Source organism: Dromiciops gliroides, chromosome 1, assembly GCF_019393635.1.
Source record: "Dromiciops gliroides isolate mDroGli1 chromosome 1, mDroGli1.pri, whole genome shotgun sequence".
NCBI lineage: Eukaryota > Metazoa > Chordata > Mammalia > Microbiotheria > Microbiotheriidae > Dromiciops > Dromiciops gliroides.
The window spans coordinates 518,517,746-518,661,924 of NC_057861.1; the positions used below are offsets into that span (position 1 = coordinate 518,517,746).

Here is a 144,179-nt window from a genome sequence, read left to right on the forward strand (position 1 = left end):
ATCCACAGAAGAATGTGCTGAGATCATTTTCCAACCAAGGATGGCTTAGAAGGTCAGAAGGAGGGAGCTGCTGTGCTGAAACAGGAGTGGAACTCAACCCCTTAGTTGCACTGACACAGATCCAGTCCCAGGAAGACTTTGCCAGAGAAAGAGACCTCCAGAGCCTCTGAATCAGCTGCAGCTCCAGTGTCATCTGGAACTAAGCTCATGATCTGCTGAGAGGGCTGAGCCCTTGGCAGGACGGAGATTGCAGGGGTCTCAGCTGGTGCTGAGGTAGAACTTAGGTTTTCACCCCTGCTGGGAACCAGGAGGTAGGCTTTAGTAGAGGTGGCCCAGGTGGAGGAGGGGCACAGGCTTGTCAGAGCTGACAACCACAGCACAGAAAGCTGTTTGATTAGCAAGTTGGTCTGGAGTTATGTACAGACCAGGGAACAGGCCAGGCTAGTTAAGAACTTGCTCCTCCTTAAATCATACTACCTGGGACTTCCTGAAGCTTGGGACAGTGCAGCCTGGAAACTGTGCCCCACTTTAAGGAGCTAAAAGTCAAGCAAAAGAAAGGCAAGTTGAGCAGGCAGAGAAAGGTGAGGATCATAGAAAGTTTCTTTAGTGACAAGGAAGATCAAGGTGCACCCTTAGAGGAAGATGTCAATGTCAGGGCCCCTAAATCCAAAGCTTCTAAGAAAAATATTCATTGGTCTCAGGCCATAGAGGCACTCAAAAAGGATTTTGAAGATAAAGTTAGAGAGATAGAGGAAAAAATGGAAAGAGATGTGAGGGTGATGCAGGAAAGACATGAGAAAAAGTCAACAGCTTGAAAAGCCAAATGGAAATGCTCTCTGGTGAAAATAATTGCCTAAGAATTAGGATTGAACAAATGGAAGTCTGTGACTTTATGAGAAACCAAGACACAATAAAGCAAATCCAAATGAATAAAAAAATAGAAGGCAATGTGAAATATCTTCTTGGAAAAACTGCTGACCTGGAAAATAGAGCCAGGAGAGATAATTTGAAAATTATTGGTCTACCTGAAAACCATGATCAAGGAAAGAGCTTACACATCATCTTCCAAGAAATTGTCAGGGAAAATTGCCCTGATATTCTAGAAGCAGAAACTAAAATAGAAACTGAAAGAATCCACTGATCACCTCCTGAAAGAAATCCCAAAAGGAAACCTCCCAGGAATATTATAGCCAAATTCCAGAGCTCCCAGGTGAAGGAGAAAAACCTGGAAAGACTCATATGAACTGATGTATAGTGAAGTGAGCAGAACTGTGAGTACATTGTGCATAGTGACAACAATATTGTTTGATGAACAATTGTGAATGACAGCTACTCTCAGCAATACAATGATCGAAGACAATCCCAAGGGACTAATATTGAAGCATACTATCCACTCCCATTGAAAGAACTGATAAAAGAGCACTTATGGATTGTACATATATAACCTATATCAGATTAGTTGCTGTCTTGTGGATGGGGGGGGGAAGGGAGGGAGGGAGAAAAATTTGGAACTCTAAATCTTATGAAAATTAATGTTGAAAACTACCCTTACATGTAACTGGAAAAATAAAATAAATGTTTGTTGCATTGAAAAAAAAGGAAGAGGAAGATAAAAAAATTGTTTTTATATGTCTCCTACAGAAAAATAGAGTAAGAGACAGTTATGGAACAGATCAGAGAAAAGTTAGGAAAACAGCACCAGTTTATTTGCCCCAAGAACAAGTAGGCATATACTGCAGAGATTCTTTCCAAAGATGTTTAAAGACTCCTTTTTTTTTTAGTGGAGCTATATAAACTTTTTTTGCTCACTGGTTGCAGACCTTAGTTTAGGTCTCTATTAAGTAAATCAATCAAATCCAGATTGATTAATTTTCAGTTGTCCTGGCTAGTTCGTACAGGGTGTTATCAGTTCCATTAGCAAGATACAAAGTAGTTTAACAGTTCATCTTAAAAGCAAACACTATAACAAGAGTATATGAAACACAAATCAGTTTGATATTTCAACTAAAAAACAAACAATATGGCAAGAATATATGATTCAAAAGGGGTTATCAAGAATAAGGATACCCAGATGTTTTTATAAGAATTGCTCCAGAGGCAGAGCCAAGATGGCAGAGGAAAGGCAGTGACTTGCCTGAACTGTCCCCAAGACCCCTCCAAATACCTTCAAATAATGCCAGAAGACAATTCCTGGAGGAGCAGAACCCATAACAGGACAGGGTGAAATAATTTTCCAGCCAAAGACAACTTAGAAGGTTGGCAAGAAAGGTCTACTGTACAGGGGGGAGAGTGGAGCACATCCCAGCACAGGCTGTGCCAGTGAACCAGGCCTCAGGAGCCTGTGAATCAGCTGCTGCAGCAGCTCTTTCCGGAACTCAGCCTGCAGATGGTGAGTGGGTTGAGCAGTTGGCCAGGGGGAGATTGCAAGGGTCTCTTTCCTGGTGCTGAGGCAGGGTTCTGTGGTTTTTGCCTGTGCTGGAATGTGGGTCTCAGTTTTGGGTGGTGGTCCTAGGCAGAGGCTTGGGACAGTGTGTCCTTCTCCCTGGAAGTAGTGCCCCATTTTAACAAAGAATTAAAAATCAAGAAATAGGCCAGGAAAATGAGCAAACAGAAAAAAAATGCTGACCCTAGAAAGTTTCTATGGTGACAAGGAAGATCAAAATACACCCTCAAAAGAAGGTTACAAAGTCAAAGCTCCTACTTCCAAAGCTTCCAAGAAAAATATGAATTAGTCTCAGGCCACAGAAGGGTTCAAAAAGGACTTTGAAAAAAAGAAAGATAGGTAGAAGAAAAAATGGAAAGAGAAATGAGAGCAATGCAAGAAAATCATGAAAAAATAGTCAGCAGCTTCAAAAGCCAAATTGGCCAAGTGGAAAAGGAGGTACAAAAGCTCTCTGAAGAAAATAATTCATTAAAAATTAGGACTGAGCAAATGGAAGCTAATGACTTTATGAGAAATCAAGAAACAATAAAGCAAAACCAAAAGAATGAAAAAATAGAAAGCAATGTGAAATATCTCCTTGGAAAAACCACTAACCTGGAAAATAGATCCAGGAGATATCATTTGAATATTATTGGACTACCTGAAAGTCATGATAAAAAAAAGAGCCTAGACATTATCTTCCAAGAACTTGTCAGGGAAAATTGCCCTGATATTCTAGAACCAAAAGGTAAAATAGAAATTCAAAGAATCCACTCATCACCTCCTGAAAAAGATACTAAAATGAAAACTCCCAGGAATATGATAGTCAAATTCCAGGTCAAGGAGAAAATATTGCAAGCAGCCAGAAAGAAACAATTCAAGTATTGTGGAATCCCAGTCAGGATAACACAAGATTTAGCAGCTTTTTTCATTTAAGGATCAGAGAGCTTGGAATATGATATTCCAGAGGGGAAAGGAACTGAGAATTCAACCAAGAATCACCTAAGCATCAAAACTGTGTGTAATCCTTCAGGGGAAAAAAGGGAATTCAATGGAAAGACCTGAGCTGAATAGAAAATTTGACTTCCAAATATAAGACCCTAGAGAAAGCATAAAAAGGTAAACAGGAAAAAGAAATAATAAGGGAAATTAAAAGGTAAAACTTTTTACATTTGTGAGAAAATAATGGTTTTTTGGGGATCCAGGGGACCCTCACTCAAGGGCTTAAATCAGGAGCCTTGCCTGATCTCTTTTAAGGCCAGTCCAGGGTCAGTAAAGTTGGAGCTCAGAATCTGAATAGAGTTTAAAACCACACCTACCTGAAAGCCTTTTACAATTAGACTATCTGTCCTCTGGACTCTGACCTCAGCACACACTGCTCATTTTAATATGGACCACCCTCAAGTCCAGTAAACCAATAGATTTAAATGATGTTGGACAATTGGCTTTGAGCAATGTGTAAAGGCTGCCTCTTGTCTGGTCTGCAGGTGGCTTATGCTCTCTGATTTGTTCTCTCTTTGCCTGAGACACTGGAGGAGGCAGCCATGCTGCCCCCTCTTTCTTGACTGGGATACTAAAGAGAACAGCCAGGTGTCCCCCCTGGGTCTCCTCTCTATCTTGGTTAAGTAGGGCTTCTGAACTCTAATTTGGAACAATGTGCTTTTTTTTTTTTACTAACATTTAATACGATTTAATAAAAGCCTAATGCCAAGACTGATGCAGTAGCCTTTAATTTATAAGTAGCAATATATTAGAAACCCCAGCTAAGTTCTCCAATGTCTTAGAGCAGAGACAGGCACCCCCAATATTTCAAAGGACACACATTCCTACATGGGAAGTTGATACTTGTAAGTCATAAGAACTTTCTCATTATTAGGGCATATTTAGATGAATGGCACAGGTGGCCTTTGGGATTGTCTTGGATCATTGTATTGTTGAGAATAGTTAAACTTCTTGATTTCAAGTCTACCACCCTGCTGCACTGCTACCAGGATTGTGAAATATCCCCAAAGTCTTAGTGTCATCTGAGCTTTTATTAACATTTAAAGTTTGCACTACTACCATTGAGTCACAACAAATTTGCTCTTCTAAAATGCTTAGTCACAATGAGTAAAGTAGTAAAGCGATAAACTGACCTATTTCTGAACCTCACACAAAAGAACTAGCTGAGCTGAGGCAATGAGTGCCCCACAGAGGAGAGGGAGCTACACTAGCATTCAGGAAACCCTGCGTTTCAATCCTGCTTTGGACATTTGCTTTTTCTAAGACCCTGGGAAAATCACCAAACCTGAGTTTCTTCATCTTAAATATAGAGATAGCAGTAGCATTTACCTCAGAGTGATGATGAGACTCAAACAAGGTAACATGTAGACTATGCCATGAAGTGATCCTTTAACTGAAAACAGCAACAACAACAGCAACACAGATCTCTTCCCCTCCTGTCTCCCAGAAACGAGAGCAGGCAGAGTTTTCTACCTTGTTCCTATTTGCTGACATGTCAGAGAAATGAGTTTCACAGTAGCATAAAAAGAAAAGGGAGGAGGGGTGGGGCCTGGGAGGGAGAATCATCTCAGCCTCAATAGTGAAAGCAGCTGCTTACTTTTGTTGCACGTTTCAGTTTTGTAAAGTTGTGGATGCATCTGCAAATAATAAACTGTCTCCCAGACCTGCCATAGGTTTGGTAAAATGGTTACTGAAGGATATAAATTTAAAGTCAGACCTTTCTCATCCTATGGGTTATTAAAAGAAGTAGTGTCATTAGACATGTAGAAAAGAAAATAAATGCTTATGGATTGAAAAAAAATACTTTAAAAGAATGTAAGAAATGTCCAATAGTCAAATGATGATGGAAGACTGACGTTCAAGGGAGAGATTGAGACAGGCCTTATAATTCTGAGAAGTCACTTGAACAGAAATCATATTAAAACCCTTAGGAAATGTTGAGCTTCCCAAGAAAGTATAGAGGGAAAAGAGAAGGCCCAGATCAGAACTTTGAGGAACACACACATAGAGTTCAATTTAGATATGGATGATGAGTTAGCAAAAGTGAATAAAAAGGAGTGGTCATATGGGTAGTAGGCAAACCAGGAGGTGGTAGTGTCACTAAAAAAAAACAAGAGAAAAAGGTTATCCATGTGAAAAAAAATGTTTTCATATGTCTCCTATAGAAAAACAGAGTGGGAGAAAGTCACAAAACAGATCAGAGAACCTTTAAGAAAACACAGAACCAGTTTGTCTGTCCCAAGAGCAACCAAGCATGTTCCTACAGGGACTCCTTCCAAAGAAGGAGTTCAAAGATTCCTTTTTAGTGGAGGTATATAAACTTTCTTTGCTCACTGGTTGCAAACCTTAGTTTAGGTCTCTATTAAGTAAATCAATCAGATCCTGGCTAGTTAGTACAGGGTGTTATCAATTCTATTAGCAAGATACAAAGTAGTTTGACAGTTCATTTTAAAAGCAAACACTGGGGCAGCTAGGTGGCACAGTGGATAGAGCACTGGCCCTGGATTCAGGAGGACCTGAGTTCAAATCCAGCCTCAGACACTTACTAGCTGTGTGACCCTGGGTGAGTCACTTAACCCCACTTGCCTCACCAAAAAAACACCACACTATAACAAGAGTATACGAAATACGAATTAGTTTGATATTTCAACTAAAAAACAAACAATATGACAAGAATATGTGATTCAAAAGGGGTTATCAAGAATAAGGATACCCAGATGTTTTTATAAGAATTGCTCCAACAGACAACGGTGTTCATTAGAGAGCCATAAAATATAACCAATTCTGGGGAAAGAAGTCAACTGATATGTCACAATGTAAGTAAGAATGGGGTTTGCTTGCCACTCACTTGTATATTATCTGGGTTCATTTGGAGTTCAATTGGAGAACATTTTGATCTTATTAAAACAAGATTTCATAAAATTTTTTTGGATAATAAGGTAGCTCCATCCAATCCAAGTGGTTTATATATTCATCATAACATCCAGGAAAAGAGAAAAGCACAGGCAGCAGTATCAGGTGCTGCAGATAGGTCAAAAAGGATTATGATTTAGAAAAGACAACCAAATTTGACAGTTTTAGAGAGAGCAGTTTCATTTGAGTGATAAGATAGGAAATTAGAACGCAAGGGATTGAAGAGTGAAGAGTTGAGGATATGGAGATAGGTCGTAGACAACTTTTTCAAAGACTTTGGCCAAGAATAGATAGGACAGATAGTACAATAACTTGAGATTATGGTTAAAAGAGTCCAAGTATAGGGGAGATGGGCATGTTTCAAGAGGAGAGGGAAGAAAGTAGGTAGTAGGGAGAGGTTGAGGATTTGAGAGTGAGGGGTGATGATTGAGGACACAATCTGTTGAAGAAGATGGGAAGGGAGAGGATCAAGCATACATGTAGAATGTTTGGCCTTGGCAAGGAGAAGGGTTATTTCTTTGTCAGAGACTGGTGGAAAGGAGGAGAGAATGGGAGATGATAATAAAGAGTTTTAAGCATGGGAGAAAAAGAAGCTTACATAGTACAAAAAATGTTTTCTTCCCAGCAGTCTGGCAAAGTAATACAGGTATTACCTTATTCATATTCCAGATAAGGAAACTAAAACACAGGAGAGGAAGGAGACTTCCTGGTACCCAATTTGCTAATGTTAAGAGTCAGGGGGCAGCTAGGTGGCACAGTGGATAAAGCACCGGCCCTGGATTCAGGAGGACCTGAATTCAAATCTGACCTCAGATACTTCACACTTACTAGCTGTGTGACCCTGGGCAAGTCACTTAACCCTCATTGCCCCTAAAAAAAGAGTCCGGATTTGAACCTACTCCCCCCCCCCTTATTTTAAGTTCAATAAGTTGATTTTTGAAAATGTACACAAAAATGTTGAACCATTTCATGCATCTTCAGCAGCTGGAGCATCTCCACCCTTGGTGTTCCTAGTATATATCACTTGTGCTCTGGGTTTGGAAACCAGCTTAATCAGACCTTTACTAAGTAGTTCTTGGAGGGCTGCCTGGGCTAGAGAACCTTGAATCTTCAGTCTTTGTGAAACCACTGCAGGGGTGATAAATTTATAGTTAGGGACCTCCTTGCAGAGTTTGTCATACTTTGCTTTGTCAAACAGAACCAGATTGTTGAGCTTGTCTCACACTTTTCCCTTGGACCACTTCTTCTCAGCTTTGCCCCAGACTTGTTCACAGGGTTCTTGTCCTTCTTGGCCGACTTGCCGGCGGCATCTTTCTTCTTCTTATCGTCCTTGGGTGGCATGGTAAGGCTCCAGGAACTCCGGTTGCTGCTGCCTTCAAGGTAAGATGTTGGACAGAAAGCTGAACCTATTCATCTTGATTTCAAGTCCTTCACCCTTCCACTTATCTATGCCATGCTGCTACCAGGATCCAGTTGTGAGATATCACAAAAGTCTTAGTTTCATTTGAGTTATTAAAGCTTAAACTTTGGACTACTGTCATTCAGAGTCACAGCAAATTTGCTCCTCTAAAATGCTTAGTCACAATGAGTAAAGTAGTAAAGTGATAAGCTAACCTCACACAGAAGAATAAGCTGAGCAGAGGTCATGAGTGCCCCATAAAGGACAGGGAGCTACTCTAGCAATCAGGAAGCCCTGGGTTTCAATCCTGCTTTGGACACTTGCGTTTTCTATGACCCTGGGCAAATCACCAAACCTGAGTTTTCTCATCTTAAATATAGAGATAGCAGTAACATTTACCTCAGAGAGATGATGAGACTCAGATGAGGGAATATGTAGTGATCCTATAACTGAAAATAGCAACAACAACAGCAACACAGATCTCTTCCCCTCCTGTCTCCCAGAAATGAGAGCAGGCAGAAATTTCTACCTTGTTCCTATTTGCTGACATGTCAGAGAAATGAGTTTCACAGTAGCATAAAAAAAGGGGGAGGAGGAGCAGGGGCTGGGAGGGAGAATCATCTCAGCCTCAATAGTGAAAGCAGCTGCTTACTTTGATCACACGTTTCAGTTTTGCAAAGTTGTGAATATAGCTGTCTCCCAGACCAGCTACAGGTTTGGTAAAATGGTTTCTTAAGGATATGAATTTAAAGTCAGGCCCTTCACACCCTCTGGGTTATCAAAAGAAATAGTGTCATTATCTTTTGACGCTGAGTTGGTTTATCCAATCACATTTTAGTATGCAAATTATTCTCAGTCAGTTCAGAGAAATAGGAATAAATACAGCCAAAGGTTCAGTCAGGACACAATTGCAGAGCCTGGCAGCTACTTCACCTTTCTTGTGTCTCTAAGGGCAAGCCCAGAAATGTCGTCTAAGAAGCAGACCTCAGCAAATCCAGCAGAGGAGACCATACCTGCCCCACTTACCAACTACAAAATTCAATATACTAAGGTTAGTAGATTCCAACTGCACATGTTACCTTACCTTAGGTAGGTGAAAAATACACTTATTTAAAGAGTGGGAAGGTTAATTTAAAATAGCCTTATTTAAAGTATCTTATATAAATAAAGAGTGGCTATGCATAATAGGGATTGGGGTAAAGAGTCTTACTAAATATATGAGATATTAAAAGAGAAAAATAACCTTATATGACTTTGTTTGGACTCTCATGCTCAAACTGTTTTGTTAGCAAGTCTTCTTGTAGGAGCTAGTAGGAGCAAGACACTTAAAGGGCAGAGATAACCACCGTGTAGTCTTGTACACATGGATGTGCGTGGCAGGGAATATTTAAGTTTAATCATTTCAGCAAGGAAATTTGCGGGAAAAAGCTGAAGGAAATGTAGCGCAAAGCCATATGCATCATGAATACATTTATTTATCTCACTAGACAAACATTGCTATTGGATCAGCTGCCCAATAGCTAACTAATCAACATTATTATTAGCATAGAGCCAAAGCAGGCCTCCAGCGTTTCCACTTAGGAAGTGGTTGCTAAAGTGAAAAATAAGAAATGGCTCCAGCTTTATTGTTTTAAATGTTCCTGTGACATGTACTCATTCCAAACTGTTTCAGAAAAGCTTGCAAATCAAATTGCAAAAGCTATGAAGAAAGTTTTTTTTTTTAAATTTCCCACCCTAATGCTCCAAACTTGTAGTGGTTTTTTATTATAAAATCAAAAACTTTTATTTTATCTGAAGTGGAAAGCCAAAGATGAGAATATTTATTATATTTATAGATGCTGAATTGTTTTGTGAACAAACCATTTTTAATAGCAGAGAAACTGGCACAGGGAAGGGGAGGGTTCTTTGACTTGGAGCCTTGGAGAATTTAGGCATTTTAAAATTTAGCATGTTTCTGTTTTCGTAAAGAGAGTACACGAGCCAGCCTTGGTTGGTTGAGTGTTTCATTTAGTTTGTGCATACTATTTCTTTCAGAAATGCTTTATTTGGGGGTATACATTTTCTTTCAATATTATTTCAAGTCACATTTATATATGAAGTTTATGGGGCCAATGAATTTAGAAAATATAAAAACATTTACATTCTCATCAACATCTTCTTCCCCAACTCTAAGGTTTTCCTACATTAGGGGCAAACCCCACTCCTCCACCCCTAACCTCCAGGAGTGGACAACTTAAAGTAATATTTTTAAAAGTATAATATTCCTCATAATGTTTGTCATTTAGCCATTTCAGTCACTTCCAACTCTTCATGACACATTTAACGTTTTCTTGTCAGGGATACTGGAGTGGTTTGCCATTTCCTTCTCCAGCTCATTTTACAGAAAAGGAAACATAGGCATGCAGCATTAAGGGTTGTAATGATTGGAATGATCTGTAAGGGGCTAAAATTCTAGCTATACTATCTAAAATCTAATGAGTGGTCACCAATAAATTATAACCTTTAGCAAGAGTTTAGACTTTTAAACATTTATTAAGGAGAATAAGAATTTGGTAAAGAGAGAAAGACCTAGATTAATCTATCTCGGGGAGCTACAGTTCTGCTCCACTCTCCACGAGAGTCCTGGCAAAAGCAAGCCAGAGTGTCAGCTCTTGCCCCTCTTCCTCCCACAAGCAAACGTCACTTCCTGATGCCAAAGAAAAGCCGCATGACCTTGCCCTCAGAGGCCTTCTCCTCATGGTGGAGCTTTCCTATGGTAAGTCTCCAGCAGGAGGCATCATTCCAATCATTACAGGGACTTGCCCAGTGTCACATAGCTAGTGTCTGATACCAGGTATGAATTCAGGAAGATGAGTCTTCCCTGCTTTAGGCTGAGCTCTCTATCCACTAGCTGTCCATTCCACATAGTAGTTAGCATAATACAGGTTGATTACTACAGGACTATCTGTCCTAAGTAGATGTATGAAATCAGGTAAATGACATAAACTCCTTGGTTCTCAATTCCTTTCTTGTTGACATAATCCAAGTTGGAATCAATTTTATTTATCCCTTCTAACTCTCACATTCTGGTAATGTCTGATCTACTTTTTTGCTACCATATTCTGCTTTAGTAAAAACACATCTCCTTAATCCAAACTAATAAGCCTAAGACCCAGCCCCCTTGACTGGTAGGGGTAGGTAAATGGGGAAACTTTGTTCATGATCACTAAGAAACCTTTTGATGATCAACAACATTTGTACAACAGCTTTATTTGCTAGTTTTGGCATGTAAGAATTAATAAAAACCTTTTCACCTTGCTTGTATAGCTCAAGGAAACTTAAATGTTCCATATTTTCATCTTGTGAAATAATAATAGTATAAGAGACTTCCAGATCATGGGACAGACTAACAAGATGGTAAAGTGGTTAGTTACCCCATAATGAATACTAAACCCTCAAAAAGAATAAAAACTCTCTTAACTCATATTACAAAGTAAAGTCAAGTAAAACAATGCCTGATGAAACACGGAATCCTTTGGATTCTCAAGCTGGGGGTGAATAATAAAAAGCAATTCCAGAATGCAAAATTCCTTTTTACATCCCTAGGTATATAACAACAGGGCAGGGCAGGTTGGATTTGACCCAGGATTTGCCTCCTCCAAGTCTTTAATGTGCAGGTTGTTTATTCATTTTGAATTTATGATGAAATACAGCTCAAGATATTGGTCTAACCCCAATTGCTGCCAGACTGCTTTCCATTTTCCAAATAGTTTTTATCAAGTAGGGAACTTTTTCCTAAATAATTATATCCCCAAAGACTTACATGAGCAAAATAGAAAAAGGAGGATTAATGAACTGATTAGAAACCTGAAAAATAAGCAAACCCCAAGTTAGCACTAATGATTAAATCTTGGATGTTAAAGAATTATATTTAATCAAAACCAAAATCAAAGTTCATAGAACTGATATGTAAAATTAATCACTGGAAAATAAAGGACATAGTAGAGAGGCTTGTTGGTGAACAGTGCTATTTGGCTGTTTTTCTTTACCAGAAATTTGGAGTTTGGTCTGGGAAGGGAGGTAATTAGGAGTGAAAAGCTTTGGAAATTTTCTTAACTCCTGGGCCACTGTCATTTTCTTATTTTCCAATAAAGAATATTTTGTGACACCTTTCACACATTTCAGTTTCTGTTTTAATCCAAATGAGTTAAGGGGGAAGAGGATTTGTGTGTGTGTGTGTGTGTGTGTGCAGATGTCCTGTCTGATCTCTGAACAAAGCCAACAACTGATCACATATCTAACTAGCTATAAAAATTGATTTTACTGTCTCTATCTCTAGGAGAATGGTTTCTCCATAGGCAGAATAAATAGTCTTTTAGGTGATGACATTGGGAATGACCTAGCACCCTTGAAATATCTGCCAACTATGCTACCTGAAATTCTACCATCAGAGAGTCCTTCTCTTGAATTATCTGGCACCTTCTTTCAAATTGGAAAGATCTCTGCAAGGGCAGCACATTAAACTGTCTTCAGTCATGGAAACCTTATTGCTTATCATGTGGTATGAGTTTATGATGTCACTTCTCTTCAGTAAGAGCTGGCTAAGTTAAGGCACTGGGAAATGGCATCATAGGATCCCAGAGTGGGATACATCCAATGTACACCTGAACAGAAATCCTTTCTATGACAAAGCCTAGGGATGTTCATTCTGCCTTCACTAAGGAGTAAAAGAGGATGCCTGATAACCCAGCCAGGTCAGGATCATTTAATCTCTACAGAAAAGGTCACTACTCAGGGAAAGGGATGAGACCAAAGCACAAACCAGAAGAATAGAGTAGCCACTCTATGTGATTTCAAAGGATCCTTTCCCTCTATTAGTAGGAATAGTTGAGAGTTGATTCTATATTAAAAATATATTTGGTGGTATGTGGCAAAATTATCTGGCATTATTAAATACCACTAGCCCCATATTAAACATTACATAGATACATTACATTTTTTAAAAGTTCATTTTTATTTTCAGATCCAAATTCTCTTCTTCCCTTGCCCATTGAAGAGGCAAGCAAAACAAAATCTCTTTAAAAAAAATATATATATATGGTCATGAAAAATAAATTTTCACATTAGCCTCTGGTTCCCTAAACCCTCTCTATCTGGGGCTGGATAACATGTTTCATCATGAGCCCTTTGGGACTAAAGGAGGTCATTGTTCAATTCAATGTTAATTATCTGAATCATAGTATTGTTATTGTGTATATTGTTTCCCTGATTTTACTTCCTTCACTTTGCATCGGTTCATACAAGTCTCCTTATGTTGATGCATTGAATGATTAGGTTGAATATGTCTTGCCATTTTGTAACAATTCATAGCATACAGTGAGTTGCCAGTTTGGAGGTTCTCTCTGATGTTAAGTGTTTCTGTGCTCAGGAAGACTCTATGATCAAAATACAAACTTACAACACAGATAAATTAGTAGCATGTAAAACCAATTAATAACCATAACCATTCTTAGCTATGAAGAATTTTCAATCATCTTTTAAACAGCAAGGTACCTAATGAATTTAATTGAATATGTATAGATTATTACCTGGTGGGGAGAGAGATAGGAATTAAAAATGCCAAGTGAAGTATTAGAAACCATTTTCAGTACAAGACTAGTTAGAATTAATACAAAGCATATCTGAAATAATAAACTGCAAGTTAGTGCAGAATCCTTAACATTTGCAAATTCAGTCTTTCTGAAACTTCTCAGGAACACATCCATTGTGCAAATTGAGGTGTGCCCATATCCATGGTGACTATTCAATCAATAGCTATTTGCATTGCCAAATGGTCCAAAAAGGCAGCGTATTAAGTTGATGCTTTAATTGTATAAGGGACAGAAGGGCACAGTCAAGGCACATTCAGAAAGTACTAGACTTAAAGAGATGTATGAGTAATCATGGTTACATAAGTTATAAAACTACTTACATCATCATATATTACAATTAAAGTACATGCCTGAAAAAAAAATGAAACTCAAATACTTGCCCACACTTGAAGTCCCATTCATTTGATTTGCTCCTCTTAGTTGAGTCAAGGTTTCAAGTAAGTAAGTATTCTTTGTAGTGCAGGTATAGAAAATTGTTTGTGCTGGTTTTGGTGCTATTCTAGTCACTTCATTTTCATTTTGATTGTGTGGTTATTTGTGGGAACATACTAAATCCCCAGAAATTCCAGAGAATAAAAGAAAGAAATGAAGACTCTAAAGCATTTACCAAATTTGGGGTTAGTTTTGGTTGTTAATTTGTTTTGTAAGGCATAGGATGGTTGGCTCCCAATGAGAGCAAGTATTTAGCTTACCTGTCCTTTTCTTTCCTGAGTTTTTTTTAAAGCATAAAGGATTGCCATTGTTACTATTTAGTTTTTCCAAAACTGTATTCTTAAAATCTGTTCTTCAAATTTGACTATGATACAAAAAAGAAACCAAAGTACCATTTTCTGTTCTCCCAATTTTTATACCATCACATTTTCCTCTGCATTGTTTTCATTCTTTTTTCGGTGATCTTTTTTTCTTTCTCTTTTTGTATTCCCTGTTTTATTCTATTTTTTTCATCCTGTTTTCTCTTGAGTCTCACTGTTGTTTCCTTCTCTGAATTTTTGATGTAGACTTGCCCTTCATGAGGGGTAATAAATGATAGCAGCAAACTCAATAATCATAACATCATAGGCCGTCTGAATATTGATTTAAAGCAGGAAGGGAATTGAAGTTATCTGATCCCATCCTTTCATTTTCCAAATGAAGAGATGACTTCTAGAGAAGAGGAAGGGATTTATCCAAGGTCACACAGGCAAAAAGTGTCAAGCACGATGTGAACACAATTATTTTGACTCTAAATATGTTTTCCACTTTACTTAACTTGCTGATTCAGATGTCTCCTCTAACTATAAGACTTTAGGTAAGACATTTAACTCCTCTGAATTTTAATTTGCTCAATGTGGTACAGTAGGAAATGAGTGGGATTTGGAGTCAAGGGACTTGGACCCAAATATTGGCTCTGTTACTTTATACCTGTAAGCAAGTACATTTACCTCTCTGGGTCTCAGTTACTTCATCACCATAGTGAAGGACTGTAATATGTAAAGTAAGAATGCTACTAATGTACAGAACTTGCTTTCTTGAATAGTTAATGAGGATCAAATGACCCAATGTTGATAAGTAAACAATAATAACACTTTTAATAATGCTTAATAATTTACAGCAGGTTTTCTTCATAATAGCCATGACCAAGGCATTGCACCAGATGGACCCTAAGGGTCTCTTCCACTTCTGTCTATAACCCTATTATACATTTTTATTGTTGTTTGTCCTTCATTCTCCAAGAGGACCAGTGATTTCATGAGGATGGCGTCTTGACTTGACTATGAATTGGACATGAGTTGGGGCAGATCATTAAACTTAAGTTAAAAGCTCTATACACATCTGTTGATGCTAAGAAGCAGTATCAGATGAGGGACAAATTATCTATGCTCCATATTCAAAGTCTGAAAGCCATACTTCCCCATATCTGAAATCTGTGAGTGTTTCCAGGAGGCTTTAAACCTTCCCTGTAACAAATGCAACCAAACCAAACACAAAATAAATAGCCTCATTCAATTGAAGTGAGATTGAATTGAATTGAATTGAAAGTGGAAAAAAAGCTGAATTTATAAAAAGTCTATTAAAGGTTTCTCTTCTCCCCAACCATCTGTTAAGCGATAGTAATAATAACAGCTAGCATTTATAGAACATTATTAGATTTGTAGACCATATGACCTGCATTGCTTCTTTTTGAGACACATTGGAGGCACTTTGAGGTAGAATGTCTCAGCCAGCTTAAGTTGATGAGCTACTAGAGAGCTTTTAAGCAGAGAAAAAAGAATAACCTAAAGTGAATCAAAACCCCCTAGACATTGTGGAATAAACTTGAAAGCCAAGAATCTAGAAACAGAAATACGTGTTATCAAATTACCACATGGGCCCCCTTTTTAATGCTTTGACAGGGTACACAGGGTTTTCTATTATCTAACCCAGGGCTTCTTAAACTTTTTCTGCTCACAACTGCTTTTTGCCCAAGAAATTTTTATGCAACCCTCTCTCTCTCTCTCTCTCTCTCTCTCTCTCTCTCTCTCTCTCTGTATATATATATATATACACATATATATATGTATGTATATATATACACACACACATATATGCATATGTATATGTGTGTATATATATATATATATATATATATGCAGGTATATAAAATAGGCATGCATAACCTTTTACTACTGACAATGTTTTTCACGACCCTCACATGCAGAATCTCATGTGGGGTAGCAACCCACAGTTTAAGAAGCTAGGATCTAAACTATCCTTCAAATTGCCTATGATTGAAGGGCTCTCTTCTGCTCACATATAAACACATGTGTTTATATATGGGTATGTGTAGATGGAGACATCTTTCTTGTATTCCTGATCCCAGTATTCTAAAACCAAATCATTCATTCTATAATAAGAAACATAAGGATAGCAGAAGAACATCCAATTATCCATGTGGCCTTAGCCCTCCAAAATCTACTTTTGCAACAATTTGTGAAAACTGAGTGAAGTCATTATTTTGGGGGACTTCATTTCACCATTGTAGGGCTTCCCTACATTCTTTAATGACATTTTCAAAGAATATGCTGTGATTCACATTTTATGTGCCAAAAATTAAGGGGGAAGTGGGAATTGCAGAATTGTAGCATCTTTGATTTAGAAGGGTAAGAAAGTGATACTACTGAGACATGTAAATAAGATGTTTTGAGTGTTTTGGGCTTAATCACTAAGGGAAAACTTCAAAGGCTAATGCACTAGGCATATAACCTTAATTTTCTTTTGTATTTCCTAATAGATATTTATAAACAATGAATGGCATGATTCAGTGAGTGGCAAGAAATTCCCTGTCTTTAACCCTGCTAATGAAGAAAAAATTTGTGATGTGGAAGGAGGAGATAAGGTAAGTTTTCTTTTTTCTTTTTTAATTAATAAAGTATTTTATTTTTTTACGTTACATGTAAAGATAGTTCTCAACTTTTGTTTATACAAGCTTTACAATTTCAGATTTTTCTCCCTCCCTCCCCTCCCTCCCCCCTCCCTTAGACAGCAGGTAATCTGATATAAGTTTTATATATATATATATACATATATATATATACACATAATAACATTAATCCTATTTCTGCATTAGTCATGTTATAAGAGAAAAAATCAGAGCAATGATGAAAAACCTCAAAATAGAAAAAAACAACAGCACCAAAAACAAAAGAAATAGTATGGTTCATTCAGCATCTATACTCTGCAGTTCTTTTTTTTTTTTCCTTTGGATTTGGAGATCCTCTTCCATCACGAGTTCCCTGGAACTCTTCTGTGCCATTGCATTGGTGAGAAGAATATAGCCCATCACAGTAGATCAACACTGAATGTTGATGATACTGTGTACAATGTTCTTCTGGTTCTGCTCATCTCACTCATCATCAGCTCACACAAGACCCTCCAGGTTTCTCTGAACTCCTCCTGCTCATCATTTCTTACAGCACAATAGTATTCCATTGTATTCATATACCACAACTTGTCCAGCCATTCCCCAATTGATGGGCACCCCCTCAACTTCCAATTCCTTGCCACCACATAAAGAGCAGCTATAAATATTTTTGTACATGTGGGTCCCTTTCCCCTTTCCATGATTTCTTTGGGAAAAAGACCCAAAAGTGGTATTGCTGGGTCAAAGGGTATGCACAGCTTTATTGCCCTTTGGGCATAATTCCAAATTGCTCTCCAGAATGGTTGGATCAGTTCACAGCTCCACCAACAATGGATCAGTGTTCCAATTTTCCCATAGCTTCTCCAACATTTATTATTTTCCTTTTTTGTCATTTTAGCCAATCTGATAGGTGTCAGGTGGTACCTCAGAGTTGTTTTTATTTGCATCTCTCTAATCATTAGAGATTTAGAGCATTTTTTCATATGGGAATAGATAGCTTTGGTTTCTTCATCAGAAAACTGCCTGTTCATATCCTTTGACCATTTCTCAATTGGGGAATGACTTGGGTTCTTATAAATTTGATTTAGTTCCCTATATATTTTAGAGATGAGGCCTTTATCAGAAGTACTGGCCTCAAAAATTGTTTCCCAGCTTTCTGCCTCCCTTCTAATTTTGGATGCATTGCTTCTGTTTGTACAAATTTTTTTTAATTTAATGTAATCAAAATCATCCATTTTGCATTTTATAATATACTCTATCTCTTGTTTGGTCAAAAACTGTTTTCCTTTCCAAAGATCTGATAGGTAGACTATTTATTCCTTTCTCTCCTAATTTACCTATGGTATCACCTCTTATGTCTAAATCATGTATCCATTTTGACCTTATTTTAGTATAAGGTGTAAGATTTTGGTCTATGCCTAATTTCTGCCATACTATCTTCCAGTTTTCCCAGCAGTTTTTGTCAAATATTGAGTTCCTATCCCAGAAGCTGGAGTCTTTGGGTTTATCAAACACTACATTACTAGTGTCATTTACTACTGCATTTCCTGATCCTAGCCTATTCCATTGATCTACCACTCTATTTTTTAGCCAGTACCAGATAGTTTTGATGACTGCCGCTTTATAGTAAAGCTCCAGGTTTGGTACCACTAACCCACCTTCCTGTGATTTTTTTTTCATTATTTCCCTGGATATACTTGATTTTTTGTTTTTCCAGATGAATTTTGTTATTATTTTTTTCTAGCTCTATAAAATAATTTTTAGGTAGTCTGATTGGTATGGCACTGAATAAGTTAATTAATTTAGGCAGTATTGTCATTTTTACTATATTAGCTCTGCCTATCCATGAGCAATTGATATCTTTCCAATTATTTAGATCTGATTTGATTTGTGTGAAGAGTGTTTGGTAGTTGTGTTCATAGAGTTCCTGGGTTTGTCTTGGCAAGTAGACTCCCAAGTATTTTATATTATCTACTGTTACTGTAAATGGAATTTCTCTTTCTATCTCTTGCTGCTGGACTTTGTTGGTCATGTATAGAAATGCTGATGATTTATGTGGATTTATTTCATATCCTGCTATTTTTTCTTAGGGAGTTCATTAATGACTTGTTCAATTTCTTTTTCTAATATGGGCTTATTTAAGATTTTATTTCCTCTTCAGTTAACCTGGGCAGTTTGTATTTTTGTAAATATTCATCCATTTCATTTAGATTGTCAAATTTATTGGCATACAGTTGGGCAAAATAATTCCTAATTATTGATTTAATTTCCACTTCATTGGTGGTAACATCCCCTTTTTCATTTTTGATACTGCTAATTTGGTTTTCTTCTTTCTTTTTTTAAAATCAAATTAACCAATATTTTATTTATTTTATTGGTTTTTTCATAAAACCAGCTCTTAGTTTTATTGATTAATTCTATAGTTTTTTTGCTTTCAATCTTATTAATTTCTCCTTTGATTTTCAGGATCTCTAATTTAGTATCTAATTGGGGATTTCTAATTTGTTCTTTTTCTAGCTTTTTAAGTTGCATCTCCAATTCATTAATCTCCTCTTTCTCTTTTTTATTCATGTAAGCATTTAGAGCTATAAATTTTCCCCTAAGCACTGCTTTGGCTGCATCCCATAGCTTTTGGTATGTTGTCTCATTATTGTCATTCTCTTGGATATAGTTATTGATTTTTTCTATGATTTGTTGTTTGGCCCATTCATTCTTTAGAATGAAATTATTTAGTTTCCAATTCATTTTCATTCTACTTTTCCCTGGCTCTTTCTTACATGTAATTTTTATTGCATCATGATCTGAAAAGGATGCATTTACTATTTCTGCCTTTCTACATTTAACTATTATGTTTTTGTGCCCTGATACATGGTCAATTTTTGAAAATGTGCCATGTACTGCTGAGAAAAAGGTATATTCCTTTCTATCCCCATTCAGTTTTCTCCAGACATCTATCATGTCTAACTTTTCTAGTAATCTATTCACCTCTTTCACTTCTTTCTTATTTATTTTTTGGCTAGATTTATCTAAATCTGAGAGGGGGAGATTCAGATCCCCCACTAGTATAGTATTACTGTCTAATTCCTCTTGTAACTCATTTAACTTCTCTAAGAACTTGGATGCTATACCACTTGGCACATACATATTCAATATTGATATTACTTCATTATCTATAGTACCTTTAAGCAAGATGTAATTTCCTTCCTTATCTCTTTTAATGAGATCTATTTTTGCCTGCACTTTGTCTGAGATAAGGATTGCTACCCCTGCTTTTTTTTACTTTAGCTGAAGCATATTATATTCTGCTCCAGCCTTTTACCTTTACTCCGTGTGTATCTCTCTGCTTCAAATGTGTTTCTTGTAAACAGCATATTGTAGGATTCTGGTTTTTAATCCACTCTGCAATTCACTTCCGTTTTATAGCAGAGTTCATCCCATTCACATTCACAGTTATTATTACTGACTGTCTATTCCCCTCCATTCTATTTACCCCCTTTGTACTTTTTCCCCCTTCTTTCACCCTATTCCTCCTCACTGGTGTTTTACTTCTTACCCCTGCCTCCCCCGATCTGCCCTCCCTTTTTATCACCCCCCTCTCTTTTCTTTACCCTTTTCTCCCTTGCTTTTGTCCTCCCTTCTATCAGTCCCCCCTTTCCCTTCCCCTTTTGCTTCCCTAAAGAATGAGTTAAGTTTCTTTATCCCAATGAATGTATATGTTATTCCCTCTTTGAATCAAATCTAATGAGAATAGGGTTGAAACAATGTTCACCCCTCCTTTCATTCCCTCTGTTGTAATAGGTTTTTTTCACCTCTTCATATGATATAATTCATCCCCTTCCACCTCCCTTTTCCTCTCCTCCCCATAGACTCCCTTTTTAACCCCTTAATTCTTTTGTATCATCACATCAAAGACAATTTATATTTATACCCTCTGTGTAAAGTCCTTCTCTCTGCCCAAATACATTTACAATTCTTAAGAGTTATGAGTATTATCTTCCCATGTAGGGATATAAACAGTTTAACCTAATAGTGTAACCTTTTTTCCCCCCCTCTGTTTACCTTTTTAAACTTCTCTTGAGTCTTGTATGTTGAGATCTAATTTTCTATTCAGTTCTGGTCTTTTCACCAGGAAAGATTGAAAGTCCTCAATGTCATTAAATGTCCATCTTTTCCCCTGAAAGAAAATAAACATTTTTGCTGGGTAATAGATTCTTGGCTACAATCCAAGCTCCTTTGCCTTCCAGAATATCATATTCCAAGCCTTGCGGTCCTTTAATGTTGAAGCTGCCAGGTCCTGAGCAATCCTGACTGTGGTTCCATGATATTTAAATTGCTTCTTTTTGGCTGCTTGGAGTATTTTCTCCTTCACCTGATAATTCTGGAATTTGGCTACAATATTCCTTGGAGTTTTCCTTTTGGGGTCTCTTTCAGGAGGTGATTGGTGGATTCTTTCAATGATGATTTTATCCTCTGATTCTATGATATCAGGGCAGTTCTCCTTAATAATTTCCTGGAATATGGTGTCTAGATTCTTTTTTCTGGTCATGGTTTTCAGGCAGTCCAATGATTCTCAAATTGTCTCTCCTCGATCTGTTTTCCAGATCAGTTGTCTTTCCAATGAGGTATTTCACATTTTCTTCTATTTTTTCATTCTTTTGATTCTGCTTGACTGATTCCTGGTGTCTCATGGATTCCTTTCTTCCAAGTGTCCAATTTTAATTTTTAAGGCATTGTTTTCTTCAGTGAGATTATGCACCTTTTTTTTCCATTTGGCCAAGTGCATTTTTAAGGCAGTGTTTTCTTCAATGAGATTATGCACCTTTTTTTTCCATCTGTCCAGATGAATTTTTTAAGGCATTGTTTTCTTCAATGATATTAAGCACCTTTTTTTCCATTTGGCCAACTGAATTTTTTAAGGCATTGTTTTCTTCAGTGAAATTATGCACTTTTTTTTCCCATTTGGCCAGATGAATTTTTTAAGGAATTGTTTTCTGCAGTCAATCTTTGTGCTTCCTTTTCCAAGCTGCTGATTCTTTTTTCATAGTTTTCTTGTTTTGCTTTCATTTCTCTCCCCATTTTTTCTTCTACCTCTCTCAATTGATTTTTAATATCCTTTTTGAGCTCTTCCAGGAAGGCTTTTTGTTCTTGAGACCAATTCACCTTCCCTCGTGAGGCTTCAGATGTAGGCAATTTGAGGCTATTGCCCTCATCTGAGTTTGCGTTGGCTTCTTCCCTGTTGATACAGAAGCTCTCAATGGAGAGGGCTCTTTTTTGCTTCTTACTCATTATTGCAGCTTATTTATTTATTTTTTAAGTTAAGTTGAGGTCTTCTCTGAGGGCACCAGGGTCCCTGTTTTGGGGTTCTTGTGCAGGGGTATAGGTGGTGTGTGAAGGGCTTTTTACTCTGAGGCCTTTATAGGGTGTGCAGTTCGCCCCCCTGCACTTCCTGTCTGCATGCGCCTGATCCCAGCATGCGATCCCGCCTGACCCGTTCGTGGCCCTCCTGGCCGGTGCAGGTTGGTTTTTCCACCGTCCTTCTTGGCCACCAGATTTTTGAGCCAGGTTCCAGGGGCCTCAGATGTTCAGCTGTGGCCCACAGCTCCTGCTGACTTGCCCTGACCCCCTCAGCGCTGGGCTGCTGCCCTGTGCTGGTCCTCTCTTTTGCCCGAGTCAGACCGACCTTTTCCTGAAGTCTTCTAAATTATCTCTGGTTGGAAGACTGTGTCTCCCTGTCTCTTTGCAGGTTCTGTAGTTTCAGAATCTGTCCAGAGGCTTGATTTAATGTTCTTTTTGAGGGAACAGAAGGAGAGCTCAGGCAGCTTGCCGCTTCCTCTCCGCCATCTTGGCTCCGCATCTATAAATATTCTAGACTGTTTCTTGTAGATAATTTCTCAATAAATATTTGTTGATGATGCTTTGTTTAAATGATATCATTTCTAGTAATGTCTCACACTTTTTCTCTACCTTAATTTTTTAAATGCATTATAAATCATTATGAAAAATAAACAAAGCATAAGAAAAATTTATATGGGAGGTGTTACTCCCCCAAATAAAGTTTATCTCCATGTTTGGGGATTATATAATATAATTGCAAGAAAACTAAACTAGGAGTCAAAAAGCTTCCATTTCTATGAATTAATAGGCACAATACCATAGGCAAGTCACCTTATTTTTCAGGGTCTAAGTCATGCACGAAATGACTGGTTTAGAATAGATATTTCTAAGATCTCTTCTAGCTCTAGCATTATATGGTTAAGGATGTAGTGACAAGTCCTTCATCTACAAGGTGGCAGACAGAGTTTATTCAAGTATAGGGAAGCTTTATTCATGGCCTTAGACTCCCTGGGATACAGGTGGGAACAGATCCCAGATTATACATCTTTGTATCCATCTCACACACTGACTAATTTATGTATGTTCAATGCTCATCTTATATGTGTAATATATCTTTGTATTATGTAATATACAATCTTACATGTGAAACATGTTTTCCCTTAATCTTAGGTTTTGTTGTTTGCTTTTAAGATCATCTTCTAATTAATCTGAAGAGTTCAAAGTCTAATGAAGATTTTTTTTAAATGTAGAGAAAAAAAAAGAAAAGCTAGGAGGCCAGTGTGACTGGATTGCAGAGTACATGGTAGCATGTAAAGTGTTAGAAGACTGGAGGGGGCTGGGGTCACATTATGAAGGACTTTGAAAGCCAAAGGGAGGATTTTCTATTTCTTCTTGGAGGAAGTCAGGAGTCACTGAAGTTATTGAATAACTAGCAATTGGTGAAAGTGGACTGAAAAATGACTCAGCAACAAACAGAAGGGACTGGGGCAGGGTGATGTGATCAGACCTTTTACATCAATGCCACATTACATTCAGAGTTTTTTTTCATATTTTCTGAGCACATTCACACCTGCTAGCTTATTTATCTATTAAATAGCTATGGGAGGTTGATGTGTATTGCCCTAGTTTTAAAATGGAGAGACACATATACTCTAGAGGTTAAATGACTTGTCCTAACTAATTTAAGTCAATCTAGTTTCCCTTCTATATCAGCACACTACTTTACCCTAGGGTTAGTGTTTTTGTAGCTTCACAGATATCTTATTTCTCCATTCTAAATGGAAACAAACACAACCTTGAATACCTCCTGCAAGAAAGGATTATAAATCAAGATTGATGGTTGTGAGTTGATTATGTTGGGATGATCTAAAAAAAGTGGTTGAGTGGAAAAGGATGCCCTGAGAGAAATGGGAAGAGAGAGAAAGAATGAGGAATATTACCTCACCTAAAAGAGACATGCAAGGAAGAGCTTTTACACTGGAGTGGAAAATAGAGAAGTGGTGGGTAATCATTGAACTTCACTCTCATTGGAATTGATTGAAAGAAAGAAAAATATTTACATACACTCAGTTGAGTACAAAAATTTATCTTATCCAACAGAGAAGTAGAAGGGAAAAGAGATAATAAAAAGATGGGGGGGGGGCAACTAGATGGCGCAGTGGATAGAGCACTGGCCCTGGATTCAGGAGTACCTGAGTTCAAATCCGGCCTCAGACACTTAACACGTACTAGCTGTGTGACCCTGGGCAAGTCACTTAACCCCAATTGCCTCACTAAAAAAAAAAAAAGATGGGGGTAATAAAAGGGAGGGTGGATCAAAGGTCAGTAGTCAGAAGCAAAACAGACTTTTAAAGGACAGAATAAAAAGAGAGACAGGTACAGAGACAGACAGACAGACAGAGTACGAGAGAAAGAGGGAGAGCGAGAGAGGGCGGGAGAGAGAGAGAGAGAGAGAATAAGCAAAAGAAAATAGATTGGAAAGGAACACAAAGTTAGTAATGATAACAGTGAATATGAATGGGATGATCTCACCATAAAACAAAAGCAAACTGTAGAATGGATTAGAAACCATAATCCAACAATATGTTGTTTCCAAGAAACACTAAGACATCCACAGAGTTAAAATAGAGGGCTGGAGGAGAATCTACTATGCTTTAGCTGAAGTAAAAAAGGTTTGGGGTAGGACTCATGATCTCACACAAAGCAAAAGCAAAAATAGATATATTTCAAAGAGATAATCAGGGAAACTCCATTTTACTAAAAAGTAACATAGACAATGAAATAACATCAAAACTAAACATATGTGCACCAAATAGCATTAAATACAAATTCTTAAAGGAAAAACTAAACGAGTTACAGGAAGAAATAGTAAAATTATACTAGTGGAGGGATCTCAACTTTTTCCCTCTCAGAATTAGATAAACCTAACCATAAAATAATTTAAAAATAAAAATAAGGTACGGAGATGACTAGAAATAGAAAACTTAGATATAAAGTTAGATCTCTGAGGAGAAAACTGACAAAGAATAGAAATGAGTATATCTTTTTCTTATCTGTACATAGCATTTTCACAAATTCTTTTTTTTGTTTGTTTTGTTTTTGTGGGGCAATGAGGGTTAACTGACTTGCCCAGGGTCACACAGCTAGTAAGTGTCAAGTGTCTGAGGCCGAATTTGAACTCAGGTTCTCCTGAATCCAGGACAGTTGCTTTATCCATTGTGCCACCCAGCTGCCCCTAAAGTATGTCTTTTTTCTTTCTTTTTGTGAGGCAATTGGGATTAAGTGACTTGCCCAGGGTCACGCAGCTACTACGTGTCAAGTGTCTGAGGCTGGATTTGAACTCAGGTCCTCCTGACTCCAGGGTTGGTGCTCTATCCACTGTTCCACCTAGCTGCCCCTGTATATAGCATTTTTATAAAAGCTGGCCTTCTATTAGAGCATAACAACATCAAAACAAATACAAAAAGCAGCAATATTAAATATACTCTTTTCAGAATATAATTAAATAAAAAACACATTCAATAAAGCACCTTGGAAGCATGGATTAAAACTTTACTGCAAAATAAATGATCTAATCATAAAGAATGAGTGGGTCAAAGAACAAATCAGAAACAATTGATAATATCATTAAAAAATTTATGAGATGCAAAGTGTTCCATGTCCTAATTTTAAGAAACTTTGGTGTTCCATGCTATATAAAAAGCTATTCTACGAAAAAAATTTCAGTACCAACAAATTTTTCCTCTATATTATTAAATTTGAAATTATATATGTATCAAAAGAGTAACAGATTTTGAGTAAGGGATTAAAACAGCATATGTCATGAAATGAGCACTGCATTTGAAACCAGAAGATTTGTATTCAAACTGCAGCTCTCCCACTGTATGATATTGGCAAGTCCTTTCAATTCCCATGGTTTCTGTGTTCCTCCTTGATAAAATAAGTAAGTCAGGCTAGATAATCTTTAAGGTCATTCTTAAATTTGCAACATATTAACCTTAGAAGAGTGGCAACATTTTCATATTAATATAAGATCAGGTTTGTTAACAGGTCCCTTGTAGCTCAAAATCTATAACCCTATGATTTGAAATTCTGTAAATCAACATTTGGAAAATATGAAAACCAGTGAAAATAGACACAATGTTTGCTCTTTTTTCTAGGAAATTCCCTCTCATGTTCTCTTGTCAGAGTGATGTTTCATACTTAACCATCATGTGAATTCTACCTCTCTATGTTGTTCCATGGCCAAATTATATTGGGAAATGCCTTAAGTATTCTTCTTCTGAACTTAGCTTTCTTTGACTTTTTAGGCAGATGTGGACAAGGCAGTGAAAGCAGCAAGGCAAGCTTTTCAGCTTGGGTCCCCATGGCGGACAATGGACGCTTCACAGAGAGGACGGCTCCTGAACAAACTGGCTGATTTAATGGAAAGGGACCGTCTGCTCTTGGCAGTAAGTATGCACCAGATGAAGCAAGGGATTGGTAGAGGCCTCAATTGTTCCCTTTATTGTGAGCTGGTTTTGTTTGCAATGATGATTTCATGTCCTTAAAAGAAATCTTTCTAGATTATAAGGCATGCCTTTTGAGATTGTATTTCTCTTACCTGCTGTAAGTGTTGAAGGAAATCCTATTGACAGGTCCTGTTATAGGTACTAGTATTAAGAAGAATCCAATGTTTATATGGCATGTTTAAAGGGTTATAAAATACTTAATCACAGAATGGAAAGGGGTTTAGAGACTATCTAGTTCAACCCTTCTACAACTTACCCAAAAATGTCACCTAGCTTTTGCTCGAAGGCTTCCAAACATTACTTCCAATGTGGCCCATTCAATTCTTAAATAGCTTCAATCTTCTAAGGAAAACTTTCCTCTCATCAGGTGTAAAATTGCCTCATTGTAACTTCTGTCATTTATGGCTACTTTAACTAATGCCAAGCAAAAGACCAAGTCAAAACCCTCTTCCATCAACTTGCCTTCAAACACAATAATAAAATGAGACAGTCAACCAAAACACTTCATATCAGAAATGCTATCTCCCTTGTCTAAAAAAGTGTTGTCAGGATTAAATGTTATGTAAGATTGAAAGGAAGAGAATAAGCATTTATAAAGCCCCAATCATGCACCAGGTACTATGCTAAGTGCTTTAAAAAAGAAATTATCTCATTTGATTCTTACAAACAGACCTATAAGGTAGATGCTATTATTAGTCCCATTTTACAGATGAGGAAACAGAGGCAGATATATGTTAAGTGACTTTCCCAGGGTCACACAGATAATGTCTAAGGCCATATCTGAACTCACTTTTGCTCAATTTCAAGCCCAGCACTAGATTGCTCTATTCTCTGCACCACCAGTTACCTGACAACTGATCAATTGAAATGATCCATATGAAAGTAACTTGTAAAGTGTTAAGCACCCCATAAATGTTATCAGTATTAGCAACAACTTCCTGAATGAGTTACCATGAAGAACTGGGCCCAACATTTTACATTAAATAGTCAAGACACCAACATTTTGAAATTTCTGAATCTTCAAAAAGCAAATATTCATTCTCTGACTATCAAGTATGTAGTATTTCCAAAGCACTGTGCTTAGAAGGTGGAAGAGATACAACATTATTGTAATCAAGACATCATCTCTTCCTCCATTGAGGTTACAATCTACTTGGAGTTGCAGGGGAAAGGAAGGAATGTGTCATATCTATATCAATGTTCCTTATTGATAGATCTGGTCATGTCATTCTTCTGTTTAACATGTCTCAGTGCTTCCTATTACTCACCAATTGTCCTTAGCAGGGGCCCCCACAATGTGGTCCCACCCCAAACCCCACCACAGCCTTATCCAATCCTGTTTTGTTCTGTGTATTCTCCTTCCAACTTGTGAAAGTAAAAGATCATCTGATGAGTACCTTAGCAGTGTCATATCTTGCAGAGCATTAGATAAACCCCTAAAAATATGTTTTCTAGAGTAATCACAACAATCCTCCTCAGTGGAAGGAGCTCCTGAACTGTTAACTCCCACTATCCTACAGAAGACAACTCATTTTGGAGATAGGCCCTAGGGTATTGGCATAGGCACATAGAGCTTAAGGGACATGAGTGAGATCACCCTACTAGTAAGTACTAGAGGAAAGAGTTAAGCTCAGTTCTTTTTGATTCTATGCCTACCACTCTACTACTCCTCACTCCCTCTTTATTACTGTAGATTGTTGCCTAAAATAATATTATTGTAATACTTAAAAAAGTATCTAGACAAATGTATGAAACTCAATTTAGAACCTGATCTTTTTTTCAGACATTAGAATCAGTGAATGCTGGAAAAATCTTTGCCAATGCCTACAAGATGGATTTAAGTATATCTCTGAATTGTTTACGCTACTTTGCAAGCTGGGCTGATAAGATTCAGGGTCGTACAATTCCAACAGGTAAGTAAATTTGAGAAGCACTTAAAAAAATACATATTAACACTTGGTGCTAGAGTAATGTTTGCCATACTCTCCCACTCTTTGCTCCTTTTCCCTAGTTTCTCCTCCTTTGCTTCAGTCTCTGATAAAGATACTGTAAAGATTCAAAATGTGAGAGAAAGTTTCTTGATAATTTAATCATTTTATTAATAAGACCAGCAGATTATTAATAAAAGGATGTCTATGACTGCCTCTCTCAGACCAAAGACCCTGGTGGTAGGGTCTCTGTTCATATACCCTTCTCACTGTAGGAGGTCTATCACACAGCAATCAAATCTAATTGGTTAACATTCAAATATAATTGGTTGACATGATTGGAGGTGGGTTATATTACAATAAAATCCAAGGATGACATCAGAGGAAGAATATAACACCCCCCCCCACACACACACACACTCACACTGATCAGGGCAAAATAGTTTCTTTCCCTCTAGGTATGGTTTCATCTCATCAGTCCTTCTACAATATAGACAGGAGGATCTGCCTCTACCCAAAATTCTTTGCAAGCTTGGCGTTAAGTTGGGTTTGACCCAGATGAGGAAATTTGAAGGAATCTCTCAAGGAGAGCTTGCCTTAAGAAAGAAGCAGAGATCTCTGCATCCCCACCAAGATATTGACTATTAATAATTATTTCTCACAATACTTGGCAGTTAAAGTCCTGGACACAACCTGTCTTTCCAAGCACATGGGACATCTTCTTTCTACTCTATATGTTGTAGATGAACTGCCCTTCTCTGTTATTCACACATGAAACCCCATAGTCCTCTCCATGCCTTTGTATTGACTGTCTCATATTCCTATTATGCATTCCCTTCTGTCTCTGCCTCACAGAGTCCCTGTATTTTTTTTTAGATTCAGTTCAAAATTCTGTATGGAGCCTCTCCTGCTCTCCCCAATTTTTTGTGCCTTCTCTTCCAAATTGCTTTGTATTTAACTCTTTTGTATATGTTTACTATTCTATAATATATGATATTATATTTCTATGTGATACATTTTCATTTATATCTTCATATCTTTACATTTTTACTGCACATCTTTTTAGATGTACTTGTTGTCTCCCCAACCAGAATATAAGCTCATCACAAGTAGGGATCGTTTTGTTCCTCATATATATATTCAAGATGCCTGGTACAAAATGATGTTTAATACCTATTTGTGGAGTGTTTGGTCAATTAGTAATGACAAATTTCAACTGCTAGGATTTGTTAAGATTTATTACATGCAAGGGGCAGCTAGGTGGCACAGTGGGATTAAGCACCAGCCTTGGATTCAGGAGGACCTGAGTTCAAATCTGTCCTCAGACACTTGACACTTTACTAGTTGTGTGACCCTGGGCAAATCACTTAACCCTCATTGCCCCCCCCCCAAAAAAAAAGATTTATTACATGCTTTTGAAAAATTCAACAAAATTATGTCATTAACAGGCTTGGGAATATTTAAAAAAAATGAAATAAAATATGAAATATACTACAGATACAGTAATTGTTGAAAAGATTAAAATTTAACATACACACATATACCCATGCATGAATCATTCTTTTCACAACAGATATTTACTTTTATACCTAAGTTTTGGGGGCTTTTAAAATTTTTAATCTGCATTGACGCGTTATGCTTAGGTATCAAGTAGTTAGATGACATTCTTTCCTTGCTCTGATAACAGAGACACAACCATAGCCTTACTTTGTTCTATTGATTTAACCTCTCACTGAAAGTTGTTAACTCAGAGAAAGATAAAAATCAGTCCAAGGCCTTGAGTCTCAGTTTGGGGAAAAAGTAAAAGAATGCCTCTTTTGTTTGTTTGTTTTTTAATGGGCCTTGCAGGAAATGTCATGAAAGGATAAATAGAAATCTGGAAAACATGAACTGTCAGCAGAATCCAGCAGAGAAGAAACTGAAATGTCATACCATTTATTTTTTTTTCTTTTGTGGGGCAATGAGGGTTAAGTGACTTGCCCAGGGTCACAGAGCTAGTAAGTATCAAATGTCTGAGGCCCTATTTGAACTCAGGTCCTCCTGAATCCAGGGCCAGTGCTTTATCCACTGGACCACCTAGCTGCCCCATGAATAATTTTTTAGTAGATTTCTTTGGCACATATGCAGGCCAGTAATTGAGGCAATTAATAAAGATTTGTAGATCAAGGTACAGAAAACCTCATTTATTTTTTGGTTCATTTTTCTTTTTAACCTTCGATCTATTTTTCTCCCTGGGGCAGTAAGGGTTAAGTGGCTTGCCCAGGGTCACACAGCTGGTTAGGGTCAACTGTCTTAGGCCCTATTTGAACTTAGGTCCTACTGAATCCAGGGCTGATGCTTTATCCACTGCACTACCTAGTTGCCCCCCATATTGTTCTAAAAGTGAAGCAAAGACAGAGTTTCAGCATAAAGTTGTGAGATCAGCGGATTGTTAGTCTAAAACCTGCTTCTACAGAGCCAGTGGAAGAAAGTTGTCCTCAAGACATGCTCTACTTCTGGCATACAGGACTAACTTCAGTTTCCAGCTTAATGAGCCTGATAGTTGAAGATTTGATAGATAATTTTCTTTAAGTTTCCCCAAGGATTTAAATCACCCTAGCAATACTGAAAGTACCTAAAAACCAATAAAGGCGCCCAGCCAAGGTGAACCTCGGATATGAGATGGGGATTAGGAAGGTCAGAAGCAATGAAACATAGAATGGTATGACAAGAGAATAAGGAAATAGTGCTATACAGACATGGGGCTTATTTAGGGGATCTAGTTTCTATTTTGATAAAGTGGAAGAAGGAATAAAATGTACAAATGGATTTAAAGGAATGAGTGTTGAAAAGCAACAAACACCATATATAAGGCCGTTACTTTGCTAGGTCCTTGGGAAATACAAACAGAAAAATATTTTTATCATTCACTTCTATTGGGGGGGGGGGGTTTGGGGCAATAAGGGGTAAGTGACTTGCCCAGGGTCACACAGCTAGTAAGTGTCAAGTGTCTGAGGCCGGATTTGAACTGAGGTCCTCCTGAATCCAGGGCCAGTGCTTTATCCACTGCTCCACCTAGATGCACCCCAGGAAAATATTTTTTAAAAAACATCAAGGATAAAGCACTGGCCCTGGATTCAGGAGGACCTCAGTTCAAATCTGACCTGAGGCACTTGACACTTACCAGATGTGTGACCCTGGGCAAATCACTTAACCCCCATTGCCCCACTTTAAAAATATATCAGGAAAGGCAAAATTGAATATTAAGCAAAAACACCACACCATATAATAAAGGTCACTTAAAAAAATAAACCCAAATTTATAGTAGTAGAACTTAGATGTCCTCTTGATAAAATAAGATAATGATACCATACACTATTATACCATACAGGATTATAAAATCCCCTTTTTCTACATAGAAAATATTTGCCTTTGTTTCTCCTGGCTATTTCGGAATATTATTTATGTGATATATAATATTTGTATGTTTTAATGTTTGATTGTTTGGGTTTATTTCAGATGGACAGTTTTTCTCATATACGAGACATGAACCTATTGGTGTTTGTGGCCAAATCCTTCCTGTAAGTTGATTCCACATATAAGACTTTAAAAACTCTTTGAAAACATACATTTAAAAAAATTCCTTTAAGCAAGAGCCCATCTTTGCTAAGATTTCCTTTAATTTTACTATATGTGCTGCAGAAGCAAGCACAAGATTTCCTTTAAATCCAAAGGAATGTCATCTGGATGTTGAAAGATTTGTACTTTCTGGTATGATGGATAGATAAATGAATGGTAGTTAGAAAGGGGAAGAGAGAGAGAGAGAGAGAGAGAGAGAGAGATGAATAAGTAAATAATTAGATTAATGCATGGATTGATAAATAAGTAAATGTAGATGAACATAATACCACATATACTCCACCAAGTTCTATATCTCTGACAAACTAGTTGACCTGTTGGATATATGTGAATATTTGAATTTCTGATATTTGAAACCCGATATAATAAATTGAAAACAATAACAAATGGCCAAGAGAACAAGAAGTATTTCAGTCTTTAATCACTTACTGTTACACTGACAATGTGGTTCCTACTTCATGAAATACTGCTCTTTTGGCAGAAAAATCATTCATAAGGACACAAATTAAAGAAACAAACTTTTTCCTGCATCCCTGCCCCACACACTGTGTTTGTTTGTTTGTTTTTTTCTAAAAGTTCTTTTTAAAATAAATGTGAGTTGTCATTGAACCTGTATTCATTTAAAATCTGTAAGATCACAAGTCAAGGAAACATAGTGACTGAACTTCAGTTCATTATTTTAATACTTCATAAATCCATGATTTCAATAGTATGAGTTTTCCTTTCTTTGATCTCAGTAATATTATCTTTATATATTCTTCCTAAACCTTTTTTTGTAACTTGTAGCCACTCCTCTGATTTGTCTCTCCAAACATAACTATATTGGTCTTTAGATGATATATAACTTATCACCTCTAAACTGAATAGAACCTAGAAATTTCATTCCATTGCTCACTTTGCTACCATTAGGCATTGGGGAATAAGTTTAATGGAAAATATAATTGAGTATTAATGAAGAAATTAGTGTTCATATATTGCTTTATAGTGGAATTTCCCTTTGGTTATGCTTGCAATGAAAATTGGACCTGCCCTTTGCTGTGGAAATACTGTGGTTGTCAAACCAGCAGAGGAGACCCCACTCACAGCTCTTCATGTAGCATCATTAATTAAAGAGGTAAGTTTGCTAAGTTACAATGTACTCTCTAACAATCTACTATGTGAAAAACTAGAGTACTGTCCTCATTAAGAATCATTCTGCTAATGTTGTAACCTAAGAGGATTATGGGGAATTAAATATTAAATCATGATGAGGCATTAGAAAAGCAGCCAAGGAAAGCAATAGAGAAAGAGAGAGAGAGAGAGAGAGAGAGAGAGAGAGAGAGAGAGAGAGAGAGAGACAGAGAGAGAGAGACAGAGAGAGAGAGAGAGACAGAGAGAGAGAGACAGAGAGCGAGCAATAGATAGAAGGAATAATTACATACCATTCATAACTCCCTTTTCTTTCTAGCATGGTTACTACCATCCCTACTCTATCTCTTCCTTATAAAGGGAAGTGAAGAAATACAATTTATCAGGAATGTCTTCAGAATACACTAAAGACTTCTGTCAGAAGGAAGGAAGGAAGGAAATCATGTTTGGAGAAAGTGATTTTTAAAAAACTTCTGTTCCTTTTCCTCTACCTCATGAAGCATTAATCCCCAGAAACCTATATCATAACTAGTTCAATCTGAATGTTCTTTTTGAAAGATATTTCATTCTGCAAGGATAAAACAAATAATGAAAATGAACCAACGGATGGAGATTTCCTACATGATATAGTTATTTTCTATAATTAGATCCTGAAGTTCCTGATAATTATGATAATAAGTGAGGTGTTTTTCTATTCATAGTGGTCTTATATGCTTTTTTTTTCTCTGGGATTTATTTGTGGTTCTCACTCCTTTAGGCAGGATTTCCTCCAGGAGTAGTGAATATTGTGCCTGGTTATGGACCCACAGCTGGAGCAGCCATTTCTTCTCACATGGATGTAGATAAAGTGTCCTTCACAGGGTCCACAGAGGTAAGACTAGTTAGATATTAAGGCTTTCCCAATGATTATTTTATGTAGCCATTTTGGAGTCAAGTTCCATTTAAATTACATTCTTATCTAATGCCTTCAAACATGGTTTAGAGGGAAGGAATTTAGGAAGAGAACAGTCTTCAATTTAATTCATCAGGCTACTAAGTACCAAGTACCTTCTATTTGTAGGACACTTACTAGGTCTGAGAGAATATAAGGCTCCCTGAAGGCAAGGGTTCTCTCTCCTTTACTTTTGTATAGTATCTAGCAGAAACATTAGCAGAGAGTAGATATTTAACAAATTCTGCTGCATTGAAAGATGCACTGCTATTTCCCCTCCTAACACCCATCAGATTGTTCTTCCCTAATGTGTTTGTCATAGATGGACAGGCATCACAATAAACTTGAATTCTATGAGCACACACCAACTGATGGGGTGAGGAAGGCCAAGATGGGTCACATTGATGAGTCACAAATGGATGTACAAAAACTGACTGATTCCAAACAAGTAAAGGTCACGATCATGAACTCGGTGTTTACACACAGGGGACTAAAGTAATGGTGACTATTTTGATGGAAACACACATGGAGCCTAGGAATTTTAAATGGCTGCTCTCTATTTGGGGTATGATTTCATAGTATCAATGCTGAATGGTATGATAGGGTGAATAAGGTCTCGCATGCCTAGGGTTCTTTAGAGATAACAAAGTACTTTTCCTAACAATAGCCCTGGGAAGAATAGCACAGGCCTCGAAGTCAGAAACTTTGGATTCAAGTCCAAGTTTGATCATTTGGTTAACTGCACATATTCAGCAAATCACAAGCTCTCTGTGTCTCAGTGTCTTCCTCTGTGTGATAAGAGGGTTGGACTAGATAAACTTTAAAGTCCCTTCCAGTTCTAATAATCTGGGAGTTGGGTAGGAAAGGCAGAGGGAGAAGAGAGAAAGCCATATATAAGTACATATGTTAAGAAAAAGAGATCACAAGTATACGCCATACACATCCACATCTTCTACAATTATGTGTCCATCTCTCTCTTTTTTTTTTTTAGCAACAAACATTTATTTTATTTTTTCCAGTTACATGTAAGGGTAGTTTTCAACATTCATTTTCATAAGATTTAGAGTTCCAAACTTCTCTCCCTCCCTCCCTCTCTTTCCTCCCCCTCCACAAGATCGCAAACAGGTTATATATATACAAAACTTATGTGCCCATCTTAACAATTACAATAACCATTCAGAGGTCCCATTATGCTCCTTTAAAACATAATTCTACAAATATTGTTTTGTAAGAGCCTTTTATTTTAAAGGTTTTAATGAAAATATGCTATTTATTCATCAAACTATTAAGTACTGAAATAATAGATGACATTTGTATATCGCATATAAAGTTCATGTTGTGCTCTAGATAAATTATGTCATTTCATCCTCACAAAAATCCTAAGAGGTAGCTACCACAGGGATTTTTCTCTTTTACAAAGGGAGAAACTGAGGCTAAAAGGAATTGAGTATGCTGTAACCTCAGATAATAGTACTAGCAAAGGAGAACTAAATAAAATAGCCATATTTGGCAAATATTGGCTAATAACACATATAATATTTGGGGGCGACTGGGTGGCACAGTGGATAAAGCACTGGCCCTGGAGTCAGGAGTACCTGAGTTCAAATCCGGCCTCAGACACTTAATACTTACTAGCTGTGTGACCCTGGGCAAGTCACTTAACCCCAATTGCCTCACTAAAAAAACAAAAAACAAAAAACAAACCACATATAATATTTGGCCCAGTTACATATTTGAAGAATTAGAACTACTTTTTAAAAGATCTAGTTGAGAGGCCAAAGTTGGGATTCTTGTCTATCACAAACACTAAGCAAAGTCATACTCTATCTCATTCACAATTCCAACTATTACACAGTATAGTTAAATTAATGTCATTGGGGTTCAGAAATGTACCACTGATTCTGGTTTTAATTATATATACTGAAATGTTATGGAATAGAAGAGAAGCTGGTGCTTAGCAACCATAGTTTACAAAAATGAGTTCATTGAGAACCATTAAGAATAGAAAGGAAAAGAGGAAAAGATATAATTTAGTGGAATGGAGATTTTTTGTCTTCTTGGATAAGAAATGTTTGTCTAGGGCAGGAGAGTTGGGATGGGAGTTTACAGGTGGGCTTTAAGTCTTTTTCTAGATTCACTGCACATAGTTGAATTAAAACACTTAACTAGTTTTAATGTATCTAAAAAACACAGAAGGGGATTCAAGTATTATGTGGTCATTTATGGCAGCAGTAAGCAAGTTACATGCTTTCATATATCCATTATTCTATGGGTATTGGTAGTTCCTTAAATAGTGGAATTAATAACCCCTCTATGTCTTCTCATTCTATATAATTCTTTTCTACTTTAACCCCTAGAAAATGTAAAAAACAAGTACTGGGGGACTTTCATTTATTATTTTAGTATCTTCTGGGTACTCACACACCAAATGGACTTTCTAGGTATCGTCTCTTATTCTTGTTACCTAACCACCTCCTTTTCTGATCATACATCACCTCAATTTCATCTTTCATACCTCCAATAGATCATTTTTGGTGATGTTGTATAGTGCACTTATATATGCTTAATGCCTTTCTAGTGTCCTTTGTATTATTTGTAATTACAATTCTTTTGAGAATATTGATGATCAACAGATTATTTCAATAGCAAGATATTTGGGATTGCCAAAAGTACTGTGCATTTTCCCAATTCCAATCCACACTGATTTCTTCCTACTATTCATTTCTATGCCTATCTCATTGTCCATCTATAGTGATTGATAAAATTATACATGTGGTCAGACTTATCTGACAGGATACTCATCCAACTATATGATATAACCTGGGCAATATATGTTTTTCATCTACATTGGTTTTCCAGTATTGATGGATAATAATCTTAGAAAATAAAAACTAGAACTTCAAAAACATTCATTCATTCATTCTTTTCCAGCTAGTTGAATTAAAATGTTTAATTAAAATTATTAAATTAATTCTTTAATGAGCTAAATTATTAAAATTATTACAATATTATGGCATCACCTAGTATTTTAAGAACTCTCTGTGTTCTTATGACAAAGTTTAGCTTGGGAAACACCTTGCTAAATATTAGCTATTGTAATAGGAGCTGATTTGGGGGATTGTTATAAAGCAAGATAAAATATAAAAATATCTGAATGCAAGTAAAAGCCATCTCCAAAAGCTTCCTTCCAGTTTTCCTTGCCTATAGTGTGTTACTGAAAAGGAGATTGAGATAGTGATCCCAGAAAATTAAGGAAATCATAGAATCATACAACTTTTAAACTGAAAAGGATGTTGGAAATGATTTATTCCAGTTTCCCATCTGAGTAAATACAAAGACAAACAAACAATATAAATGAGGGAACATCATGAGAAATCCAGGACTTAGAAATCCAAGAGCTATGGATGAGAGCCAACCAGCTTTCCTTATTGGGAACCAATTTCCTCTTTATGTTCTCTTTCAGGTTGGCAAGCTAATCAAAGAGGCTGCTGGGAAAAGCAACCTGAAAAGGGTTACACTGGAACTGGGAGGAAAGAGTCCTTGCATTGTATTTGCTGATGCTGATTGTTAGTATAACTAATGTTTTTTTTCTCTTACTTTTACCAGGCTAGAGAGCAATGTTTAATTAATATTCTTCAATGAGCTAAATTATTTCTAACTAACTTACTGGAATGAGGCTTTTAAAAAATTAACAATTTTATTCCTAAGCCCTTTCTCTTTGTAAAGCACTTTGCTAGGATCTAGCAATACAAAAGACAAAAGCCCAAAGCAGTTGCTCCCTTTCAGGAGCTTGCATTTTACTTGAGCTTATATTAGAAAAGAAAACTAGCTTTCACTGCAGTGGTCCCATTTACCATAGCCAGAGAGCTATTACTTAAGTCTTTTCAAAGCAATGTTTTGGTACAATTGAGTACAAGAGATTTGTACTATCATTTAAAGTTTCCCCCCACTATGATTTTTTTTAAAAAAACATTTTTATTTAAAGTTTTGAGCTCTAAATTCTGTCCCTCCTTCCCTTCCTGCTCTCCCCACTGTCTGAGGTGGTAAGTAATCAGATCCATTATCCCATTCTAATGCTGTCTCTATCCACAACAAATATTGAGTGACAATGAAGTCCAAAGAGAGCCATAGAATATATGCTGTGTATTGTAAGGGATAAAAGACTCTTCCTCTCCTCTTAGCAAAATAACACTTAATTAATTCATTGATTAATTTTATTAAAGCTTCTTTTGGAAATGTGTTCTTTTTGACTCTGTATAACCTTTGTGTAACCTGCCGGTTGGTGATGTTTCCTGTACAGTGGACAGTGCTGTGGAATTCGCGCACCATGGTGTTTTCTTCCATCAGGGCCAATGCTGCATTGCTGCATCCAGGCTTTTTGTGGAAGAGTCTATTTACAATGAGTTTGTTCAGAGGAGTGTAGAGCGTGCCAAGAAATACACACTGGGGAATCCTCTGAATCCCAGGAATACAGCAAGGCCCACAGGTTGGTAATTAAAAGAATGGACACTGTGATAGAGATCAACAGAAAGAAGGAAGTTTGTCTCTATTTCCTTTCTCTGGATCCAAAATGAAATGAGGAGGATGCTGGTCTTGCTTCTTTCCTGGGTTGGACTGGAACAGATTGGGAAGATGTGTACAGTCAGGAATTCCTAACTTGGGGCAGGGAAGAGAACTTCCTCAGATTGGAGTCAGGAGGACCTGAGTTGAAATCTCCCCTCAGACACTATGTGACCATGGACAAGGCTCTTAGCCTGTTTTCTCATCTGTAAAATGGTAATAATAATAATAGTACCTACAGCCTAGTGGATCAAATGAGAAAACATACAAATAGTACTAGGAAAACCTTAAATTTCTATATAAATGCTATTATTATTAGTTTTTTTTTGGGGGGGGGCAGGGCAATGAGGGTTAAGTAACTTGCCCAGGGTCACACAGCTAGTAAGTGTGAAGTGTCTGAGGCTGGATTTGAACTCAGATCCTCCTGAATCCAGGTCCAGTGCTTTATCCACTGTGTCATCTAGCTGCCCCCTAAATGCTATTATTATTAATCATTACTTATTTAAAATCCCTTGGCCCCATTTTCTTCCTCTGTATGCATAGAGTAACTTGACATAAAAGTATTATATGTCCTCTTGCCTATTACAGAAAAGAGGAGTCTTATTGTGTAGTGTCCCTCAAACAAAAATGGTTTTTACACTTTTCACAGGGGATATGAGACCTAGAAGTAAATGAAACACAGTAAGGCTTTGAACCTCAATATAAAATTCAAACTTTCCCTTTATTAAACTGCTTCCCTGAATTTAGGCCTAAGTCATTCTCTCCTTTCTCTATCACCCTTTCCTGTTTTCTTCTTCTTCAAAGACTCTATTTGCCTCTGGTTTCTTTCATTCCACAAACTACCCCACAACCCTTCCTGTTCTCTTCCCTCAACTTTTGCCAATTCCCATGATGTGTTCCATAGTAATAATTTGTTCAATAATGCCAATATATGAGGGGCAGCTAGGTGGTGCAGTGGATAAAGCACTGGCCCTGGATTCAGGAGGACCTGAGTTCAAATCCAGCCTCTGACACGACATTTACTAGCTGTGTGATCCTGGGCAAGTCACTTAACCCTCATTGCTCTGAAAAAAATGCACCAAATAACGCCAATATACTCTCAATGTCTGCATACCCTTGGAAAATCTCTTAACTTTTCAGTTCTCTGGGTGCATAAATGTTTCACCCTAAGATACAGACCTCCATTGGCAGAGGGAATTTTTTCACTAAGGATTCCCTAAACCAAAGAAATCTCAGGTCTGGTTCTTATATCAAACCAAATCCACAACTGCCTAGAACTGTGGAACCTAATTTTCCGGGGTGTGTAATGAAGCAGTCAAGCAAACAAGTGTTTTTTGGGAAATGCTAAGGGTGTAGCATTATGCTAAGTAATATGAAATATAAAAGACATATAGAGGAAGGGAAAGGAATCAGTATTTATATGTCACCTATCATATTCCAGACATATGTAGTGTTTTTTTTTTCTTGGTGGAGCAATGAGGGTTAAGTAACTTCCCAGGTTCACACAGCTAGTAAGTATCAAGTGTCTAAGGCCAGATTTGAACTCAGGTCCTCCTAAATCCAGGGCCAGTGCTTTATCCACTGTACTGTCTTGCTGCCCCTCTGTTGTTTTTTTTTAAAGAAATGTTTCATTTGATGACATATAGGATGAGATGGGTAGCCATATGGCATAGTGGATAGGGTACCAGACATAGGGTTAGGAAGACTCATCTTTCAGAGTTCAAATCATACTTCAGATACTTACTAGCCATGTGTGGCAAGTCACTTAACCCCATTTGCCTCAGTTTCTTCATCTGTAAAATGAACTGGAAAAGGAAAGAGGAAATAATTCCAGTATCTCTACATAGAACTAAAAACTACTGAACAAAGCAACAACAAAGGATAAGAGATTGAGAACTCATCCAGTTCAACTCTCTCATTTACTTATTAGGGAACAGAAGTATAGAGAAATGAAGTTGCTTACTTCGGGTCACAGAAGACTTAAGTAACAGAAATGAAATTTGAACCCAGATTCTTTGTCTCCAAATTCAATGTTCTTTTCTACTTCCTGTCCTATAGGAATTCAAGGAACTCTCCATCTAGTTCAGAAAAGGGAGCAATCAATGTGGGCAGCTATAGTACTATTCAAATAGTGTAAAGCTATTGGAACTGATTTGGATAGACACAAAATAGAATCCATTCCAGGCTAGAGGAATACTGTACCTTAATGAATTAATGCAGAGGTATCCCATAGCAAGATGCACTTAAAAGTCAGCAAATAAACCAGGCTGATTGGAGCAAGATATATATATATATATATATATATATATATATATATATATATATATATATATATATATATATATATATATATATATATATATATATATATATATATATATATATATATATATATATATATATATATATATATATGTATACATATATACATGGGGAGAGTTAAGAAATTAAGTCAGATAGGTAGGGTGAGATCTGATTAGAAATGGGCTTGAAAGCCAGGCCCAAGAGTTTAAACTGGATGGATGAATTGTTTTTGTTTGTTTTGTTTTGTTTTGTTTTGTTTTGCGGGGCAATGAGGGTTAAGTCACTTGCCCAGGGTCACACAGCTAGTAAGTGTCAAGTGTCTGAGGCCAGATTTGAACTCAGGTCCTCCTGACTCCAGGGCTGGTACTCTATCCGCTGTGCCACTTAGTTGCCCCTGAATTAGGTTTTAAAAATGATGAAAGTGGTATTTTATGATGATTAGTTTTACAAGCTTCTTATATATGCAAGATGGATCAAAGGGGAGAGAGCCTCAAGTCAGAGGGTTAATAAAGAGGCCATTGCATAACATTAGTAGCAAGAGGAAAAGACATTTTAAAAGACCGTAATAATATGGTATGAGATGGAATATGTAAGGGAAAAAGAATGAAGAGTCAAAGGTATTCCAAAAGCTTCTAGCCTGGCAACCTAAAGGAATGATGATACTAATACCAGAAATTGGGAAGGGGTTCCACTCTAGGGAATGGACGAAGAGAAAGATGATGACATCAGTGTAGAAAGGGCATTGGATTTGATTCCCATCTCTGTCCCTTGGTACCTGCATGACATTGGGTTTGCCATTTATAAACGCTGAGCTTCAAATTCTTCATCCACAAAGTCAGCATATAGGACTAGAATCATACTTGTTTGTCACAAAATCATAGATTCAGAAGAGGAAAAGATCTTAAAAGTCATGCATATGGCCCCAGATGAGGAATCTGATGCTGATAGAGCTTCTTGCCCAGAGTCACACAGTTAGAAGATGCCTAACACCAAGTCCTAGATGAAATCTCAGGTTCTATCGAGTTCTAAATATGTGACCATATTATCCTCATTTATTGTATGTAGACAAGTTGGAAATGTGAAACTTTAAGGATAGCAGAACTGAAGATGTTAATTTGTGCAGGGTGGGCCAAAAGTCACAATGTTTTAAAAACTTTTTGAAAATTTTTTACTTTATTTTTTGCCATTTATGAGATTTGATTTTTCACACATAATATAAATTCATTTCCTATATATGCTGTATGTGCTGCTATGGTATTATAAATTAAAAACAAAAATAAAGGAGTTATTAAATATGGGAGCCCCTTTGTGACTTTTGGTCCACCCTATATATCATTATGGTGTGGTTGTCAGAAGAGAGTGGGGAAATGGTTTCCAGACCAATAGGTATGAGAATTCTTATTCCAGCCAGCTGCATGAGTACAGACTAGACTGGAAGCAGAGGAGGAAAATATAAAAGGAGATGGGAGCTGATACATAACTGTCCTGCTTTGGAAAGGTCACTTTGTATTCTTTGGCTCACTTGTACCCTAATAGAGTGACATGAATGAGCTACAGACTGAAAACTGTCCATACAGTAAGTAAGATTAATGGAAAAAAATATGCAAGTGTTTCTTTTTAAGATGCAATGAAGAAGATAGAGCAAAGCCTGTTTTTATTTTTAATTTGTAACCCCAGTATATGCATACATAGTAGAGAGGGCAGCAGGACTAAATCTGTGGTTTCATTGGTCTAAAGCAGAGGTGTCCAACTCCCAGGCAGCAGGCCACAAGCAACCTGCAAAACTCCCAAGTATGGCCAGTGCCAGATGAAAATGTATTTGGGAAATGTTTAATAAAATACATAAAAATACAGTACAATGTGGATAATGTTAATTTGTGGTTTCCTAAGTCAATATGTAGCTTGCAGGGATCAGTTTCTATTTAAGTTTGATGGTACTGGAGAATTCCCTAATGAGGAAACTCCCTCTTACTAGTGCAGGTCAGTACCCTCTCTGTAACTTAGTCTTAGATAGTTACCTAGAGCGTTGCTATTCTAAGTGACTTACTCAGGGTCACCTAGCCCAGAGGCAGGTCTAGAACCCATTTTTTTTTACTTTAAAGAAAGCTATTATGCCATACTGCTTCTTAGCACCACATAATAAGTGCTTGTTGGTGGATAGATTGATTGATTGGATGAGGTGGCCCTCTTGAAAACAAATACTATCTCATTTATATTATACTTTGGAACTTGAAAGCACTTTTCTTTGAACAGCCCTATGAGATGGGAAGTACAACTGTTATCACATTTTAAGGATGAGGAAACTGAGACTCATAAAGGTTGAGTGAATACCTTATAGTCACTTAGCCGAGGAAGCAGGAGAGTTAGAATTTGATCCGTTTTCTGACTCAGAATCTAGTCCTGTTTCTCCTACACCTTACTTTCATTTACTTTGTCAACCTTCTTCCCTCCCCTCCCCACCACCTCCCAAATTTTTTTGTATGAGGAATTTGGAACTTTTAAACCACTCTCTTCCTTTGATAACTTTTATTTTTTCCCCTTGGCATTATAAAAATATTGAAATAACAAAGGAACGGAATATTTACTAAATTCTTCTTACTTAGGATAACCTCAGTGGCACAAAGTAATGCCAAGACAGAGTTACCATTAGAGAATTCTAATAGGGAGTAGTTGTATTTGGATTGTGTCAGCCATTACCAAGTAACTGGCCTGAAAATAGTAGCCTCCCAGTCTAAGCTCCCATTTAAACTTCTCTTGATGAGTTCTACCATAAGCTTTACTGATTGCAGGGGAGAGTATGAATTCATTGGAAACAAATACCCTTCTAAACTGTATGCCCAGTTCTAGATGACTCTAATTTTCTTTTACCAAATAAAAATAAACCAAAATCAATTGGAGTTTCCCCCAAATTTCTTAAGGCACGTCAGAATGAAGTATAAATAATAATTGAACAAAATTATATTATTTCATCCCTCTAAGGCTCTTAATAGAAGATAATTTAGAATCTGTTACATTTACAAGGGCGCATTCTGAAATAACTTAAGACCAGTTATGTAAAGATGATTAAAGAAGGGGCTTCTTTTTTCCCCCTTTTATTTTAGCCACATGTCAAAGACTCATTTTAATTAGCTAGTCATAAGATTTCTCAACACACACATTTTTAGTAATAACAATAATCTTAAATTATACTTCCATAAAACTTTATAAAAATAGAATTAAAAATCCCTAATTTTCAGGCCAGGACAGCTATTTAGATACATTTGCAACATTTGACCAATTTCTCTTTTTCTTAATAATATGTTCAAAGAATCATTGTCACTCTAAGTTTATTTTTTCTTTTCTTTCTGTTATTCTTTCCTCCCCTTTCCCTTATATTTTTGTGTAGATTGATAAAAATCAGCACACTAGAATACTTGAACTCATTGAGAGTGGGAAGAAAGAAGGAGCCAAATTGGAATGTGGAGGAGGACCATGGGGAGAGAAAGGTTACTTCATCCAGCCCACAGTTTTCTCCAATGTTACTGATGAGATGCGCATCGCCAAAGAAGAGGTAAACAACTTGGTTACATCCTGTTCCTTCAGTTACTTTCTTTTTTGTATACATGCTTGTACACAAAGTGTCCTTTTCAAGACACAACTCAATGAATTATTCCCCAGTATTTTACCTTAATTGACTTGTCTTATTCATTGATAGAACTTTGGCTCTTGTCATCTGGGCTAGGGAACACTGAGTATTCCCAAACCACCTGACAATAATTACTCTTTATCCCATAGCAGTTCCAAACTCTAGTATACCCAAATAATAGGGAGAAGAAATATTTCTATATCCTAAAAAGCCTTAGAAATCATAAAAATTCTATATTCCTTAGTATTTCCCCCTCCTTTTTAATGATAGAGAACCTTCAGAAGACCCACCTTTATGCAGGTCATTATTGGCATTTCATAAATTGAAGTCATTGAGCCCATTTAAAAACCTTATGGGGCAGCTAAGTGGCACTGGCCTTGGATTCAGGAGGACCTGAGTTCAAATCTGGACTCGGACACTTAACAATTACTAGCTGTGTGACCCTAGGCAAGTCACTTAACCCCAATTGCCTCACCAAAAAAAAAAAAATCCTAAACCTTAAAGAGACCAAGAGACATTGTCTGATCTAGATCACTGCCTTTCAGGTTTGCAGATAAATAAGCCATCGAGAATAAATTTTATGGTTTATTGTTGCAATATCTGGAGAGATGGAGACTTCACAACATCTACTGGTATTTTTGTACCCCTGACCGTCAAGAGGTTTTCCCTTTTATCCAACTCGAGTTTCTGCTTCCCTTTCAATTTAACTCCCTTATTCCATCTAAAAATAACAATGATGATAATAGCCGCTAACATTTATATACTATTCTAAACATTTCAGAATGCCCATTATTTACCAGAAACAGAGAAAATACCCTAGTTACATTTTCTTTGAAAGATACTCCTTAATTTTCTCTTATTTATGTCAAAAAGATTCCTTTTACTTCTCCTTTTTCCAATATACCTATTTGTTTCATCTTCTTAATTGTTAGGTCATACTCATTTTTTTGAAGTTATCTCTTTTAAAAAAATTTTTTTTTGCAGGGCAATGGGGGTTAAGTGACTTGCCCAGGGTCACACAGCTAGTAAGTATCAAGTGTCTGAGGCCGGATTTGAACTCAGGTACTCCTGAATCCAGGGCCAGTGCTTTTATCCACTGAGCCACCTAGTCGCCCCCTTTTGAAAATTTAATAAACATTTTTATTTATAGTTTGGGGTTTTGATTTTTATCCCTTATTCCCTTATTCCCCTTCCCCCCTTCCTGAGGAGACAAGCAATGTATGATTATATATAATACTACCACTACTAGTAATTTTGTACAAGAAAATTTGATTAAAAGAAAAAAAAATTTAAGAAAACGAAAAATAGCATGTTTCAGTCTGTTCCATCCATATCAGTTCTTTCTTTAGAGGTGGATAGTATGTTTCATTAATAGTCCTTTGGGATTGTCTTGGATTATTGTATTGTTGAGAATAGTCATGTCATTCACAGTTCTTCTTCAAACAGCATTGCTGTCTCTGTGCACAATGTTCTTTTGGTTCTCCTCACTTCACTATATATAATTTCACACATGTCTTTCCAGGCCTTTCTGAAGTCATCCTGTTTGTCACTTCTTGTAGCACAATACTATTCTATCACCATCATATACCACAGCTTGTTCAGTCATTCCCCAGTTGATGGGCATCCCTTTGATTTCCAATTCTTAGCCACCACAAAAGGAGCTGCTATAAATATTTTTGTACAAATAGGTCTTTTTCTCTTTTGGGTGATGTCTTGGGGATATAAACCTAGCAGTGGTATTGCTGGATCAAAGGGTATGCACAGTTCTATAGGTCTTTGGGCATAGTTAAAAATTTCTCTCCAGAATGGTTGAATCTTTTCACAATTCCACCAACAGTGGATTAGCATCACAGCTTTCCCACATCCCCTCCATCATCCAATATTTTCTGTTTTTGTTATATTTGCCACTGTGATAGGTATGAGGGAATACTTCAGAGTTGTTTTAATTTGCATTTCTCTGATCAATAGTGATCGAGTACTTTTTCATTTGATTACAGATGACTTTGATTTCTTTGTCTGAAAGGTGCCTGTTCATATCCTTTGACCATTTATCAATTAGGGAATGACTTGTATTTTTATAAGTTTGACTCAGTTCTCTATATATTTGAGAAATGAGGTGTTTAGCAGAGATATTTGTTTCAAAAACTCTTCCCAGTTTTCTGGTTTTTTTTTTGTACAAAACCTTTTTAATTTTTTATAATCAAAATTATCTATTTTACATTTTGTTTTACCCTCTATATCTTCTTTGGTCCTAAATTCGTTCTCTGCCCATAAATCTGATAGATTAAAGATTCCATGCTCTCTTAATTTGCTTATGGTAGCATCCTTTTTGTGTAAATCTTTTAGTATACAGTGTGAGATGTTTGTCTATGCCTAGTTTCTGCCATACTGTTTTCCAGTTTTCCCAGCAGTTTTTGTCAAATAATGAACTTTTGTTCCAAAAGCTTGGATCTTTGGGTTTATCATATACTAGATTACTATAGTCATTTACTGCAGTGGAATTTCTATTAAAAATGGGAAAGTTATGATGGAAATGTTAATAATGTAAATCAAAACTAAATCTGAGTGCCCATTTTTGGACAGTCAGTTGTAAACATGTCTTAGCATACCCATATGTACTGTCCTCATTTGTTGTTGTTGCTGGGTCATTACAGTCATGACCAACACTTCATGGCCCCATTTGGGGTTTATGTGTTAAAGATATGGGTATGGTTTCCCATGAACTTCTTCAGATCATTTCATAGACAAGAAAATTGAGGCAAACAGGATTAAGTGACTTTCCCAGGGACACAGAGATATCCTCTTAAAGTCTTTTTAACTTTTCAGAGGGTTCTCAAATCTCTGCTCTTATTTTATCCTTCCTCACACAGACATCATTTTATAGAGAAGTGTTAGGCTCCTAGTTGGAAAGACCTAGTTTTAAATTTTGCTTCTGATACTTAACTAGCCATGAAGACATGCTACTTTAACCTCTGTGTGATTCAGCCATTCCTAAGGACTTACCTACTAAGTCATAGCATGGTGATGCTCTCATTTTGTTGCATGGAATTCCCAACACTAGTAAAATCAAAGATCCTTTCTATATTTGTATTACCTCACTAATTGTTATGCTTTTCAGGTAAGATAACTGAGGTTTAGTGATGGTAAATTGACTTGCTTAAGGAATCACAGCTGGTTGATCATAAAACATGTTCAGTCTGATAGAATACTTTTAATTTAATTGGTTTACACTCTGATGAATACCTTCTTCCAGAAGGTCAGGTGTTGGCTTCTCTGCTTTGTTCTTACTATAGGGTGTCTCAAAAGTTTTAGTGAAGTTTTAAGCTTTTATAGCAGCTTAAAACCTCCACAAAACTTTTGGGATGCAGTTTTCATCAAAAGGTAAAAGTAGGAATAGGAAGATTAAAAAAAAAACACCTCACTTTAAATTTGATTTCTCAGAAAAATGTTATTTATCTTAGGTATAAAATCATAGATGTAAAACTTTGTAGGGGCCTTAGAGATTATCTATTCTAACCCTTTCATTTTATAGAGAAGTAAATTGAGACTGAAAAAAGCAAAGTGATTTGCCCATTATCAAACAGGTAGTAAGGAGCAGAGCCAACATGAGACCCCATCTCCTCTGATTTTGATTCTAGCATTCTCTCCACTGCACCACAGTGCCTCCTGACTGGTTTTCTATTAGGACATTCATTCAACAAGCATTTATTAGATGCCTACTATATGAAAGGCATTATGCTAGTCACTGAGAATACAAAACAAATCTAAAACCAGTCTATGATCTTGAGGAGGTTACAGAGTATTAGATAAAAATTATGTGCCATACAGGGCAGCCAGGTGGTGCAGAGGATAAAACACTGACCCTGGATTCAGGAGGATCTGAGTTCAAATATGATCTCAGATGCTTGACATTTACCAGCTATGTGACCCTGGGCAAGTCACTTAACCCTCACTGCCCCACCCCCACCCCCCAAAATTACTTGCCATAGATATAATTCTTATATATGAGTACAGTGACTGATCTGCCCATAAGTTATTTCATATGTCATTTTAGGAAAATTTCCAATTATAACAAACTTGTCATGGTTCAAATCATGTCCAAAAAACAAAATAAAAAACAATTCATGCAAAAAAAGGAGTCAACTTGATTTTGTTCATATGTGTGGGTTTTCTCCCTCTCACCTTTTCCTCCACTTTATTCTCTCTCTCCTTCCTTCTATGGACAGATTTTTGGACCAGTTCAACAAATCATGAAGTTTAAAACTATTGATGAAGTGATCAGGAGGGCCAACAACACCCACTATGGCTTAGTAGCAGGTATTTTCACCAAAGACCTGGATAAAGCACTGACAATTTCCTCTGCCCTTCAAGCTGGTACAGTCTGGTGAGTAAAGCCTTATTGATGTGGCCTTTTCAGAGATGCTCTCACATCTCAAATCATATTAAGAAAAAAATTTGGAAATTTGAAAAACCATATGTTTTTGTCCCTTTCAAACCAGCTAGGCCACTGAGAGGTAGACTTGCTCTGTTTTCTGAGCTAGCAATAACTTTACAGAAGAGTGATGTGGTAGTTTAATTGAAGTGGGTGTATCCACCATGGTTTGTTTCTTGAAGAAGTTTGTTGTTTAAAATCAACTAATTCAGAGGTAGTGTGGTGTTAGTAAATAGTAATGTTAGTGCTAATGTGAAGAACAAATGTTAATGATATATAATATAAATATACTATAAATAATAGTATGTGTACATAAATTATAGAAAATACTTTATACAAAATATATAACATTATTGATACAAATATAATAAATAATATTATGTGAAAATTACAAAATAAAACTATAATAGTAAGTCATAGTTTTTACATAGAGAATTATAGATTACAAAGCACTTTACAAATATTTTCTCATTTTATCCTGTGTAAAGAATTAATTGTTATTTGAGGTTTTTATGCCTCGGCACGCACTGGCCTGGGGCTCTGCAAACTGCACGGTGCTCCACCCACTGGTTGTAGCCGTTGCCAGGGCTCTGGCACCTCATGTCATTACCACTCACCAACGCCTACATGGGCCTAGCAAAATTATAATGATTGGAAGCTTAGTGAGGGCAGTCATGTGACTGTCAGAGCGGCCATCCCATTGGCTGGGACTGTGTGGGGTGTTTCTAGGTTTGGGGGAGGAGAATTGGGCATTCTAGGTGGAAGCTGGAAAGCGACAGGTGTTCTGCTGCGTATTTTCAGCCGATTCCTGGGCGGTGGTATTTTTGGTCCCCACACCTGACAACAACCCTGGGAAGAAGATGATAGAATTATCCATATTTTAAAGATGAGGAAATGGAGGCATCTATGTCCCACATCCAGTAAGTGTCTGAGGACAGTCTTGGAGTCAGGAAGACTGATGTTCAAGCCCTTCCTCTGACAAATACTAGCTGTGTGGCAAGTCATTTAACCCCTTGTGTTATAGGAACTGTTCTAAGATTATGTTACAGCATAAGTTGCCTTGCTCAATGAAGATGATTTTCAACTGAGAATGGAAGCTATACCAGTGAAATTTCAGGTCCAGGCAAACAGGGGGGAAATTAATTAATCAATAAATATTTATTAGTACCTTCTACATACTTAGCACTGTACTAATTGCGGTGGAAGGCACAGAGTTGTATGTAAGATTACATATTTATATTTGGGGCTAGACCTGTGATGTCATTGATATAGGGATATCCCAGTGAATGAACCCCGCCCCCCCCCTGCCCATCCCTGCCCCCACCAATTAGCTCCTGCTCTGAAGAGTTACCAGTGGCACTGAGAGGCTAGTGACTTTCCAAGGGTCACATGGCCAGTATGGTTGAGAGGCAAGAACTGAATCCTATCTTCTTTGCTATATTTAGGGCCATGTTATTCAGAGTTGAAAGGAAACTGGGGTTCATTTAGTCCAACCCCCTGAATCTGTTTTTGTTTTTGTTTTTAAAGTAAGGCAATTGGGGTTAAGTGACTTGCCCAAGGTCACACAGCTAGTAAGTGTTAAGTGTCTGAGGCTAGATTTGAACTCAGGTACTCCTGACTCCAGGGCCAGTGCTCTATCCATTGCACCATCTAGTTGCCCCGCAACCCCCTGAATCTGATAGATCAGAAATGAATCTCAAGTTGATTGACATGTTGAAGTCACACAGTAAAGAACAAAACCAGCATATGAACTGAAGTCACCTGACTAAATTCAGTTGTTTTCCTACATCAACATTTCAGTATGATATGGCAGCCTTGTATAACTAACCAATTTGTCCTATTTCTTGTAGGATTTACCTATTCTCAGATTAGCTGCTGAATCAGCCTTTGGGAACAAATTGGACTTTTGAAGTACCTGCCTTCTAGTCATGTTTGTCCTTACCTTAGGCTGGGACAAGGGCTCGTTCATCTAGCTATTTCTTCTTCATCTATAACTGTTCCCTCAATACTTTTTCCTATCCATATTCTCCATCATTCCTAGAGCACTAAACAAATGCTGATTGAATTTAACTGAAATGATTATGTAAAATTTTCTTCTCTTTGCAGGGTGAATTGCTATGGTGTGGCTCCTGTTCAAGTCCCTTTTGGTGGATTCAAGATGTCTGGAAATGGGAGAGAAATGTAAGTAAGGCCTTTTGACATTTTATGTGGCATATCCATGATATGTGTTTTTTTAAGATTTGTCTGCATGATACCAGTTGATGTTTTCTGTGTGTTCAGGAATAAATCCAGTCTCTTTTTATTTTTTATCATGTGCCCTTCTTCCTCTTTCTTAGGAACCTATAAACCCAAATAGCTCATTAAATCTTAGGTTCCACAGATTAATATGAAAAAGACTATGCAAATAGGTAAAACTATTCCTAACATTGATATAGATATAACTTTCTTCTGGACAAAAGATAAAAATCAAATTAGAACCATATTCATATTCACTTAAAGAATTATACAACTTTTTAAAAAATTAAATTTATCATTATAAGAAGAACGTACTAATTTTGCCATTTAAAAATGGCATAGGGGCTATGTTAGCTTTTCATATTTAAGCAAAGGCCTGACCATTTATTCTCAGCCAACAGGATAATTATGGCTGTTGGCTAGTAATAATTACTTGAATTTTTCATTCCTCTGTAGTATTTTTATAGTATTTTCTTATTTAGAAGTATTGCTTTCTTCTTGTTTTTCTGTATCCACTTTATGGTGTTTATTTGAAAGAGTATTAGAAATTGTCATTGGTAAATTTGGCTTTTGAATGGTCATCTTTAATCTCACCATAATTCAATCATATTTTGGTAATCACTGTAAAATGATTCTTGAGTATTGTGAAGATTTAGCTTCCTCTTGTTCAGTGACCACCTAGAAAATATATGTACACTACTCATTTATGTTTCGGAATTCCATTCACCTAGAGACATAACTAGGAAAGGGTGGCTAGGACTTGGCATCAGGTGCCAATCTCAAAAGAAAGGAATATTTAATCTCCCCATGTTATAAATGTTCCCATGTTGGGGCAGCTAGGTGGTGCAGTGGATAAAGCACTGGCCTTGGATTCAGGAGGACCTGAGTTCAAATCCGGCCTCAGACACTTGACACTTAACTAGCTGTGTGACCCGGGCAAGTCACTTAACCCTCATTGCCCTGAAAAAACAAAACAAAACAAAACAAAAACCAAAAACCCAAATACGGGGCAGCTAGGTGGCGCAGTGGATAGAGCACTGTCCGTGGAGTCAGGAGTACCTGAGTTCAAATCCGGCCTCAGACACTTAACACTTACTAGCTGTGTGACCCTGGGCAAGTCACTTAACCCCAATTGCCTCACAAAAATAAATAAATAAAATTTCCCATGCTCCCTGCCTTCCTGCCTGCTTGCCTGCACTACGTTACGAGTTTTGAAATAGGATATGGGCTCTAAGAGATGGAACAGCAGTTTGGAAGGAAGACAGACCAACTCTTTACCTATTAAAACTGTGCATAGTTTAACTGTCATCTCCACATACTGTGCCCTATCCCCTCAAATTGTCCTCTGTGCTGTGTTGCTATCGCACTTCACTCCTTATCCTCCATTCACTGCCAGTTACTCACATAGCTAGATACTCCCCTCCAATTGGCTTTGGAAACATTCCAAGGATGTCAGCCCTGTGTCTGATGAAGTAATAAATATGTCACTTAATTATAACATGAACATCAATGTTAAAACTTCCAATTTCTTTTTTTTTAGTGAGGCAATTGGGGTTAAGTGACTTGCCCAGGTCACACATCTAGTAAGTGTTAAGTGTCTGAGGTCGGATTTGAACTCAGGCACTCCTGACTCCAGGGCCGGTGCTCTATCCACTGCTCCACCGAGCTGCCCCTAAAAATTCCAATTTCTTAAACAATGTAGATGGGCATCCAAATAAGATATAACTTTCTATATGATTTTATAGGAGAAGAATCATTAATACATAAAGTGCCTCTAATAGTTATTGATTCTATTCATGATGTTTCAAGGAGAAAAAATGTTTCCCAGGAATTAATCCACAGGTTTTGTGGGGAGAGCCCATAGATGTGATTTTGTGAACATGGGAAATTCTCAGTGTAGAAATACCTTTTCCTGCTACAGATCAGCAACTCATCATTAATTTATATTCTTTGAGATTTGAGACATTTACACATTAAGTGGCTCATCTATGGTCCCATAGCTAGCATGAGTCAGAAGCAGGACTTTAACCCTGGCCTTCCTGACTCTGTCTATCCCTCTAAACTGGTCTTTACCCTGTCATATCTTCCTTAATGAAAAAAGCCAAATTCATACTATGCCATTAATTATATAGTCTATGGATAGCAGTATCTCAAATGCAATTGTGGATTTTTTTTTCCTCTAGGGGAGAATATGTTCTCCATGAATACACTGAAGTCAAGACTGTCACAATCAAGATTTCTGAGAAGAACTCCTAAGAATGCCACAGGAGATGGTGCTCCATATCTTCAGTGGATGACCCCAACACATGAAAGTTATTACAACTGCCATTTTCCCTGATTATTGACATTAGCAGCATAAAAATGTTATATCTAGGACATGTCATGTGCCTTCTTGCTCTCATGTAAACATGGTAAATCCTATTCTTCCTGAAATTTGAGAAGTGCAATTAACTCAAGATCTCTCAGGTATTAGAAAAGTCAAGAGTTTTACTTAGTAAATGATTCTTGCAGAGTTTTAAGTCATTAAAAAATTGAGAGGACCATTTACGGTTTTACTTTTTCTTTCTGTTAATGGCTAATTGAAACTTACTACACATGTTAAGTTACAAAATAGATGCACTTTGTTTACTGATGCTGTCTTCTTTACCTTTGGAAACGATTCTTCACCTTGGAAACAGTGACTGTGTCCAATGAAGTAATAACCACTCTGCTAAACTGTAATTTCAATATCAGATCCATTAAAACAATCTTACATTACTCTGTGTACATGTTGACATTTTAAGAACACATCTTCATTGTGGAAGTTTCCATTTCATTAAATGTAAGACAAATTTGGTGTCATATTGCTTGTGTTTTATTTTTAAATCTAAGGCATAGGTCCCTGAACTTTCCCCCTTAAAGGAAGAGTCTTTTTAAAATTTTCTCTTGTCTTATGATTGCTATGTTGTAGAATGTGGAAGGGAATTAGTGGGCAGGGTGAACATAGAGGAATAACAAGAGAGATGCTGACAGTGCAAGTTATCAAATTTAGATTCTGTATAGGAACCCAGAATTCCAGAGATACAGAGTTGAAAAGGATTTCAGAAGTCATCTACTTGATACTCCTCATTTTACAGATGGGGAAAGAGGGCAGATAGGTTACATAGTCATCAAGGTCACAAATGTGACAAATAGTAGAGCTGGAACTTGAAGCCAGGTCCTCTGGCTCCAGACCCAGCACTCATTCCCTCTACATATTGTGAGGAAGTAGTTGGCAGCTGCCTTAGATACCAACCCTGATTAAGTCTTCAAAGTTGATTTGTTGATCATGATGGAATTATCAGGAAGCCCTCTTCTAAGCAGTAGTAATAAGCATTTCCTTTACTTGCCATCAACACCCTTGTCCATCCTCAGTTCCTACCTACATCTTCCTACTATTATAACTTCCCATATGAAATTTTGATCTTTGAGGAACTCAAGGTCTTATCCTCTGAGAAGCCTGAGAGTGGCAGAATTCAAAGCATCACAGATTTAGAGCTGGAAAGAATATCAGAGATCATTTATTCTAGTTCCCTCATACCATAGGATAATGTAGGATGAGGGAATGTGATTTTCCTAGAATCACAGAGGTAGTAACTATCAAGTGGATAGTACAAACCAGATCCTTTGACTTCAAAAACATAGCCCTTTCCACTATACTATGCTGCATCCTTTCCAATTCATAAAATTAATAGTAGTCACTTTTAGTTTTCCTTGAATATCATTGCTTAATAAATCAAGGATTTTTTGTTCTTGATCTTCACATTTTCTTAAATTGTTATTTAATCAGACAATTACAGAGGGAGAAAAATCCAGATATTTCTTTTGACTAGATGAACCACTTTTGCTTATCAGTTAATTGTTGTTCCATTATTCATACCAAAGCTGATTGAAATCTTTTGAGTTCTATGGCAAGTGAAAGTTACTCCCCAAGAGTTAAAGGGTGCATTGATTGTCCATTTCTATAAATGAAGAGAAAATAAGTTGTCCTGTGACAATCAGAGTGGGTCGGTCTCTCTCTCTCTCTCTCTCTCTCTCTCTCTCTCTCTCTCTCTCTCTCTCTCTGTCATTGCTAGAAAGATTCTGGCCAGAGTCCTCCTTAATAGCCTGATCCCTCACCTTGATGATAGTCATCAACTCAAGAGCCAGTGTGGCTTCAGAAAGGGCCGAGGTAAAGTTGATATGGTATTTTCTGCCTAACAACTCCAGGAGAAATGTCAGGAGCAGAACAGTGGTTTGTACATGTTCATAAATCCCATGAAAGTCTTTGATACTATCAGGGTTGGTGGAAGATCATGGCAAAAACTGCTTGCTAGGAATTCATCCATATTGGACTCTAGTTACATGATGTTATACTTACATAGGTTCTGGATAATGATCAATGCTTTTGCACTTTCCTAGTCAACATGAATTGAAGTAAGCCTGTGTACTTGCTCCCATGTTTTTTAGTACACTGATTTCAGCAATGTTGTCAGCTGAACAAGGACAACAAGGACAAAAATGGCATCAAGTTTATTTACCACATGGGTGGCAAATTATTTAATTTGAAATGGCCACAAGCCAAGACTAAAATGGAAGAACAGTTGATATGCAATTTTTTATTTGCACATGATTGTGCACTTAATGCAGCTTCTGGGGCTGAAATGCAATAGAACACGGATTGATTCTCTGTTACTTGTGCTAATTTTTGCCTGACAATTCACATCAAGGAAACAGATTTTCCACCAGACAGTACCACATCATCCATACGTAGAACTACTGATTATAGCAAATGGACAAACTTTGAATACTGTGGATAAGTTAACTTACCTTGACAGTATACTTTCCAGGGATACACACATTGATGTTGAAATAGATACATGCATTTCTAGTGGTAGCTCAGTGTTTGGGAGGCTCTGAAGGAAGGTATGGGAATGAAGAGTTATTAGGCTGCCCACCAAACTGAAGATCTACAGGGCCATTCTGCTGACCTCATTGTTGTATACCTGTGATACCTGGACAGTATATGAGCACCATGCACTATTTCAATTGTCTTAGAAAGATTCTGAAGATCACCTTGCAAGATAAGGTACTAAACACTGAGTTCCTTTCTCAAAATGAACTGCCAATCATTCAAACCTTACTGCAGAGAGTGCAGTTTTGGTGGCATGGCCACACTGTTCAAATGCCAAACATATATTTGCCTTAAAGAATATTTTATGGAAAGTTCACACAAAGAAAGAACTCACATATAAACCAAAAGAAGTGATAGAAGGACACTCTCAAGATCTCTCTGAAGAACTTTAGAGTTGATTGGACACATGAGAGACCCTGACACAGGACTTCCCCCTGTGACATGCCTATATCAAAGAAGCGTCTGGGCTCCAGGAGCAAATCAAAATTGCAGTAGCTCAAAAGAAATGTGAAATGCATTTCAAATATTCTCATGGAGTATTTATGCTTTATCTGTGGTAGAGCCTTCTGAACTCATATTGGTCTGATTAGCCATAGTTGGACACACAGTATATTGACCCTGACATAGTGATATAATTTTTCTCCTCTTTGATTAAGAAAAACAACCAACCAAGAAAATAATACCATAAAAATAAACAACAACAGAATTGGCCTAATGAACTCCTTAGAAAGAAATAATGAACTCCTTAAAAAGTAGAATAGGTGGGGCAGCTAGGTGGCACAGTGGATAAAGCACTGGCTCTGGATTCAGGAGGACCTGAGTTCAAATCCAGCCTCCAACACTTGACAATTACTAGCTGTATGACCTTTGGCAAGTCATTTAACCCTCATTGCCCCCCCCCCAAAGAAAAAAAAGAAAAGAGCTTCTTAAAAATCAAAACTGGCCAAATGGAAAAAAGATACAAAAGCTCACTAAAAAAAATTATTCCTTAAGGACTAGAATTAGGCAAGTAAAAAAGCTAGTGACTCCATGAGACATCAAGAAACAATAAAACAGAAGAATGAAAAAAAAGATGAAAATGTGAAATATTTAATCAGAAAAACCATAGACCTGGAAAACTAAGGAGAAATATTTTTAAAATTATTGGACTACCTGAAAGACATGATCAGAAAGAGAGCCCATATATAATATTTCAGCAGATTTTTGATGAAACTGTCATGATATCATAGATCCAGAGGGTAAAATGAAAATGGAAAGAATCCACTGATCACCTCCTTAAAAACATCCTAAAATGAAAACTCCCAGGAATATTATAGCCAAATTCCAGAGCTCCCAGGTCAAGAAGAAAATATTAGAAGCATCCAGAAATAAACAATTCAACTATCATGGAGCCACAATCAGGATAACACAAGATTTAGCAGCTTCTATATTAAAAGATCAGAGGGCTTGGAATATGATATTCTGAAGGGCAAAGGAACTGGGATTACAACCAATAATTGCTTACCCAGGAAAACTGAGTATAATCTTTGAGGGGGAAAAATGGACATTCAGTTAAAGAAAGAACTTTTATGTATTCTCGATGAAAAGACCAGAGCTAAATAGAAAATTCAACTTTCAAATACAAGACTCAAGAGAAACATAAAAAGGCAAACAGGAAATAGAAATCATAAGGGACTTCATAAGATTAAACTGTTTATATTCCTACCTGGGAAGAAGAAACTTGTAAATCATAAGAACTTTCTCCTTATTAGGGCAGTTGGAAGTAATATAAACAGATGGCATAAATGTGAGTTGAATATGAAAGGAAGATATCTAGAAAATAAAACTAAGGGGTGAGAGGAATGCATTGGGAGAAAGAGAAAGGGAGAGGTAAAATGGGGTAAATTATCTCACATAAAAGATGCAAGAAAAAGTTTTTACAGGAAGAGGAAGATGGGAGAAGAGAGAGGGAGTGAGTAAACCTTACTTTTATCAGAATTGGCTCAAAGAGGGAATAATAAACACAGCCAGTTAGGCATAGAAATCTTTCTTACCCTGCAGGAAAGGAGGAGGGGAAGGGGATAATGAAAGGTGGTGGTGGTGGGGTCAGTTGGTGACAGAAGGGAGGACAGATTGGGGGAGGGAGTAGTCAAAGCAAACACTTTTGAGGAGGGACAGGGTGAAAGGAGAGAGAGAATAGAATAAATGGGAGTTGAGGGGAAAGGATAAAGAGGAATACAGTTAGCAATAGTAGCTGTGAAAAAAATTTGATGCAAGTTTCTATGAATATAACTCATTCTCTAACTGATCAAAAGATATGAACAGTTTTCAGATAATGTAATCAAAGTTATTTATAGCCATAAGAAAAATTGCTCTAGTTCACTATTGATTGGAGAGATGCAAATCAAAACAATTCTGACACACTACTTATATTCCTATCAATATGGGTTTTTTTGGTGGGGCAATGAGGGTTAAGTGACTTGCCCAGGGTCACACAGCTAGTAAGCGTCAAGTGTCTGAGGCCATATTTGAACTCAGGTCCTCCTGAATCCAGGACCAGTGCTTTATCCACTGTGCCACCTAGCTGCCTTCTATTCCTATCAATATGACAGAAGAGGAAAATAACAAGTATTGGAAGGGATGTGGGGAAAATGAGACATTAATGCTCTGTTGGTGGAGTTATAAATTGATTCAGCCATTCTTTAGAGAAATTTGGAGCTATACCCAAAGGGCTATAAAACCATACATACCCTTTGACCTAGCAATACCCCTACCAGGTCTTCTTCCAAAAAGAGATCAAAACAAACAAAAAATAACCAAAAAGGAAAAGGACCTATGTGTACAAAAATATTTATAGCAGTTCTTTTCTGGTGGCAAAGAACTGGAAATTGAGGGGATCCCTATAAATTGGGGAATGGTAGAACAAATTATAGTATGTGATTATGATGGAATAGTATTGTGTTATAAGAAATGATAATCAGGATGCTCTCAGAAGAACCTGGAAAGACTTATATGGACTCATGCAAAGTGAAATGTGCTGTGTACAAAGTAACAGCAATATTATAAGATGATCAACTGTGAATAACTCAGTTATTTTCAACAATACAATGATCCAAGAGAACTCTAAAGGGTTTATTATGAAATATACTATCTATCCACAGAGAAAGAAGTGATGGATGGTGTCTGAATACAGATTTGAAGCATATTTTCTTTTACCTTATTTTTCCTGAGGTTTTTTTGGTCTATGTTTTCTTTTGCCACATGACTAATATGCAAATGTTTTGCATTACTACACAAGTGTAACTTATATCTAATTGCTTGCCTTATCAACATAAGTAGAGGGAAGGAAGGAGGGAGGAAGGGAGAGAAGTTGGTTTTCAAAAGTTTATAAAAAAATGTTAAAAATTGTTTTTATGTGTAATTGGGAAGAAATAAAACACTAAATTAAAAAAAAAAGAATCTCTCTCCAATCCAAAGTAATAAGTATAGGGGGCGGCTAGGTGGCGCAGTGGATAAAGCACCGGCCCTGGATTCAGGAGTACCTGAGTTCAAATCCGGCCTCAGACACTTGACACTTACCAGCTGTGTGACCCTGGACAAGTCACTTAACCCCCATTGCCCTGCAAAAAAACCAACCAAACAAACAAAAAAACCCCCAAAGTAATAAGTATAAAACCCAACCTCCTTAATTTGTAAGGGTGAGGGTGTGGAGATGTGGAAACTTTATTTGCAGTTTTAAAGAAAAATTTGGGTGATTGAAAACATTTTTACAACAGTTTTGTTTCCTAGTTTTGGCCTGTAAAATTTTTTTCATCTTGATTTTTTATTTCAATAAAACTTTAATGTTAGGTGTTTCCATCTTGACAAACAATAATACAAGATCATGTGACTGACTAACAATTTGGTGGACTAGTTATTTACCACAATCCAGATAAACTTGCAAATCTCTAATGGGGGGGGGTGGTGGAGAGGAAATCTCTACCAGATCTAGATTAATTTCTATTAAAACCCACAGGACAAAAGAGAAATTCAACTAGGTAAAAGCACTGGATAATGCTAATCCTTAAAGCACTCACTCAAACCCCTTCTCCCACTAGACTCCACATTGTTGTCAAGGATGCAGAGAAAAATTGTGGGCATCTGCTTCTGACTCACAGTTGTATTCTATTTTGCTACAGAGACAGGTGGCATACACCATGCTGTGCCCACATGCCACACCATTCAAGGTAGTAATTGATTATACCAAAGCATATGAGCATGATTGAAAGCCAAAGAACTGTTTTACACCTGATTTTGTGAGAGAGTGGTGACCAGAGACCCATATCTATAGAAATTCTGTCTGGAACACCCTTTATACCTACCCTTGATTGTGCACAAAAGACACAAGCATTAATTGAGTCTAGCCAGAGAAGAAAAGGATGAGAGATTCGGTAAGAAATGGGGTAGTAGACCAGCAGGAGGTGCAATACTTGTTCTGAAAGAAAGGTAAATAAAACCTACTTGAGTCTAAACACAGACAAATGGATGGACAGACAGACAGAGGGAGTAAGGGAGGGGCTATTTTTTCATTTATTTAGAATTTTATTCTCCCCCCAATTACATGTAAAAACAATTATAATGTTCATTTTAAAAATTTTATGGTCCAAATTCTCTTCTTCCATCCCTCCCCCCCTTAAGAATGCAAACATTTCAATATAAGTTATATACATGTGTAGTTGTGCAAAACATTTCCACATTAATCAGGTTGTAAAGGAAAACAGACAAAAAAAAATTAAAAAAAAGGAACTAATATATATATATATACACACATACATATATACACACATATACATACACATATACATATATACATATACATATACACATATACATACATACATACATATACATACACATATACATGTGTGTGTGTGTGTGTATATATATATATATATATATGTATGCTTCAATCTGTATTCAGATACCATCAGTTCTTTCTCTGGAGATGGATCACATTTTTCACAAGTCCTTCAGAGTTGTCTTGGATCTATGCATGGCTGAGAATAGCCAAGTCATTTACAACTGATCATCTTACAACATTGCTGTTACTTTGTATACAGTACATCTCACTTTGCATCAGCTCATGTAAGTCTTTCCAGGTTTTTTGGAGAGCATCCTGCTCATCATTTCATAGTTACTATTGCTAACTGTATTTTCCTCCATCCTATTCCCTCCCCATACCATTTACTATATTCTCTATCTCCTTTCACCCTGTCCCTTCTCCAAAGTGTTTTGCTTCTGACTGCCCCCTCCCCCAATCTGTTCTCCCTTCTATCACACAGCCCCATCCCCTTCCCCTCCTACTTTCCTGCAGGGTAAAATAGATTACTATACTCAATTGAGTGTGTATGTTGTTCCCTCTTTGAGACAATTCTGATGAGAGTAAGGTTCACTCACTCCCCAGCACCTCCCCCATCTTCCCCTCCACTGGAGAAGCTTTTTCTTGCTTCTTTTACATGAGATACTTTACTGTATTCCACCTCTTCCTTTCCCTTTCTCTCAGTGCATTTCTCTCTCACACTTTATTTTTATTTTTTAAAAGATATCATCCCTTCATATTCGACTCACATTTGTGCTCTCTGTCTAAATATATTCCATCCAGCTCCCCTAATAATGAGAAAATTCTTGTGAGTTACAAGAATCATCTTCTCATATAGGAATGTAAATAGTTTTATCTTTTAATATCCCTTATTATTTCTTTTTCCTGTTTACTTTTTTATGTTTCTCTAGTCTTGTATTTGAGAGTCAATATTCTATTTAGCTCAGGTCTTTTCATCAAGAATGCCTGAAAGTCCTCTCTTTCATTGAATTCCCAGTTTTTCCCTGAAGGATTATAATCAGTTTTGCTGTGTAGGTGATTCTTGATTGTAATCTCAGTTTCTTTGCCCTCTGGAATATCATATTCAAGCCCTCTGATCCTTGAATGAAAAAACTGCTAAATCTTGTGTTATCCTGACTGTGGCTCCGCAATACTTGAATTGTTTCTTTCTGGCTGCTTACAATATTTTCTCCTCTACCTGGGAGCTCTGGAATGTGGCTACAATATTCCTGGGAATTTTCATTTTAGTATCTCTTTCAGGAGGTGATCATTGGATTCTTTGGATTTCTATTTTACCTTCTGGTTCTAGAATATCAGGGCAACTTTCCCTGACCATTTCTTAGAAGATGATGTCTACATTCTTGTTTTGATCTTGGATTTCAGGTAGACCAATGATTTTCACATTATCTCTCCTGGATCTATTCTCCAGGTCAGTTTTTTTTCCAATGAGATATTTCTCATTGCCTTATATTTTTTCATTCTTTTGGTTTTGCTGTATTGTTTCTTGATTTCTTATAAAGTCATTAGCTTCCATTTGCTAAATCCTAATTTTTAAGGCATTACTTTCCTCAGAGATCTTTTATACTTCCTTTTCCATTTGGCCATTTTAGCTTTTCTAGGCATTATTTTCCTCATTGGCTTTTTGTACCTCTTTTACCATTTGGCCTAGTTTGTTTTTTAAGGTGCTATTTTATTTAGTATTTTTTTGTGTGTGTCTCCTTTACCAAGCTGTTGACTTTTTTCATGATTTTCTTGCATCACTCTCATTCCTCTTTCCATTTTTCCTCTACCTCTCTTAGTTTATTTTCAAAATCTTTTTCGAGCACGTCTATGCCCTGGGAACAGTTCATATTTTTATAGAAAGCTTTGGGTGTAGGGGCTTTGACTTTGTTTTCTTCTGAGTGTGAATTTTGATTTTCCTTGTCACCATAGAAACTTTCTAGGGTCAGCATTTTTTTCTGTTTGCTTATTTTCCCAGTCTATTTCTTGGCTTTTAACTCTTTGTTAAAGTGGAGCACTGCTTCCAGTGTGGAGGGTGTACTGTCTCAAGCTTCAGGGGGTTTGAGCAGCTGTTTTCAGAGATACTTCTAGGGATTTGTAAGTTTTTAGTTCTTCCAAGGTAGTATGATTTAAGGAGAGGTAAGTTTACTACTCTCCAGACCTGTGCTCTGGTCTGCAAGCAACCACAGGCCTGCTTTTCTGCCCTGGATCTATGTACAGAGTCCCACTGCACTGTATCCACAGGCTCCAATGTGTTTGTGATCCTCCCTGACCTGGGGACACCATCCAAGACTGCAACCTGGATGGGAATATAGGCAAAACAACAGAGTTCTGCCTCGGTGCTAGCAAAGAGATCCCTGTAATCTCCTTCTGGCAGATTGTTTGACCCCCCCCCCCCGCCCCTTACCATCTGTGGGTTAAGAGTTCCAGAAGCAGTTGCTGCTGCTGCTGATTCAGAGGCTCCCAAGTTCTGCTCCTGGTTTGCTGGGTCTGGGTCTGTGCTAGGGTTGAGTCTGTGCTGGACTGCACTCTACCCTCACCCAGGTACAACAGACTTCTCCTACTGACCTTCTAAGTTGTCTTTGGCTGAAAAATTATTTCATCCTGTCTTTCTGTGGATTCTTCTGCTCCAGGAATTGTCTTATGGCATTATTTGAAGATATTTGGAGGGATCTTGGGGAGAGCTCAGGCAAGTCATTGCCTTTCCTCCACCATCTTGGCTTCACCCCATAAAGGATTGACTGTTAAACAAACTTTTGAAATGAGATAAATTTGTCTGTAGTTTTCTCTTTCTACCTTTCTTCCTATGTAACCTCTTTTTAGGTACTCAGGGTTCTTCTGGTAAACCAAATCTCCTATCCACTGTGACCAACCATCTTAGTGGAGATATGACATGTACACACACACACAAGCACACAGACACTCCTATAATACAATAGAAATGTAGAAATGTAGTAAAAGATGAATATAATGTTAGAATTAATAGTGGGGAAATCCCACTATGGCAGGTAGGATGAGGGCAGAACACCAGTATTTAAGTTGGGTCTCAAAATGTGGCTTAGAATTTCACAGCAAGAACTGTGATAGCCTTGGGAGAGGTGAGGAAGTGACTTGAAAATGGAGAGAGTTCCCTCTAGCTGTAACATTCTATAATTCTATGATCAGAAAAAGAAAATGTGAATACATTGCATTTTAATTACTCTCCAATAAGTAAACACCATAATTTTTATCTTCTTTTTCATAATGTAAGTAGAAACTCATGTTTTCTTGTTATTCTGAATTAGTATTCACATTTCAATGATAAGAAACACTGCATCTTGAAGACAGATGATTTGGATCTCTCCTTTCTGCCCCCTTTTAAAAAAATCTTCAAGTATATTTTTCCCATTTGGCTATAAAATAACAATTGTTTAAATAGTGAGACTGCATTATTGGGGCATAAACCATTTGGAAACATCCTCCTCTGTGGTTCCATACACTGTCAAAAAATGCACGGAGCCATTTTGGAATATCCTGCTGTAGTTCCATCCATGGAGCCCTCTGTTTCATCAGATATTGAAAAAAGGCAATTTCAGCTGTCTCCACTGTCTAAGGCACCAAGAACCTAATAAGGTAACTATCTCATGAACTAACAGTAGAGAAGGCTAACCCCTAATCCTTAACGTGCTCACCAAACACCTGGTCTCCTACCAGCCACTGAATTCTAGCAAGGCTGCACAAATGTTTTTCGGTTTCTTGGTGTCTTCTGTTAAGGGTTAAAATTCTAGCTAAACTGTCTAAAATATCTAATGAGTGGTAGCCAATAAATTATAAGCTTTAGCAAGAGTTAGACTTTTAAGCATTTATTAAGGAGAATAAGAATTTGGTAAAGAGAGAGAGAAAGGCCTAGATTTCTATCTATTAAAGGGAGAGCACATTTCTAGCTCCCTTCTCCGCCAGCGTCCTCAGGAAAGAGCCCCAGAGTCAGCGCCAGTCTCTTCCTTCCTCCTCCCACTAGTCCGCGTCACTTCCTCCCAAAGAAAAGACTCCTGGTCTTGCCCTCAAAGACCTTCGCTTCATGGGCAGAACTCTTCTACAGTAAGTATCCAGCAGGTGCCGTCATTCCAATCGTTACACTTAGACATGGAAATTGCTTTCTCCCTTGTGCAGAAGTCCTACTTTGTAGCAGTTTGAGAGATTAGATTAGAGAAAATGCCTAGTCCTCCATCTTGTTCATATGACTGAACTGTCTTCTTTCTCATTTGCCTGTGGGAATTTACCCTAACTTAAAAACTGATTAGTAAAGGGCATGAGAGAATCTACTATGACTTTCCTAGCCCTGATTCTGTCCTCTGGTCTTTACCATCATACCTCAGCTCCATTCTCCCACTAGAAAACACACCCATTTTCTCCCATTGACAAATTCCTCCAAGAACCTCTATTTCGAGAAAGGGCTCCAAGCCATCCATCTTTCATTCTTCTCTTAGATTTGCTTTATCATATTTCCTTTCTACTTTTCAGATTCCTTTTATGTATTGTCTTTTCCCATTAGAATATAAGCTCCTAAAGGAACTGTCTTTGTTTTTGCTTGTGTTTGTATCCCTAGTGCTTAACACGGTACTTGGCACATAGTAGTCAGTCAATAGTTATAGTAGTTAACAATAATTTATTAAATGACTATTATATGCCAGAAACTGTGAAGTCTTGGAGAACGAAATTGCAAACCACCCCAGTATCTTTGCCAATGTGCAGCCCTTCTAGTCTTCTGGAATGATAAAAATATGTTATATGCTTGCAACAGTTTAGTGGGAGAAAAGACTTTAGATATATTATGTCACTGATACCAGGTAGCCTTTTTGACAATCTCAAGACACTTGGTGCTATGTCATGCCAAATTATGTCTCTCTCTCACGTAGAGAGGCAGTGGGTTGTGGGTTTTCTTTTTTAAAGATGCTCACTGAGAACAAGCTTATTTGCCTAGACACCATCATCATCAACTGAGTTGTGAATTTGGAATGAATGAGAATAACAGTCCTTCATTTTAGAAGCATCATCGGGGGCGGCTAGGTGGCGCAGTGGATAAAGCACTGGCCCTGGATTCAGGAGGACCTGAGCTCAAATCCGGCTCAGACACTTGACACTTACTAGCTGTGTGACCCTGGGCAAGTCACTTAACCCCCATTGCCCCGCCAAAAAAAAAAAAAACCAACCTAAACTAAATTAACGGCATCATCATTATGTGTGTGGAAGAAAATGCAGAGCTGACTGGCAGTTTAAAAGGACTGTCCCTTTTTAGATCCCTTCTGTTTGCGTAGTGTCAATTCAGTCTTTGGGATTTTAGGGAACTAATTATACCTCTTGTAATCCTGTGAATAGGATTGTACAGATAGTATGTAGGAGGCCTGAGTTGAGTCAATGGAACTTGGCATGGTTAGCCTAGAGAAGAGAAGGTTTAGATGATACCTGTTAGGTTTATTCAAGTGTTTGAAAGATTGTCATGTAGAAAAGGGTTGTCACATGTTTTGGGTGGTCCCAGAGGGCAAAAGTATAAGCAGTGGGTAGAAGCTGCAGATAGGAAAGTTTTAGCTCAATATAAAGAATAATTTCTTAATAATTCAAGCTGTCTTAGAGTAGAATTGAATACCTTGTAAGGTAGTGAGCTTCCCATTAATGGAGATTTTCAAGTGGAAGGTACATGGAAACAAATTGGGGATATCACAGACAGAAATCCCATTCATATATGTCTTACAATAAGGTGGTACAGTGGATAGAGCCTAAAGATGGACTCAGGAAGACTTGAGTTCAAATTTAGCTTCTGCCACTTATTAGCTGTGTAAATCTAGGCAAGCCACTTAAGCTATTCTGCCTCGGTTTCCTCATCTATGTAATGAGGATAATTATAATACCTACCTCCTAGGTTTTTGTGAGGATAAAATGAAATAATATCTTGAAATTTTTCTGTAATCCTTAAAGTGCTATATAAATGGTGATTATTATTACTATTATTAATATTATGGTGATGAAATGATCCTATATGGTTTTGTTTATTCTTTTTATAGAACTTTGGATATTCTGAGCAACGAGACAATTTCTTGGAGTCTTAGTTTCCTCATCTACAAATTGTAAATATCAAAATTTGAATTACTTACCTAATTCATTAGATAGTTGTTATACAAAGTTTTGAAGCCCCAAACTGTGCTATATTTTATTTTTGTGTCCTCACTTTCTAACATGATGCTCTGTGCAGAGTAGATCCTTGATAAATATTTACTTTGTAGACTCAAATGATAAAATTTATGTCAAATGGCATCATAACCATAAAGTATTACATAAATATAAGGTATTAATATTATTGTAATTAGGTTTTAAATTGCTATTTGGTTTTATTATTATTTTTGTCCCCTTCAATCTATCTTTCTCCTCCCTTACCTAGAGAGGCATTCCTTATAACAAAGAATAAAAAAAAATGAGAAAAAAAAGCAGTTCAGAAAAACTAATCAATATATCAATCAAGTCCACCAGTATTAGTTTGTATTTTATCTCAAAAGACAGCTTCCCCTTCTCCCTCCCTCCACACACTTCTGCAATGAAGGGAATTAGGTCCATTTTTATCCTGTATATCTTTATTGGGGCTCAGTATAATGACACATTGTTCAATTTTGATTATATTGTTGTAGTTGTTTCCTTTCATAATGATGTAGTCATTGTGAATATTGTATTCCTGTTTTTGCTTTACCTTACATCAGTTCATATAAGTCCTGGCTTTTCTATTCATCATATCCAACATATCTTGTTGTACATTAATATTTCATTATATTATATGTCACAATTTATTGAGCTATTTCCCAATCAGTAGCAACCTATTTTTTTTAGTTCTTTGTTATAACAAAAAATGTTATTAGAAATATTTTGGTGTTTATGGGATTTTTCTATCTTTGATTGCCTTGTGTGATGTATCTGAGTCAAAGGTCAGGGGCATTTTAGTCACTTTCTTAGCATAAACACAAATTGTTTTCCAGAATTGCTGGAACAATTTACAATGATGTCAACAGTGTTTTACTGTGCATCTTTTTCTACAATGTTTCTAAGGCTGACTTTGTTGTTGTTGAGTTGTTTTGAGTCCTGTCCAACTATTGTTGCCATTTGGGGTTTTCTTAGTGAAAACACTAGAGTGGTTTGCTATTTCCTTCTCCAAGAATGACTATTTTTGTCATTTTTACCAGTTTTCTAAGTGTAAGATGAAACCTCAGAGTAATCTTGATTTGCATTTCTTGTTATTAGTAATTTATGGGAATCTTTCACATGGTTATTTTAAGTTTATTATTAAAGTTAAGCTAAACAAAGGGAATAAAATTAGGAGAGGCAGTGTGTTTCAGTGGAAAGAATGCTGAATTTGGAGAAAGAGGATCTGAATTAAAATCCCACTTATACCACTTATTATCTGTGGGGATCTCTGGGGCAACTCATTTAACTCTTTGAGACTCTTTTCCACTATTTGCATTATGAGGTGGTTGGGTTATATGACTTCACCAAAGTACTGTACAATACTAAATCTCTTATTCTAACATAATTTGGTACAATATGGGTAATAGGAAGAAGAAATATAGATGGCTTTGGGCTATCATAAGAAAGATTCTTTCACAAATTTTCTCTGAAGTTGGAAATAAGGAAACTACTAAATTCCACTGATTAGAATTTATCATATTTATAACTGCAAAATTTGGCATCATATGACCAAAAGTATGCCTACAGACTTAATATAAGTAAATATAAAAGAGAGATTTTCCATATAATAGTTTTATGACTTATTCATACAATGAGACCTTTATTTTAAAATGTTTAAAGTATTCTGGCTTTTGTCAATTCTCTTGTTCTATATTTATATTTAATGGATATAGGGGCAAAATTCTGGTTAAATTCCATAACAACATTTTCTTGTTTACCTAAAAAATCTTCTATTTAATACATAATTCAAAACACTTCCCATGAGACTGGGACATGGTCTAATTTGTGTGAGGGGGATGGGGCAATCTCTAAATTTAAAAATATGTGCCATATAATGTGGCAAGAAGCCTGTAAGAGTGCCTGCCCAATTTTCCCGGTATCATATTGGATTTATTTGCACCTTCTCTCAAGGTGACTAAATTCAAGCTATTGACTCCACCACTACCTAACTATAACTTTAGACAGGTCACAACCTTTCTGGGTATTAGTTTCCTCATCTATAAAATAAAGGCATAAAATTCCAGGATTTCTAAGGTCTCTTTCAGTTTTGATATTCTCCCATTTCCAAACTTCTTTGCAGCTCTAAAATGCTACAAATCTTGCTATCCCACTTTAAAACCAAGATAACCAAATATAATCAATTCAGCTTCCCAAATTTAGAAAACTCTCCAGTGACCTAAAATGTTCAGGAATTCCTAGATTATATGAAAGAAGTCATTTAGCCACAGGAAAAATAAAGTACAATATGGGTTATTGCATATGCTTTTTACAGCTTACATATCTAGTACGATTCTAAACATTCCTTTTTGTGGTAAAAGGAAATTGGTTTAGCCTTTAATGAAAAAAGTTTTTAAAGTCTTATATGTGGAGGGAATTCACAGTGACATTTTTTTTGGTGAGGCAATTGGGGTTAAGTGACTTGCCCAGGGTCACAGTTAGTAAGTGTTGAGTGGGATGGGAAGTACACCCACTGACCCCTGTAATCGAGACTCGAGGAGAAAGAAGGCCAAAGCACTGATTTTATTTCTTTCAAAAGAAAGGTGTACCACACTCACTGGGACAACCAGGAGGTGTGACACACCGAGATTAGGAAACCAAGCAGTTTTTATACTCTTTACAGACATCTATTTTAAGCAAAATGCGATAATTAGGTTAATACTATAAGTTCAGCAATAAATCTCTCTCCTGGGATGTTCAGCGATAAAGCTCTCTCCTGGGTCAGAGTGCTCCAACCTCAGGGGTTCAGCCATAGGTTATTTTGCAAAATTTCCTGTTTCAGCAACAATTTATCATGTCTACATAATGTCTCGGTGCAGACCCTATGAAGCAATTTTTAAGTTGATATGCCTATATTTAGAAAGGGGGAAAGTAGCTTCCCATTATTGCCTCTCTCTAGAGAAAAAACAGAGAGAGAAATAGGGGGCTTTAAGGGGCTTTAAGACCTTGAGATCAGATCACTAGGCTGAAGTGGGGGGGCACTTTCCATCTCAGTGGAGGGTCATATCCCTATATCCCTCTCAGTGTCAAGTGTCTGAGGCCAGATTTGAACTCAGGTCCTCCTGAATCCAGGGCCAGTGCTCTATCCACTGTGCCACCTAGCTGCCCCCACAGTGACATTTTGATGTCTTAGACATGAGAAAAATTTTCCATCTAAAACAAATAAAAAGAAAAAAGCCCTATATCAGACAAATATTGTTCTGAAATAGCCAGGAGAAACCAACAAAACCAATTTTTTTCTATGTAGAAAAAGATGGTTTTATAATACTGCATGGTATGTGTGACTTGAACCACGAATTCAAGCTATATAAGAACAACTATATAGGTAGGTGTTGGATAAGATTCCAAAGGTGGTATAATTCAGTCTCTCAACCATTCTGAAACCTCTTTGCAAACATTTCCAGAAAATGAATGGGAAAATAACAGGGAATGGCACATATGTGGAAGGGGTGGGTAGGGACAGAGCATGACAAAATGCCCTTCTGGGAGTTGTAGTATGCCAATGATTTAAACAGCAAAAGAAATTTCTAAAATATTCATAATTGATTTTCTTTGCTGGTGATAAAACTTCCATCTGTAGTCCATTCTAAATGATTTAAATAATAAAAACAGAAACCCACACACATTCCTTCATCTTCTTTTTCTCTCCTCTCCCTCCCCAAAGACATTTGGTTTAAATATGCATTTGATTTTATTTCACATTTTTAATAATTGATTTTGACTTTCCTGTTGATTTTTTAAAAAATTCCTGTTTGCATTTCCCAAGAACCTAGTAATGACCTTTCACATAGTTTGTTGCTTTTCAACATGCATTCATTTCAATCCATTTATACATCTTATTCCTTCTTGTACTTTATCAGAATACAAACTAGACCCCCCAAATAAGCCTCACTACTATTTCCTTACTCTCATATCTGTGTGTGGTTCATTCATCTTGGCTGGGCTCCTTTACTAGTTGTTAGGAAGTCTCAGTGTTGCTAGGGTTACTTTAAATCCTTGGGGAAACTTAAAGATAATTTCCATCAAATCTTCAGCTATCAGACTCATTACACTGGAGAGTGAAGTTGTCTCTGTTAATTGGAAATAGAGTCTTCAAGAGAACTTTCCTCCATTTGCTCTTTAGAAGTATGTTTTTAACTAACAATCAACCGATCTCCCAACATTTTTTCTCAAACTCTCCCTCTCCTAGGGGCAGCTAGGTGGTGCAGTGGATAGAGAATCGGCCCTGGATTCAGGAGGACCTGAGTTCAAATTTGGCCTCAGACCCTTGACACTTACTAGCTGTGTGACCCTGGGCAAGTCACTTATCCCCCATTGCCCTGCAAAAAAAAACCCCAAAAGCTCTCCCTCTCCTTCACTTAATATGTAATTTCAGACCAATACATCATTCTTTTTTTTTTTTTAAGTGAGGCAATTGGGGTTAAGTGACTTGCCCAGGGTCACACAGCTAGTAAGTGTTAAGTGTCTGAGGCCGGATTTGAACTCAGGTACTCCTGACTCCAGGGCCGGTGCTCTATCCACTGCACCACCTAGCTGCCCCAACATCATTCTTTTGTAGATTCTAGCTAAATTGAATTATACTGACAATTCTTGTTTTCCAGATTTCTATTTATAATCCTATGATATTATCTACGTAGCCCATTAAAAAGGTACACTGCAAAGCAAAACAAAACAAGAAACCAAAAAGATTCATTCTTTAACATCTCCAATCTGAGACTCGATGCTATAGACTCATTTTTATCTCTCTCTGAGTCATTAATTTTCAGCAGAAATTTAAATCAACAGTATAAATCAAGATTAGAGGCAGATGGTTGTACCTCCATATTATTGAAGCAGGCAAAGACTAATTTGGAAGAACTGAGTAACTAACATGGAAATCTAACTACGATTGTTGTGGGAATGCAGTGGGACCCTAAGAAAGCTAAAACCCAACCACCAAGACCTAGGAAAAAGCAGCTCTCTCTCATACGTCAGGTATGATGTGTGGCAGGACATGACCACAGTATGCTGATAAGTAATACTAAGGTTGGTAGGTAGATGTGCAGGATATGGATAGATGCTGCATATCCTACAGAAATTCCATTATCAAAGATCTCCAGCCCCAGTTTTTGCATTTCCCCTTGCCTTATAATTCTCTTCCCTTACTTTGTTTTGTAAAGATACAAAAAAACCAGGTCTTCTCTTACTCCAGAGGGACAGTCAGCATGATGATCTGTTTTCCTAGCCATTATTTCTCTCTCCTAATAAATCTCTTTTTATTTTACAAGATTTGGGATGAGCCTCCAATTCTTTGGGTGAGCTAGCCCTCTGATCCAGGTCGCCAGTCCTCCTAAACACTATATATGGGTATATGAGTTTAGTATATCATTGGAGATTAAAACCAAAGTAAAACAAAAACACTGAGGCATATTGTTAAACATCAGTTTGAAAAGTCTGACGTACACATAGGTGTATCTGCGTGCATTAAAATATACATTTCTCAATGATTACTGTACTTTTAGTGCATTTCATATTATATTGCATTGAATATTTGTTAAAAGTATTGTTAAACCTACTAATGACATTTTTGCTGACTTTTCAGTCATGTAATAAATATTACTAGATTCTAGCAAGAGAAATTCATTGTTGACCTACTTTTTTGGGGTGGGGGGAGGCAATGAGAGTTAAGTGACTTGCCCAAGGTCACACAGCTAGTAATGTGTCAAGTGACTGAGGCCAGATTTGAACTCACTCCTGACTCCAGGGCTGGTGCTTTATCCACTGCACCACCTAGCTGCCCCCAAGAAATTCATTGTTAATTAACGAATCACTCCACAAATTTTTGTAAGTATGATTTTGTGTTCATCATTGTTTTAAGAGTTTGAAATACAGATACAATGAGTCTGAAGATGGAATATCTTTTTTTTTTTAAGGAAAAGCAAAGAGGCTAATGTCACTGAAATACAGTGTACATGGTAAAGTGTAAGGTGTTAGAAGACTGGAAAGGCTATGGTTAAAGATATGACGGGCTTAGAACAGTAAACAGGGGATTTTATGATTGATATTGGAGAAGATAGAAAGGCACTGGCATTATTGAGTAGGTGGGGCTGGGGGAGTGGGGAAGGGTCAGACCTTATTTATCAATGCCATCTTATATTTATAGAGTGTTTTTCATATTCTCTGAGCACATTCATATCTACTAGCTTATTTAACTATAAAATAACTATACAAGGATGACATGTATTACCCTAGCTTTAAAACAGGAAAATGCATAAGCTTTAGAAGTTAAGTTAAAAAAAAAGGTAAGTGACTTGCTTTAACTCATTTAACTCAGTCTAGTTTTCTTTTTTGCATCACCACAGCAGTTTACCTCTAATTAATCTTGATTTGTAATCTTTTCTTACATCAGCCACATTACAGGTGGTTTTTAGTGTTTGTTTACTTTTAGAATTGAAAAATAAGGCATATGTAAAGCTAAAAAATGCAGGCATTGAAGAGATACATGTCAAGCCACTAAGATATCCTTAAAAATATATTCTCTAATTATATAAAATTGAATTAAATACTGACATTTACAAGAAACAGGTTATGCAACTGAACTTACTCACTTCTTTTATACCTAGTACAAACATTTATTTTTAAATGAGTATTCACTTTAAATCTTGATGATTATGAGTTATGAAAGCAGAGTCATATGGTATTATTATAAGCTGCCTTTAGGATTAGTCAATATAACCTGAAGGAAGCACTGAACTGAAAAGATATTTTCACCTGCATGTGGGTTTATGCTTTATTAGTTCCATTTTGTCCTCTCCACCCTGCCCCTGGCTACTTTAAAAACAAAACAAAATTTGAGAGGCAAGTATATATACTTTTGTGAGCTATACTCTACCCACAAATTAAATTCCTAAAACTTTTGGTACATTTTCTAAAGAGTCACTTCCACAATATCAGGTTTCCACTGGCAGAGTAATTCACCAACTTGATATATTTCACTAAATAGTGCAGAATGAGGATGACTATGGGTATTGAACATTTGTCTACAAAATTGTTGGACAGAAGGAAAACTTTTGTATCCAAAGGCAACCATTTGCTTTTTTTTTTTTTTTGGTTTCTTTTTGCAGGGCAATGGGGGTTAAGTGACTTGCCCAGGGTCACACAGTAAGTGTCAAGTGTCTGAGGCCGGATTTGAACTCAGGTACTCCTGAATCCAGGGCCGGTACTTTATCCACTGCGCCACCTAGCCGCCCCATAACATTTGTTTTTATAAGATTTCCAATTTCCAATTTTTTCCCCTCCCTCCCCTCCCCTAAACAGCAGGTAATCTGATATAGGTTATATATATATATATATATATATATATATATATATATATATATATATATATATATATATAATAACATTAAACATATTTCTGCTTTAGGCATGTTATAAGAGAAGAATCAGAGCAAAAAGGAAAAAAACCTCAAAAAAGAAAAACAACAGCACCAAAAACAAAAGAAATAGTATGGTTCAATCAGCATCCATATTCCATAGTTCTTTTTTTTCCTGGATTTGGAGAGCCTTTTCCATCACGAGTCCTTTGGAACTTTCTTGTACCATTGTATTGCTGAGAAGAATCTAGTCTATCACAGTTGATCAACACATAATGTTGATGATACTGTGTACAATGTTCTTCTGGTTCTGCTCATCTCATCATCAGTTCATACAAGTCCTTCCAGGTTTCTCTGAACTCCCCCTGCTCATTGTTTCTTACAGCACAATAGAATTCCGTTACATTCATATACCACACAACTTGTTCAGCCATTCCCCAATTGATGGGCAGCCCCTCAATTTCCAATTCCTTGCCACCACAAAAAGAGCAGCTATAAATATTTTTTTACATGTGGGTCCTTTTCCCTTAACCATTTGCTTTTTCAGAATGAGTTGTTAGACTGTCCCTGAGGGGTGAAAACTACAAGAAGAGCTCTGAATGTTAAGTGAACAGTTGAATGCCTTGAGGAATTTAATCAGAAAGTGATTCAGACTGCTTGATTTTGTGTGCAAGTTAACTTTTAGATGCTGAAGTAAATTATAAGCATATTAATAAACAGAATAGTAGCCAGGACTTCTGTCCCCGGAGGCAAATTCAGTTGTGGTGGTGATGGTAGTGAGGGGTTTCCCCTGGGGTTTGGGAAGGCCTCAGGATCCCACCTTACTCTGTATGTAAGCATAGCACTGCTAATTCAGAAAAAAACCCTCATGAAAAACAATTTGTTAGCACACTGATAGAGCATGGGACTTGGAGTCACTTAGTTAGACCTGAGGACAAATCTTGACTAAAACACTTAAATCCCTGTGTGACCCTGGGCAAGTCACTTAACCTCTGTGTGCTTTACTTTCCTAATCTGTATTAATAATAGGGCCTGGGGCAGCTAGATTGCGCAGTGGTTAAAGCACCGGCCCTGGATTCAGGAGTACCTGAGTTCAAATCTGGCCTCAGTCACTTGACACTTAGTAGCTATGTGACGGTGGGCAAGTCACTTAACCCCCATTGACTAAAAATAAAGAAATAAATAAAAATAATAGGGCCTATCTCTCAGGGTTGTTGTGAGTATAGAATGAGGTAATATTTGTAATTTGCTTTGCAAATGTTAACCTGAAATAAAGAAGACCACCAAAGTAACAAATTTCATCATCTTTAATGGAGGAAAGGGAATTGCAATTTGGGGCCACCATGCATTACCAATGTACTGGAGTGCCCAAGGAGGGGTTGAAAATGGGGTTCTTATAGAATACCAGGGCAGAGAGAGTGGGATATGATTCTTGGAACAGTACACCTGTAGGTGTGAACATTCTCTGGAAAAGTAGTTCTTAAGTGTAGCAATACAGTATGTCTAAAGAAACAAGTTCCTCAGGCAGTTTGTTCTTCAGACAGTTCTTTTTTGGGGGGGTTGGACTGGATCAGCTCATAGCTAGCTGTATTCAACACTTCCTCCTTTTTGTGAAGAGGAATTCTTTCCCTGACCAATGCAGTCATTGGGGAGGTTCATGTGCTGGGGAACCTTGGTCCAATGGCAGAGAATAGCCCAAGGCTGCACCCATTAAGGCTGGATGTGATATATCTCACAGTATGAAAATGCACTCTGCCTAAAAATACCATAATAGTGACATAGTTAAGACGATATTTAAAAGAAAGATAGATACAAAGGTGTTAAAAAAAACCCCACCAAAGCTAAAAACAGACCACAGGTTACTAAAATTTGTAACCTGGCAATGAAACAAAATAGTATTAATGGAAGAAAAAAAAGATTAAAACAGTATAAATTTGCTTTAACCCCCCCCACCAGATAGTAGTAAAGCAAATTCTAATTGAACATCCTATTATGAAACAAAATGTTCTTCTTACACATTCTTCTCTGCCATTCTAAGAATCCAAGTAATACTCTTCTGTGCCTATTACTGTAAAAATTTTATTTAATAAAAGATATTATGTTTTTACTGAAGTGCTTGCTTAAGCACATGTTAATGAAATACAATACAAATAAATACACAGAGACATCATAGTGTTTGAATACCAACAGTATGAAAACTTGAAATGCCTATAAAGCTTATAGGAAAAAAAATAGGACAACTCAAGACAACTCACAACTCAGGATAACTCATTCCCTGCTCTAATTCAGAGAAACACAGATTGACTGATCCATTGATAGACATGTTGAAAGGAGGCCTTGGGGGCAGTCTCTTTTGGTAAGCAGGCCTTACAAAGAATTTACAGTGAATGAGGAAGGAGAAAAAAGAAAGGGTAATCCACTCTTGCCATCCATTCCATCAATCCATTATATCTTTAGAGCAGAGACAGCTCATATAGCTAGCTGATTTCTGAGAGCATCCTCTATGTCTGGTCCTATGGAAACTCTCCTCTTAGGCCTTCAGAAATAGGATGGCTTTCAGAATGGCTTCTTTTAACAGATCTGCTCCTCTGGTTCAGGTCACTTGTAGAAAATCCCTTTTGTGCTAAAATCTCTTGCAAAACAGATCTCAATACAACTTAATATAGTCACTTTAATTTTGCTTTGTCAAAACTAGGTCATGTGGAGCAGCTAGGTGGTGCACCAACCCTGGATTCAGGAGGACCTGAGTTCAAATCCGGCCTCAGACACTTAACACTTACTAGCTGTGTGACCCTGGGCAAGTCAATTGCCTCTCACACAAAAAACCAAAAACCAAAACAAAACAAAAAACTAGGTCATGTGGTGGAAACTAAATCAAACCTTATGCTTCTAATCCTATGAATAACAGAATTATATGAAGAACATCAAATTAAGAACATTCACACTAGAGAATTTGCACTTTTTCTCCTACTTCTTACTGTTCCTATCCTTTTCCAAACCAGATACTTGATTTAGATACTGAAAGAATCTTAAAGAATCCATGAGGATCTGACTTGTAAAATAAGCTCCTCCATTTTTAAAAACCAATGTAGTGAGGGGCAGCTAGGTGGCACAGTGGATAAAGCACTAGCCCTGGATTCAGGAGGACCTGAGTTCAAATCTGGCCTCAGACACTTGACACTTACTAGCTGTGTGACCCTGGGCAAGTCACTTAATCCCAATTGCCTCACCAGATATATATATATATATATATATATATATATATGTATATATAATAAAATTATCATATTTTGGGGGCGGCTAGGTGGTGCAGTGGATAAAGCACCGGCCTTGGATTCAGGAGTACCTGAGTTCAAATCCAGCCTCAGACACTTGACTTACTAGCTGTGTGACCCTGGGCAAGTCACTTAACCCCCATTGCCCAGCAAAAAAAACCAAAACCAAAAAACAATGTAGTGGGGCAGCTAGGTGGCGCAGTGGATAGAGCACTGGTGCTGGAATCAGGAGTTCCTGAGTTCAAATCAGGCCTCAGACACTTAACACTTACTAGCTGTGTGACCCTGGGCAAGTCACTTAACCCCAATTGCCTCACTAAAAAAAAAAAAAAAGAGAGATAAAAAAAAAACCAATGTAGTTATGCATACTAAGGCTAAAAGTACCTTTTAAATGGACATTGAATCCATAAATATTTAAGCTCTGCCGTCTATCTATTTCATCCTTCACCTCAGAATCAAGTTCAATAAATGGAAGAAACTTCAATTTATTACCTATAACTACCTTGTGATGTAAGTTAGTAAATTGTTATGTTACTATATTTAGGAAATTCAAATAACAACTAGCAGGGGCTAGGTTTCGCAGTGGATAAAGCACCGGCCCTGGATTCAGGAGTACCTGAGTTCAAATCTGGCCTCAGGCACTTGACACTTACTAGCTGTGTGACCCTGGGCAAGTCACTTAACCCCTATTGCCCCACAAAAAAAATGCAAATAACAACTAGCCTTCTTAAATTGCACAATTTATGCAGAGGGTGAACAATATAATTGCATGTATAAAATTCTGAACCCAGTACTTAGAACTTGTTCTTAGAACATGCTCAAGGCCTTTTCATCCCATTAGAAACATCTAAACTTGACATATATAATTATCTGCTCTTGTTATTTCCTCAAAAAATGTCCATTCTAGCTATTAACTTTAGTTATTTAATCTAGCTGCTCATTCTCCCCTTAGAGGGATGAGATGCTGCTAAGAACCTAATCCTATATAGAAGCACATATGTAACAATATTCTTTGTAGATAGGTGACTTCTAGACCTGAGTTCAATGACCACACAAATGATTTTACCTAAGAGATACTTATGCTTTGAATTCAGCCACTCTCAGGCTTCTCAGAGGATAAAACCTTGAGTTCCTCAAAGATCAGAATTTCATATGGGAAGTTATAATAGTAGGAAGATGTAGGTAGGAACTGAGGATGGACAAGGGTGTTGATAGCAAGTAAAGGAAATGCTTATTACTACTGCTTAGAAGAGGGCTTCCTGATAATTCCATCATGATCAACAAATCAACTTTGAAGACTTAATCAGGGTTGGTATCTAAGGCAGCTGCCAACTACTTTCACTCTTCCTCACAATATGTAGAGGGAATGAGTGCTGGGTCTGGCTTCAAGGACCTGGCTTCAAGTTCCAGCTCTATTTGTCACATTTGTGACCTTGATGACTATGTAACCTATCTGCCCTCTTTCCCCATCTGTAAAATGAGGAGTATCAAGTAGATGACTTCTGAAATCCTTTTCAACTCTGTATCTCTGGAATTCTGGGTTCCTATACAGAATCTAAATTTGATAACTTGCACTGTCAGCATCTCTCTTGTTATTCCTCTATGTTCACCCTGCCCACTAATTCCCTTCCACATTCTACAACATAGCAATCATAAGACAAGAGAAAATTTTAAAAAGACTCTTCCTTTAAGGGGGAAAGTTCAGGGACCTATGCCTTAGATTTAAAAATAAAACACAAGCAATATGACACCAAATTTGTCTTACATTTAATGAAATGGAAACTTCCACAATGAAGATGTGTTCTTAAAATGTCAACATGTACACAGAGTAATGTAAGATTGTTTTAATGGATCTGATATTGAAATTACAGTTTAGCAGAGTGGTTATTACTTCATTGGACACAGTCACTGTTTCCAAGGTGAAGAATCGTTTCCAAAGGTAAAGAAGACAGCATCAGTGAACAAAGTGCATCTATTTTGTAACTTAACATGTGTAGTAAGTTTCAATTAGCCATTAACAGAAAGAAAAAGTAAAACCGTAAATGGTCCTCTCAATTTTTTAATGACTTAAAACTCTGCAAGAATCATTTACTAAGTAAAACTCTTGACTTTTCTAATACCTGAGAGATCTTGAGTTAATTGCACTTCTCAAATTTCAGGAAGAATAGGATTTACCATGTTTACATGAGAGCAAGAAGGCACATGACATGTCCTAGTTATAACATTTTTAATGCTGCTAATGTCAATAATCAGGGAAAATGGCAGTTGTAATAACTTTCATATGTTGGGGTCATCCATTGAAGATATGGAGCACCATCTCCTGTAGCATTCTTAGGAGTTCTTCTCAGAAATCTTGATTGTGACAGTCTTGACTTCAGTGTATTCATGGAGACCATATTCTCCCCTGGAGGAAAAAAAAATCCACAATTGCATTTGAGATACTGCTATCCATAGACTATATAATTAATGGCATAGTATGAATTTGGCTTTTTTCATTAAGGAAGATATGACAGGGTAAAGACCAGTTTAGAGGGATAGTCAGAGTCAGGGAGGCCAGGGTTAAAGTCCTGCTTCTGACTCATGCTAGCAATGGGGCCATAGATGAGCCACTTAGTGTCTAAGGGTCTCAAATCTCAAAGAATATAAATTTTTTTTTTGTCAAAGAATATAAATTAATGATGAGTTGCTGATCTGTATCAGGAGAAGATATTTCTACACTAAGAATTTCCTATGTTCACAAAATCCCATCTATGGGCTTTCCCCACAAAACCTTTGGATTAATGTCTCAGAAACATCTTATCTTCTCAGAAACATTAAGAATAGAATCAATAACTATTAGAGGCACTTTATGTATTAATGATTCTTCTCCTATAAAATCCTATAAAACGTTATGGCTTGTTTGGATGTCCAGCTACATTGTTTAAGAAATGGGAGGTTTTATCATTTATGTTCATATTATAGTTAAATAATAAATAAATAAATAAATATATATATTCAAAACCTCATTAGACACAGGGCTGACATCCTTGGAATATTTCCAAAGCCAGTTGGAGTGGAATATCTAGCTATGTAAGTAACTGGCAGTGGTTGGTGGGTAAAAAGTAGAATGAGATAGCAACACAGTATAGAGGACAATTAGAGGGGATAGGGCACAGTGTATAGAGATGACAGTTAAACTATATGCAGTTTTAATGGGAAAAGAGATAGTCTGCCTTCCTGCCAATCTTCTGGGAGGTGTGACCTGCTTCCATCTCTTAGAGCCCATAACCTACCTCTAAACCCTTGAAGAAGTACAGCCTGGCAGCTAGCAAGGCAGGGAGCCTGGGAATTTTTTTTAACATGGAGAGATTAAATATTCCTTTCTTTCCAGATTGGTACCTGATGCCAAGTCCTAGCCATCCTTCCCTAGTTATGTCTCTAGGTGAGTGGGATTCCCGAAACACAAGTGAGTAGTATACATATATTTTCTTTCTTTTTTTTCTTCTTTTTTTTTTGGTGGGGCCATGGGGGTTAAGTGACTTGCCCAGGGTCACACAGCTAGTAAGTGTCAAGTGTCTGAGGCTGGATTTGAACTCAGGTACTCCTGATTCCAGGGCTGGTGCTTTATCCACTGTGCCACCTAACTGCCCATACACATATTTTCTAGGTGACCACTGAACAAGAGGAAGCTGAATTTTCACAGTACTCAAGAATCATTTTACAGTGATTATTAAAATATTATTGAATTATCGTGAGATGAAAGGTGACCATTCAAAAGACAAATTTACCAATGATAATTTCTAATACTCTTTCAAATGAACACCATAAAGTGAATACTGCAAAACAAGAGGAAAGCAATATTTCTAAATAAGCAAATCCTATAAAAAATATTACAAAGGAATTAAGGGCAGCTAGGTGGCACAGTGGATAAAGCACTGGCCTTGGATTCAGGAGGACCTGAGTTCAAATCCAGCCTCAGACACTTGACACTAGCTGTGTGACCCTGGGCAAGTCACTTAACCCTCAATACCCCACAAAACAAAACAAAACAAAAAAACAAAACAAAGGAATTAAAAATTCAAGTATTCAATCATAATATGTTTATCCTGTTGGGTGAGATAAAATGGACAGGCCTTTGCTTAAATATGAGAAGCTAACATAGCAACTATGTATTTTTTTTTTTGTTTTGGTGAGGCAATTGGGGTTAAGTGACTTGCCCAAGGTCACACAGTCAGTAAGTGTTAAGTGTATGAGGCTGAATTTGAAATCAGGTCCCCCTGACTCCAGGGCAGGTGCTCTATCCACTGCGCCACCTAGCTGTAACCCCTATGTATTTTTAAAATGGCAAAATTATTACCTTCTTATAATGATGAATTTATAAAGAAAAATAAGTTATATAATTCTTTAAGTGAATATGGTTCTAATTTGATTTTTATCTTTTGTCCAGAAGAAAGTTATATCTATATCAATGTTAGGAATAGTTTTACCTATTTGTATAGTCTTTTTCATATTTATCTGTGGAACCTAAGATTCAATGAGCTGTTTGGGTTTATTTGTTCCTAAGAAAGAGGAATGAGGCCACATGATAAAAAAGAGACTGAATTTATTCCTGAGCACACAGAAAACATCAACTGGTATCATGCAGACAAATCTTAAATAACACATATCATGGATATGCCACATAAAATGCCAAAAGGTCTTACATTTCTCGCCCATTTCCAGACATCTTGTATCCACCAAAAGGGACTTGAGCAGAAGCCCCACCATAGCAATTCACCCTGCAAAGACAAGAGAATTTTACATAATCATTTCAGTTATATTCAATCAGCATTTTTTTAGTGCACTAGGTATGATGAAGAGCATGGGTAGGAGAGAGTATTGAGGGAACAGTTAAAGATGAAGAAGGAAAAGCTGGATGAATGAGCCCTTGTTCTAGCCAAAGGTAAGGTCAAACATGACTAGAAGGCATGGACTTCAGCAGTGCAATTTGTTCCCAAAGGCTGATTCAGCAACTAATCTGAGAATAGGCAAATCCTACAAGAAATAGGACAAATTGGTTAATTACACAAGGTTGCCATATCACACTGAAGTGCTGATGTAGGAAAACAACTGAATTTAGTCAGGGGACTTCAGTTCATATGCTGGTTTTATTCTTTACTGTGTGACTTCAACATGTCAATCAACTTCTTTGAGACTCAAGTTTCTGATCTCTAAGATTCAGGGAGTTGAACAAAGGGAACCCCAGTTTTCTTTCAACTCTGAATAACATGGCCTTAAATATAACAAAGAAGATAGGATTCAGTCCTTGCCTCTCAACCACACTGGGCATGTGACCCTGGGCAAGTCACTAGCCTCTCAGTGCCACTGGTAAGTTTCCATACTTCAGAGCAGCAAGTAATTGGTGGTGGTGGTGGTGGTGGTGGGGTTTCCTCACTGGGATTTCCCTATACAAATGACATCATAGGTCTAGTCCCAAAAATAAATATGTAATCTTACATACAACTCTGTGCCTTCTACAGCAATTAGTAAATTCCTGAGTATGTAGAAGGTACTAATAAATATTTATTGATTAATTAATTTCCCCCCTGTTGTCCTAGACCTGTAATTTCATTTGTATAGTTTCCATTCTCAGTTGAAAATCATCTTCATTGAGCAAGGCAACTTATGCTGTAACATAATCTCAGAGCAGTTCCTGTAACACAGATGCTAATATGGCAGCCCTTCAAGCCCTAAATGACTTGGCACACAGCTAGTATTTGTCAGAAGAAGGGCTTGAACATCAGTCTTCCTGACTCCAAGGCTGTCCTCAGACACTTACTGGATGTGGGACATAGATGCCTCTATTTCCTCATCTTTAAAATGTGAATAATTCTATCACCTTCCTCTCAGGGTTGTTAGGATAAAATAAAAAAATATATTTGTACAGTGCATTTCTCTCTATAAAAACTACTACTTATTATTATAGTTTTATTTTGTATCATCATATAATATTGTTTATTATATTTGTATCAATAATGTTATATATGTTTTATAAAGTATTTTCTGTAATTTATTTATACATACTATTATTTATAGTACATTTATATTATATATCATTAACATTTGTTCTTCACATTAGCAGTAAAGTTATTATTTACTAACACCACACTGCCTCTGAATTAGTTAATTTTAAACAACAAATTTCATTAAAGTATCTTCAAGAGGGGCAGCTAGATGGTGCAGTGGATAGAGCACCAGCCCTGGAGTCAGGAGTACCTGAGTTCAAATCCGGCCTTAGACACTTAACACTTACTAGCTGTGTGACCCTGGGCAAGTCACTTAACCCCAATTGCCTCACTAAAAAAAACAAAACAAAACAAAACAATAAAGTATCTTCAAGAAACAAACTGTGAAGGATAGACCCACCTCAATGAAACTACCATATCACTCATCTATAAAATTATTACTAGCTCAGACAACAAACAGAGAAAGTCTACCTCTCAGTGGCCTAGCTGGTTTGAAAGGAAAAAACATATTGTTTTTCAAATGTCCAATTTTTTCTTTTAATGTGATTTGAGGTGTGATAGACTCTCCTAAAAGGCGTTATTAATAAAGTTTGACTCACCAGACTGTTCCAGCTTGAAGGGCAGAAGAAATTGTCAAGGCTTTATCCAGGTCTTTGGTGAAAATACCTGCTGCTAAGCCATAGTGGGTGTTGTTGGCCCTCCTGATCACTTCATCAATAGTTTTAAACTTCATGATTTGTTGGACTGGTCCAAAAATCTACTCCATAGAAAGAAGGAGAGAGAAAAAAAATGAAGGCAATGAGAGAGAAGAAAAGAAGGTGAGAGAGAGAAAACCCACACATATGAATGAAATCAAGTTGACCCTTTTTTTTTTTTGTGTGGATTGTTTTTTTTGTTTTTGTTTTTGGACATGAATTGAAGCATGACAAGTTTGATATAAGTGGAGATTAAAATGACATATGAAATCACTTAAGGGTAGATCAGTCACTGTACTCATATATAAGAATTATATCTATGGCATGTAGTTTTGGGGGGCGGGGAGTGGGGCAATGAGGGTTAAGTGACTTGCCCAGGGTCACATAGCTGGTAAATGTCAAGTATCTGAGATCATATTTGAACTCAGATCCTCCTGAATCCAGGGTCAGTGTTTTATCCTCTGCACCACCTGGCTGCCCTGTATGGCACATAATTTTTATCTAATACTCTGTAACCTCCTCAAGATCATAGACTGGTTTTAGATTTGTTTTGTATTCTCAGTGACTAGCATAATGCCTTTCATATAGTAGGCATCTAATAAATGCTTGTTGAATGAATGTCCTAATAGAAAACCAGTCAGGAGGCACTGTGGTGCAGTGGAGAGAATGCTAGAATCAAAATCAGAGGAGATGGGGTCTCATGTTGGCTCTGCTCCTTACTACCTGTTTGATAATGGGCAAATCACTTTGCTTTTTTCAGTCTCAGTTTACTTCTCTATAAAATGAAAGGGTTAGAATAGATAATCTCTAAGGCCCCTACAAAGTTTTACATCTATGATTTTATACCTAAGATAAATAACATTTTTCTGAGAAATCAAATTTAAAGTGAGGTGTTTTTTTTTTTAATCTTCCTATTCCTACTTTTGCCTTTTGGTGAAAACTGCACAAATATGGAGCATCCCAAAAAAATCTTGTTGAGGTTTTAAGCTGCCATCAAAGCTTAAAACTTCACTAAGACTTTTGGGACACCCTATAGCGAGAATGAAGCAGAGAAGCCAACGCCTGACCTTCTGGAAGAAGGTATTCATCAGAGTGTAAACCAATTAAACTAAAAGTATTCTATCAGACTGAACATGTTTTATGATCAACCAGCTGTGATTCCTCAGGGAAGTCAATCTGCCATCACTAAACCTCAGTTATCTTACCTGTCAAAAGCTTAGTAACAATGAGTAAGGTAATACAAATATAGAAAGGATCTTTGATTTTACTAGTGTTGGGAATTCCATGTAACAAAATGAGAGCATCACCATGCTATGACTTAGTAGATAAGTTCTGAGGAGTGGCTAATTACACCGAGGTTAAGTAGCATGTCCACATGGTTAGTTAAGTGTCAGAAGCAAAATTTAAAACTAGGTCTTTCCAACTGAGAGCCTAATACTTAATCTGCAAAATGATGTTTCTGTGTGCGGAAGGATAAAATGAGAGCAGAGATTCTAGCATTCTCTTGAAAAGTTAAATAGGCTTAAAGAGGATAGCTGTGTGACCCTGGGAAAGTCACTTAACCCTGTTTGCCTCAATTTCCTTATCTGTGAAATGAGCTGGAGATAAGGAAATGTCTAAAAATTTGCACTCAGATTTAGTTTTGATTTGCATTATTACCATTTTGTTCATCACTTTCTCAACTCTCATCAGTTAACAAAACAACACGCCAAACCATATATTTGTAAGGTTTGATGATTTTTAAAGTGTAAATGCATATGATGAACATTTAACAACTAGCTCTCAAGTGGAACAACATCCAGCATACTCCTGAAAGGCATTACTATTAACTACTCTCTTCCAAGCTTCTTAAACTTTTTCTACTTGTTACCTCTTTTAACCCGAGAAATTTTTATGTGACCCTCTTTATATAGGTATATAAAATAGGTATACATAACCTTTTACCATTGCCAATTTTTGGACCCCTCCCCATATTCAGTTATGTGACCCCATATGTGGTCGCTATCCACAGTTTAAGAAGCTAGGATCTATGCTAGGGCTGAAGAGCAATATTTCTAGTACATAAGTTTTAAAATGAGATCCTTGTGTTCAAATATGATGGCTTTTTTTTGTCTCTGCCATAGATGAAGACATTAAGAAACTGGAAAGGAATCAGAGTATTTCATTGGAATAACATTCATTGGCTTTGGAGTTAAAGAATATGGGTTTACATCCCCCATCAAATCATGACTATGTGTGATTTACTCTCTCAAGGCCTCATTTTTTTTCACCTGGAAAATAAAGGGGGTATTAAAGTCCTTGGAGGTCCCTTCCATATTGAGTTCTATGAGCTTATGATCTTAAGAGTATGATCTAACTATTAAGGAGATGAAACAAATAGGTATGTTGGAAAAAGAAGTAAAAATAATTTTTTCAATGTAAATAGAAGAAAACTCAGGAGTAACTCCAAGGTTATTATCTTGTGCAGAAAATGTAACTAGGGCATTTTCTCTGTTTCTAGTAAATAATAGCATTCTGTAATACTTGGAATGTTATTTAAATGTTAGCAATTATTATCATTGTTATTCTTAGATGGAATAAGGGAATTAGATGGAAAGAGAAACAGAAACTTGAATTGGATAGAAGGGATAACCTCTTGACAGTCAAGGGAACAAAAATTCTAGTAGATGTTGTGAAGTCTACATCTGTCCAGATATTGCAGCAATAAACCAACAATTTATTCTAGATGGCTTATTTATCTGCAAGCCTGAAAGGCAGTGCTCCAGACCAGACAATGTCTCTTGGTCTCTTTAAGGTCTATTTTTTTTTAAGTGAGGCAATTGGGGTTAAGTGACTTGCCCAGGGTCACACAGCTAGTGTTAAGTGTCTGAGGCCGGATTTGAACTCAGGTACTCCTGACTCCAGGGCCGGTGCTTTGTCCACTGTGCCACCTAGCTGCCCCTAGGTCTATGGTTTTTAAATGGGCTCAATGACTTCAATTTATGAAATACCAATAATGACCTGCATAAAGGTGGGTCTTCTGAAGGTTCTCTATCATTAAAAAGGAGGGGGAAATACTAAGGAATATAGAATTTTTATGATTTCTAAGGCTTTTTAGGATATAGAAATAGTTCTTCTCCCTATTACTTGGGTATACTGGAGTTTGGAACTGCTATGGGATAAAGAGTAATTACTGTCAGATGGTTTGGGAGTACTCAGTGTTCCTTAGCCCAGATGACAAGAGCCAAAGTTCTATCAATGAATAAGACAAGTCAATTAAGGTAAAATAGAGGAGGACATTAGCATCTACTGGGGAATTATTCATTGAGTAGTGTCTTGAAAAGGATACTTTGTGTGCAAGCATGTATACAAAAAAGAAAGTAACTGAAGGAACAGGATGTAACCAAGTTGTTTACCTCTTCTTTGGCGATGCGCATCTCATCAGTAACATTGGAGAAAACTGTGGGCTGGATGAAGTAACCTTTCTCTCCCCATGGTCCTCCTCCACATTCCAATTTGGCTCCTTCTTTCTTCCCACTCTCAATGAGATCAAGTATTTTGGTGTATTGCTCTTTATCAATCTACATGAAAATATGAGGGGTAGAAGAGGGAGGGATAATAGAAAGGAAAGAAAAAATAAACTTAGGGTGACAATGATTCTTAGAACATCTGATTAAGATAAAGAGAAAATGGTCAAATGTTACAAATATATCAAATTAGCTTTCCTGGCCTGAAAGTTAGTTTTTAAAAACCTCCATTTTTATAAAGTATTATGTAAGTGTAAATTAAGATTAATGTTATTACTAAAAATGTGTGTGTTGAGAAATCTTATGGCTAGCTAATTAAAATGAGTCTTTGACATGTGGCTAAAATAAAGGGGGAAAAAAGAAGCCCCTTCTTTAATCATCTTTACATAGCTGCTCTTAAATTATTTCAGAATGTGCCCTTGTCAATGTAACACATTCTAAATTATCTTGTACTAAGAACTTAGAGGGATGAAATAATATAATTTCGTTCAATTATTATTTAAACTTTATTCTGATGTGCCTTAAGAAATTGGGAAAAACTCCAATTGATTTTGGTTTACTTTTATTTGGTAAAAGAAAATTAGAGTCATCTAGAACTGGGCATACAGTTTAGAAGGGTATTTGTTTCCAATGAGTTCATACTCTCCCCTGCAATCAATAAAGCTTATGGTAGAACTCATCAAGAGAAGTTTAAATGAGAGTTTAGACTGGAGGCTAGTGTTTTTGGGTCAGTTACTTGGTAATGGCTGACACAATACAAATACAACTACCCCCTATTAGAATTCTCTAATGGTAACTCTGTCTTGACATTACTTTGTGCCATTGAGGTTATCCTAAGTAAGAAGCATTTAGTAAATATTCTGTTCCTTTGTTATTTCAACATTTATTATAATGTCAAGGGAAAAAAAAAGTTATCAAAGGAAGAGAGTGGTTTAAAAGTTCCCAATGCCTCATACAAAAAAATTTGGGAGGTGGGGTGGGGGGAAAGGGAAGAAGGTTGACAAAGTAAATGAAAGTAAGGTGTAGAAGAAACAGGACTAGATTCTGTCAGAAGACAGCTCAAATTCTAACTCTCCTACTTCCTTGGCTAAATGACTATAAGATTTTCACTCAACCTTTATGAGTCTCAGTTTCTCATCCTTAAAATGTGATGACAACATTTTTACTTCCCATCTCATAGGGCTGTTCAAAGAAAAGTGCTTTTGAGTTCCAAAGTATAATATAAATGAGATAGTATTTGTTTTCAAGAGGGCCACCTTATCCAACCAATCAATCTATCCACCAAGAAGCACTTATTATGTATTGCTAAGAATCAGTGCATAATAGCTTTCTTTAAAGTAAAAAAAAAAAAATTGGATTCTAGACCTGCCTCTGGGCTGGGTGATCCTGAGTAAGTCACTTAAAATAGCAATTTCTACACTGATAGGAGGGACTTTCCTCATCAGGGGGTTTTCCAGGATCATAAAACTCAAATAGAACCTGATCCCTGCAAGCTACATATTGACTTAGAAAGCCACAAATTAACATTATCCATATTTTACTGTATTTTTACTTATTTTATTAAACATTTCCCAAATACATTTTCATCTGGCCCTGGCTACACTTAGGAGTTTTGCAGGTTCCTTGTGGCCTCCTGCCTGGGAGTTGGACACCTCTGTTTTATGCCAATGAAACCCCAAGTTTAGTCCCTCTGCCCTGTCTACTATGTATGTATATACTGGGGTTTCAAATTAAAAATAAAAACAGTTTTTGCTCTATTTTCTTCATTGCAACTTAAAAAGAATCACTTGGATATTTTTTTCCTTCTCTCTATTGATCTCTATCATAGTGTCCATTACTTTAATTACCAACCTGTGGGCCTTGCTGTATTCCTGGGTTCAGAGGATTGCCCAGTGTGTATTTCTTGGCACGCTCTACACTCCTCTGAACAAACTCATTGTAAATAGACTCTTCCACAAAAAGCCTGGATGCAGCAATGCAGCATTGGCCCTGATGGAAGAAAACACCATGGTGCGCGAATTCCACAGCACTGTCCACTGTATAGGAAACATCACCAACCGGCAGGTTACACAAAGGTTATACAGAGTCAAAAAGAACACATTTCCAAAAGAGACCTTAATAAAACAAATTAATTAATGAATCAATTAATTAGTCAGTTAATTAATTATTATTTTGCTAAGAGGAGAGGAAGAGTTTTTTAACCCTTACAAAACATATCAGATATTCTATAGCTCTTTTTGACCTTCATTGTCACTGAATGGATTTGACTACTTACCACCTCAGTGAGTTGGGAAGGGCAGGGAGGGAAGGAGGGACAGAATTTGGAACTCAAAACTTTAAATAAAAACGTTTATTTAAAAAGTGGGATAGTGGGGAAAAATTGAAGTGATAGTATAAGTTTCTTGTGCTCAATTATACCAAAATATTGCTTTGAAAAGACTTGAGGGAGCAGCTAGGTGGCACAATGGATAAATCACTGGCCCTGGATTCAGGAGTACCTGAGTTCAAATCTGACCTCAGACACTTGACACATGCTACCTGTGTGACCCTGGGCAAGTCACTTAACCCTCATTGCCCCACCAAAAAAAAAAAAAAAAAGACAAGTAATTGATCTCTGGCTATGGTAAAAGGGACCACTGCAGTGAAAGCTACCATTTTTTCTTTTCTTTTCTTTTCTTGCAATCTTTTAACCTTGTTCTCCACAAAGAATCTTTCAAAATGCCTCAAAAAGTGAGTCAACATTCTTCAAATAAAACCAAAACAAACCAAAACCACCTGCTCATACATTGTTGAGATAGTTACATGAACATTTAAAAGTGATATGGCTGTTTTACATTTAAGCCTATATTAGAAGATGATATATTCTTTCAAATAAACTAAATTCCCAAAAGCTTAGCTTTGGAGTTATGTGTATATATTTTTTAAACTTTGCACATTGCCAAGATCAACTTACTTCCTGGCTGAAAGGGCAATTCAATCTATTTAATGTTCACTTTAGGAGACTTTACACATTACCCTTTGATATGTTAGAGGACACTAAATGGCACAGTGGGTATAGTACTAGGCCTAGAGTAAAGAAAACCTGAATTCAAATCTAGCCTCTGACTCACTAGTTGTGTGACCTTTGGAACATCACTTAAACTCTGCTTCCTCAAGGGTAAAATTGGGATTAAATAATGGTACCTACTTGTCAGTGCTGTTGTGACAATCAAATGGGATATGAATTGTAAATCACTTTCCCAAGTTTTACAATGATATGTGTGTATAGGTGTATTTGATATATTTTATTATTATTTTTGCAACTTTATTATAACAACCTAAGTACTCAGTTTAATTTAATGGAATTTTCTCACCTTCTTAAAATCCTTCTGAACTAACTTGTGGGGGGAAAAGGCATTTCAAAGTGAGCCTCTCTCAGGGTAGTACCCAAAATGCAAAGGCAGTATCTTCTAAAAAGCTATGCAGGAAAAACATCGGGAAGTAGATGGTATAGTACCACATCAAAGGTCCATGTGTCCTTTACACATGAGCTTAACCCTGGTGCTGGTATGATAAGGTGTAAAGCACAATGAAGCATAACTCAGGGCTTTTTAGTTAGTTGATTATCTTCCAAAAGTAAAGACAGTGGAGTTTTTGTTTGTTTTCTTCTAATATAAGCTCAAGTAAAATGCAAGCCCCTGGAAGGGAGCAACTGCTTTGGTTTTTGTCTTTTGTATTGCTAGATCCTAGCAAAGTGTTTTACAAAGGGAAAGGGCTTAGGAGTATAATTGTTCATTTAAAAAGCCTAATTCCAGTAAGTTAGTTAGAAATTAGCTCATTGAAGAATATTGGTCAAATATTGCTCTCTAGCCTGGTAAAAGTAAGAGCATTAATTATACTAACAGTCAGCATCAGCAAATACAATGCAAGGACTCTTTCCTCCCAGTTCCAGTGTAACCCTTTTCAGGTTGCTTTTCCCAGCAGCCTCTTTGATTAGCTTGCCAACCTGAAAGAGAACATAAAGAGGAAATTGGTTCCCAATAAGGAAAGCTGGTTGGCTCTCATCCATAGCTCTTGGATTTCTAAGCCCTGGATTTCTCATGATGTTCCCTCATTTATATTGTTTGTTTGTCTTTGTACTTACTCAGAGGGGAAACTGGAATAAATCATTTCAAACATTCTTTTTCAATTTAAAAGTTGTATGATTTTATGATCTCCTTGATTCTCTGGGTTCATTATCTCAATCTCCTTTTCAGTAACACACTATAGAGAGGGATAACTGGAAGGAAGTTTTTGGATATGGATTTAATTGCATTCAGATATCTCTATATTTTGTCTTGCTGTATAACAATCCTCCAAATCATTTTCTATTACAATAGCTAATATTTAGCAAGTTATTTCCCAAACTAAACTTTGTCACAAGACCACAGAGAGCTCTTAAAATGCCAGGTGATACCATATATTTTAATAACACATTTTAATTCAATGAGATGGAAAAGAATGAATATTTATGAAGTTCTAGTTTTTATTTTGTATGATTATCATCCATCAATACTGGAAAACCAAGGTGGATGAAAAATATATATTGCCCAGATTATATCATATAGTTAGATGAATATCCTGTCAAATAAGTCTGACCACATGTATAACTTTAGCAATCACTATAGATGTACAATGAATTAGACACAGAATTGAATAGCAGGAAAAAATCATACTGGATTGCAAATGGGAAAATGCACAGTCCTTTTAGCAATCTCAGATATCTTGCTATTGAAATAATCTGTTGATCAATATTCTCAAAAGAATTATAATTATAAATAATACAAAGGGAAATAGAAAGACATGAGGCATATATAAGTGCACTATAGAACATCACCAAAAATGATCTATTGGAGGTATGAAAGATGAAATTGAGGTGATGTATGATAAGAAAAGGAGGTGATCAAGTCACAAAGATAAGAGGTGATACCTGGAAAGTCCATTTGGTGTGTGAGTACCCAGAAGATACTAAAATAATAAATGAAAGTCCTCCAGTACTTTTTATACATCCTCTATGGGTTAAAGTGGACAAGAATTATATAGAATGAGAAGGCATAGAGGGGTTATAAATTCTACTATTTAAGGAACTGCCAATACCAATAAAATAATGGATATACCAAAGCAAGTTACTTACTGTCTGCTGCTATAAATGACCACATCAAAATTGAGTCCCCTCATGTGTTTTTTAGTTACATTAAAACTAGTGTTTTAATTCAACTATGTGCAGTGAATCTAGAAAAAGACTTATGCTGGTCCAGAGCACACCTGTAAACTCCCATCCCAACTCTCCTGCCCTAGACAAACATTTCTTATCCAAGAAGACAATGAATCTCCAGTCCACAAAACTACATCTTTTCCTCTTTTCCTTTCTATTCTCAGTGGTTCTCAATGAACTCATTTTTGTAAACTGTGGTTCCTAAGCACCAGATTCTCTTCTATTTCATAACATTTCAGCATATCTAATTTAAACCAGAATCAGTGGTACATTTCTGAACCCCAATGACATCAATTTAACTATACTGTGTAATAGTTGGAATCGTGAATGAGATAGAGTATGACTTTGCTTAGTGTTTGTGACAGACAACTATCTCATACTTGGCCTCTCAACTAAATCTTCTTTTTTTTTTTTTTTTTTTGCGGGGCAATGAGGGTTAAGTGACTTGCCCAGGGTCACACAGCTATTAAGTGTCAAGTGTCTGAGGCCAGATTTGAACTCAGGTACTCCTGAATCCAGGGCCAGTGCTTTATCCACTGTGCCACCTAGCTGCCCCTCAACTAAATCTTTTAAAAAGTAGTTCTAACTATTCAAATATGTAACTGGGCCAAATATTATATGTGTTATTAGCCAATATTAGCCAAATATGGCTGTTATATTTAGTTCTCTTTTGCCAGTACTTCTATTATCTGAGGTTAAAATATATTCAATTCCTCTTAGCCTCAGTTTCCCCTTTATAAAAGAGAAAAATCCCTGTGGTAGCTACCTCCTAGGATTTATGTGAGGATGAAATGACATAATTTATCTAGAGCACAGCATGAATTTTACATGCATTCTGCAAATGTCATCTATTATTTTAGTACTTAATGGTTTGATGAATCAATAGCACATTTTCATTAAAACCTTTAAAATAAAAAGCTCTTACAAAACAATAGTTGTAGAATTATGTTTAAAGGAGCATAATGGGACCTCTGAATGGTTATTGTAATTAAAAACTGTTAAGATGGACACATAATTGTAGAAGATGTGGATGTGTATGGCGTATACTTGTGATCTCTTTTTCTTAACATATGTACTTATATATGGCTTTCTCTCTTCTCCCTCTGCCTTTCCTACCCAACTTCCAGATTATTAGAACTGGAAGGGACTTTAAAGTTTATCTAGTCCAACCCTCTTATCACACAGAGGAAGACACTGAGGCACAGAGAGCTTGTGATTTGCTGAATATGTGCAGTTAACCAAATGATCAAACTTGGACTTGAATCCAAAGTTTCTGACTTCGAGGCCTGTGCTATTCTTCCCAGGGCTATTGTTAGGAAAAGTACTTTGTTATCTCTAAAGAACCCTAGGCATGCGAGACCTTATTCACCCTATCATACCATTCAGCATTGATACTATGAAATCATACCCCAAATAGAGAGCAGCCATTTAAAATTCCTAGGCTCCATGTGTGTTTCCATCAAAATAGTCACCATTACTTTAGTCCCCTGTGTGTAAACACCGAGTTCATGATCGTGACCTTTACTTGTTTGGAATCAGTCAGTTTTTGTACATCCATTTGTGACTCATCAATGTGACCCATCTTGGCCTTCCTCACCCCATCAGTTGGTGTGTGCTCATAGAATTCAAGTTTATTGTGATGCCTGTCCATCTATGACAAACACATTAGGGAAGAACAATCTGATGGGTGTTAGGAGGGGAAATAACAGTGCATCTTTCAATGCAGCAGAATTTGTTAAATGTCTACTCTCTGCTAATGTTTCTGCTAGATACTATACAAAAGCAAAGGAGAGAGAACCCTTGCCTTCAGGGAGCCTTATATTCTCTCAGACCTAGTAAGTGCCCTACAAATAGAAGGTACTTGGTACTTAGTAGCCTGATGAATTAAATTGAAGATTGTTCTCTTCCTAAATTCCTTCCCTCTAAACCATGTTTGAAGGCATTAGATAAGAACGTAATTTATTTTTGGTTTTGTGGGGCTATGGGGGTTAAGTGACTTGCCCAGGGTCACACAGCTAGTAAGTGTCAAGTGTCTGAGGCCGAATTTGAACTCAGGTACTCCCGAATCCAGGGCCGGTGCTTTATCCACTGCGCCACCTAGCTGCCCCAAGAATGTAATGTAAATGGAACTTGACTCCAAAATGGCTACGTAAAATAACCATTGGGAATGTCTTAATATCTAACTAGTCTTACCTCTGTGGACCCTGTGAAGGACACTTTATCTACATCCATGTGAGAAGAAATGGCTGCTCCAGCTGTGGGTCCATAACCAGGCACAATATTCACTACTCCTGGAGGAAATCCTGCCTAAAGGAGTGAGAACCACAAATTAACTCCCAGAGAAAAAAGCATATAAGACCACTATGAATAGAAAAATACCTCGCTTATTATCATAATTATCAGAAACTTCAGGATCTAATTATAGAAAATAACTATTCCATGTAGGAAATCTCCATCCATTAGTTCATTTTCATTATTTGTTTTATCCTTGAAGAGTGAAATATCTTTCAAAAAGAACATTCAGATTGAACCAGTTATGATATAGGTTTCTGGGGATCAATGCTTCATGAGGTACAGGAAGAGGAAGAGGAACAGAAGTTAAAAAAAGAACACTCTCCAAACATAATTTCTTTTATTCATTCATTCATTCATTTTGAAAGAAATCTTTCATGTATTTTGAAGACATTCCTGATAAATTGTGTTTCTTTGGTTCCCTTTATAAGGAAGAGATAGAGTAGTAACCAAGCTAGAAAGAAAAGGGAGTTAGTAATGGTATGTACTTATTCCTTCTATTTATTGATTCTCTCTCTGTCACTCTGTCTCTCCCTCTCTCTTCCCTTGGCTCTTTTTCTAATGCCTCACCATGATATAATATTTAACTCCCCATAATCCTCTTAGGTTACAACATTAGTGGAATTCTTCTTAGTGAGGACAGTACGGCAGTTTTTCACATAGTATATTGTTAGAGAGCCCATTGTGACTTAGCAAACTTACCTCTTTAATTAATGATGCTACATGAAGAGCTGTGAGTGGGGTCTGCTCTGCTGGTTTGACAACCACAGTATTTCCACAGCAAAGGGCAGGTCCAATTTTCACCATAAGCACAACCAAAGGGAAATTCCACTATAAAGCAATTAATTTCTTCATTAAAACTTCATTATATTTTCCATTAAACCCATTCCCCAATGCCTAATGGTAGCATAGTGAGCAATGGAATGGAAGTTCTAGAAGGTTCTTTTTCATTAAAATGCTTTTGGTTTGGGGAGAGGTGATAAGTTATTTGTCATCTAAAGACCACTATAGTTACGTTTGGAGAGGCTAATCAGAGAAGTGGCTACAAGCTTTTAAAAAAAAAACCCAAAACAACTTTGGAAGAATATATAAAGAGAATATTAATGAGATCAAAGAAAGGAAAGCCCACAATATTGAAATCATGAAGTATTAAAATAATGAACCATATTTCAGTCACTATGTTTCCTTGACTTGTGATCTTATAGATTTTAAATGAGTATAGTTTCAATGACAACTCACATTTATATTAAAAGAACTTTTAGAAAAAAACAAACACTGTGTGTGGGGCAGGGATGCAGGAACAAGTTTGTTCATTTAATATGTGTCCTTATGAATGATTTTTCTGGCAATAGAGCAGTATTTCATGGAGCAGGAACCACATTCTCAGTGTGACAATAAGTGATTAAAGACTGAAATACTTCTTGTTCTCTTGGCTACTGGTTATTGTTTTGAAGTTATTATATTGGGTTTCAAATATTGGAAACCATCCAGCAGGTCCACTAGTTTGTCAGAGATATAGAGCTTGGTAGAGTATATGTGATATTATATCCATTGACATTTATTTATTTATCAATTCATTCAATCATCTAATTATTTACTTATTCATCTATTTCTCTTTCCCTGTCTATCTATCATTCATTTATTTATCTTGTAATACTAGAAAGTACAAATCTCTTTTTTTTTTTTTTTAGTGAGGCAATTGGGGTTAAGTGACTTGCCCAGGGTCACACAACTAGCAAGTGTTAAGTGTCTGAGGCCAGATTTGAACTCAGGTACTCCTGACTCCAGGGCCGGTGCTCTATCTACTGCGCCATCTAGCTGCCCCAAGTACAAATCTTTTAACATACTGATGATATTCCTTTGGATTTAAAGGAAATCTTAGCAAAGATGAACTCTTGCTTAAAGGAATTTTTAAAAATGTATGTTTTCAAAAAGAGTTTTTAAAATCTTATATGTGGAAGCAACTTACAGGAAGGATTTGGCCACAAACACCAATAGGTTCATGTCTTGTATATGAGAAAAACTGTCCATCTGAAATAAACCAAAATAAATAAACATCAAAACATAGCATATCAGACAAATATTGTTCTGAAAGATCCAGGAGAAATAAAGGCAAATATTTTCTATGTATAAAAAGGGGATTTTATAATCTTGTATGGTATAATAGTGTATGGTATCATTATCTAATTTTATCAAGAGGACATTTAAATTCTACTACTATGAATGTGGGTTTATTTAAAAAAATTTTTTTGTGGGTTTATTTTTTAAAGTGACCTTTATTTTATGGTATGGTGTTTTTTCTTAATATTCAATTTTGCCCTTCCTGCTCTTTTAAAAAAATATTTTCCTTTTTGTATTTCCCAAGGACCTAGCAAAGTAAGGACCTTACATATATTTGGTGTTTAATGTTTGTTGCTTTTAACACTCATTTATTTCAATCCATTTGTACATTTTATTCCTTCTTCCATGTAATCAAAATAGAAACTAGATTCCCTAAATAAACCACATGTCTGTATACAACTAGGAAAAAGGAGCAAAGAGTGGGAGAGTATGGCAAACATTACTTTAGCACCAAGTATTAATACATATTTTTCAAAAAGTGTTTCTCAAATTTTCTTACCTATTGGGATTGTACGACCCTGAATCTTATCAGCCCAGCTTGCAAAGTAGCGTAACATATTGAGAGATGTACTTAAATCCATCTTATAGGCGTTGGGAAAGATTTTTCCAGCATTCACTGATTCTAATGTCTGAAAAAAAGATCAGGTTCCAAACTGAGTTTCATATATTTGACCAGATAATTTTTTAAAAAAAGTATTACACTAATATTATTTTAGACAACAATCTACAGTAATAAAGAGGGAGTGTGGAGTAGTAGAGTGCTAATCTTAGAGTCAAAAAGAACTGAGCTTAACTCTTTAGTCCAGTATGTTAAGGGCTAAAATTCTAGCTAGTCTGTCTAAAATATCTAATGAGTGGTTGCCAATAAATTATAAGCTTTAGCAAGAGTTAGGCTTTTAAGCATTTATTAAGGAGAACAAGAATTTGGTAAAGAGAGAGAAAGGCCTAGATTCCTATCTATTAAAGGGAGAGCACATTTCTAGCTCCGCTCTCCACCAGAGTCCAAAGGAAAGAGAACGTGAGACAGAGCGCCAGTCTCTTCCTTCCTCCTCCCGCTAGCCTGCGTCACTTCCTGACGCCAAAGAAAAGACTCCTGGTCTTGCCCTCAAAGACCTTCACTTCATGGGTGGAACTCTTCTACAGTAAGTCTCCAGCAGGTGGCATCATTCCAATCGTTACATCCCTTAAGCTCTATGCCTATGCCAATACCCTAGGTCCTATCTCCAAAATGAGTTGTCTTCTTTAGGATAGTGGGAGTTAACAGTTCAGGAGCTCCTCCCACTGAGGAGGATTGTTCTGATTACTCCAGAAAACATATTTTTAGGGGCTTATATTCTGCAAGATATGACATTGCTAGGGTACCCATCAGATGATCTTTTATTTTCACAGGTTGGAAGGAGAATACATAGAAAAAAGCAGTATTACATATAGCTGTGGTGGGGTTTGGGGTGGGACCACATTGTGGGGGCCCTTGCTAAGGATAATTGGTGAGTAATAGGAAACACTGAGACATTTTAAACAGAAGAATGACATGACCAGATCTATCAATAAGGAACATTGATATAGATATGACATATTCCTTTCTCTCCCCTGCAACTCCAAGTAGATTGTAACCTCAGTGGAGGAAGAAACAATGTCTTGATTACAATAATGTTGTATCTCTTCCCCCCTCTAAACACAGTGCTTTGGAAATACTACATACTTGATAGTCAGAGAATGAATATTTGCTTTTTGAAGATTCAGAAATTTCAAAATGTTGGTGTCTTGACTATTAAATGTAAAATGTTGGGCCCAGTTCTTCATGGTAACTCATTCAGGAAGTTGTTGCTAATACTGATAACATTTATGGGGTGCTTAACACTTTACAAGTTACTTTCATATGGATCATTTCAATTGATCAGTTGTCAGGTAACTGGTGGTGCAGAGAATAGAGCAATCTAGTGCTGGGCTTGAAATTGAGCAAAAGTGAGTTCAGATATGGCCTTAGACATTATCTGTGTGACCCTGGGAAAGTCACTTAACATATATCTGCCTCTGTTTCCTCATCTGTAAAATGGGACTAATAATAGCATCTACCTTATAGGTCTGTTTGTAAGAATCAAATGAGATAATTTCTTTTTTAAAGCACTTAGCATAGTACCTGGTGCATGATTGGGGCTTTATAAATGCTTATTCTCTTCCTTTCAATCTTATATAACATTTAATCCTGACAACACTTTTTTAGAGATAGCATTTCTGATACGAAGTGTTTTGGTTGACTGTCTCATTTTATGATTGTGTTTGAAGGCAAGTTGATGGAAGAGGGTTTTGACTTGGTCTTTTGCTTGGCATTAGTTAAAGTAGCCATAAATGACAGAAGTTACAATGAGGCAATTTTACACCTGATGAGAGGAAAGTTTTCCTTAGATGACTGAAGCTATTTAAGAATTGAATGGGGAGTGGCTAGTTGGCACTGTGGATAAAGCACCGGCCCTGGATTCAGGAGTACCTGAGTTCAAATCCGGCCTCAGACACTTGACACTTACTAGCTGTGTGACCCTGGGCAAGTCACTTAACCCCCATTGCCCCGCAAAAAACCCCCCAAAAACCAAAAAACCAACCAAACAAACAAACAAAAACAAAACGAAAAAAAAAGAATTGAATGGGCCACATTGGGAGTAATGTTTGGAAGCCTTCAAGCAAAAGCTAGGTGACATTTTTGGGTAAGTTGTAGAAGGGTTGAACTAGATATTCTCTAAACCCCTTTCCATTCTGTGATTAAGTATATATATATATATTTTTTTTTAGTGAGGCAATTGGGGTTAAGTGACTTGCCCAGGGTCACACAGCTAGCAAGTGTTAAGTGTCTGAGGCCAGATTTGAACTCAGGTACTCCTGACTCCAGGGCCGGTGCTCTATCCACTGCGCCATCTAGCTGCCCCTGGGATTAAGTATTTTATAACCCTTTAAATGTGCCACATAAACATTGGATTCTTCTTAATACTAGTACCTATAACAGGACCTATCAATAGGATTTCCTTCAACACTTACAGCAGGTAAGAGAAATACAATCTCAAAAGGTATGCCTTATAATCTAGAAAGACTTCTTTTAAGGACATGAAATCATCATTGCAAACAAAACCAGCTCACAATAAAGGGAACAATTGAGGCCTCTACCAATCCCTTGCTTCATCTGGTGCATACTTACTGCCAAGAGCAGACGGTCCCTTTCCATTAAATCAGCCAGTTTGTTCAGGAGCCGCCCTCTCTGTGAAGCGTCCATTGTCCGCCATGGGGACCCAAGCTGAAAAGCTTGCCTTGCTGCTTTCACTGCCTTGTCCACATCTGCCTAAAAAGTCAAAGAAAGCTAAGTTCAGAAGAAGAATACTTGAGGCATTTCCCAATATAATTTGGCCATGGAACAACATAGAGAGGTAGAATTCACATGATGGTTAAGTATGAAACATCACTCTGACAAGAGAACATCAGAGGGAATTTCGTAGAAAAAGAGCAAACACTGTGTCTATTTTCACTGATTTTCATATTTTCCAAATGTTGATTTACATAATTTCAAATCATAGGGTTATAGATTTTGAGCTCTAAGGGACCTTTTAACAAACCTGATCTTATATTAGTATGAAAATGTTGCCACTCTTCTAAGGTTAATATGTGGCAAATCTAGAATGACCTTAAAGATTATCTAGCCTGACTTAATTATTTTATCAAGGACGAACATGGAAACCATGAGAATTGAAAGGATTTGCCAATATCATATGGTGGGAGAGCTGCGGTTTAAATACAAGTCTTCTGGTTTCAAATGCAGTGATCATTTCATGACATATGCTGTGTTCATCCCTTACTCAAAATCTGTTACTCTTTTGATACATATATTATTTCATATTTAATAATATAGAGGAAAAATTTGCTAGTACTGACATTTTTTTCTTAGAATTGCTTTTTATATAGCATGGAACACCAAAGTTTCTTAGAACATCGGGACATGGAACACTTTGCATCCCATAAGTTTTGGTATGTTGTCTCATTGTTATTATATTTAATGAAATTATTGATTGTTTCTATGATTTGTTCTTTGACCTACTCATTCTTTACAATTAGATCATTTATTTTGCAGTAAAGTTTTAATCCATGCTTCCAAGGTCCTTTATTGAATGTGTTTTTTATTTAATTATAGTCTGAAAAGAGTATATTTAATATCGCTGCTTTTTGTATTTGTTTTGATGTTGCTATGCTCTAATAGAAGGCCAGTTTTTATAAAAATGCTGGGGGCAGCTAGGTGGTGCAGTGGATAGAGCACCGGCCCTGGAGTCAGGAGTACCTGAGTTCAAATCCAGCCTCAGACACTTAACACAAACTTACTAGCTGTGTGACCTTGGGCAAGTCACTTAACCTCAATTGCCTCACTAAAAAAAAAATGCTATGTACAGCTAAGAAAAAGATATACTTTTTTGTATTCTTTGTCCGTTTTCTCTCCAGAGATCTAACTTTATATCTGAGTTTTCTAATTTTATTCATCTCCTTACTTTAATTAAAAAAATATTTTATGGTTAGGTTTATCTAATTCTGAGAGGGAAGAAGTTGAGATCCTTCCACTAGTATAATTTTATTACTTCCTCCTGTAACTCATTTAGCTTTACCTTTAAGAATTTTTATTCAATATCATTTGGTGCACATGTTTTGTTTTGATGTTGTTTCATTGGCTATATTACTTTTAATAAAATGTAGTTTCCCTGATCATCTCTTTTAAATATGCCTATTTTTGCTTTTGCTTTGTGTGAGATCATGGGTTCTACTTCCTACCTTTTTTACTTTAGCTGAAGCAAGGTACATTCTCCTCCAGCCCTTTATTTTAACTCTGTGGATGTCTTTCTGTTTCTTGGAAACAACATATTGTTGGATTCTGGTTTCTAATCCATTCTACCATTTTTTTTTTGTTTTATGGTGAGATCATCCCATTCATATTCACTGTTATAATTTATAATAATAACTTTGTGTTCCTCTCCAACCTATTTTCTTTTGTTTATCCTCTCTGTCTCTGTCCCCCTCTCTCTCTTTTTATTCTGTCCTGTAAAAGTCTGTTTTGCTTGCTTCTGACCACTGCCCCCTTTGATCCACCCTCCCTTTTATTACCCCTATCTTTTTATTATCCCTTTCCCCTTCTACTTCTTTGCTGGATAAGATAAATTTTTGTACTCAACTGAGTGTATATAAATATTCTTCTTTCTTTAAACCAATTCCAAGGAGAGTGAAGTTCAAGGATTACCTACCATCTCTCCATTTTCTATTCCAGTGTAAAAGCTCTTCCTTGCATGCCTCTTTTATGTGAGGTAATTTCCCTCATTCTTCCTCTCTCTTTTCCTTTCTCTCAGGGCATCCTTCTTTTTCACTCTTCTACTTTTCCACTTTTTTTTTTAATCATCTCAACATAATCAACTCACAACCATTAATCTTGATTTGTAACCTTTTTTTGCATCAGCTACATTGCAGGTGGTTTTCAGGTTATTATTTTTTTTTTCTGTAGCATCTGTGAAGCTGCAAAACTACTAACTCTGAAGAGATAAATATCAAGCCTCTAAGATATCATTTAAAATGAATTCTCAAATCATATAAAATTGATATAAAGGTGGATACTTGCAAAAAGCAGGTAATAGAACTACATTTACTCACTTCTATAATACCTGATACAAGCATTTTTTTAATGGGTACTTATTTCTTTTAGTAATATTCCCTTTGAATCTTGATGATTATGTTTTATATGAGTGGAATCATTGTTATAAGCTGCCTTCCGGATTAGTTAATATAACCTGAAGGAAGCACTGAACTGAAAAACTAAAGTTTCCACCCACATCCGGTCCTAAGCTTTATTAGTTCCATTTGGTCCTCTCCAAACTGTCCTCAGGTACTTTATAAAACAAAACAAAACGAAATCTGAGTGGCCAGTAAATAGGTTTTTGTGAGCTCTACTCTACCTACAAATTAAATTCCTAAAACTTCTAGGTACATTATCTGGAGTCACTTCCAGAATATTAGGTTTCTAATGACTGTCATTCACCAATTTGATATATTTCACTAAGCAATGCAGAATGCAGAAGACTGTAGGTATTGCACATTTGTCTGCAAAATTGTTGGACAGAAGGCAAACTTTTCTGCCCCAAGGTAATCATTTAATTTTTCTTTGTTTGTTTTTTGGCCAGGCAATGAGGGTTAAGTGACTTGCCCAGGGTCACACAGCCAGTAAGTGTCAAGTGTCTGGGGCTGGATTTGAACTCAGGCCCTTTATCCAGTTGAATGCCTTGAGGAATTCAATCAGAAAGTGATTCAGACTGCTAGATTTTGTGTGCAAATTGACTTTTAGATGCTAAAGTGAATTATAAACATGTGAATAAACAGAATAGTAGCCAGGACTTCTATCTCCTGAGGCAAATTCAGTTGTGATAGTGACTATAATGAGAGTGCTCCCATGGGGGTGGGGAAAGCCTCAGGGTCCCACAGCATTGCCAATTCAGGAAATCCCCCATGAAAAGCAATTTGGAAGCACACTGATAGAGATGGGGTAAAGTAGTCTGGTGATGTAGGAATGAAACTAGACTGACTTAAATTAGAGCAAGTCAATTAACCTTGAGAGTATAAGTGTCTCCCCATTTTAAAATTAGGGCAATATTCATCACCCTCCCATAGCTATTTAATAGATAAATAAGCTAGTAGGTGTGAATGTTCTCAGAAAGTATGAAAAACACTCTGAATATAATGTGGCATTGATGTAAAAGGTCTGATCAATCACAACACCCTGCCTCTGTCTCTTTTGTTTGTTGCTGAGTCATTTTCCAGTGTACTTTCACCAATTCCTAGTTATTCAATAACTTCTGTGGATCCCTATTTCCTCCAGGAACAAATAGAAAATCCTCCCTTTGGCTTTCACAGTCTTTCATAACCTGACCCCAGCCCCCTTCCAGTGTTCTAACACTTTACATTTTACCATTCTACCATGTACTCTGCAACCCAGTGACACCGGCTTCCTATCTTTTCTTTTCTTTTGTTTTTTTTCTGCATTAAAAAAAAATCTTCATTAGACTTTGATCTCTTTAGATTAATTAGAAGATAAATTTAAAAGCAAACAACAAAACCTCAGATTAAGGGAAAATGTGCTACACTTGTAAGATTGCATATTAAATAATACAAAAATATATTACACATATAAGATGAACATTGAATGTACATAAATTGGTCAGTGTGTGAGATGGATACATAGATATATAATAGATATATAATCTAGGATCCGTTCCCACCTGTATCCAAGGGAGTCTCAAGCCATGAATCAAGCCTCCCTATACTTGAATAAATTCTGTCTGCCAACTTGTAGATGAAGGACTTGTCACTGAATCCTTAACCACATAATGCTAGAGTTAGAAGAGATCTTAGAAATATCTATTCTAAACCAGTCATTTCATGCATGACTTAGACCCTGAGAAATAAGGTGATTTGCCTATGATATTATACCTATTAAGCCATAGAAATGGAAGACTTTTGACTCCAAATTTAGTTTTCTTTCCATTGTATTATATAATCCCCAAACATGGAGATAAACCTTATTTTGGGGAGTGTGGTGTTTAAAATCTAAATTGTGTGGTCACCTTATATTAGAAGCTTTAGCACTAGTCTTTGGGCATTAAGCCTTTATTAAAGCATACAGGTATTCATGTGGAGTTCAGAAAGTTAAGAAAAGGCCTATCTAGCCTAGAGTTCCAGCCTGGTCTGGCTTTTCCTCAAGTCCTCCGCCATGAGCTTGCTTCAACACAAACTCCCTCAAACTGAGTGTGGAAGCTTTTTATAGGTCCAGAGCAGAGGCGGTCCTACACATTGCTTCAAGCTGGATTGGTTAGCGTCATCCAAGTCCATTGGTTCACTGGACTTTAAGGTGATCTCGAGTTGAGTTCAAAGTCTAGCTTCTGAGAACAATACCTTCTTCAGGGCTAGCCAGGTGTGCTTACAATCTAGTTAATTTGAAGTAGGCTAATCAGCAGTCAATCACTCTCACTTAATTCAATCAGTTTAGATTAATCTCCAGGTGGACCTTTGAGTATCTGCTAAATCCCATTATTTTATCACAGGAGTAACACCTCACATTAAAAATTTTCTTATGCTTTGTTTATTTTCATAGTGATTTATAATCCATTAAAAATTAAGTTGGAGAAAAAGTGTGGAACACTACTAGAAATGACATCATTTAAAGAAAAGCATCATCAACAAATATTTATTGAGAAATTAATTATAAGAAACAGTCGAGAATATTTATAGATGCCTTTTGACTTGTCTTTGGGAGGTATCCATGATATATGGAAATGGACTTGGAGTAGGAATTTGCATTTTAAGCCAAACTCTGGTTACATACTACTTGTGTGCCCATAAACAAGTCATTCATTATGGGCCTCAGTTTCTTCATCTGTAAAGCCAGGGATTTTGGATTCTGGTTATCTATGTTTCTTTCTAAATCTAAATCTTGGTCAACAAGGTACATTTAAAAAAATGAAATGGTGACTTGAATTTACAATGGTTTATAAATTTGGTCTAAAGAGAGAAAGCAAACTTTCCTAATAACTCTCATGTAAGAAAACTTACCTTATCTCCTTCTTCCACATCACAAATTTTTTCTTCATTAGCAGGGTTAAAGACAGGGAATTTCTTGCCACTCACTGAATCATGCCATTCATTGTTTATAAATATCTATTAGGAAATACAAAAGAAAATTAAGATTATATCCCTAGTGCATTAGCCTTGGAAGTTTTCCCATAGTGATTAAGCCTGAAACACTCACAACATCTTATTTACCTGTCTCAATAGTATCACTTTCTTACCCTTCTAAATCAAAGATGCTACAGTTCTGCAATTCCCACTTTCCCCTTTATTTTGGGCACATAAAAATGTAAATCACAGCATATTCTTTGAAACTGTCATTATAGAATGTAGGGAAGCCCTATAATGGTGAAATGAAGTTCCCCAAAATAATGACCACTCAGTTCTCACAAATTCTTGCAAAAGTAGGTTTTGGAGGGCTAAGGCCACATGGATAATTGCATTTTCTCTTACTATCCTTATGTTCCTTATTATAGGATGAATGATTTGGTTTTAGAATACTGGGATCAGGAACACAAGACAGATGTCTCCATCTATACATATCCATGTATAAACACGTGCATTTATATGTGAGCAGGAACTAGTGGTGGATGAAGAGAGCCCTTCACTTGTAGGCAATTTGAAGGATATGTTAGATCCTAGCTTCTTAAACCAGGAGTTGCTACCCCACATGCGAGTCTGCCTGTGGAGGTTGTGAAAAATTTGGCAACAGCTAAAGTTTATGTATACCTATTTTATATACCTATACATACAGGGTTGCATAAAAATTTCTTGGGCAAAAAGGGGTTGTGAGCAGAATAAGTTTAAGAAGCCCTGGGTTAGATAATAGAAAACCCTGTGTATCCTGTCAAAGCATCAAAAAAGGGGCCCATGTGGTAATATGATTACACATATTTATGTTTCTAGATTCTTGGCTTTCAAGTTTATTCCACGATGTCTAGGGGTTTTTGATTCACTTTTAGGTTATTCTTTTTTCTCTGCTTAAAAGCTCATCACCTTAAGCTGGCTGAGACATTCTACCTCAAAGTGCCTCCAATGTGTCTCAAAAAGAAGCAATGCAGGTCATATGGTCTACAAATCTAATAAGGTTCATAAATGCTAGCTGTTATTATTACTAGGGCTTAACAGATAGTTGGGGAGAAAGGAAACTTTTTTTTTTTTTTTTTTTTTTTTTAGGCAATGGGGGTTAAGTGACTTGCCCATGGTCACACAGCTAGTAAGTGTCAAGTGTCTGAGGCCGGATTTGAACTCAGATACTCCTGAATCCAGGGCCGGTGCTTTAACCACTGCACAATCTAGCTGCCCAGAGAAAAGAAACTTTTAATAGCCTTTTTATAAATTTAGCTTTTTTCCCACTGTCAATTCAATTCAATTCAATTCAATTCAATTCAATTGAATGAGGCTATTTATTTTGTGTTTGGTTTGGTTGCATTTGTTACAGGGAAGGTTTAAAGCCTCCTGGAAACACTCACAAATTTCAGATATGGGGAAGTATGGCTTTCAGACTTTGAATATGGAGCATAGATAACTTGTCCCTCATCTGATACTGCTTCTCAGCATCAGCAGATGTGTATAGAGTTTTTAACTCATGTCCAATTCACACTCAAGTCAAGATGCCATCCTCATGAAATCACTGGTCCTCTTGGAGAATGAAGGACAAACAACAATAAAAATGTATAATAGGATTATACACAGAAGTGGAAGAGACCCTTAGGGTCCATCTAGTGGAATGCCCTGATCATGGCTATTATGAAGAAAACCTGCTGTAAATTATTAAGCATTATTAAAAGTGTTATTATTGTTTACTTATCGACATTGGGTCATTTGATCCTCATTAACTATTCAAGAAAGCAAGTTCTGTACATTTGTAGCATTCTTACTTTACATATTACAGTCCTTCACTATGGTGATGAAGTAACTGAGACCCAGAGAGGTAAATGTACTTGCTTAAGGTCATACAGGTATAAAGTGACAGAGCCAATATTTGGGTCCAAGTCTCTTGACTCCAAATCCCACTCATTTCCTACTGTACCACATTGAGCAAATTAAAATTCAGAGGGGTTAAATGTCTTACCTAAAGTCTTATAGTTAGAGGAGACATCTGAATCAGCAAGTTAAGTAAAGTGGAAAACATATTTAGAGTCAAAATAATTGTGTTCACATCGTGCTTGATACTTTTTGCCTGTGTGACCTTGGATAAATCCCTTCCTCTTCTCTAGAAGTCATCTCTTCATTTGGAAAATGAAAGGATGGGATCAGATAACTTCAATTCCCTTCCTGCTTTAAATCAATATTCCGATGGCCTATGATGTTATGATTATTGAGTTTGCTGCTATGATTTATTACTCCTCATGGAGGGCAAGTCTACAACAAAAATTCAGAGAAGGAAACAACAGTGAGACTCAAGAGAAAACAGGATAAAAAAAGAGGAGAAAACAGGGAATACAAAAAGAGAAAGAAAAAAGATCACTGAAGATAAAAGAATGAAAACAAAGCAGAGGAAAAGTGATGGTATAAAAATTGGGGGAAGAGAAAACAGTACTTTGATTTTTGTTTTGTGTCATAGTCAAATTTGAAGAACAGATTTTAAGAATGCATTTTTGGAAAAACTAAATAGTAACACTGGCAAACCTTTATGCTTAAAAAAACCCAAAAAACCTCAGCAAAGAAAAGGACAGGTAAGCTAAATACTTGTTCTCATTGGGAGCCATCCATCCTACGCCTTACAAAACAAATCGACAACCAAAACTAACCCCAAACTTGGTAAATATATCCCACATGCTTTAAAGTCTTCATTTCTTTCTTCTTTTATTTGTTGAAGTTTCTGGGGCTTTAGTATGTTCCCACAAACAGCCACACCATCAAAATGAAAATGAAGTGACTAGAATAGCACCAAAACCAGTACAAACAATTTCCTATACATGCACTACAAAGAGTGCTTACTTACTTGAAACCTTGACTCAACTCAGAGGAGCAAGTCAAAGGAATGGGACTTCAAGTCTGGGTAAATATTTGGGTTTCATTTTTTTTTTCCAGCAATGTATTTTATTTGTAATATATGATGACTTAAGCAGTTTTATAACTTATGTAACCATGATTGCTCATACATCTCTTTAAGTCTAGTACTTTTTGAATGTGCCTCTGACTGTGCCCTTTTTTCCCTTATGGAATTAAAGCAGTAACTTAATATGCTGTCTTTTTGGACAATCTGGCAATACAAATAACTATTGAATTGAATATGTAAGGGGCTAAAATTCTACCTAGTCTGTCTAAAATATCTAATGAGTGGTCACCAATAAATTATAAGCTTTAGCAAGAGTCAGACTTTTAAGCATTTATTAAGGAGAATAAAAATTTGGTGAAGAGAAAGAGAAAGAGGCCTAGATTCAGCTATCTATCTCAGGGAGCTACAATTCTGCTTCGCTCTCCATGAGAGTCCTGGTGAGAGAGCTAGAACGCCAGCCTCACCCCCTCTTCCTTCCACAAGCAAATGTCACTTCCTGACACCAAATAAAAGCCACATGTCTTGCCCTCAGGCACCTTCTCCTCATGGCGGAGCTTTCCTACAATAAGTCTCCAGCAGGTGGCATCATTCCAATCGTTACAAATAGTCACCCTGGATATGGGCACACCTCAATTTACACAAAAGACGTGTTCCTGGAAAGTTTCAGGTAGACTGAATTTGCAAATATTAAGGATTCTGCACTAACTTGCAATTTATTATTTCAGATATGCTTTGTGTTAATTCTAATTAGTCTTATATTGAAAATGGTTTCTAATACTTCACTTGTCATTATTAACTCCTATCTCTCTCCCCAACAGGTATGCCATTAAATTCATTAGGTACCTTGCTGTTTAAAGGATGATTGAAAATTCTTCAGAGCTAAGAATGGTTATGGTTATTAATTGGTTTCACATACTACTAATTTATCTGTGTTGTAAGTCTGTATTTTCATCATTGAGTCTTCTTGAGCACAGAAACACTTAGCATCATAGAGAACCTCCAAGTTGGCAACTCACTGTATGCTGTGAATTGTTACAAAATGCCAAGAGATTTTCAACCTAAGCTTTCAATGCATCAACATAAGGAGACTTGTATCAACTGATGCAAAATGAAGTGAGTAAAATCAGGGAAGCAATATGCATAATAATAATACTAGGATTCAGATAATCAGCATCCAATTGAAGAATGACCACCTGCAATCCCAAAGGGCTCATGATGAAACATGTTATCCAGCCCCAGATAGAGGGCTTAGGGAACCAGAGACTAATGTGGAAATTTATTTTTCATGACTATATATATTTGTAAGAGGTTTTGTTGTGCTTGCCTTCTCAATGGGCAAGGGAAGAAGAGAATTTGGATCTGAAAATAAAACTGAATTTTAAAAAATGTAATGTATCTATGTAATGTTTAATATGGGGCTAGAAGTATTTAATAATGCCAGATAATTTTGCCACATACAACCAAATATATATATATATATATTTTTTGGTGAGGCAATTCAGGTTAAGTGACTTGCCCAAGGTCACACAGCTAGTAAGTATCAGGTGTCTGAGGCTGGATTTGAACTCAGGTCCTCCTGATTCCATGGCCGGTACTCTATTCACTAGCTGCCCCCCAAATATATTTTTAATATAGAATCAACTCTCAACTATTCCTATTAATAGAGGGAAAGGATCCTTTGAAATCATATAGAGTGGCTACTCTATTCTTCTGGTTTGTGCTTTGGTCTCATCCTTTTCCCTGAGTAGTAACCTTTTCTGTAGAGATTAAATGATCCTGACCTGGATGGGTTATCAGGCATCCTCCTTTACTCCTTAGTGAAGGCTGAATGAACATCCCTAGGCTTTGTCATAGAAAGGATTTCTGTTCAGGTGTACATTGGATGTATCCCACTCTGGGATCCTATGATGCCATTTCCCAGTGCCTTAACTTAGCCAGCTCTTACTGAAGAGAAGTGACATCATAAACTCATACCACATGATAAGCAATAAGGTTTCCATGACTGAAGACAGTTTAATGTGCTGCTCTTGCAGAGATCTTTCCAATTTGAAAGAGGTGCCAGATAATTCAAGAGAAGGACTCTCTGATGGTAGAATTTCAGGTAGCATAGTTGGTGGATATTTCAAGGGTTCTAGGTCATTCCCAATGTCATCACCTAAAAGACTATTTATTCTGCCTATGGAGAAACCTTTTTCATAGAGATAGAGACAGTAAAATCAATTTTTATAGCTAGTTAGATATGTGATCAGTTGTTGGCTTTGTTCAGAGATCAGACAGGACATCTGCGCGCGCACACGCACACACACACACACACACACACACACACACACACACACACACACACACAAATCCTCTTCCCCCTTAACTCATTTGGGTTAAAACAAAAACTAAAACTTGTGAAAGGTCTAACAAATTATTGTTCATTGGAAAATAAGAAAATGACAGTGGCCCAGGAGTTAAGAAAATTTCCAAAGCTTTTTCCTCCTAATTACCTCCCTTCCCAGACCAAACTCCAAATTTCTGGTAAAGAAAAACAGCCAAACAGCACTGCTCACCAACAAGCCTCTCTACTATGTCCTTTTTTTTTTTCCCCACTGATTAATTTTACATATCAGTTCTATGAACTTTTGTTTTTGGTTTTGATTAAATATAATTCTTTAACATCCAAGATTTAATCATTAGTGCTAACTTGGGGTTTGCTTGTTTTTCAGGTTTCAAATCAGTTCATTAATCCTCCTTTTTCTATTTTGCTCATGTAAGTCTTTGGGGATATAATTATTTAGGAAAAAGTTCCCTATTTGATAAAAACTATTTGGAAAATTGAAAGCAGTCTGGCAGCAATTGGGGTTAGACCAATATCTTGAGCTATATTTCATCATAAATTCAAAATGAATAAGCAGCCTGCACATTAAAGACTTGGAGGAGGCAAATCGTGGGTCAAATCCAACCTGCCCTGCCCTGTTGTTGTATGCCTAGGGATGTAAAAAGGAATTTTGCATTCTGGAATTGCTTTTTATTATTCACCCCCAGCTTGAGAATCCAAAGGATTCCGTGTTTCATCAGGCATTGCTTTACTTGCCTTTGCTTTGTAATATGAGTTAAGAGAGTTTTTATTCTTTTTGAGGGTTTAGTATTCATTATGGAGTAACTAACCACTTTACCATCTTGTTAGTCTGTCCCATGATTTGGAAGTTTCTTATACTATTATTATTTCATAAGATGAAAATATGGAACATTTAAGTTTCCTTGAGCTATACAAGCAAGGTGAAAAGGATTTTATTAATTCTTACATGCCAAAACTAGCAAATAAAACTGTTGTACAAATGTTGTTGATCATCAAAAGGTTTCTTAGTGATCATGAACAAAGTTTCCCCATTTACCCACCCCTACCAGTCAATGGGGCTGGGTCTTAGGCTTATTAGTTTGGATTAAGGAGATCTGTTTTTACTAAAGCAGAATATGATAGCAAAAAAGTAGATCAGACATTACCAGAATGTGAGAGTTAGAAGGGATAAATAAAATTTATTCCAACTTGGATTATGTCAACAAGAAAGGAATTGAGAACCAAGGAGTTTATGTCATTTACCTGATTTCATACATCTACTTAGGGCAGATAGTCCTGTAGTAATCAACCTGAATTAAGCCAACTGCTATGTGGAGTAGACAGCTAGTGGATAGAGGGCTCAGCCTAAAGCAGGGAAGACTCATCTTCCTGAATTCATACCTGGTATCAGACACTAGCTGTGTGACACTGGGCAAGTCCCTTAATGCTGTATGCCTCAGTTTCCTTCTCTATAAAATGAGCTTGAGAAAAAAGTATCCCTGACAAGAAAACCTTAAATGGGGGTAGCTAGGTGGCGCAGTGGATAAAGTACTGGCCCTGGATTCAGGAGAACCTGAGTTCAAATCTGGCTTACTAGCTGTGTGACCCTGGGCAAGTCACTTAACCCCAATTGCCTCACCAAAAAATAAAATAAAATAAACAAACAAACAAAAAAACCAAAACCCAATAAGAAAACCTTAAATGGATCATGAAAAGTTGGAAATGACTGAAATGGCTGAATGACAAACAATATGAGGAATATTATAATTTAAAAATATTACTTTTAATTATCTACTCCTGGAGGTTATGGGTGGAGGAGTGGGGTTTGCCTCTAATGTAGGAAAGCCATCTATTTGGGAAGGAAGCAGTTGATGGGAATGTAAATGTTTTTATATTTTCTAAATTCATTGCCTCCATAAACTTTATATATAAACCTTACTTGCAATAAGATTGAAAGAAAATTTATACCCTCAAATAAAGCATTTCTGAAAGGAATAGTCTGCAGAATTTGACACTTTCACAAACTAAATGAAACACTCAATGAACCAAGGCTGGCTCATGTACTCTCTTTATAAAAACAGAAACATGCTAAATTTTAAAATGCCTAAATTCTCCAAGGCTCCAAGTCAAAGAACCCTCCCCTTCCCTGTGCCAGTTTCTTTGCTATTAAAATGGTTCGTTCACAAAGCAATTCAGCATCTATAAATATAATAAATATTCTCATCTTTGGCTTTCTACTTCAGATAAAGTAAAAGTTTTTGATTTTATAATAAAAAACCACTATAAGTTTGGAGAATTGGGGTGGGAAATTAAAAAAAAAAACTTTCTTCATAGCTTTTGCAATTTGATTTGCAAGCTTTTCTGAAACAGTTTGGAATGAGCACATGTCACAGGAACATTTAAAACAATAAAGCTGGAGCCATTTCTTATTTTTCACTTTAGCAACCACTTCCTAAGTGGAAACGCTGGAGGCCTGCTTTGGCTCTATGCTAATAATAATGTTGATTAGTTAGCTATTGGGCAGCTGTTCCAATAGCAATGTTTGTCTAGTGAGATAAATAAATGTATTCATGATGCATATGGCTTTGTGCTACATTTCCTTCAGCTTTTCCCCCGCAAATTTCCTTGCTGAAATGATTAAACTTAAATATTCCCTGCCACGCACATCCATGTGTAGAAGGCTACACAGTGGTTATCTCTGCCCTTTAAGTGTCTTGCTCCTACTAGCTCCTACAAGACTTGCTAACAAAACAGTTTGAGCACGAGAGTCCAAACAAAGTCATATAAGGTTATTTTTCTCTCTTAATATCTCATATATTTAGTAAGACTCTTTACCCCAATCCCTATTATGCATAGCTACTCTTTATTTATATAAGATACTTTAAATAAAGCTATTTTAAATTAACCTTCCCACTCTTTAAATAAGTGTATTTTTCACCCACCTAAGGTGAGGTAACATGTGCAGTTGGAATCTACTAACCTTAGTATACTGAATTTTGTAGTTGGTGAGTGGGGCAGGTATGGTCTCCTCTGCTGGATTTGCTGAGGCCTGCTTCTTAGATGACATTTCTGGGCTTGCCCTTAGAGACACAAGAAAATTGAAGTAGCTGCCAGGCTCTGCAATTGTGTCCTGACTGAACCTTTGGCTGTATTTATTCCTATTTCTCTGAACTGACTGAGGATCATTTGCATACTGAAATGTGATTGGATGAACCAACTCAGAGTCAAAAGATAATAACACTACTTCTTTTGATAACCCAGAGGGTGAGAAGGGCCTGACTTTAAATTTATATCCTTAAGAAACCATTCTACCAAACCTGTAGCTGGTCTGGGAGACAGCTATATTCACAGCTTTGCAAAACTGAAACGTGTGATCAAAGTAAGCAGCTGCTTTCACTATTGAGGCTGAGATGATTCTCCCTCCCAGCCCCTGCTCCTCCTCCCCCTTTTTTTATGCTACTGTGAAACTCATTTCTCTGACTCGTCAGCAAATAGGGAACAAAATAGAAATCTCTGCCTGCTCTCATTTCTGGGAGACAGGAGGGGAAGAGATCTGTGTTGCTGTTGTTGTTGCTGTTTTCAGTTATAGGATCACTTAATAGCACAGTCTACATATTCCCTCATCTGAGTCTCATCACCACTCTGAGGTAAATGTTACTGCTATCTCTATATTTAAGGAGAGGAAACTCAGGTTTGGTGATTTGCCCAGGTTCATAGAAAGCCCAAGTGTCCAAAGCAGGATTCAAACCCAGGACTTCCTGATTGCTAGTGTAGCTCCTGTCCTTTATGGGGCACTCATGCCCTCTGCTCAGCTAGTTCTTATGTGTGAGGTTAGCTTATCACTTTACTACTTTACCCATTGTGACTAAGCATTTTAGAAGAGCAAATTTGTTGTGACTCAATGGTAGTAGTGCAAACTTTAAATTTTAATAAAAGCTCAAATGATAATAAGACTTTTGGGATATCAAACAATTGGATCCTTGTAACAGCATGGCATAGATAAGTGGAAGGGTGAAGGACTTGAAATCAAGATGAATAGGTTCAAATACCGACTCTTAACATTAGCCCAGGGTCATAGAAAACATAGGTGTCCAAAGCAGGATGGAAACTCAGGGTTTCCTAATTGCTAGTGTAGCTCCCTGTCCTCTATGGGGCACTCATGGTCTCTGCTCAGCTAGTTCTTTTGTGTAAGGTTCAGAAAGAGGTCAGCTTATCATTTTAGTACTTTACTCATTGTGACTAAGCATTTTAGAGGACCAAATTTTCTTTGATTGAATGACAATAGTCCAAAGTTTAAACTTTAATAGCTCAAATGAAACTAAGACTTTTGGGATATCTCACAATTGGATCCTGATAGCAGCGTGGCATAGCTAAGTGGAAGGGTGAAGGACTTGAAATCAAGATGAATAGGTTCAAATCCTGACTCTTAACGTTAGCAAATTGGGTACCAGTTGGACAAGTCTCTTTCCTCTCCTGTGTTTTAGTTTCCTTATCTGGAATATGTATATGGTAATACCTGTATTACTTTGCCAGACTGCTGGGAAGAAAACATTTTTTTGGACTATGTGAGTTTCTTTTTCTCCCATGCTTAAAAATCCTTATTATCATCTCCCATTCTCTCCTCCTTTCCACAAGTCTCTGACAAAGAAATAACCCTTCTCCTTAACAAGGCCAAACATTCTTCATATGTGCTTGATCCTGTCTCTTCTCATCTTCTTCACCAGATTGTATCCTCAATCATCCTCCCTCACTCTCAAATCCTCAACCTCTCCCTACTACCTACTTTCTTCCCTCTTCTCTTGAAATATTCTCAAATCTCCCCTATACTTAAAAAAGTATTTTCTAGACTCTTTTTACCATCAGCTCAAGTTATTGTACTATCTGTTCCATCTATTTTTGAACTAACTCTTTGAAAAAGTTGACTACCACCTATCTCCATATCCTCAACTGCATTCTAATTTGCCTTCTTATCACTCAAATGAAACTGCTCTCTCTATAATTGTCAAATTTGGTGGTCTTTTCTAAATCCTAATCCTAATCCTTCTTGACCTATCTGCAACATTTGATACTTCTGCCTGTGCTTTTCTCTTTTCCTGGATGTTATGATGACTATATAAAGCATTTGGATTTGATTGAGCTACCTTATTATGCAAAAGAATTTTATGAAACCTTGTTTTAATAAGATCAAAATGCCCTTCAACTGAATTCCAACTGAACCCAGACAATATACAAGTGAGTGGCAAGCAAACCCCAGAGCATTTATAGCTAGCAGCTAAATCCCTATCTACTGACTTCTTTCCCCAGGATAGTTGGTTATATTTTATGGCTCTCTAATGAACACCTTTGTCTCCTGGAGCAATTCTTGTAAAAACATCTGGGTATCCTTATTCTTTATAACCTCTTTTGAATCATATATTCTTGTCATGTTGGCTTCCTGTTATTTCTAGGAACATACAGACTTCTCTACTTTTTTTTTCTTTTTTATTTTTTTGGTGAGGCAATTGGGGTTAAGTGACTTGCCCAGGGTCACACAGCTAGTAAGTGTCAAGTGTCTGAGACCAGATTTGAACTCAGGTCCTCCTGACTCCAGGGCTGGTGCTCTATCCAATATGCCACCTAGCTGTCCATCTGTTTACTTTTTAAAGACCTAAACAGCCTGGCCCCAAACTATCTTTCTAGGCTTATTGTACATTACTCCCTCTTCATTGTGTGATCTAGAAAAATGGTGTTATTTCATCTCTCATGTCAGTTCCTTTGCACTGGATGTTTCCCAGGCTTGGAATCCATTTCCTCCTTACCTATATCTTTCTTTTTAAGATGCAACTGAAGTATCATCTTCTGCATGAAACCTTTTCAAGAGCTCCCCAAATGGTCATGCCCCCACTCCCAAACTACCTAGTATATAACAACTCTTTTTATATTTATATTTATTAACTCTATCTTTGTGCTCCATCTGTTTTTTCCCCCAGAGCAATGAGGGTTAAGTGACTTGCCCAGGGTCACACAGCTAGTAAGTGTCAAGTGTCTGAGGTCGGATTTGAACTCAAGTCCTCGTGAATGCAGGGCTGGTGCTTTATCCACTGTACCACCTAGCTGCCTCACTTCGTCTGTTTTTTAAAAGCACTTGTCTCCTCTAGGTTTATTTCAAGTTGAGATTGTTTCAAGTGTTATATTTCCATCCCTAATGCCTAACACAGTTGCTGGCACTTTGTTGTTATTTACTCTTTTCAGTCATGTCCTACTATTTATGATTCAATTTGGGTTTTTGTTGGCAAAGACATTGTAGTGGTTTGCCATTTCCTTCTCCAGCTAATTTTACAGATGAGGAAACTGAGGCAAACAGGGTTAAATGACTTGCTCACAGTCACACAACTATTGAATATCTGAAGTTGGATTTGAACTCGGGTCTTCCCAATTCCAGTTCTGGTGTTCTATCCACTGCATCACCTAGCTACCAAGATCTAGCAATTAGTAGACAATAAATACTTGTTGATTGATTGATGGATTTCCCAGTGTAACGATTGGAATAACGCCACCTGCTGGATACTTACTGTAGAGGAGTTCTGCCCATGAAGGGAACGTCTTTGAGGGCAAGACCAGGAGTCAGGAAGTGATGCGGACTAGTGGGAGGAGGAAGGAAGAGACTGGCGCTCAGTCTCGCGCTCTTTTCCTGAGGACGCTGGCGGAGAAGGGAGCTAGAAATGTGCTCTCCCTTTAATAGATAGGAATCTAGGCCTTTCTCTCTCTCTTTACCGAATTCTTATTCTCCTTAATAAATACTTAAAAGTCTAACTCTTGCTAAAGCTTATAATTTATTGGCGACCACTCATTAGATATTTTAGACAGTTTAGCTAGAATTTTAGCCCTTAACACCAGTATGAGAAAACTCAATAGTAGGTATGAATCTCAGCCTCTCCCTACTAAACCCATGATTCCCACCCTCTAATCTTCAGTTCTTCTTTCATGAGAACTAAATTAGATATTATGCTCATCATGCTTTTGTTTTTAGAAAATCATCTTCACAACAGCTTACAAAGATAGGTTTTTTACTAAGTCTACAATCACATGACAACTGGTTTTACTTAATTTCACTGGATATATTTTTTTGTGGTAACTTGCTTCCTTACAACTTGGCATCCAAATATCCATTGACTTAATGAAAAAAGGGTTAAAGTTGTTGGCCTTAAGTTAAATGTGCTCCAGGACATTTGGCTCATATCTTCCTTTCTTAAAATGTAACCTTAATCATTTTTTATTGACATAATAAAATTATTTCATCTTGCCCATTGTACTTAGCGAATGAATGAATACAAATTGGGTGCCTTTGGCAAAATATTCTGGTAAAAATATTTTTAATTCAATCTTCCCAATCTTCCTTACCTGCTATCTTAGCAGCTCAATTAAATTTTTTAAAAATGTTTTTAAATGCCTAGTATATGCTCACAATATGTCGGGTACAGTTCAGAGTAATCACTTGAGATCTATGTAACTTAAGCTCCATCAGTTGCAAAGGATTCTTTGCAGACAGGGACTATGTTTCCCTTTGCCCTTTTCTTGTATTTATCTCTGTACTTTCCACTTAATAGACACTCAGAAGCCTTAAAATAATAACCTGGAGAAGAAAGGAAGAAAGGAGGAAAGGAAGAAAGGAAGAAGGCAAGAAAGAAGAAAGAAAGAAAAAGAAAGGAAGGAAGGAAGGAAGGAAGGAAAGAAAGAAAGAAAGAAAGAAAGAAAAGAAGAAAGAAAGGAAGAAAGGAAGAAGAAAGAAAGAAAGAAAGAAAGAAAGAAAGAAAGAAAGAAAATTTCTGAGCATACTGAACTAAATGGAATCAAACCTCTACACTGCCACACACATCCTCACTCCCTAACTGTACAAAAACACAAATAGAATCTTTCCTTGAACATTTTTCCAAAAAAACATCTGAAACAACTGCCAGTAAATTTGTTTGTGATAGAGAACCATGGAGTTCCTCATCAGAAAAGCTGGCATTTGGGATCAGAAGAAAAACAGCATGATTATTCCTCTTATGTAATCATTCTCATGTATTACATAAAATATAAAAAAAAAATCCTAAGAAAATAATAGTTAAAGAATGTGAAACTCAAATATCAAATATCCATTTCCTATGTTTGTATTTTACATTTATTTACTAATGTGGTGCTTTTCTTTGTATATATAGTTATTTTGCTGTTCAGTTGTGTTGGACTCTGTGATCCCATTTGGGGTTTTCTTGGCAAAAGATATTGTAGTGGCTTGCCATTTCCTTCTCCAGCTCACTTTACAGTTGAAGAAATTGAAGCAAACAGGATCAAGTGACTTGCCCAGTGTCACACAGCTAGTAAGTGTCTGAGGCCAGATTTTTGAACTCAGGAGCAGGAATCTTCCTCACTCCAGGCCCAGCACTCTATTCACTGCACCACCTAGCTGCCCCACATATAATTATTTCTGGGAATAATAATAGTTTACAGAACTAGGTGGCACAGGATTTAGAGTGTTGGACCTCGAGTCAGGAAGACCTAACTTCAAATTTGGTCTCAGTATTCATCAGTTGTGTGAGACTGGGCAAATTACACTTGACCTCTATCTGCCTCAGTTTCTTCAACTATCAAATGGGAGTAATAATAGCAGCTACTTCTCAGGGTTTTATTGTGAGGATAAAATTAGATAATATTTGTAAAGTGTTTTGCAAACTGTAAGGCACTACATAAATTCTATAGCTATTTTAAAATCTGTCCAGCAGAATTTTTTAACTACTTACAACAATGGGGAGTAATAAGTAACAGCAATTCATTATTATAATTATTATTATTTTGTGAGGCTATGGGGGTTAAGTGACTTGCCCAGGGTCACACAGCTAGTAAATGTCAAGTGTCTGCGGCTGGATTTGAACTCAGGTACTCCTGACTCCAGGGCCGGTGCTTTATCCATTGTGCCACCTAGCTGCCCCACAGCATTTCATTTTTAAGCTTGCAAAGTTGAAGAAAAAAAAGAGCAAGAAATAAATGGGGATATAATTATCTGTGGATTGCAAAGCAATTCTTATACAAAACATACAAAATCACTTCTCTTTCCTGCCTTTTCCTAAGAAAGGAAATTCTTATTGAATTGTAAAAAAAAACCCAAAAAAACCTATTGACTTTTCTAGGAACAGTCATATAGAAATTATTGTTTAGTCAGTTTTAATATTAGAACTCAAATTACAACTGAAACAGAAAAATGAATGTATCCTTCCTAACTTCCTTTTTGGTCTAGACCTGTGATTTCATCAATGTAAGGATCTCCCAGTGTTGGAACTATTTCCATCAATGCAGATCAAAAACTTAACTGTAACTTAGTTTTATAGCGTTGCCATGCATACTGAAAGATGAAGTGGCATGATAATAGCATGTAGCATAGTTAATACTTCATAGGTAGGGCTGCCTCACAGATCCTCATGTTCCCAAGGCCACCTCTCTATCCACTATGTCCCTCATTCATTCTCCTTCCTTCGAGAGTGAATTCCCCATTACTGAAAGTCTTTAAGCTAGGTTGTACAGTGGAACTGGATCTGGAGTTGGGAAGACATGAGTTCAAAACTGCCCTCAGATACTTACTAGCTGTGTGATTCTGGTCAAGTCATTTAACTTGTCTGCTTCTATTTCCCCTTCTATAAAATCGGGATACTGATAACATTTATATCCCAGGGTTGTTGTACAGATCAAACAAATGTAATAATATTTGTAAAGTAACTGACACATAGTTGGCACTTAATAAATTTTCCTTTCTTCTCCTTCCCTTTCCCCTTTCCTTTTCTTTCCTCCTTCCTTCCTTTCTCTAGGATGCTTTCTAAGCCAATCAGGCAAGAATCATTTATTAAATGCTTACTATGTGCCAATTACTGTGCTAAGCACTGGGCCTACACAGGCAAAAACATGTTCCTTGCCCTCACAGGTCGCATGTAAATAGAAAAAGTGATAATAACTGGGTACATATAAGATCAATCTTTCAACAGATTTACAGAGATATAGACATATGTGTGTCTATACAGACATATGTAGACATATCCACATATCACGCACACACACAAACACACACATATATGTATGTGGATATGCATGTATTGCACCAACAGGTGGGGGACCAGGAAAAGGCTCCTGCAGAAGGTGGGATTTGATTTGAGGCAGAGGTGAAAGGGGGATGGCATTCAATGCCTGAAGAACAATCAGCTCAAAGACATAGAGATGGAGGAACAGAACATCATTTGTGATGAACAACAAAGTAGAAAGAACAGTGTTGTTTGATCACAGTTCACAGATTCAAAGTAACCTGAAAACGCAGGAACATAATTGTGAAAAGTTTTAAATGGTAAACAGGATTTTATAGTTGTTCCTGAAAGATCCCTTGAATCTTTTTTCTTGTTGTTATATCAGTAAAGAATGATTTGTGACAAAAATAGAATCTATACTTGAAAAAAATTTTTTTTGAAGAAATAGTTTGTTAACCATACCTAAAGTTGTCAGACTGGGGTGATTTCTAATAAGGCATACTTCTTTTCCACTTCAGTTATTTTACTTCTTGAAAATGATGTTTGATATAGAAACCACTTCTTGAGAAGTGTCCGTTTCTCTTAGCTTTGGTAATAGTTTTGGTTTTATAAGAGCAGTAGGAAATAAGAACAACAAGAAAAACTCCTTCAGGCCCCTAGCCATTCCTCCTGTAGGCAATCCTCTTCAACTCAACTCAGAGATCATCCTTGTCTCATATTGCTACTTTGGGAAACCTTGCACTGGACCCTCCCTCCTTTCCTCATTAGTGACTCCTTCCTTGGAACAATCATTTTAGGAAGGACACCAACCATATTTTACCTTACTCTCATCTGGACTCTTTGTGGGCCCCATCTCTCTCTGTGCCTGTCACATCACTTTCTTCCCCTCCTCCTCTCATGTAAAGACCCTTCCTCTTCATTCCCCTTTCAACTCCTGTTTATGTGTTATCTTCCTCTATTAAAAGGGAAGCTCCTAACCCAGTGCTTCTTCCACAATTGAACCAGTGCTCCCTAATTTACATATTTCTTTTACTTTTAACAATAAGAATGGGAAAAGTTACTCTCATTTCATATGCTGAAAAATTAGAACACATACAGGTTTTAAGTGTCTTTTGCCAAATTCAGATCATGTTTGGAATATGACAAAATATTTCTAAGGTGTTAGTTTTCTGAACATGAGACCATTTGAAATATTCAGAAATATTATTTGATACCGAAATTAATTGGTTAAGCATTTTTAAAGTTTCAGTTTATTAAAACTGAGTAGATAGTTCATTATTTTCCCAGGGAATATTGATGACTGCTTGACTGTTTAATTAAAAAGTTTGTTAAGTCTTATTCTTTTTAAAATTCTATAGTACAAAATAATGGGAATATTAAAAAGGAATGGAAGTTTCTTGAAGTCACTATGATGAAGTTTACCCAAGCTATTAGAGTTCTTGCTTAATTTGCTGTTCTGATGGGCTGTGGTGCCAGATACTGAAATTGTTTTAGGTAGCTCTGAAGATGGTGAGGCCCTGTGGATATCACCAAAGATGTGGGTTGGCATCAGGGGCTATAGAACTGTGTATGGTAGTTACCTTATATTACTTATTTAAGCCCAACATAGATGGAGATACTAGAAACCTTTGCATGGGTGAACCATTTCTTTACTGCCATCCTACCATATGGTTTACAGTTGACAGAGGGTAGCTTTGAGCCTATGATAAACTCTCATGATAGCTAATAAAATGTTGAAAACTCTTGTGAAGTATTTCCTGATGTTATGGGCCTGGGGTACCTCAGAAGTTTTCTGGAAGAATTCATGGAACCTTCTTGAGAAGCTAAACCAAAGGACAGATATACCTAAAGAGATAAGCGGCACTGAATCAACTCCAGGATCATCACCGTCCATTCCAGTCTCCCCCAACCCTCAGGGAGATAAGCCCATTAGGCTTGGTGGCACCAGGAAGAAGGAGATAGTTTGAGAGATTGGAGCTGCTTTTCACCCAACTTCCCCCAGTTACTACAAGTGGGGGATGTCCCACCCTCAGGCAATCACCCCCAATAAGGCAACTTTCCACAGTCAGATGATGACCCCATCTAGTTCCTCCACCATTGATACTTTATAAAAGTATTTGCCTTTCTCCTGCTGGAGGAGATACTTATCTCAGAGTACCATGTCTCTGTGCCATGCTATCTCCCCATGAGAGAAGTTTGACTTTGATCTTGGTTTCCTTTCCTTAGTGCCTAAATAAAATATTATTTTGTTCCAATTGTATTTGTGTGCAAGAGGGTGTAATTCTTTAAAGAGGAATTCCTAAGGATCCCAATCCCCACACCCCTACCATTTCCCCCCATAACACTGACATTTGGTGAAAGGGATGACTATATCACTAATACACAAGTCCTATATTGCCTGATTGTGGTATGGAGGAGATGCTGAGAATCAGACCAAGGGTCTCCAAAAAGGAGAGAAATCTTGTTTTCTGTACTAAGAGGAAAAGAAGAAAGAAAAAGTGACGTTGAGAACACTTACAAAATGAAAGGAGGGGTTCCTCATAGGATCAAAGATGGAGCTGGAAGGGACCTTTCAGGTCATCAAATCCAACCTCCTCATTTTACATGAGGAGATTGAGACTATATGTAATGAAGTGACTTTACCAAGGTCCCACAATCTAACAGTATGACAGATCTGGTATTTTAACCCAAGTCTTCTGACTCAAAATCCATTTTCTTTCCCACTATCCCATGGTGCCTCCTGAATGGCCTCAATGTATCAGAAGAGCAGGAGTTTAGATTATCTCCTCTAATCATTCGGTTTGAAGGTAACGAGAGAGGAAAAATATTTGATCTAGCCACTTTCTCAGCAAAGTACAGTGAGTTGGTTTTAGTTAAAAGTTAGAAATTTTAAAAATATATATTTCTTTGTAGTAGGTCTTCACACCTTAAAATACAGGTGAAGATATTTTAAAAGGTTTTTGCTATGCCCACTTCACAGAAAACCTTTATTACTATTACAACAGTCTTTTTTTTGTTTTGTTTTTGTTTTTTTTTGGTGGGGCAATGGGGGTTAAGTGACTTGCCCAGGGTCACACAGCTAGTAAGTGTCAAGTGTCCAAAGCCGGATTTGAACTCAGGTACTCCTGAATCCAGAACCGGTGCTTTATCCACTGTGCTATCTAGCCGCCCCTAGTCTTTTATTTTTTAATCACAAAAGTATTTTATTGTTTTCTATTTACATGTAGAGATAGTTTTCAACATTTGTTTTTATAAGATTTCTAGTTCCAAATTTTTCTTCTTCCCTGTAAGGGGCTAAAATCCTAGCTAGTCTGTCAAAAATATCTAATGAGTGGTCACCAATAAATTATAAGCTTTAGCAAGAGTATTTAAGTGTTTAAGTATTTATTAAAGAGCATTAGGATCAGAGAGAAAGGTAAAATTCTAACTATTTCTAAGAGACCCCATCATCTGACCTGCCATGGCAAGGTCAGGAACAAAAAGGACCAGTGCTTCCTTCTTCCTCCCAGAAGCCTCCTGTGAAACTGGGAACATCCCATCCACAAGCACACACAGCACCAAGCTAATTGGTTGGTAGCTTTGATAGACAGTACCCACGAGCAAACATCACTTCCTGACACCAAGGAAAAGCCTCATGGCTTGCCCTCAGGCACCTTGTCCCCATGGCGGAGCTTTCCTATAGTAACTCTTCAGCAGGTGGCATCACTCCAATTGTTACATTCCTCCATTCCTTTCCCCTTCCCAAAGACAGCAAGCAATCTGATATAGGTTAAAAATGTATAATCACATTAAACACATTTCTGCATTAATCATGTTGTGAAAGAAGAATCAGAATAAAAGGGAAAAACCTCAAAAAAGAAAAAACAAAAACAAAAAAAGTAGAAACAGTATGGTTCAATCTGCATCTAGATTTCACAGTTCTTTTTCTGTATATAGAGAGCATTTTCCATCACGAGAACTTTGGAATTGTCTTGGAGCATTGTATTGCTGAGAAGAGTTAAGTCTATCACAGTTGATCATCACCCAATATACAACAGTCTTTTAACACTTAAGTCCATAACCCAAAAGAATTTGAGAATTCACATTCTAGCAATATCCCTAACACAACGAACTATTAAACTGTTAGGCATTTTTATTTTACACATTACAAATCACAGATCTGAGATAATGGCTTAAAACTACACTAATTTCCTGATATAGCATAATAATAATAAATTTCACTTAAAATTAGACTAGAATTAATTCAATTACTCCTGGACCTATTTTCCAAATGATATCATATAGAATCTGAAATGATAATTTTAATCATTTTAGCATTATATTTCACATAAGAATCATTTATTCCAAGGATTTCATATTTATATCTCCCTTATGGTTCAAAACCCCAACCTCCTTATATCCTTCATGGTTTTCCCTGAAGCCTTCATGTATTTATTTATTTTCCCTTTTTAAAGTCTTCTAACCCAGTTGTTCAGTCTACACAATTTTCCTGTTCTTGTTTAGGCATATTTCAGACTTCATTTACACTTGTTAACCTGTAAATTAATGAAATAATCAATATAAGAGAAATAAGGTCTTTGATCTAATCAGGGCAGAGGAACTATATAGCTCATGGTATCACAAAGCAAGATGCTGGGGAATACCCAAAGATGGGGGACTGAGGACCGGGTTTATATGGGGTAACAGAACAAAGGGAACTTAATGTAAATGAACCTTGAACAAAGTGAGCTATGAGACTACCCTTTAGTTAAGTATAGAAGCTACTTAACTCTAAATAGAAACTACTTAATATAAATTGATCCTTTTACAAAATAATCTAAAGTCCAGGGAGTAAAGTGGGGAATCTTTAGGAGGGGATAGTTTGTTTGGGTGAGATCCATAAGACAAGAGTCTGGAATTGACAAAGATTGGTTGGCCCCAAGCAATTCATTGGCCTAGGAATGAGGAGGAGGTGGGGATCAGTCAGTTCTCAGTAAATTTGTGGTTATCACTCTGTTGAATAATTTCTCTTTTTTATAATTTTAGAACAAACCAGTGACTTATTAAAACCTTATTTTTAGCTGCATTTGATGTAGGAGGTGAAAAAGGGGTTAATAGACAAACCTAAGACCCAAACTCTATTTCAGATATGAGCTCTAAGAGAGATTCACAACCCAGTTAATGGATAACTTACAAGTAAGAATGCTAGGTTCTCTTACCCACAGAAATCAGTGCCCATAACAGAATAGAGGGAGCTAGGCCGGGAAGGCCTAAGACTATAACAATAAAGGAATTGACAGGCTATAGAAATGTAAAGAATTAATTGTTATTTGAGGATTTTATGCACTGGCCTGGGGCTCCGCAAACTGTACGGTGCTCCACCCACTGGTTGTAGCCTTTGCCAGGGCTCTGGCACCTCACGTCATCACCCCGACACCTACATGGGCCTGGCAAAATTATAATGATTGGAAGCCTAGTGAGGGCAGTCATGTGACTGTCAGAGCGGCCATCCCATTGCCTGGGACTGTGTGGGGTGTTTTCTAGGTTTGGGGGAGGAGAATTGGGCATTCTAGGCGTTCTGCTGCGTATTTTCTTTTCTTTTCTTTTTTTTTTTTTAGTGAGGCAATTGGGGTTAAGTGACTTGCCCAGGGTCACACAGCTAGTAAGTGTTAAGTGTCTGAGGCTGGATTTGAACTCAGGTCCTCCTGACTCCAGGGCCGGTGCTCTATCCACAGTGCCACCTAGCTGCCCCTCTGCTGCGTATTTTTAGCTGATTCCTGGGCGGTGGTATTTTTCAGGTATTATAATTTCCCTTTCCCCATTTTTATTTCCTTTCCCTTGATCCTACTGATCCCGTTTGTGTTTTTTTTTAAGTTCGTTCTTGTTAAAATAAATCTTGTTCTGTTTTGAGGGAGGCTGCCGGTTTCATTCCTTGCCCCAATATTGCGGCCAGCCGCTTAGCTAGCACTCCCCAATTAAAAATTGGTCCCCACAGAAACTTAGACTAGAAATAAATGAAAAAATGAAGGTGTTTTGAAACTAGCCATGGGAATCAGAAAGAGACATGTGCAGAAAACATCAAATTTGTCTTCAGATTCACCTTATGACGTGTAAATCCCCAAAACACACCTCCACTGAAAAAGGTACCCACCTCGGAGGTTGGCTTAGGACCCCAGGAACTCCAAATTAGGATAAGCCCTCCCTTGTACCTCCCCAAGGTGGAGATTATTATAATGAGAGTGATAATCAATTTATCCACACTATAAATATAACTATCTTTTCTTTCACTGCTCCAGAGATAACATTCTACTATTCTGGTTCTCTCCCTGTGATCACTCACAGTATTGCAATAAAACTTGGGAAACTCAGTTACTGAGTCTTGTAATTCTTTTGGGATGATTCACGATCAATTTGACCTCAAATTTCATCCCACATCACATTATTAAGTTAAATTTTAGTAACCCTTTTGCCGTGGGGGAAAAGGTGGAGGTCCTTAGGTATTCCTCAATAAAGAGTTACACTCTCGCACATAGTCCAATTAAAATTAAATTTTTTTTTTTTAATTTGGCACTAGGGTAGGTTACCAAGAGGGAAATTGAAGACTTTACCTTAAGGACAGAGCTTAAAAACATTTTCTGTCTTGAACAGAGAAAAGGCAAAAACTTTTATAGAGGATAGATGGGGTGTCCACTTGAAAACTGGTAAGTTCTCTTTTGGGGTGGGGTGGGGAAAGCTTGGATGCTTGTCATATTCCTGAGAATCAGGAAATGATGGTCCTGACCTTTGGGGTTATCTCTGTCTCCTAGCTCCAGCAATGCTTAATTGACTTTCCTGCTAATAATCCCTTAATTTCTAGATATGATATGTTCTCGTCCTCTTTGGTTTTGCTTCTCACAGGAGAAACTTACGATTTATCCTAAGTCCCATGTCACTTTGAACTATACTAATAACAATCAAGTACTGATATATTATTCATAGAAGCAGCATAAAAACCATTTTTCTTTAGGTTGTCCTCTCAAATAAGGTCCTTTAGTACGTGTAAAGAGCAGGATAATACTTAAGCTTTAAATACACATTATCTATTTTATAACTGAGTAGGAATCTCATACAAGTTATAGCAATACATCATGTAAAAGGTTACCTTTAAATTGGTCATTACTTAACTGTGAGGAATTGTCTGGGGAACAATCACAGGTGACTTAAATGTCTGGGAAATGAATTCAGATTCAGCTGGAAGAATAGAAAGAAGCACTCAAATACTGATATCCACAAGTGGGGGGTTAATTCAAATATATGGCTTCTCAAAGAAGGTTCCCATGGGAAGAAGTAAACAATGTGGAGGTGGGATGCTGCTTTGATTGACTAGCCAATTCCTGTGGGTAGATTGTAACCCTGGAGGGAGAAGGGCCAAATCACCTTTATAAAAACAGGACTGCCCGCCTGCAGTTGGTTTGTTCCACTAGGGTAAGGCCCATTCTCAAGAGAATGACAATAAATGAGCTTTTTGACACATCTCCAGTGCTAGGGTCCCGGAAAATTTTTAAATAGTATTTCTGACATTACCTTTAGTTTGTATTGTTCCCTAAATATAACTAGGTAGGCCCAGTCAAATTCAACTACCTTTTTGATGATTTTGTGATGACACAAAACTTTTCCCTTGTTGGTGAGGCATAAAGGTTAAGTGTCTATCCAGCTTTAAATCCAAGCCTGGGAATCTTTCATAGCAAAACTGTCTTTCTATAGTTACTGAAATGGCCTTTTATTTTCTAGTTGGAAAAAATTTAAATTAGTCCTTTCAGGGTTAGATTTATAGTCGAGGGGCAGCTAGATGGTGCAGTGGATAGAGCACCGGCCCTGGAGTCAGGAGTACCTGAGTTCAAATCCGGCCTCAGACACTTAACACTTACTAGCTGTGTGACCCTGGGCAAGTCACTTAACCCCAATTGCCTCACTAAAAAAAAAAAAAGATTTATAGTGGAGAGAATTTACATTTTAATCCCATATTCAGTTTCTAATTAGTTTGCAAGTTACTCTCTGAGTAGTGAGTTTCTTTCTGCCCTTCCCATACTTCCTTAACATAGCCACATCTTGGGAGTAGCTTTATCAAATAATTAAACAAAACTTTCCTTCTAAATTCCATGTACACAATTACATTTTTGACAGACACTTGAACACACCTAAGAAGCAATCCCACATCAGACACATAGGAGACACAGCGACAGAATTCTAAACAATCTTTATTTCTTGAAGTTTGCTTTCTCAGTCCTCCCAACCCCCAGTGACTCTTCCTTGTCAGGGAGGAAGAGTAGGGAGAGAGAAGAGAGAAACAAAGAAAACTTTCTTTGCCTTTTAACTTTTCTTTAAGATAACCCACTTTAACTTAATTAGAGCTCCAATAGGCCAATTTAATTTGTCATTATCTTTAGTAAATTCTAACTATTTTTTACAGCATTTGTGTACATCAGAACTGTTTCTTAACCATTTGTGATACAACAGATCTTTAAGGGATCTCAGACATTAGATAATTTGGAATTTGTATTCCCAACTTTTACCCTGAGGAAATTCCTACCTTTGAGAAGTTTTGTGATATCTTTTCCCTGCTCAGGGCCCTGAGTTTACAGATGAAAAAAAATAACTCAACCTAATAGATAGAGTTTGAGGTTTGAGCTGAAAACTGGAAAGGAATTTTCACCTTGCTAATCAAATCTGTTTCACAGACACCATTTCTGTAAAACAAATTATTTTTTGATATTTGTCTCCTGTGGAAAAATGGAGTGAGAAGACTCACAGAACAGATCAGAAAACAATTATTTTCATAAACCATCTCCTATGCAAAAAACACCATATAGATCAGAGAACAATTAAGAAAAAATAGCACCAGTTTATTTGTCCCAAGAGAAAGTAGGCACGTATGTGCAGAAACTCTTGCCAAAAAACCTCAGACTACTTTTTTGTAAAGGTATTGTGGGGGAAAACAATTCTCTTCTCAATAATTCTCAGGAACTCAGCAGCAATGTGACAAAGGCTTGTTTATTTCCTCCTCATGAGAAAGAGGCACCCTAGTGTGCAGCTAGTGGGTGCAAAGAACGGGGCCTTGCAGGCCCTGTTTTAAACCCTAGTCTCTAACATGAATGGACCCTCCCCTTTTTCATCATTGGTCCGATTACTCAAGGGTTACAATCTATATGCAAAAACTAGCTAATTGGAACACAGTATTCCCACCCCTAATCAGCTCTTCCTTATATGGACACAACTCAGGAGTGGAGCTTATTGAGACCAGGGCTCCTTGAACCATGTGATTTTGTTAGCCTGAGGGGGAGGAGGGGATCTGAGACCTTTGTCCTAAAAACAGGTCAGGAAGAGTATGATTGACTGTTATATCTTCATGAAGAGGAGACAATTCCCCATTTTCTCACAGATGTACAAACTTTCTCTGCTCACTAGTTACAGATCTTAGTTTAAGTCTCAATTGGTAAATCAATCACATCCAGATTGATTAGCTTTCAGTTTTCCTAGCACTTTAGTGCAGGGTATTATCAGTTCCATTAACATAATACAAATCAGTTGACAGTTCAGCTTAAAAGCAAACTCTATAACAAGGGCATATGATTCAAAAAGGGTTGTCAAGGACAAGGATCCTAGAAGTTTTCACAAGGATGGCTCTAGAAGGTGAAGGTGTTCATTAGAGAGCCATAAAATCTCCTAATTATGCTAGGGAAAAAAGTCAATAGATAATTGACTTTTCTGCTAACTATAAACTTCCCAGACATTTGGAGAAGCAAATGATATGTAATACCCAAATAACTCTGGGGTTTGCTTGACATTTACTTGTATATTGAGTTCAATTGGAGAACATTTTCATCTTACCAATCCAAGGTTCCATAAAATTCTTTTGGCTAATAATAATAATAATAATAATAATAATAATAATAATAATAATAGTAATAATTTGACTCCATCAAATCCAAGTGGTTTACATATTCATCATAACAAATGTAAATATAAATATTCAGGTGAACTTGTTGAACAGTTGGTAAGCACACCTGGCTATCATTTGGCCTCCTGCTTTTACTTTTAATGGCCACGTTATCAAGTGGATTTGTTTTCCACAGGAAAAACAATCCCAGTCGGTCCTGGGTCCACCACACCCTTATCTAGTGGTTTTGTTTTTTCACAGGAAAAGTTTCCTTTGATTAAACTTAGGCCTGTTGCATCATTGATTTTGTTTCTTACAGGGAGAACCTGCACTGCTTGATTCTAGGCCCACGTCAATATGTCTAAGTAACCTCAGTTTTTGTAATTATAATTTCACTAGTATTATAATTACGTAGGGTAAAGTTTTTATTATTGTTCTTGTTTGCATTAATATAATTCTTACATATATTGCTTTCTTTGTTCTGCTTACTTCACTTTCTATCAGTTCCTATGACTTTCCATTCATTTTTTCATAATTTCTTACAGCACAGAAATAGTGTATCATGCACAATTTGTTCAGCAGTTTCCCAATTACTGGGCATCCATTTTGTTTCCATTTCTTTGCTACTAAAAATACTGCTGCTACAAATATTTTGATGAATATGGGGACTTATTATTAATGACACCCTTGCCTAGTAGTGGGATCTCTGCGTCAAAGGGTATGGAGAGTTTAGTCACTTTCTAAGCATAATTGTGATGTGGGGAAAATAGGGTAGGGGATTGAGGAGAGTGATAGGGGTTTGGGGTTCTTAGGAATTCCTCTTTAAAGAATTATACCATCGGGGCAGCTAGGTGGCGCAGTGGATAGAGCACCGGCCCTGGAGTCAGGAGGACCTGAGTTCAAATCTGACCTCAGACACTTAACATTTACTAGCTGTGTGACCCTGGGCAAGTCACTTAACCTCAATTGACTCACAAAAAAAAAAAAAAGAATTATACCATCTTGTACACAAAACCAATTAGAATAAGATAGCAGTTTATTTAGGGGCTGGGGAAGGGAAAGAAAACCAAGAGAGAGATCCTTGGACTTCTCATGGGGAGAAAGGCATGGCACAGAGTGTGGCTCTGAGATACCAATCTCCTCAAGCAGAAGACAGGCAGAAACTTTTATAGAGGACTGATGGGGGTGATCATCTGACTGTGGAAAGTTCCCTTAGTGAGCAAGGACCCTTGCCCACTGGTGGTGGCTGGAGGAGTTGGTTGAGGGGTGGCTGGGATCTCTCAAGCCATCTCTTTGCTCCTCAGGCCAAAAAGGCAGTAGCCACACTTAATCTGATCTCCCCAGGGTTGAGGGAAACTAAAATGAAGGGTGGGAGACCTGGAGCTAGCTCCTCTGCCGGTTCCACTTATCTCTTTAGGTATGTCTGTCCTTTGGTTTAGTTTCTCAAGGAGAAGGTTCTTTGATGTACCCCAGAGAACTTCTGGGGTGTTTTGGGCCCATAACAATTGCAAGCTGCTTTCCAGAATGATTGTACCAATCCACAACTACACCAACTTTATATTAATATGCTTTTCTTTCCACAATGCCTCCAAAACTGATTCTTGCTATCTTTTGTCATCTTTGCCAATTTGCTGATTATAAGGAGAAACCTCAGACTCATTGTATTTTTAGCGATTTGTAGAAATTTTTCATTTGCTTGAGTTATTATTGCTACTATTAAGTTAGTAATAATAAATAATGGGGACAAAACCAGGAGAGATGGTGTGATCTGGTGGAAAGAATGATGAATTTAGCGTCAGAGGAGTTGCATTCAAATCCTACTTACTCACTACCTCTGCAACTTTGGCAAGTCATTTAAACTGTGGGACTATTTATCTATCTGTATAACCAAAGGTAAAAAATAGTAGGGTCAAACTCAAATAGAAATAGGGACAGTAATTTATATATAAGGATCCCTGCTGACTTCATATCAACAGTTGTGTAATATTATTAATGTTTTATTGTTTTTTTAAAAAATTATTGTATTAAATATTTCCCAACTACATTTTAATCTGATTCAGGCCATGATCAGGACTATTGGGTAGGCCGTGTGTTTGACACCTCTGCAATGACTTCCAAAGTCATAACAATCCTGTGACGTAGGTGCTATTATTATCTATTTTTTTTTTTTAGTAATTGAAGAAACTGACGTAGGTGCAGATTAAGTGTGACTTGCCCAGGGTTACACAGCTTAAGTGTTTGAAGCCACATTTGAACTCGAGTCTTCCTGACTCCAGGCCCAGTACTCTATCCACTGTGACATATGTAGGTGGAAATGAGCTGTCATAAAAGGCTCCTGCTGCTTTTGCCTCTAAAGCTAGAAGAAAATGTATATGGAAATTAAGTTCTAGGTATCTGAATTTATCATCATTATAACTGTCAAAATTTGGTATCATGTTACCAAAGTATTGCCTACAGGCTTAATAAAACAAATGTAAAACAGATATTTTCTGCATAATCATTTAATGTCTTATTTATACACTGATGCCTTTATTTTTAAATATTTAGCTTGTTTCTGGCTTTTGTCAATTCCCCTATTCTCTGGCCAAGCCTCCTTGTTATACTTTTTGGGAGGCAACATTCTGGTTGGAACCCATAACAAGTGTATTTTGCCCAGCCAGTAAGTCATCTATTTTATTTATCATTCAAAACATTTGCCCTAAGAATGGGATGTGGTTTGGTCTGTGCGTGTCTATGAAGGGGTGGGAGATAGAGATCCAAAAACTGAAAAATTTCATCTCTAAACAAATTATTTTATTAAGGTCTAATATTTATTAGGGCTTCTTAGTTCCTCAGAGTTCTTCAAAGTGATATTGGTAAGAAAACTCTTTTTCAAAGTACTAATAATCCAGGTAAGTCTGAGAAGTTTTTGCACAGGAACTTCCATCTTTTTTCAAGGTTAAAAATCTAATTATTAAAATCTGTTCTTGGTATTTTTTTTTTTTGATAAGCAATGAGGGTTAAGTGACTTGCCCAAGGTCACACAGCTAGTAAGTGTCAAGTGTCGGTAATCAGATTTGAACTCAGATCTTCCTGACTCCAGGGCCAGTGCTCTATCTACTGTGCCACTTAGCTGCCCTTCTTGGTATGTTTTGAGGAAAGATTCATCCAGGTAAGACAGCACAAAAGCTCTAAGATCTGTGCCTCTCCAGGAGCCTGGCGTCATACAAAATCATACTGAATGCCAGGAATGGATTTCAACACTATGGGTATTATTCTTCAGAATGTTTTCAAATCCCAAAACCTTGCCTTTTCTTTGTATATCCAGTGCTTCGCACAAGGCCTATTATTGATTAAGCACTTACTGTTTATTTGACTGATTTGTCATATTCTGTTCATTTCACTTCACTTGAGTTACAGAATCAAGAAGGGGATAAAAGACACTATTATCTCTGGTGTAATAGGGGGATTTATTTAATTTTTTATTCATCCATCCATCCATCCATCCATCCATTCTTTTGTTTGTTTATTTAGAATTTTCCCCATTTTACATGTAAAAACAAATTGTAACATTAATTTTTAAAACTTTGTGTTCCAAAGTCTCTTCCTTCCTCCCTATTCCCCCCTTAAGAACTCAAGCAATTCAATATAAGTTATACATGTGTAGTTGTGCAAAACATAGCAGACAAAAAAACTTTAGAAAAAGGAACTAACAACAACAACAAAATATACTTCCATTTGTATTTAGGTACCATCAGTTCTTTCTCTGTAGATGGATTGAATTTTTCTTAAGTCTATTAGGGCAGTTAATGTGTTGGTCATATTAATGTGTTGGTCATATAAAAGATTAATGCATTGGCATATTTATAATTTTGTCAGGTGGGTAAACTCCTGATGTATGAATTTTCTCCAACAATAGAGTGCAGCTCATTTATGCCTTAGGAGGTTTTAAGATGTTGCCTGAGAACCAGATGCTTAGTGACTTGCTGAGGATTACATGAATTGTGTCAGGGTCATGATTTCACCCCAGATCTTCCTGACTTTCAGGACAGCATTCTATTCCCTAAATTTTGTTGCTTCTATCTGTACAAATTATTTTATTTATTTTTTTATTTTATTTTTTTGGTGAGGCCATTGGGGTTAAGTGACTTGCCCAGGGTCACATAGCCAGTAAGTGTCAAGTGTCTAAGACCAGATTTGAACTCAGATTTTCCTGAATCCAGGGCCGGTGCTCTATCCACTGTGCCACCTAGCTGCCCCTGTACAAATTATTTTTGCAAAAAGTATTTGAAGTCTTTTGGGGGTATTTAGGAGTTATTACTACATTTAAAAATGTCTAGGTGTATCCAGACTGATAGATATACAAATAAAAGACATCAATAACATTTTAAAATATCCATTATCCATTTCTGGTAAGCACAAGATGCTGAGGAACAGGGCAGGCTGATGAAGACATTGGACTGTCCCCTGTTTCTGAAATCTCAAGAGTACAAGATTCTTGTACATATTCATGGAACAGAAGACATTCAGTGATCATTGAACTTCAGACTCACGGTAGTCATCTCAAACATGTGGAAGAAAGGAAATAAGCATTTATAAGTGCTGTCTATGTACTAGACACTGTGCTGATTGTTTTCCACAATAAGAGGCATTTGTTAACAATATAATTTTACAAATGTATATATCTTCAATGCAAAAAAATCCTGATCTTCATTGTGTATAGGTATTTGTTATATAAGTCAAGTTTCATGTGTTACAGTAAAGGCTCAAAGCTTCATCTGACAGTAACACACAGAAGGGGCAATTTTTAAATGTAAAGGAGTAGAGAAGTTCAGTGGCACAGTGGATAGAGCACTGGCCCAGGATTCAGGAGGACCTGAATTCAAATCTGACCTCAGACACTTGACACTTAGGGGCTGTGTGACCCTGGGCAAGTCACTTAACCCCAATTGCCTCACCAAAAAACCAAAACCAAAACAAACCAAAAAAATGTAAAGGAGTAAAGGATTGTGTGTGTGTGTGTGTGTGTGTGTGTGCAATTTCAAAACTTTGATCAAAGCATAGAAATTCTGTTGCTCAACTTTTCTCAGAAGGCATATTAAACGATTTCGCACTGGATTTGGTTTGTGATAGTCTTCATTTTTTTTCATTCTTAATAGTATTTTATTTTTTCCAGTTACATGTAAAGATAGTTTTCAACATTAGTTTTCATAAGATTTTGAGTTCCAGATTTTTCTCCTTCTCTCCCTTCCCTCCCATCTCCCCAAGATAAGTAATCTGATATAGGTTATGTACAAATTAAACATATTTCTGCGTTAGTCACATTGTGAAGAAGTATCAGAACAAAAGGGAAAAAAACCGGGGGGCGGAGCCAAGATGGCGGAGAGGAAGCAGCAAGCTGCCTGAGCTCTCCTTCTGTTCCCTCAAAACAAACATTAAATCAAGCCTCTGGACGGATTTTGAAACTACAGAACCTGCAAAGAGACAGAGAGACACAATCCTCCAACCAGAGATAATTTAGAAGACTTCAGGAAAAGGTCGGTCTGACTCTGGCAAAAGGGAGTTCCAGCGCAGGGCAGCAACCCAGCGCCGAGGGGGTCAGGGCAAGTCAGCAGGAGCTGCGGGCCACAGCCGAACAACTGAGGCCCCTGGAACCTGGTTCAAAAATCTGGTGGCTAAGAAGGACAGTGGAAAAACCTACCTGCACTGGCCCAGAGGGCCACGAACAGGTCAGGGGGAATCAGATGCCGGGGTCCGGCGCCTGGCTGGCCGAGCACAATCAGACAGGAAGTGCAGGGCGGGGGATCTCCACACACCATAAAGGCCTCAGAGTAAAAACCCGCTCACACAGCACCTATACCCCTGCACAAGAAGCCCAAAACAGGGACCCTGGTGCCCCCAGAGCAGACTTCAACTTAAAAAATAAATAAATAAGCTGCAATAATGAGTAAGAAGCAAAAAAGAGCCCTCTCCATTGAGAGCTTCTGTATCAATAGGGAAGAAGCCAACACAAACTTAGATGAGGACAATAGCCTCAAATTGCCTACATCTGAAGCCTCAGGAGGGAAGGTGAATTGGTCTCAAGAACAAAAAGCCTTCCTGGAAGAGCTCAAAAAGGATTTTAAAAATCAATTGTGAGAGGTAGAAGAAAAAATGGGGAGAGAAATGAAAGCAAAACAAGAAAACTATGAAAAAAGAATCAGCAGCTTGGAAAAGGAAGCACATAATTTCACTGAAGAAAACAAAGCCTTAAAAAATTCATTTGGCCAAATGGAAAAAAAGGTGCATAATATCATTGAAGAAAACACTGCCTTAAAAAATTCACTTGGCCAAATGGAAAAAAAGGTGCATAATCTCACTGAAGAAAACAATGCCTTAAAAATTAAAGTGGGACAGTTGGAAGATAAGGAATCCATGAGACACCAGGAATCAGTCAAGCAGAATCAAAAGAATGAAAAAATAGAAGAAAATGTGAAATACCTCATTGGAAAGACAACTGATCTGGAAAACAGATCAAGGAGAGACAATTTGAGAATCATTGGACTGCCTGAAAGCCATGACCAGAAAAAGAATCTAGACACCATATTCCAGGAAATTATTAAGGAGAACTGCCCTGATATCATAGAATCAGAGGATAAAATCATCATGGAAAGAATCCACCAATCACCTCCTGAAAGAGACCCCAAAAGGAAAACTCCAAGGAATATTGTAGCCAAATTCCAGAATTATCAGGTGAAGGAGAAAATACTCCAAGCAGCCAGAAAGAAGCAATTTAAATATCATGGAGCCACAGTCAGGATTGCTCAGGACCTGGCAGCTTCAACATTAAAGGACCGCAAGGCTTGGAATATGATATTCTGGAAGGCAAAGGAGCTTGGATTGCAGCCAAGAATCTATTACCCAGCAAAAATGTTCATTTTCTTTCAGGGGAAAAGATGGACATGTAATGAAATTGGGGACTTTCAATCTTTCCTGGTGAAAAGACCAGAACTGAATAGAAAATTAGATCTCAACATACAAGACTCAAGAGAAGTTTAAAAAGGTAAACAGAGGGGGAAAAAAAAACCAAAAAAACCCACAAAAAAGTAGAAATAGTATGGTTCAATCTGCATTCAGATTCCACAGTTCTTTTTTCTGGATGTGGAGAGCACTTTCCATTATGAGTCCTTTGGAATGGTCTTGGATCCTTGTGTAGCTGAGAAGAGCTAAGTCATTCATATTTGATCATCACACAATGTTGCTGTTACTGTGTACAATGTTCTCCTGGTCCTGTTCACTTCACTCAGCATCAGTCCACTTAAGTCTTTCTATAGTCTTCATTTGTTAATGAGCAACTCAAGTATTGGTGTTAAGGAGTTATTAATTCAGTTTTCAGATAAATCCTAGGAGGTCAAAATTATTAGCAAGGTAGGATCAGAATTCACAAAATTCACTTCATATTTTTCAAGCTGTTGTTGGAAGGGAATCAGAAATATGAGGACAAATGAAATAGGACTATTCTCACAACAAAGCAGAAGGGATTGTTACATTTTATTTTTTAAATCAGTTCTTTGAAAGGTAGGATTGTTTTCATTTTAGTCATTTTATTTCTAGCACCTAGGACAGTGCTTGGCAAACATTAGGTGCTTAATAAATAATTGTTTAATTGATTTGAATAACAGCTATATGCATTAACTAGAGATTTGAGATGCACAAGTCAATCCACTATACCCAAGTAATTTTTGTAATTTTAGTTAAAAGTTAAATAAAGGGGCAGCTAGGTGGTATAGTGGATAAAGCACTGGCCCTGGATTCAGGAGTACCTGAGTTCAAATCCGGCCTCAGACACTTAACACTTACTAGCTGTGTGACCCTGGGCAAGTCACTTAACCCCAATTGCCTCACTAAAAAAAAAAAAAAAGTTAAATAAATATTTATTGGAAACTACGTGGTGTACCTTTTTATTACATCAGCTCATAATGATTATAAAAAAATTAAAATCACAAAATGTTTATTATTATAGAATTATAGAAGGGACATTAGAGATCATCAAATAAATGACACAAATAAACATCCCAAGGTCTAGTAAAATTTTAAAATGCTTAAGTTCCCCAAGACTGCAAATAAAACTCTTCTTTCCTAGTTTGTTATTAAAATTGATTTGTTCAGAAAGCAAAGTGGGCATCTATAGATTTTAGACCCAAGCCTTCTCATTTCTTTTGGCACTTAATAGTATTTTATGTTTTTCTAATTACATATGAAGATTGTTTTCAACATTTATTTTTGTAAGATTTTGAGTTCCAAATTTTTCTCCCTCCCCGCTAAGGAGCATTCTCATCTTCTGTTTGGAACTGCAGTTAAAGTCAGTTTCAAATAATATAACACATACACCATCACAACTTTAGAGAGTTGTGTGTGTGTGGAATCTTTCTTCATAGGTCCTGTGATTTGATTTGCAAGCTTTTATGTAATAACGTGGAATGAGCACACATCCCTGGAACATTTTTAGATCTAATAAAACTGGAGCCATATCTTTTTTACTTTAGCCTAAGTGGGATTGCTGGAGGCCTGCTTTGGCTCTATATTCCTAATAATGTTAACTAGTCTGCTACTAGGCATCTGTTCTAATAGCAATAAGCTTGTCTAGTGAGATAAATTAATGTATTCATAATGCATACTACAGTATTCTGGGTTTTCTTCAGCTTTCCCCCTCAAATTTGCTCATTGAAATAATTATCCTTAAATATTGCCTGCTCCCCACATCCTTACATAAAAGTCTACACAGTGGTTAGCTATATTGGTTAAGTGACTTGCCCCAGCTCTTATAAGATTTGTTACCAGAATAGTTTGAGTGTCATAAACCAAGCAAAGGTGTGTAAGGTTATTTTTCCTATCTAATATCTTACATTTAGTAATATTCTTCACACAAATCCCTATTATGCACGGCTATTTTCCATTTATTTATTTATTTAATTTATAAAATATACTTTAAATGAGGCTACTTTAAATTTAACTTCTCTCTCTCTCTCTCTCTCTCTCTCTCTCTCTCTCTCTCTCTCTCGCAGGGCAATGAGGGTTAAGTGACTTGCCCAGGGTCACACAGCTAGTAAGTGTCAAGTGTTTGAGGTTGTATTTGAACTCCTCCTGAATCCAGTGCTGGTGCTTTATCCACTGTACCACCTAGCTACCCCCCTCTTTTTTTTTTTAAAGTATTGTATTATTTTCCAGTTATATGTAAGGATAGTTTTCAACATTTATTTTCATAGGATTTTTAGTTCCAAATTTTTCTCCCACCCTCCTTTCCCTCTCTCTTCCCCAAGACAGAAAGCAATCTGATATAGGTTATAAATGTACAGTCACATTAAACATATTTCTACATTAGTCATCTTTTGAAAGAAGAATCAGAGCACAAGGGAAAAACCTCAAAAAAGAAGGCAAAAACCCCCCAAACAAACAAAAAACCCCAAACCAGCCCCAAAGTAGAAACAGTATGGTTCAATCTGCATTCATAATCCACAGTTCTTTTTTCTGGATGTTGAGAACATTTTCTATCATAAGCTCTTTGAAACTGTTTTGGATCATTGCACTGCTGAGAAGAACCAAGTCTAGCACAGTTGTTCATCACACAATCTTGCTGTTACTGTGTACAATGTTCTCCTGGTTCTGTTTCTCTCAGTCAGCATAAGTTCATGTAAGTCCTTCCAAGTTTCTCTGAACTCCTCCTGCTCATCGTTTCTTACAGCACAATAGTTTTCCATTACATTCATATGCCACAACTTGTTTAGCCATTCCCCAATTGAAGTGCATTCCCTTGATTTCCAATTCTTTGCCACCACAAAGAGAGCTGCTAGAAATATTTTTGTACATGTGGTTCCTTTTCCCTCCTCTATATTTTTGGGATACAGACCCAGAAGTGGTACCACTGGGTCAAAGGGTATGAACAGTCCCATTACCCTTTGGGCATAGTTCCAAATTATTCTCCAGAATGGTTGGATCAGTTCACAGCTCCACCAACAATGCATTAGTGTTCCAATTTTTCCACAGGTTTTCCAACATTTATTATTTTCCTTTTTTGTCATATTAGCCAAGCTGATAGGTGTCAGGTGGTACCTCATATTTTTTTAAATTTTCATTTCTCTAATCAGTAGTGATTTAGAACATTTTTTTCATATGACAATAGATAGCTTTGATTTCTTCATCTCAAAATTGCCTGTTCATATCCTTTGACCTTTTCTCAATTGAAGGATGACTTGCATTCTTATAAATTTGATTTAGTTCCCTATATGTTTTAGAAATGAGGCCTTTATTAGAAATACTGGCTGTAAAAATTGTCTCCCAGCTTTCTGCCTCCCTTCTAATTTTGGCTGCATTGCTTCTGTTTGTATAAAACCTTTTTACTTTAATGTAATCAAAGTCATCCATCTTGCATTTCATAATATTCTCTATCTCTTGTTTGGACATAAATTGTTTTCTTCTCCATAGATCTTAGAGATAAACTATTCCTTGCTCTCCTAATTTACCTATGGTATCACCCTTTATGTCTAAATCATACACACATTTTGACCTTATTTTTGTATAAGGTGTAAGATGTTGGTCTATGCCTAGTTTCTGCCATACTATCTTCCAGTTTTCCCAGCAGATTTTGTCAAATACTGAGTTCCTATTCTAGAAGCTGGAGTCTTTGGGTCAAGTTTTTTCTTAATGTGATTTGAGATATTATAGAATATCTTAAAAGCGCACATCTATAAAGCTGTACTCACTAGACTGTTCCAGCTTGAAGCGCAGAGGAAACTGTGATGGCTTTATCCAGGTCTTTGGTGAAAATGCCTGCTGCTAAGCCATAGTGGGTATTGTTGGCCCTCCTGATAACTTCATCAATAGTTTTAAACTTCATGATTTGTTGGACTGGTCCAAAAATCTGCTCCATGGAAAGAAGGAGAAAGAAAAAGAAGTGGAGGCAATGAGAGAGAGGAAGAGGAGGTGAGAAGGGGAGATATGAATCAAATAAGAATCAAATCAAGTTGACTGCTTTTCATATTTGTTTGTTTTGGTTTGGTGTATGAATTGCCGCACAACAAGTTTTTATAAATGAATGTTTTCCTAAAATGACATATGAAATCCAATGGAGTAAATCAGTCATCATACTTGTGTTAGAATTATATCTATGGCATGGAATTTTAATCAAATAGACTCTAAATTCCTCAAGATCAGAGTACTGTTTTTCGATTGTTTTTGTATTCCTAGTGATTATTGTAGTGCTTTGCATTTAGTAGACATTTAATAAATGCTTGTTCAGTGAATATCCTAATAGAAAACAGGTCAGGAGACACTGTGGTACAGTGGAGAGAGTGCCAAAATCAGAATCAGAATCAGAAGATATGTGTTCTCATGTTGGCTCTGCTTCTTGCTATCTGTTTAATATTGTGTAAATCACTTTGCCTTTTTCAGTCTCAGTTTACTTACCTATAGAATATGAAGGCATTAGAATAGATTGTAGTTTCTTAAACTATGTGTTGCATAACTGAATGTGGGGATTGCAAAAAATTTGGCAATGAATGTGTTATATATATGTGTGTATCTCTCTCTCTCTCTCTCTCTCTCTCTCTCTCTCTCTATTTTATATACCTATATAGCCACAGTTGTGTAAAAATTTTTCAGGAGAGAAGGTGTTGCAAATACAAAAATTTAGGAAGCCCAGGAACAGATGACTTCCAAGGGCCCTACATATATATTTATCTTGGTTATTCCATAACCAAGATAAATAACACTTATGCGAGAAATCAAATTTAATATGAGGATTTTAAAAAATCTTCCTATTCCTAGTTTTCACTTTTGGTGAAAACCTCACAAATATAGGACATCACAAAAGTCTTGTGGTTTTAAGCTGCACTAAGACTTTGGGGACACCCTATAGTGAGAATAAGCCACAGAAGTCAACACATGACCTTCTAGAAAAAGGTATTTATCAGGGTGTGAACTATTTTAACTATAAGTATTCTTTTAGACTGATCATATTTCGTGATCTGGTCACTAGCATATAATAGTATTCATAGCCAGGAGTCACTTGACTACTTTTGAACCTAGGACAGAAGAAAGGATTTGGGTAAAACCAATGAATGACTCAACTGTTCAGTACTCATTCACACCTTCATCTCCCACGGTCCATGAGTGAATGCATGATCCAATCAAAAAGAATCTTTTGCTTATGATCAGAATGACCATGGACTAATCACATCATCTCTCTGGGCCTCCATTTTCTTCATCCTGAAATTAGGTGATATGACTAGATGATTTTTAAGGTAGTTACTAGCTCTAAATCCTATGATTACTATGATCCTAACCTAGCCAGGGTATTCTTCCATTCATCACTTGTGAATTTGGAGTTGGAGAAGGGGGCAGAAAAACAATATATTTAAATTGATTGAGGTTTTAAAAAAATATAGTTATTATATTAAGTTATAGGAGCAAATGCAATCAATAAATGTTAATAGTTCGAAAATTCTTTAGGACTTCCAAATGTTTGCAGAAATTATTCTGGGCTGCCTCTTAGAACTAAAAAGTCATTTGTTCTGGAAATTGACAGAATA

General features: G+C 36.9%; 1 protein-coding gene and 2 pseudogenes across 1 annotated transcript; 1 reads left to right on the plus strand and 2 right to left on the minus strand.

The window, feature by feature from the left end:
- Positions 1-7,282: 7,282 nt before the first annotated feature.
- LOC122739902 lies at positions 7,283-7,678 on the minus strand (annotated as a pseudogene).
- An 897-nt stretch (positions 7,679-8,575) lies between these two features.
- LOC122737117 lies at positions 8,576-54,192 on the plus strand (annotated as a pseudogene).
- Positions 54,193-79,673: 25,481 nt separating this feature from the next.
- Positions 79,674-114,849, minus strand: LOC122735266 (retinal dehydrogenase 1-like). The gene is made up of 13 exons (XM_043976647.1): positions 114,695-114,849; positions 106,373-106,477; positions 100,947-101,087; positions 98,259-98,388; positions 97,608-97,669; positions 96,341-96,469; positions 95,540-95,653; positions 91,996-92,098; positions 89,965-90,149; positions 88,003-88,167; positions 84,512-84,669; positions 82,611-82,685; positions 79,674-80,332 (listed from the first exon to the last, which is right to left on the minus strand). Exons 1-13 carry the CDS (start codon positions 114,779-114,781, stop codon positions 80,260-80,262), a joined length of 1,527 nt encoding a protein of 508 aa, XP_043832582.1. The 5' UTR covers positions 114,782-114,849; the 3' UTR covers positions 79,674-80,259.
- Between the last annotated feature and the right edge of the window lie 29,330 nt (positions 114,850-144,179).

Excerpts from the sequence above, each read along its gene's own strand:
- LOC122735266 (XM_043976647.1), bottom strand. The coding sequence starts at position 114,781 with ATGTCATCTAAGAAGCAGGCCTCAGCAAATCCAGCAGAGGAGACCATA. Across the intron at positions 98,389-100,946 it reads GGGACCGTCTGCTCTTGGCA|ACATTAGAATCAGTGAATGC; the intron begins GTAAGTATGCAC and ends TCTTTTTTTCAG. Across the intron at positions 80,333-82,610 it reads TCTGGAAATGGGCGAGAAAT|GGGAGAATATGGTCTCCATG; the intron begins GTAAGACCTTTT and ends TTTTTCCTCCAG.